This window comes from Scophthalmus maximus, chromosome 15 (assembly GCF_022379125.1).
Source record: "Scophthalmus maximus strain ysfricsl-2021 chromosome 15, ASM2237912v1, whole genome shotgun sequence".
Lineage (NCBI taxonomy): Eukaryota > Metazoa > Chordata > Actinopteri > Pleuronectiformes > Scophthalmidae > Scophthalmus > Scophthalmus maximus.
In genome coordinates, this window is record NC_061529.1 from 15597735 (window position 1) to 15722500 (window position 124766).

The following is a 124766-nucleotide window of genomic DNA, read 5'->3' on the forward strand; positions in this document are numbered from 1 at the left end:
CAAACTCCAGACAGAAAAGGCCCTGGTTGAACCGGCTAACCACTGCATGAAAAGGCCCTGGTTGAACGGGCGGGAGTGCTAACCACTTCACCACCATGCAGCACATTACTTGTTTCCTCTTTTTAAACTTCCATTTTTGCCCAAACTTGGAGTAAATGTTTCATCGGTGTACGTTTGTGTATTGTCATGTGAGGCGGTCGAGGCTTCGTTTTCCCGACACTCAAACCACAATCAGCATTGTGCTAGTGGTGTAGTCCTTTTTTTTAATTTGTCATCACTGCTGCCCTCGCCACACAACTGCGGATAAGCGGTTGAAGATGATGATGATGACCATTCAACATGATCAAATATCCAACAGATCACACGGTTAATTAACATAGTTGTTGAGATCTTTTGACCGAATGCTGACAGCATATATCCCACCAAAACATCAAAATTTGAGTTTTGAAAAAGGAATAATTAATGATTAATGATTATAAAGTTATAAACCAAGTCAAACCAAATCTGGCAAAACAGTGAAATGTGTGACGTCACACACACCCACCCACACACGAAAGAATAAAAGTGAATTTGCTGTTTATTGACATCAGTCCTGACAGTCCTCGTGATCCTCTTCATTCAACTCTCTCCTTCACTTCGACAGGTTCATGATCTTCATCTGTGGCTGGATCACTGCTCCATCGGGCAGGTTGGTCACGTGGAGCGGGGGGAGTCTGTCTGCACAGTCAAACCTCTGTCCGACTCTCCTCCGAGCCCGTTTCTCAGCAACCAGGCAAATCCGGTTGATTCATTCTATTGAACTGATCAGTTCGGTGAAAAGCGGAATGCGCGTTTTAAATACATTTTTTAAAATGTAAACGTTTGGCGCGTTTCGTCGGCACGTGGCCTGGCGCTAGAACATCCTCACACCTTGCGTCAGCTCGACCGGAATAAAAAGGTCAAGTTTTCATAAGCGTGACTGGTTTCCGGTTGTGTATACCAAAATAAAAGCCGCACTGGATGGTAAGTTTAAAGTCCACTGTATGGGAAAGAACAATATCAAAACACTAAGGACGAATCAATCAATCGACAAATCAATCAATCAAATTTAGTTTGTATAGCCCATATTCCCCCCCAAAAGACTTTTAAAAACAGGACTAGTACAATATATGTCATCAACAAAATAACAATATTTGAAAACTTGAGAAAAGACAGTGTCTGGAGAGATATAACAATGTTTAAAGCATTTCTACAAAAATAAAATGTCAGACAGAGATGGAGGGAGGGGGAGAGAGAGAGATGGGGGGGGTCTCGAAAGGCAGAGACGTGTTGAAAACTGTGTTATAGAGATATGGTCAGTATAGTAATAGTAGTATATGGAGGTAGGCACATTGTACCTCTTGACATTTTAGTTGTAATCATAAACCACCTTCAGGTGCCACCACGATCCGCAACGTGGCCGCGGCCATGATCCGGGACCTGCAACAAAGAAGCACAGGGACTCTGTGGAAAGATCGAGTCCCCGACATGTATTGATGGGACGTTGATGTGATGAAGAGGGGGGAGAAAGAAAAAAAGAAGCTCTTTGAATGATGACAATCCGAGCCTATACAGCAGCATAACTGCGAGCGGGTCCTATTGGCAGACCCGAGCTACGCAGCCCTGACCAAAAGTGTGCTCAAAGAGAAACGTTTAAAGCCTCTTGAATGAGGAGAGCGTGTCTTGCCTCTATAGGACTGAAGGGATTCCACAGGAGAGGAGCTCGATGACCGAAGGCTCCGGCTCCAGCTCTACTTCTGGAGACTCGGGGGGCCATGAGTAACTCGTGGGATGACATGGTGCCGTGACCTCTTGAAGGTAGGATGGTGCCACACCGTCAAGAGCTTTGCAGTGTAGTGTTGTATTTATGTTAGTTGTTGGCATGTTATTATTATTATTTTTTTTTTACATCTTGTATTATTTTGGTTAATTGGATGGCGGTCATCAGATGCACGGTCCTGATCGGTGTGTCTACGTCAGTAGGTTTTATTTTGAAAGGTCGGAAGTGACCGCCCAATTTACTCACATGGACTGGCAGCGTCATTATTCAAGTGTCCTGCTCTACTGCAGTTCAGCGATGACTGCGGTGTGGAAGGATCTCGCCGCGCGGCTCTTATTCGGATGTGAGTATTAAATTTATGTCTCATTTAAAAATGTTGTTGTTGTTGTTGTTGTTGTCGTCAAAGCTTGCAACCGTTGTAGCGACGAAAGGATAATCAAATGTTAAAAGTTTGCCCCGTTCAGTGAGGACCGGGTGTTCGACGGACTATTAAATATGTCATTTTGTTTGCTGTATTTTCTTAGCGACGACTGACACACAAACTTAGTCGTGAGATGTTGGTGTTTTGAATTGTCGTTTGTTCGTGTTGTGCACACACATTCACACACATACACTTGCACACACATACACACATACACATACACACACATACACATACACACATACACATACATACACATACACTTACACACACATACATACATACACATACACACACATACACACATACACATACACATACACATACACACATACACATACATACACATACACTTACACACACATACACTTACACACACATACATACATACACATACACACACATACACACATACACATACACATACACATACACATACACACACATACACATTCACACACATACACTTACACACACATACATACATACACATACATACACACATACACATACACATACACACACATACACACATACACATACACACACATACACATTCACACACATACACTTACACACACATACACACATACACATACACACACATACACATACATACACTTACACACACATACACATACACACACATACACTTACACACACATACACACATACACATACACACACATACACATACATACACTTACACACACTTACACACACATACACGTACACTTACACACACACTCACGCACGCAGGCGCGCGCGCGCACACACATACACACACACACACACACACACACACACACACGTGTGAGCTGACCGCCTGCCGGTCGCGCAACTCTACACACAAACAGACGCCGACACTTCCGGGGTCCCAAAAGTTTCTGAAAAACAGCCACGACGCTGCGCGTGAACATGGCACATGGAGTGTTTTTATTATCTGGTCTCTTATTGACCGCCCACAGCGCTTTACGGGACAAGTTACATCCTGATTCATTCAGCTTCTTTTTTTAACCCAGATTTTTCTCAGATCATCTCAGGTCATACACATGTTCATACACTAGGGGGAGCTGGGGTCGACGCCTCCGGAATATATATATATATATATATATATTTTTTTTTTCAGATATGTCTGCGCCGTGTAGAACTGGAGTTTGACTGGTCCGAAGGCCGTTTACAAACTGGAGAGCCTTCAGCGTTGATTTAACTGAAGAGTATAGCAGCAGAGCTTCACTTCTCTGAAGGCTTGTTCGCATGCAGCCTGTTCAGTTTCGACTCTGGGGACAGAAAGCAGACGACCTGACGGGTCTGGGTGGTCCGTTATTATGGAGCAGCAGGTCAGAAAGAAATGTAGTTCAGCCCTGAACCGTTCAGTGCTTTATAAACCAACAGCAGTATTCTGAAGTCTATTGACAGGAAGTCGGAGCGAACAAGTCCGCGAACCGGACTGATATGATCGTCTTTGTTTATCTGCCTTCGTGAGGCCTCGCAGCTTTCTGAATCAGAGAACACACCATTACAGTATTCAATTTGTGTGAAGATAAACACGTGGGCCGCTAAGACACAAGTCATTTAATCCCTGGCATGTTCTGAAGGTGGCGTTGCCAAATTAACAGTTCCTTGCTGGCACGGCCTTTGACATTAGGCCAACTGTATATATTGGGTCTATCCAGCGCAGACCTTAGGGCATGTGATCGCTGACGCCTCCGTCTTTTCGTCTCTGCGCAGGTTGTTTTCTAGAGCTTTGTGTGGCGCCGAACGTCAAGTGCACTGTGACCCGGGGCGCCGACCAGACCACCTACAGTGTCCCAGACAGCGATGCGCCCGATTGCGAGTTCTCCTGGGCCAACGTGAGTGACACACACATAAGTTCAATTCACCTGAGAAGCTTAGCTCAGTGTTCGCTCTCTTTTCTGACATGATGTAGTTCTAATCACAGCAAAAAAAACGACAACAACAAAAAAGTGTAATGGCAACAGCATTATTACAATATTGTTGTTATTATAACAAATGTTATATTAGGTCAATGTGCCAGGGAGTGCCGCCGTTATTGATGTTATATATTTAGTTAGCAGTGAAAGGGCAGATTAGCTGGAGAAACGTTGTTTGTATGTACAGCAGTATTATAATTTGCAGTATGATTTGGCGAGCATGAATGTTTTTTTTTTCTTGTATGGCTTGTGTCATGGACTCTTTCTTTTCCCTTGTGTACGTTGACTTTAGCATAACGTGCTCGGAAATCACGAGCAAAAAGATGCACGGGTGAACATCAGCACCTTTACCTCCTCGGAATGCTTTCCCTGGATCAACTACAGTCGTAGCTGCATCTTAGAGCATTTCGAGTACACAGCTTCTTGTACCAGTGAGTGTCCTTTCACTTTAACATAAATATTCGCAGTTGATTCCATTGTCATTGTCGACATTTTGTTCAATCACCTATCATTGATTGTAACCCCCCCCCCCCTCATGTATTTTAAAGTGAAATGTTTATTTCCATTTTTCCCATGTTCTGATGTATGAATGTTCTCTTTTTACAGCCAACTGCAGTGGAATTGTTCCGTCTCCGAAAGACAAAGGTAATAATTTACTTTGAATTCCAGATCTTTGTATCAGAGTCTCTCCCTCTCGTTGTGTTGGGTCAGTGTAAAGTTGATATGTTGAGGGGGGTTTTCCGCCTCAAACATTTTTTTGTAGCTTTTGATGATTCATTTTTTGTTGGGTGTTGGTAGATTAATTCTCAAAATACTGTTTTCTAGCTACAGAGGGTTCCCTCTCCTGGATTGCCGGCGTTATTATTCCTGTACCGCTCCTGCTGATCTGTTACCTGGGCTACAAATACAGATGTGAAATTCTCAAATGGTTACAAAAAACCTACACTCCTGTAATGAAGGTTGACCTGGAAGCAGCTGAGGAGGCAGATAATTCCATCAGCTTGTAACAAGGGACATCACTTTTTTTCTTCATCTTTCCGTACTATCTCTCGATAGTCGACTGCCAGCTCAAATAGTTTCTCAGCAAATATACTGTAACAACCTTACATCTACTTCTGCTGCTGAGAACTACATTTATGCTTCTGATCCTTTTTCTACAATCTTTTAGCACAATGTACTTTTATTATTGTATTAACTTTTGCACCAGTATTTTCGCATTTGGCGAAAATCAGCGTGAAGTGCCTTTTTCTGTAGGAGACCCATCCAAACGATACAGATGATTCCATCTCACATCCCTCTGATCTTATGCAATCATGGCAATTTATCAACTACCATATCTGCAGGAAAATGCTTTCACATATTCCTCGCACTGTCAATGAATGTAAATCAGTCCAGGTTCTTTCGTTAGATTTGGAAATGTATCAGTATCGCGCAAAGACTTTGTACCTCGGAACACTTCACATCCACCACTGTCGTCTGCAGACATGTGCGTGACTGGACATGGCAGACTCTAACACAACAGCATTGTCCTTCACCAGTTTTAACCACATATGGCCTTGTGTTTGGAAAAGAGAGTTTTTAAATGGGCCCATTTCTCAGATTTAAAATGATGTTTGACAAGGCAGCATCTCGGCTCAGTAGCAGGGTTTGTATCTTAATAGTCCCGACATTAATGCGTTTTGCACAGCCGGTAGTTGGCTATGAAGTATTGGTGCACAGGTGAAAAGTTCTTGAGGCTGTGGAAGCTGATGGACTCTTTGCTGCATCAGAGAATGCACTTTGAGGACCAGAGCCCCGTAGCAAAGCAGTATCTTCCCCAGGACCCCGTAGTGTATGTTAACATGAAACGAAAGCTGCGGAAGCATGGAGAGTCGTAGCGTCGTGGGAGTGGAGGTCCCTTACACATTCCTGTAGCATTATTATAACAGTGAGACATACAGATGGCTTTATATTTATATATATGATATAATATTCCAAGAGTGGATAACAATATGATTCTATTTTCAGTAATATATTTATCGTCCTACTGTTGGACAATACCCTATATGTATTTATGAAATATCAAATGATACCCAGTATGTTTATGCAGATAGACATATTGTTATTAATTATAAATATTGTATTATAATATTTTATTTATATACCTTAATATTTAATAGGTCTTTATAGGTTTGGATGCAATAATGTAGGATTCTAGCCAGTGCATTTTTTTTTTTTAAATAGGCCACAGTGAAGTGGTACTGTTTTACTTATGTTGTGAAGTTGTCATGTCCAGTCATTGTATGTGTTAAATGATACGGGTCCTTTCTGTCCACTGCCTTATGGAATCTGTGTCTTGTATCTTTTGGAATCATGTTAAACTTTCTAGCTTTCCTTGCCAAAAAAAATTATTAAAAATCAAAGTCGAAAACGAGAGTTGGCTTTTGTTTTTATTGTTGTCAAATGTAACCAAGTGTTTTATAGTAACGGGTGTGATGCAATATCTGGTGACTTGTCTCCAGCCAATGGAGCTGGGTAAGGTGGAGCTAGCTCCTGTCGTGTGAGACAACTTGTAACAGGAAAGGAAGTTTTAATGATACTGTACAGAGAGAGAGAGAGAGGATGAGTCAGTGTAAAAAAATGTATTCCAAATGTGATGTCAACTGTGTGAGTAGAGAACACAGCACAAAGGTAGGGAGTTACATACCATAACTTGAATGTTCACATGGAGTTATTTATAAGTACATTTGATGAAAAGGTCATTTATGAAACACTACCTAACTTCTGATTCACTGGGGTCATGGACTTAGGTTAATTAGGTGATGTCATCGTGTGAGAGCCTTGTTGTACAGTTATCATGAGGTGTATGTGTGTGGACGTGTGCAGCCAAAAGTGAAAGAACAGACAAAACAATAACTACCGATAAAATCTGTGACAACGTGATCCGAGTTGGTGACGCAACGTACACTCGCACCACATGAACACAACAGCACTGTCAGGATTTCAAACAGCAGCTGGAGGCGACTGCCCCTTTTGTATAGATGAGGATTAGGTTTTGAAAAGGTCTTCACACCTGCGTTGACCGCGTGGCACTGATTTCAAACAACTGATTAACCATTGATTTGAATCATCGACTCAGCACAGCAGTGTTTTGAGTTTTTTTCCCCCTCAAATGAATGTAAACTTTTTTTTTGGGGGGGGGGGTAAGGTCTGTTCCAAATGTAATTACAATCCTTCAAATAATTGTTGGGATGCTTCACTTAGAACTACGAATGGGACCCTCGTGGTGGTGCGAGAGAAAAGAGTCCTTATTCTCTGGGGGCCATGGACGCCTGTACAAAATTTGCCATGGCAATCTGTTTGTTAGATGTTAAGGTGGAAAGTGGTTGACAACCGACGCTGTCATGCTGTTTGTGCAGCGCAAACAATTAACAAAACTCAGCATGGTGAAACTGTTATCATGTACACGCTGATGATTACGTACTCCATCACTCTCGCCACCGTGACCTATTTCATTTCTTGGTACGTATACCAACTTGAATCAATCTTGAATCATTATGCCACACTTTCATCAGAGTATATTGTATCATATTCAAGTGGAAAATCATTATTTTCGGTGTAAGACAAACCTGTGGAGGAAGCTTTGGAATGCTGATAGTCTTGTTTGTGAGTGTGTTTAAATTGAAGCCAAGGGGGAACTCCCACTGACAGGATCAAACCGGTCCGCGATGGCAATATCTGCCAGCTTCCGGCCCTTGGCTTCTGCAGGAAGCACGCCGCCGGACCTGTGTGACCATACATGGAAGGCATTTCCGGGTAAAAAAAAATCGGAGGCAAACATGGGGCAATCCAAATCAACTGAACATGCCGAGGCAAGTTCTGAGAGATTAGTGGGTGATGGTCTGTGATACTTTGTTGGGGTGAGAGGAAAACGACCCCGCTGCAGCCTCATGTCCCGCATCTGTCAATGTCTTGTGCAGCAGTTGACAAGTTAAACGTGTTCAGACTTCTGCTTGTTGGGGGACTCTTACTCACAGGAAATGCTTGTGCAAATGTGAAGGTTTACCCACGAGAAGTGAACCAGGGCAAGAAAGTGCAAGGATGAAGCTCAGTCTGAAACCAAAGTCCCGCACTCTCACTGTATCTCATACGACCAAAGATACCACCAAATGAACTCTGTGGCTTTAAAATTAGAAGGTTTCAGTTCAATATTTACAATTTGTAATGCCGTTGTGCTGCTCTATCACAGCCAGTCAGGTTCCGTTGTGGGGTTACTCTAGGTCATGAGTCAGACTTTGAGGTTGTGCAGATTACTCAACCTGTAACAGCACAGAAGAATAACTTTTATGTTATGTGAATGACGCTCCTCTCAATGTTTCCCATGATGTGGCGAAGAAATATGTCGCAGGTGGTTTGGGAGCATTATGTCTCTTCGACCCTCTAACACGGCATGTGCTGAAACAAGCCAACGATGGGAGTGAATTTAACAAACTCTGACAGTAGAGCAAAGATTAGTTTTGTATTTTTGGAAATGAATCTGTGCAAGAGAACTACAAGCTGGACCTTTGGAAAGGTCGTAAAAGCTGCAGGTTTAACATTCTAGGTTGAGAGCAGAAGCTCACATGAAAGGTTTGGTTTAATGTTTGAATTGCCTAATGGCCAGTCCCTTCATAAGTTGCACGGGTGGAGGAAGTAGTTGCAGAGACAACACTCATCTGCTGGATCATTGACAAAACAGTTTTGGCCAGAACTCACCAAGACATATGAAGTGCCGTTTTCCTATTCAAAGATAGCCAGTCAGAGAATGTGTTATTTAGGAGGTTAGATACATTAAGTATACAATAAGATAATTAAAAATCCCCAGATTTTCTAAGTTCTTATAAGTTCAAGAAGGTGAACCAACCAGTTTGTCTGGAAATGTGTGTGTGTGTGTGTGTGTGTGTGTGTGTGTGTACGTGACTGATCAGCTCCGTTATGTTTAACAGAGCTGAAGCTGGATATGAGTAAACACATATGAGTTAACTCATCGGGTGAATTGAATATAGTCCTACTTGAGTATTTGAGTAGTGTTACCCTCAGTTTATACGCTCATTGACTGACGATATCCGATATTACACGCATGCCTCTGTGCCTCTTTTGGCAAACGTATGGATTCCGACCGGGTGACTTCAAAGTGACTAAATGTAAGAATGCCAAATGTGTTGTGAGTGACAAAAAAAGTGAACGTTGTGTGTGGAGCACTGCTATACAACAGATGCCAGCTGACCAATAAAGCCACCAGCTGAAACATGCTTATTTTATATTACTCATTCATGTTTCATATGTGTAAGTTGCATTTTGTACAAAATAAAATAAATGAAAAATGCTTCACTGTGGCCCCTGTCCTGAAGTCAAGTTTATTCTATTTGCTCAGTGAAAAAGGAATCTGAAGCTGAAGGTAATTGGCCGACGCGGGTTTCCTTCTCCTCTGCTGTGTTGGGGCAGAAGTCTCGGCCGCAGATTCCTCAAGACCTCGGCAATAGAAAGCTCAGCATGTGTGTGTATCACTGTGGTGATATCCAATTAGGTGGGGCAAATGTTCCTTCATGATTTGTGTGAACTGATGCCAATAAAGAGCTGAGTATTTAACTGTGTTGCCATGTGTGACGCTGCACTGCCACCTGCTGGCAGTAGACGTGAAGTTGCATTCACGTTTTCACTTCCATGTAATTCACAAGACAAGCTTTCTTTTTCTGTTTTTTAACAAATAGAAATGTCATGCCTGTAGTTTGTAAGCTACATCGACATACTATTCACAGGCTGTGACTACATTTCTTCTTGTCGTGTTAACAGATCAACACACAAGAAAACAATGTCGCATGATTCAGACTGGTCTTCTGGCCACACGTGATCATCCTGGAATACACTGAGACAGGTTTGGAATGTTTTTTAATTTTAATTTTAATTTTTTAAAAACTTAATTTGAATGAACATATTACAAACACAAGTTCAAAGACAAGGTCCACATGTTGCAATTCACATTTTGTTATGTAATAAGAGGTCATGTACCGCCTACAAAAATATGTATATGTTAATATGAACATTTTTAACTTTTGATATATAATATATGATATAATATAACATAGACAGTAAATGAAATGAATGAAAAATGAAAAACAGAAAATTATAAAATATGACACAAGGGGCTAAAATAAGTCAGACATGTTAAATGGATTTTTTTAGCAAAGGAATTTCATTTTAAAGTACAGTCCATAATGAGGCCGTTTTTGCATATCGCTATTTGCGTATATAATATTTGGTAATGATGATGATGTTATTGATTTTTAAAAAATCCTGTTTTTTGTTTTTCTACAATTATACCTAAATGAGTATTTTTGAAAGAAAACCTCGCAACCGTCCGCATGTTGAAGAGGAGGCTGGACGAGGCGGGAATGGGGCGTACAACCGAACGTTCCCGATCCCGACAGACGTCCGAACTTGAACGCGCCCCCCTGCGCCCCACGCAGACCGCCGCCTCGCACCGCGCGCTGCCGCGCACCTGTGCGCGCGGCCGACACAGCGAGCGGCGGGTTCGGCGCGTCTTCGCTCTGCACATCTTCCCACAGCGGGTGAGTTTGCATTGAGCGCCGGTTGTTCTTGCAGACTTTTCAGAGGCTTGGCGCAAAAAAAACAAAAAACGGTCGGCCGACACGAAGTGTGTGCGCCGCGCGCAGGCGCACTGGCGACTTTTTTTGGGGGGTAAAATAACCGGTAAACGTTGGAGGGAGCTAGCCAAGCTAACGCTAGCCGACGTCTGACCCACATTTTCAACGTTCACCGAAAGTTGTGTTCGCTGAGAGTCGGAGCACTTCGCTGTGGTTCGACGACAGGTAACGTAAAGATACTGAATATTATGTCTATTACCAACTTCTCTCTCTCCCGCCAACGTCTGAGGCTTTTTGCCAAATGAATTGAATGGACGCGAACCATAGCTTCAACATCTCTGACAGATGAGTGGAGTTAAAACTTCTCGCTTGAAGAAAATGAACGAGATGAAGTCCCCGTGACGCTTGAATCCACCTCGTGTGTGGTACTGTGACCTATGTCACTGGTAGTAGTGTAGTGTACGTGTGTCATTCAACCGTGCTATTGTGTTCACTTTTTGGTCCGATTGACCCGCGACATTCTCTGGGTTTTAACAGAAACAAATCAAATGCAGAAAAAAAAATCTTTAACGTCAATTGTATTTACCTCAATGCCCGACAATACAGATATCATACGTGAGTAATGATCTCTGCTAGATCACATTGAACAATGTAAGTGTCATTTTGGGATGAAGTTAGACTTGGGTGGAACGAATCAGTCTCATCTAGGGATGAGTTGAAATGAAACAGTTTAGTTTATAATTTAAACTGACATTGTGGGTTCATTTTCACCTTCATCTTATATCTGATAAGATAAAGTCGTAAAGCAAGCACAGGTGATGAACAATTCACTTTGAGATTGTTTTTAGCAATGAAAAGGGCTCTATAAATGAAATTTATTATTATTATAATATATAATTTCAGAAGCACAAGAACCAAACTTAGCTTGTTTTAGTGACTGGCTATGATTTATCTATATATAGATGCTATATCTATCTATCTATCTTCTACCTATCTATATATACCATATATATATATATATATATATATAGAGAGAGAGAGAGAGAGAGAACGATATCAACGATGTTTCACTTTTGAGCTCTGTGCCTTTTAGTTGCCACATCGGGAAACGTGTTTATTTAATTTAAACTTTCTTTCCCTCCTTTTCTTTGAATTTGATATGAATCCCTGTCGGTTTGAGCTGAGCTTGGCCACAAAGTAGGGCTGGGCGAGATAAGTGTTTCATATCGGTCGATATCAATAATTATTGATCATTTTTATGACCTAAGAAACACAAACACGAGCCAACGAGATGGCGCAACCAAACGTGATACTGTTACGTGATTGGCTATTAGGCGTGTCACTCCATACGTTGCTAGGTACCAGAGGACGAGGGCCGGCGTAGCTAGACTCTTTGCTCCGCTTTCTTCCAACGAGGAAAAAAAATGATCGAAACGTTCTATCGAACGCATTTTCTATTGATATTGATTACGTGTCTATCGCGATACATATCGTTATCGTTTTATCGCCCAGCCCTACCACACAGTATGAGTTAGTGAGGATGAAGCCGCATGTATTAGTAAGTTTGTGTTTGGTCACATCTGACTTACCCGTTGGTTAGGTTTAGTTTAAGTTATGTAACTAGAACATTTTCACAAAACTGATACTGATTAATTTCCCCCTCATCAGCGCTTTTGAGGAAGCACTAATGACCAATGGTCACACCAGTGGCTGCCCACTTCTCTAACAGCTCCGGTTCCGGAAGGGAATTTCCCATTCATTTTTTTTCCATTGACATTTCATAAAATCCTTATATAAAGAGTTTTAATCCTGAAACCAAGCCAACAAGCTACGAAATGAATCGTTACCATAAAACATTTCATTCTAGGCAAGAAAATAATTGGAAAACAGAAGAAAAGGTAAAGGTACAAGACTGTTTACATAATTATTTGAAGAGCGAAGGACCTACCCGTCCATTAAGCCATTGCGATTGCATTTCCAACGACAGTTTAGCTTCTTCTTGAATTTAACCTTAATCATCATCACTTCAGTGTTTATATTGTCTCGTCTTGTATTGCAGCTTGTGTTTTGTGAGCGTATAAAGTGTATAATGACCGTAGAGTTCAGTGGTAGCAGCAGGTACCAGTAACTCGGAGCTCGGAACTCCGAAGTCGGGGTTGGTGGGGTTCCTCCGACCATCTGGGTCGCAATTCTGACTCGAGAAGGCGTTCGAGTAACGACCTCCGACCGACTCGCAGGTCTGTAATTTAGAGTTCCGAGGTGTAATGGAGCGAAAACCCCGACCCCGAGTTCCGAATACAATGGAACGCAGCATCACTAGCCGCCATGAAGTTTGCGCGTGCAGTAAGCGTTTGCGTGGTAACAGTGAGCTCCACCAATCAGAGACGCCGATGTTACACTTTAGGATTGTGGGCAGTGTAGTATTTCTCAATCACATTGTGAGTAAATCATGTTTTTCTTGAAACAAGGTTGATATCGTACCGACTCATGGCTTCTACAGGTTCATATTCCATCGTTTCGCAACCTCATAGCTTGTGGTGAGTCAACCTTGGATAGTTACGACATTATGGCTAATAATCAAAATGTCAATGGAGAATATGAATGGGATTTTCACTTCCAGAACCTCACTGTTGCGCTCTATTTTCCTTTGTAAAAAAAGCTTGTTTGTTTTTGACTCTGACAGGACTGAAGAGGCGGTGCGACGACCCAAACCTACTGAAGTGACCAAGAGCCTTTAAAAAAAAAATCCTGTGTAGGATCTAATGATGATTTTTGCTTTTCTTTAAATACTTGATTATCTGCCACTGTTAAAAGTGTTCATACATTGATTCAGCTCTTATCAGTGTGTTTATAATTTTCCCTAATGGAGATCTTGACGTGTGTGTGTGTGTGTGTGTGTGTGTGTGTGTGTGTGTGTGTGTGTGTGTGTGTGTGTGTGTGTGTGTGTGTGTGTGTGTGTGTGTGTGTGTGTGTGTGTGTGTGTGTGTGTGTGTGTGTGTGTGTGTGTGTGTGTGTGTGTGTTTCCAACAGACATTGATGGACAAAAAAGGACACTCCGAGTGCACAGTTGTTTTCAGTAGGCTTAATCCAGCCATGTCCGGGCCTTTCACGGACTACTGCAGCCCCCATTACAAGACTGGGCTCAGTGTCCCCTTGCACCCTGAGCATGTGGGTTGTGGGTCCCCGTCAGTGCAGGAAGGTAACGTGGGGACCATTCTCCACATTACTAAATGTGAGGGGGTGATTTTAGATCAGGCACCTGCTTTTGACTGCGATGTTGACGACATCTTGTGCCTCACTCCGGATGACGCTGAGGGATTCTCTGAAAATGGAGAGAGCTGCAAAAGGTGCGACACCTTTCAAAATATGCCGATCCCAAGTTCCACGTGGACAAGAACGCCGGAAAGGGGCAAAGGTCAACAAGTGGTAGAAGGACGAGAGGGGAAACAAGTGGAGGAAGGACGAGAGGGGCTGAAGAAAGAAATGCATCTGAACGTAACAGAGGAAGAAGAAGATGAGGGTTATTTCTCGATGTTCTCTATAAAGGACCACAAAGAAGCAAATAACTCCCCTCCATCAGGATACATTCAGCGTTCTGCAGCTTCGTATAACCCCTTGCACCGGATAGGTGAGGTCAAAGGTGCCCAGGATGGGTTGCATCCTGAAATATCGTCTGAACAAGCTGCAGTGTCAGGACAGCATGTGTCCTTCGCAGTTAATGATTTGTGTCCTGCTGTTAGTGGTCCACCACTGGAGTCTGTGGAGTCAGATCCTTTAGATGGTGATGTTGAGGAGACGTGGAATATCGGTCCCCCAATGTTTGAGTCATCGATGTGCCACAGTCTCAAAGCGAAGTTCGACACCGGCCGCGAGAGGCCAAAGGTGACAGAGGATGTGCAGCGAGGCGTGGTGGATTTTATTGACCTTACTCATGACACACTTGATGGTGACGAAGTGACTTTAGACACCAGCTATGACTCCACCTTACCTCTGCAAGTACAGGTAAGTTGCCTAAGCTGTAAGAAGAAGCCGTAAAGAAGTGTAAAAACTTTGATGATGTTTTACCGCCCTTTCAGGTTGCGCCTGAAAGCTTTCTACTTACGAAACACAAAGAACTCAATATCACTCATGAATTTATGTCCTCTGTGGCAGCAGAGGCCTTCAGCCTCCCAATAACCCATAATGCAACACTTTGTAAAATTGCACTGGTGCTTGCTCCAGAGTTACACAATTACATTTTGGGCTTCATGCAAGAACATTTTCATATTCATATCCTTCATATGAACGTGCCACGTTGGATTCAGCAAACGCTTCAAACTTCAGCAAAGTTTTCTGTTCATTTAGTTTAAGTTGCTGCATCCAAGTCTTATGATGGACGGGAAACCCTGTAGTTTTCTGAATTCATTTCTGTACAGTAGTGCTCAAACCCACAAACTCTGATTTTTCAAGGTGAAATCGGTTGTGGTGGTTCCCAGCCAGCACACCACCACCAGCACCAGCAGCAGCAGCAGCACCACCAGTAGCAGTAAAACAGCAGAACCTCCTGTGCCAAAGGCTTCCCACAGTGACAACTATGTCTGCAGTGGCAAAAGAAAAAGGTACTATAATATCTTCACATCTAGGGGGAGCTGTATGACCATGTTAAACAGTTTTTATTCTGTGGTTTAGTGGTTGTGAGGGACTGTGTCTATCCACCATGATGGTCTCATATTGTTGCCTGTTTCATCAGTAGTTAAGGTAATTCAGCATGGTTTTGCTTTCACTGTACTCATAAACTGCTGTCTGAAGCACGAGATGTCTCGTATGGTTGACTGCAGTTCAGAAGGCTCATGTAAATATATTATTTTTCAGGCTGGAGAATTTTCACAGGGATGTGGACTGGGAGTGTAAAAAACAGTGTTATGTGAGCTCCGTCTCCCGACACATAAACGAGCATCCAGGAGCAGATCAAGGTAGGAACCTGAGTTGTAACAGGAATCTTACAGAATCACATCTTAAAAAATATATATATATTTTGTTGTGTCACGTTCTTGTAAGTTTTTCAAGGCACCCCCCCCCCCGAATCAGTCAAACATCGATAAATATAAATATTAATTTCTTGAAATCTATTTTAAATCTCTTTCTCAAGATGTCATGACTGAGCTCCTCAACCTCATGAATCATGTCGCGGAAGAGACACCAGGCACAAGTGAGTGGCAGCATCCCTCCGACCTCACACGCAGGTACTGTACATTATTAAATTAGACAGATTCCGATACCTAGACTATGGATATTGGCCGATACTCAGTACCGATCCGATACCAGTGCGATTAAAAAAAGCTTCAACAACAACTTAAAAACTAAATACTTCTAGAAGTAAAATAAAATACCTTCAGCCTGTATTTTTCATGCTGTCGACAATATTAAACATCACAGTTTTACTGGTGGGACCTTCCAGCGTGAAATATTACCAAATTGATGACATTGTCGTTAGCTGTGGCTAACGCTACACTAACAGAAATCCCTTCCGCTTTGTTGCTTTATAAACAGTAAAGTGCAACTGACGCGAAGCAGTGATTTCTGGGGAAAGAAAATTGCAGTTTTCTGGGTGACTATACTTTAAAGATGTGGTATCTGATTGGTACATAGATTTGCATACCAGCTGATTCCCGCTCCAGCATTTTTTTCAGTATTGGAGGCATTTCTGAAACTGGTATTGTTATCAGAACATCTCACCTGTTTCAAGCGATGTGAAACTCAGAATCTGTTCTTAATTTCAGGAACTACCAAAGACGCTTCAGAAATATGACGTCAACAATGACACTTCAGGAATGGCAGGAAAAAAACAATAAAACACATAAGCGCTTTGCCTATGTCCCCAAAACATTTCAGAGAAGTCCTTTACCCTGAGGACTCGTGGGACAGATCACTTATCAAACTCAACTGTTTTTACTCAGTTGGACGCTGCAATACCAGGCAGACAAAGGGCCTCATATCAACGTTTGCACTTTTTTTTCTTCTGTAGTTTAATATGTGGTGAGTATTTAAGTTTGGCAGTTAAAGTGTGTTAAAGTTTTGTTTTTGTTGTCTTTCAAATTTGCATGTACCTTTTTATATAACAATCTATGCATGTTTTAATGGATTTTGACGTTATGATACAGAACAAGCACTTTAGATTTGAAAAGATGCCTGTTTTAAAGTGTATTTCGGAATGTTTGTACTTGTGCCATTTAAAATTTTGTAATATTTGTTTTGTCGAGTTCAAAAGTATTCACCATTAATGTTCATTAACGGAAGAAGTGTAAATGTTCTTCTTGCCCCTTTGTTTCTGTGTGTTATGTGTTAAAGAATTAAATATCAGAAACTTGAAAAAACTATCAAATGTTCCTGTTACATTGTCCCTTTACTTCAAACTTACAGTCGACATTGGAAGGTAAGTTGTTGATTTCAGGTATAGTACAGGAAAAAGTATGGTAATTAATAATGCAAATGTAAATCCAGCCTTGAATACAAGTCATTCAATTCTCAGACACCATCATCTCAGCGTCATGTCTTCTCCATATCCCTGGGGCAGTTAGCGCTTTTCTAAAGCAATGCATGTTCTGTAAAAAAAATTAGCTAATATTTCCTCACCGTCCGTTAACTGTCGCTTTTGTGTGTGCACCAAAACATTTATTTTCCAAGAGACTTAGCAGCCCTGGCTCCTATGTCTCTGTGTTTGCTTCAGTGTGTGTTTTCGGCCGTCAGACACTGCCTGTTTATTTCTGTGCATCGCTCACGAGCTGGAGCCACCGTTCTGCCTAAACCGCTTTTGAACACACCAGGAGAGAGGATCATCTCTGAGCTGTGTGCGTGAAACATACATGCACACATTTCAACCCTGTGCAGTTATTGATTTCTGTAGATTCTTCCCCTTTGCAAAAACAAAACACGCCAACAAATTAGGCCTCGGCGATGTAGAGTGCATGACTTCAGTGCTGTGCAATGATTTTATTTATCTTAAACATATCTCTCCCGGCCCACTCACCACCGGACCAGAAGCTCAGACTCTTTCTGCGGCTCCACGCTCCGTGTCGGAGTATAGTGGCAGCCTACATGAGAGATAAGTGTAAATGAGCGGAAGAATAGTTGGAGCAGGGCTTCAGCCAAAAGCACATCGATTTACCACCCCTCACTATATTCTCCCTGCGTGTGACAAATGCCTCGCCTCATTCTGGTTTACAGTACAGTTGTGCTGAGAGCATGCAAGGCGAGGCCAACAGAGGTACGTCAATACCCCCCCATTATTCCCGAGTTGTGGCCAGTGGGGCCAGCTTCAGGAGCATTGTTGTGAAATTTCTTTCACGCTTTGTCAGTCCATTGATTTTTATTGGTTTTGACAAAATCAGTCAAGATATTGTCAAAAGGCCAAGTCCCCTCGGGAATAGACCATGAAGCGCTGTAGTGTCGATACAGCGTGATTGACAGCTGGTCCGTCCAATTGGTGCATGGATGCAAGTGTAAGTGGATGCGCAGTGGACGCAATCTCAGTCAAACCAACCCCCCAATAAAGCCAAACATGGAGCTGATGAAAATGTGAAACTTTAGGCTTCAAACAAACCAACCTGGCAAAATAATAAGATCTGGAGATGTTAGAAAACCACCAGTGATGGATGAACCACAGTTTAATTTAATGTGTGTGTGTCTGTGTACGCCCCACTAATCCAAAGAGATGGCGGTCACCATATATTCTTTGTCAGGGATCCTGTAGAATGATGGCCTTGGTTTTTCGGTGTTCTGATTGGTTAAAGTCGTTGGACTGTTATCTGGCTTTGATCTCTCGACGGAGCAGGTTACCATGGTGATTTTCCCCGGTGAGAAGAGAACCATCTTCGTGGGACGGAAAACCCCCAGAGTTAAACCCGAAGTTGCCTCGATAACCGAAAAACCGCAAATCCAGCTCCGTTTACAGGCTCCAGGTCCATAAAGGGGAAAGGTCTCTCAGCATTGTAAGTAAAGTTTGTTTCCTTGTTTTTTTTTGTTATTCAGAATAGCAAATGAAAATCAAACCATTAAAAAAAAAATTCGCTCATCGCTGCTTGAACATGAAAAAGAAAAACGCCTTGTATATCAATTTCCATATTTTAAAAACGAAAATCAAATAACCGCTTGATTTTTAATAACCATCTTTGAAAAGATAATCCTATGACCAGAACATCCTCGGACCCTAGATTTGTCAAATCTCGACTGGATTGTCCCAGAGAGGCCAAAGACTCTTTAAAAACATAGTTTCAGATTTGTGAAACGTTTATTATATTTATGAAAGTTGATTTCATTGTTATTTTTCACCTCTAGACCACATTGACCAGGTCCAGATAGAAGATAGGTGCAATGGAGTTTATGAACTACAGTCAGGAGGACTCACTTGGTGAAGAGGAAGTAACCGCCTTACCTCAAGTACAGGTAAGGTGCCTCAGCTGCACTGCCTCATCAGCTATCTGATGATGTGGTTATGTTTGTTCAGGGTTAGCCCAAAGGGCTGAGGTAATGTGAAGGCTTTGAGGGGGAGTGTTTGGGAGTTGTGTATTGTGACAATATGTATTTTGTCACCATATTGGACCATTATAGTGCAATGTCATATCATTCGGGTTACGTCTGAAAGGTTTCTACGTACAAAAGCCTTCAGAAACTACAGCAGGCCATGTTGGGCTAATGAAACACTGAAAAACACCCACTATCCAATAACCCACATTGTAACACTTTGTTAAAAGAATAATTGCACCGGTGCTTGCTCCATTAAAAAAATAAATAATAATTTTTTGAAATGAATAAACATGTAATGTCCAGTCGCGATATATATAAGACAACCCCCACTTTTTAAACCTGAGTTACACAATACACATACTGGGCCTCACGCAAGAACATTTCCATATTCTTATCCTTTGTACGAACGTGCCACGTCGGATTCAGCGAACGCTTCTAACTTCAGAAAAAGGTTTTTTGTTCATTTGGTTTGGTGCACCAATGTGTTATTATTGTAGCCTGTTTTTTACTGATGTCATTCTGTACAGTGTGTAGTGTTCAAACACACGACCTCTGCTTTTTCAAGATGCAATCAGTTGTGGTGGTTCCTAGCCAGCACAGCACCACCAGCACCAGCACCAGTACCAGCACCAGCACCAGCACCAGTACCAGCACCAGCACCAGTAGCAGTAAAACAGCAGTACCTCCTGCGCCAGAGCTGAAAGGTTCCCACAGTGACAAATATGTCCACAGTGACGAAAGAAAAAGGTACTATAATATCTTCACCTCTAGGGGGAGCTGTATGACCATGTTAAACACAAAGTTTTAGTGGTTGTCATAAAAGTCCCATCAGTGTTTCCCATACATTGACTAGACTGTGGTGGCCCGCCATTATCTAATTTGTAGCACCACAGACTTATTGTTTTTTTTTATGCATTTTTAAAAGAAGCTACTTTCTCCTTTTTTGTAAAAGTGTGTGGGGATGTCACCCCCCCTCAAAATGTTATGGGAAACAAGGAGGCTCATACTGTTGCCTGTGTCATTCATTAAGAATGTTTTTCCTTTCACTGTACTCATGCACTGCTGTCTGAAGCATGAGATCTCTTGTATTGTTTCTACTGCTCACATAGAGATTATGATCCTTTTTCAGGCTGGCGATATTTGACAGCGACTGGGAGTTTAGGAAACAGCGTTATGTGCTCTTCACCACCAGAGAAATGAACAGGCACCACGGAGCAGAACAGGGTATGAACCTGAGCTGTAACAGGACTCAGAATCACGCTTCTTTACACTGTCATATAGCACTTTGATGCTCCAATAATGCATGATCATGAATGGCATTTCATTTTGTCGTGTCACGTTCTTGTAAGTTTTTCAGGGCATCCCACTTTTCCCCTCCACTCACTTGTAGAACTGTAAATCACTGTAAATACAAATGTTCATTTCTTCAATCTGTTTTTTAAATCTCCTCCTCCTGCGACCTCATGAACCTCGTCGCGGAAGAGAGACGTGACCATCGTAAGTGGCAGCAGCCCTCCAACCTCAGACGCAGGTACTGTACTTTATTCTCACTGGGGTTGTTTATTGATGTAAAGACGAGTGGTTGTCAAACTAGAGAGGTTCCAAGAAGATTTTTCTCTCCCCAATACCGATTCCGATACTCAGTACTGATCAGATACCAGTGCATTAAAATTTTTTTAAATAGCTAATTATATAACATATTTAAACCCGTTGCAAAAACAGATATATACAGAGAATGAATCTAGTTTGACAGTCATTACTGAAATACAAACAAATCAATCTAGGAATAAACAATAATTACCTCCTTTAAATAGATGTTAATGTGCAGCCTCACCTTATAAAAAGACCTTTTAAACAATACAGTAATAAAATAAAACATTGCAACAACTTCAACACTAAATACGTCTAGAAATAGAAAAACATTATAACAATTCCTTTTTGTAAATCGTTAATGTGCAGCCAAAGTTTAGAAAAATAAAATACCTTCAGCCTGTATTTTTCACGCGGTCAACAGTATTAAACATCACCGTTTTACTGGTGGGACTTTCCAGCGTGAAATATTGCCAAATTGATGACATCGTCATTAGCTCTGGCTAACGCTACACTAACAGAAATCCCTTTTTCGTTGATGCTCTGTAAACAGTAAAGCGCAACTGACGTTTTGGAGCGGCGAAGCAGTGATTTCTGGGAAAAGAAAATTGACGTTTTCTGGGTGAAACTACTTTAAATATGTGGTAGTGAACGGTACATAGATTTGCGTACTGGCCGATTCCCGCTCCAGCATTTTTTGCAGTATTGGAGGCATTTCTGAAACTGGTATTGTTATCAGAACATCTCTATTTCTCACGGTCTGAAGAAAGACGTGTTTAAAGCGATGTTAAACTCAGGATTCTGTTTTACTTACAGGACCTACCAAAGACACTCGATAAATCTGACGCCAAGAATGTCCCTCGATGAATGGCAGGAAAGAAACGGTAAAACGTACGAGCGCTTCGCCAATGTCCCCAAAATCTTCGAGAGGAGTCCATTACCTTGAGGACTTGTGGGGCATATTTCACTTAACCTGGAAACTCAACTGTTTGACTCATTTGGACAAATCTATGCATGTTTTAATGGATTTTGACGTTATGGAAGTTATGATACACAACAAGCTCTTTTTTATTCGATTTTAAACAATTCCTGTATGTCCAGTATGTCAAGTATTTCATCATTAGCGTTCGTTCTGGATATGATTTACAGAAGAAGTGTATCTGTTCTTCTTGGATCGTGAAGACGCACATTTGTTTAAATGTTAAAATGAATTAAATATCAGAAAATAAAAAAAAACCTGTCAAGTGTTCTTGTTACGTCGTCCTTCCTTTTACTTCAAACAGTCTATACATTGGAAGGTAAGTTGTTGATTTCAGGTATAGTACAGGATAAAGTTTGGTCATTTATTATGTAAATGTAAATCCAGCCCTGAACACAAGTCACTTGAGATTTACAGGAACAGTCTCTGCACATTTGAACTCGGATGACCTCTTTTTTATGACTTGGCGATGAATACAACTTTGAATTTATAATGCGATGTTCAAGTTATTCAGTTGTGTCACATATGTTGACGAGGTGTATGCTGGTACTGATTGATTATGAAGGTCAGATCACCCAGTGATGTGTAATGGGTGAATGTGTTATCAATAAGGTACTGTATAATCTGGATTACACATATAACTAGTTTGCATCTCAGTTTTATTAAACCTTTAGAATAAAATGGTTCTCAGTGACCTGTTCAACAATGGTTGTGGGAGAGTTTCTAAGAAGTAATGTTGTGAGCACCACAAACAGAATGCCTTTGTGCTTGTTTCCTTTTTTGAGGGTGTCAGGAGAAATATTTATGGTGGATCATATTATTTCAGATCATTGTCAATATCTTAAACTCTACCAACTCGGGGGTTAAATGGCAGAATGTAGATCGACTTGTTTGTCCCCGCACAGGGAAAATGGTTTGCAGCAACAATCGCGGGGCACTTTCCACACACCAACATGACTAAAACCTCAGAGTCCGAGCGGGGCTGTGTTTGTGTGGCAGCAGCACAGAGCTGCCGATGCAGAACTCCATGAAGCCACAACACAGCAGTTGTCATCCTTTGTTAATAATGCTCCGTCGTCTTTACTCAACTACGCAGCATCACAGCGGTGCGTCCAGGTACAGGCTGACAGAAAAGACACCCAGGAGGTAAAAAGAAATCCTTTGAATTATGCAGGTTGTCTTAAGTAACCCTGTCTCTACAGATAGGGGGGGCGGCCTGTCCCCTGACCAGCCACCCAGGAAGCACAGGTGCATGGGTGTCAGTGAAGGCCTCGTGGCACATGCAGGGGCCGGCTGCGAGGCACGTGTGCAGCCACGGCGCACCACTCCAGCAACGCTTGGCCCCATTAGATTCGTGACTGTCAATCTAACGTGCCTCACGCGCGTGTGGGGCTCTTTTAAAAACAGTGCCCAACCAAAAATAAAAGTCTGTGAGACATGGAAGTCATCTGTCAGCTACAAAATCCCAGAGCCTCACAGTCAACACGATTGCTCTTGTATTGATGCATAGACTAACATAATGGCCCTCGAGTAAGATCCAAGTGATTAGTTGCGCTTTGCTATTTAAGTCTCATTGAATTTCTAAGACATTAAAAGTCCAGTCGCGTTTCCTCACTAGACTTGCTGACTCAACAGTAAATGCATTTGCCTGAAACTATGTTGTTTGGTGAATGTCTTTCTCTGTCTGAAAAAGAAAATACCCTGGCTTTTTTTTGGGGGGGGGGCAGAAAAGGTTCAAACAATCCCGTAATTCGTTTTTGCCATCCCCCTTAATGTTATTGTTCCCAATTGAGATAAAACACAGAACTTTGTTTGAAAATATTACACATTTTTATTGAAGCATACACAAGTAAGCATACACCGTATTCTTCATAATAGAAGTTGTGACCTTGTGCATAATAGTTAAATCATGCTAGCCCTCATCAAGCAATGACTGCTGTGCACGTACAATGAATAGAAACATGATAGCACTAATAAAGCAGTTCATTTTTTCTAAACCATGCTTCTCTGTGGATCTCATTCCTAATGTTCAGTTACCCCTCTTGACAAAATTGTCCAAACTTCCAGGCGTGTGTCTAGTCTCAAGCAAAATACACACTGTGCAATTTGTTTTTTTGAAAAATCCCGTCTCTGTCACCGCCTACCTCGTCGCAGAATGGTCCATCATAGCTACTGTACCGAGCATGTTTCCCAGGCATTGTATGGCACATATAGTAGCTTGAGAAAAAAATCGCCTTGGGCCTTTGACACTGAAAGAAAAGTCCTCAGTGTGTTGTTGTGGCCTGACACGAGTGGAATGTCGAGTTCTTACAGTCGTCACCATATGTCGAGTGTGGTTAAAAAAGAAAACAAGATTTTTGTCATCTGCAGTTGAGGGATGGTGAATATTTATATGAGGCATCAATAATCCTCCCACCAATACACAACTTTACCTCAAACCATCTTGTGTGAGCGAACTGCCGCCAGGTGCTTGTGAAATGTGCGGCGACCGCCCCGCACCGATCCACCCGACGTGTGACACCTCCGTGAGTAAGTGTGTCATGGTCCAACCCACTTCTATGGCAAATCAAATGCTGCTCCATCAAACTGAAGCGCACAACACATAGATTATATATGCAGATACTGCAACCCTTAACAGAGTCGCTCAACATTTTGGGGAATGTGCTGAATCAGGTTTCTTGTCTTGTCGCGAGTTGAGATGAGAGCGTCATTATGAGTCATACGAGCGACGTGGCCCCAGACAGCAGCTGCTTAGCATAGCTTAGCACAAAAATGTGTTTGTTCTAGTCTTCATGCCAAACCTACGATAGCTAGCTTCTGGTCGTACAGTCGCTTCATATTCATACCAGTGGTATCGATCTTCTGAACTTTCTCTGCAGAAATATTATCGTATTTCCCAAAATGCCAATTAGTCCAAAGTTGGACACCAACCTGCCGCACGAGTGAATGTTCACAATGGCCCCACGTTCAAATCAGGAATACGTTATTTACAGTGGCAGCATAGGAGTGTACCACCACCTGCAGATGATCATCGTCATCGTCATACAGTACGTTTCTGTGGGGATGGATGCCTGTTGATTGGAGAGGCCCCGGTACCTGGGCGTGTTCCTGGGGGGCAAATGGATTCCGTCTCCAGCCGCGGAAGTTTTTGGGGGGAAGTGATGATCACTCTGGTGTGATGCCGCAGATCGCTGCTTCGAGTTTGTCCTGGGGGACCCCTCTCATCCCCCCCCCCCCTTTTTTTCTCCACTCTTTACGCTAAAAATACAAATGACACGAATCAGGCGCTCTTCGGAGGAGCACAATCTTGAGCTTCTCCTCTCTTATTAGGAGTGGAAGAGGAGGGGGGGGGGGGGGGGGTGGGGGTGGGGGGGGGGGGGGGGGGGGGGGGTGAAGGAAGGAAGGGAGTGATAAAAGCCTTCCACTGCATTAGTTATTCTACCACTATACCCGACCATAACCTTCAACGCTCTCTTAACTGCCTTTGTGGCGTTCCTCTCTCCACTACACTTTGGGTTCAGTTGTGATCTGTTGCGTTTGTGAACACACGTATTAGGATTATGATTAATGACTCGTGCGTTTGTCCCAAAATTAACGAGAGGGTCTATCATCTGGCCCGTCAGTAAAATAGAAAAGGTCCAGCGGCTGAGTGGCTTTTAACTGCTTTGTTTGAATGATTATTTAAAACACTTTAAATCACTCTTCCTGTTGCACAATGCAGCACAATGACCGAATGTAAGAGAAACCACAGATCAGTAGAAGGGTGCCATGAAAGAGCGTGTTAATAACAGGACATTTATAGCTGTGTGCAACATAAAAAAAAAAATCACCTACATTTTCACCAGTGGCAGTGCCCTCTCACATTTCAAGGCTATACATCTTCCACAGGAGTTCTTTCATATTTGATAAAAGGCTCTCACAAGTGACGCCACGCGACAAGAATGAAATATAAAAGGTATGTACACATCAAATGACGCTCCTTTCCGTTTTCAGACTTATCTCGGCTCGGTCCAAGTGTCCTCAATGTTTCCTTTGACTTTGCACACACTTAAAAAATATTACGTAAAAGGTAAAGCACACAAAACGCGAGATATGAGACCTTCCATCTTATTAGTTAAATCATGAGATAAGATTGTTTTTAAGGCAGTACTACTGAGTTAAATCAGCCCGCAAATACACTGTCCTAACAGCTTCCCTCACCGATCACAGTACCGAATGGCCACAGTTGATCCCTTATCCCTTCAACATGGAGTTCAACACAAATACTGACTTTGAATTGAGAAAAACAAGTCTCGATCGAAGCCTTTCTGTCTTGGTGTCATCTGTCCAGGATGTCACGACGCAGTCTTAGGATTTGGGCCTGTATAAAAGGTTTTTTTTCTTCTTTTTTCTTCATGCTTGCCATCACAAACCAAAGTTTTTACAACAGCGCTGTGAGACTTTTCTTTGAAAGTTCAGAGGAGGGATCATCTGCAACCAGACTCGGGATTCGTTCCCTCGTATTCTACGCTCAGTTTCTTCTTCTGAACAGGAACAGTGCATGCTGGGAGGTCAAGTTTTGGAGGGAGGGGGACCGAAGAGTCCTGGCTCCTGCACTCGGCTGAGGGCTGTTATTGCTGACACAAGGGATCTCTTCAGTCCTCTGTAGACATCCGTTGAGTCCAGCCCCCTTTTCAAGTTCCTTAATTAGATGAATGCACTCCGTTATGGCAGCTCCTTTTCCTCCCCCACCCAGTAATGCTTTGAAATCCATCACCCCACAAAGAGGAAGACACGAGGAAATACTCAAGGGCTCATCCCGGACGTGGAATGTCACATGTCAGAAGTGTATAATCAAAGCAAGAACGACGTGAGATAATGACAAAGAGCAAGTGCGACCAAAAAAATGTAATGGACTCCACTGTCCACACGTGTTCAGATCGGAGATGCCTTTCAATACCGGCTAATGAGATTTATCTCGTCCGACAGAATTGGGAGACTCGGCTCTGGTGGTGAGCCGGGTGATCCCTCCACAGCTAATCTAAGAAATGGTTCTAAATTGGCCAGGTGGAGTCTGGATTCCCTGAGGTGGGAAAACGAGCTCGCCAGAATGAAAACATTTCCCGTAGGACGGTAAAGACTTTCTGCCCACGGCAAAAGGGAGGGAGGGGGGGGGGGAGGGGCTGTTCTACAATAAGTACAAAAAGAAAAGTTACCAGAACAACCGGAGTGCTCTGGCGGCACCTTGTTGAAAATCAAAGACGTAGAGCTACAGTGACACAGTCGAACCATCTACAGTATTTTCCTATACGATTAAGAAGTAGGAATAGAAAAAAACGGATGAAGATGAAGACAATTAGGTGGAGATGAAGAGATGAAGGTACAGGGGACGGCTTCAATAAAGTGGATTCATCTCAGTGCCGCCCAGAGACGGGGAAGGTCCGGGTTAATGGCTGCTGATAACGCACTGAAAGACAGCGAGAGGAGACCGAGGGGGAGAGAAAGAAAGCAAGGGTCTCCGTTTATCAGCGTTGGTCCCTGTGGTTGGTTTATCTGCAGTTGCTCCGCCACCGGAGCCATTTGGCCCTAATCTCTGCTGCCCCACGGCACAGTAGTCATTGAGCGCAGTGCAGCCATTCGGCTCTCGCCACAGTCTCTCCACTGGCGACTCTGCTCTCAGAGTAGCACTGGCCAGGTTCGTATCTGACACCCCCCCCCCCCCCAAAAAGGACAGTAGGCGCCGCAGAGGGGGCCTCAGACTCCCAGCCTTAACCTGACAAGCAAATGGGCTTAAATGGGGGCCCCTTCTTGTTTGTGAGCACGCAAAGTCTTTTCGGACAAAGAGAAGACGTTCCTGGCAGTCACACTTCGATGATGTTCACAGATGGCATCTTGTTGTTGTTGTTGTTGTTCCTGGGGAACTGTGGGAGGAAAGAGGGAGACGACAGGTAAGAGAAGCGCTGGAGGACTCGCAGGGATCACGCAATAAACTCTCTTCATTAAGCATGAGGATGGCCTCCGTGCTGGGAATGCGTTACTGATGTTGGACTCTAGTTCCCTGCTCTGGTTTGAACACGGTGGATGAGCATGGTATGGGGCTCTGGTCACTGATCAAGGAGAGCCAATCAGGAGCAATGGGAGTGAGTGTGTTCGCTGCTGAATGCTGCATAGTCATGACATCGCCACGTTGAAAAAGCAGTGCGGTGTTCAGATGACACTATGGATGCGCGTGAAGCGTCAGCGGGAAAAACGTCTAGAAGTGGCCGGGGACCATTCACCTGCCCGGCGCTGCTGAGGGGGAGGCGCCCGGGGAGAAGAGGAGGAGGAGGAGGAGGAGGAGGGGGGTGGGTTATACCTTACTGCGCAACAGGCCCCCCGTTGGGTGTTCAGGAGTGCTGCACTCCGAGGAGTTTTTGGCTTTGTCCTTGTTGTTGTTGGGCTCGTTGTCTTTGATGATGTCGTACTGGCGACAGAAGAGAGCGATCACGCCTGAGGGGGGAGAGACACAGAAGCGGTCACTCACGGTCAGCCGGCTCCGAAACGCAAGCGAGTCCGGCTGCCTCTGGCAGGCCGCAGCGAGCCACAGGGCCCGCGACGCGGTCTGATCCGGGCTCCTCACCTGCCCACATGATGAGCACCACCACGATGATGATGAGCTCCCCTGCCCTCAGCTGGGTGCTCTGGCCCACTTCCTCCATCGTCACTTCGTCTGAGGGAGTCAAGAAGCAACATGTTCATCAATCTGTCACGGGAAATGGAATTAGGATTGACCGGAAGAAAGAATTTAAACATTATTCAACATTTATCTTGACACTTCCTTAACCGTAAAGCTTTCTTTTCATCAGAGAATAAAATTCACCTCATCTCTTGATGATGCAAATATGACATCACTGTCCGCCAGATCAGACCTGAAGTTTACACCGTTTCTCTTTTTGTTTTTGCATCGCTGCAGCCCCCTACACTCTGCCATCGAGGCGGTGCGGTGTTTCCCGTTGCCTTGAGGCAAGTCGCTGCTTGGAAGACGAAGGAGCTAACTCCGAACACTGACCTCGGAGGCAAACACAGTCAGCATCGGTGCGTTGATGCAGCACAGGTCTCTTGTAATAAGAATTGTCTGGTTGCCTTATCACAAAATGAGCACACCAAGCCAAGTGTATGATATCACAACGTTGCACTGACCATTTCCTCAGAGAGAATGAACTGGGAGGATGTTTGTAGTTAAAATAAAAAATTTAATTAAAATTAAAGGACTGTTGTTGTAGCAATTCTCCACTATATTTTGACATATTGGGGTCAAAGGGAGGGTCCAAAGAAAATGCTTATTACATTAGGAAGGGGCTATCATTTAAAAAAAAGTCACATGAAATCCATTCCCTCCCCAGTTAAATCTGTAAAGTCCCCAAAGGAGTCTCAAAAGCAAAGCTGTGTGCACTTTATTGTCTCGGCAAACTTTCCTAATACTCTTTTAACTGCTGTTCACGGTTTTACCTTCAAGCCAATAAACCAATTCATGGTCGTTTTTAATTAGATCCTCAAATCTTTTTGTCACTGCACCTGCTACTCATATTTCCCATGACCACGCGGCCACAAGGTCCGTCTTTATGCCCTTCGCCCTGGCTTCCTGCCACCAGCACACTTGTCATTCAATATTTGCAAACCTCGCTTGGTTTTCTTTGTCACACAGTCGGGCCCATTTTCTGTTGTCAGACAGTTGATGTTGTATCCGTCTGAGGATTTCTTAAAAAAAAGAGAATTCCAGCTTTTTAAGGGCTGTTTTTCTGCTGCACCAGTATTTGTAGGTTTGTAGAGGGCAGACTGGAGAACTCTCACGGATGGGGCTCACCACATAAACATTTATTTTATATATATATATATATATATATATATATATTAGTGATACTGGCACTCAGTTGGTCTTCTCCTGGCGCCATAACGCCGTCAATGACAGGCGCTGCACAGAAATGTCAGGGAGCGTTGGCGCCGGTTTTGTAAAAAGGACCTCGGCCGGAGCAGGTGGTTAAGAGAAGAGCGGACCATTTAAAAAAAGATTGACTTCATACATCCAAATGCATACGAAGAGAATAATCAAGGCTTCGTGCCAATGGGGATCCCTAGGATCAGCTAGGATCAATTCACAGCGACCTTAGTAAAACTCCATCATTATGTTTGGAGTCCAGTGACCATCGGTAGAGGTATCAAAGGGACCAGTGTGTGTGGTTTTCTTGTTTGCTCATTGCCTGCGAGTTACTATCAAAAAACAAAAGCAACCGCACATGAGTGAGTTTTTTCTCGCGCTGCTGAGTGCTGCGGAAGTCGGAGGCTTGGTCGAACGTTCGCCGCAGTGGAGAGAACACTCCTTTGCTTTTGATTAGGGGCAGCGGGTGACATTTGGCTCGCCCAGCGTGGCGGCAGCCCCCGCACTCCAGCAGCTTTCAGCGACGAGCAATGCTGCAGATCGATCGGCCTCTGTTGCCCGGTGTTAACTGATCAAAGCGAAGGCGGCCCAAGGCCTCACCGGGTCTGAGCCGGTCGGCCGCAACACTGATGCTCACTGACCGTGCTCTTGGCTTTTTTGAAATCACAAAATATGAGTGGAAAAAAAAAACTTGGAGCACAGAGGTTGGAGCTTGACCCACTCTGGGGACTACAAGTTATCATATTTCAGCCTCTGACCTTTTGTATATTAATCCGTCTCTAATGAGGTCTTTAAATGAAGTGCCACTTTCACCTGTACCCAAACGGAACTTTACGCACAACAATAGGATGTTTCTGTTGTGCCGTAACTGACCACATCTGGCAACCCGTGAGATTGCTGCAGTCAAACAAACAGGCTGACAGGACTGGATTTTTAAAAATATATATATATTGAGGTACTAAACCCAAGAAGTTTCAGATGTTCTTATATATTTTTGGTTTTTCTAATATGAGTAGAAATATTGATATCTGTCATTTAGCTTTAAATTACAAAATATTTCATGTCCCTATATATTCCCAGACAAAAAGAATGAGGACATACAGTAGCCTAATCTCTTGTTTTTACAGTACAATCCAGCATTCATACTCATCCTTTGCTCTGAGTCCAACGTGATACGGCAGAACAGAAAGGACGAGCAGATGAGCGGAGATGCTCGAAAACCTCCCTTTTTCTTCTCGGGACCTCCACCTGTCATATCGAGACAAAGGAATAACTGCTGTACTGAGAGACTCTCTCTCCCACACGCTGTGCAAACCCGTGTGCAGTATGAGACAAAGTGTTTTTCTCTTATTTGCTCATTTTGTCCATCGGTCTTCTAACCATACATTTACCGTTCCCGGCAATAATACAATTTAAAGTTAACCCTAAAAATATGAACACTTCAGTTTACAGTATTTATGTTTATCTCAGCTATGTTTTCATAGCAACATATTAGATGAGCTAACCTTTGCCTACACTGCCACTTTTCCTCAATGTGACTTAATTTACTCTGCGATGAGTGAATTTCATCATTCAATACAAAAAGTTTTAGTGTTGAAACCAATGTTGGATAATGCAGCGCTAAATAAAACCAAATACATCCATTATATCCTCTAGCACTTCTTAGCTAGACGCTTGACTGACTCCTTTCTGTGATATTCTCAAGGTGATAAAACTATTCATTCAAGTCCGTCTAACATTTGTCCGTCGAGCCTTCAAGGCTCTTGAACGCACCGGGAGAGAGGATCATATCTGAGACGTGTGCGTGAAACGTACTTGCACACAGTTTTCCATCTAAAGCCTGTGCAGTTATTGATTTCTGTAGATTCTTCCCCTTTGCAAAAACAACACGCTTCTTGTGCTAATTAGGCCTCGGCGGTACAGAGTGCATGACTTCAGTGCTGTGCAATGATTTTATTTATCTTCAACATATCTCTCCCGGCCCACTCACCACCGGACCAGAAGCTCAGACTCTTTCTGCGGCTCCACGCTCCGTGTCGGAGTATAGTGGCAGCCTACATGAGAGATAAGTGTAAATGAGCGGAAGAATAGTTGGAGCAGGGCTTCAGCCAAAAGCACATTGATTTACCACCCCTCACTATATTCTCCCTGCGTGTGACAAATGCCTCGCCTCATTCTGGTTTGCAGTACAGTTGTGCTGAGTTCAGGCGAGGTGAGGCCCACAGAGGTACGTCAATACACAGTGAAGTATACCCCCCACCCCCGCCCCCCCAGCCGTTATTATTCCCGAGTTGTGGTCAGTGGGGCCGGCTTCAGGAGCACTCTGTTGTGAAATTTCATTTCATGCTTTGTCTGTCCATTGATTTTTATTGGCTTAGATAAAATCAAGTCCCCTCTGCACTCAGTGTCTTGAAAAGGCATTTTATGTTGGAAGACGGAGCAAGCGTTCATATTCGTGTACTTCTGTCTTTGTGCTACTCTACCTTTACTCTTAGAGGCCTGAGTCTCGGCCTCCTTCGGCGTTCGGAAGCGCAGCGGCTCGCTCAGCGGACTCGTCCCAGACATGCCGATGGACTGGACATGCACAATGTAGTCCGTCTCTTCCTCCAAGTCCCATAGTGCACAGGAGCGCGTGGTGGTGTTGACTTCCTGGATGAATCGCAGCATGCGCACGTCTTTCTTCTGTTGGAGCGCGACATGAGAGAGAATGGAGAGCAGCGGGAAGACATCTTTATCTTTAGTCATGTGTTCTCGGACAGTGGTGTACACTGACGGTCTAAGTGGGAAGGGGTGAAAACAATTAAGGGGCACCACAAGACTGACTATTGAGCAAACTGGATGGGCACTTGGGCTGCTCAGGAGGCCAACAGGAAACCCTAATGTCAGGTTTACTGATATTTGAAAGTTTCCATTTAGGAAACAAAGAAAACCTGGTCGAAGAAGTTTCACGCAAGAGTGATTCCTACACTAAGAGCAAGGCCACTGTAAAAATCGGACTCATACATGAACACATCACCAAAGCACTTGTTCAGTACTTAAGAAAATATCCCTGTTTGCCAACTTGCCAACAGCTTAATGAGAAGAGTTATATGACTCTCATGTCTGTAAAACTAAATGTGAAGCTGGAGCCAGCAGTCTCAGCATGTGTTGCGTGTTTGAGGAGCTTTTACTGGCATAAGCAAGTGAATCCACCCAGTTGGTATTTACATATATGTATATATCTGGCGTGTGTGTGTGTGTGTTGTGTCTGTCTACATTATACAGTGTGCGTTGCTCACCTGCTGTGTGATGGCAAAGCCAATGACGGAGTCTCCCTCGGGGATGTCCCATGTCACCACAGCGGAGTTTGCTTTCAGCGCTTTGATGGTCACATTGACAGGAGGTGACAAGCTATCTGCAAACACACACACACACACACACACACACACAGAGAAAGAGAGAAACTAATGCTTGTTCCATCCCTCCCAGTATGAAGCAAATGAGGAGTTCAGTTCCATTTTATTTCCACCAGTCACAGAAACGGCCACCGACGTGACACGACACCAGTGGTGTGTGTAAATGGTTCCGTAGAATCCATTATGTAGGGCGGAGGCGGAATCGATGAAAAAGTACAGAAACAAAACCCCTCAGGGTGTTGCAGCCAACATTTCGGCACACGGTACAGTCAGATGTAAGATAAAGGAGGATCAATGAAGGCTGTGAGACAAAATTAATCGCAGCACTCGTGACTGAAAGTTTTAAGTCTGAACTCTGGTTTGAACTGTTAATAATTGTATGTGAGCATAAAATGTTCATATTTACATCCCTGCCTGCAGCGTGGCTCTGTGGATGGAAATATTGGTTGATTGGTCAATCAATTGACTACAATAGCTCTACAGCAATTGTGTTTGTGTGTGTGTGTCGTGCAGACTGGGGCAGCAGTAATTACAGTGATTAAAGAGTCTAGCCGAGCGGCTCAGCATAGTATAGCGGTGGACACGGACACACACATTCTCACACTTGATCATATAATGACACCGAATAATTATTCTTTAAACGTGTAGCCTGTGACCGTAATTAAACTGGAGGTGTTTGGAAAATGAAGCATGACACTTGGCCACACACACACACACGCGCACGCATGCACGCAGACACACACACACACACACACACCTCTACATCAGTTTTATATATTTATATATTGAGACAAAAAGATGCAGACATTGATCATAATCTCATGTACATCTACACAGTCGTGGCTCAAAAGTCTGCCCCTTGTTTTCATTTCGTCACGCTTTATGCCTGATGGGCTAAATTAACTGTCAGACATCTGAACTGGAAATATTCTGAGAAAAAAGAAGCCAGGAAATATCAATCAATAAAAGTCTGTTGTTTTGAATATAGCCTGCTATATTTAAACTAAGGTATTTGAAGCATTTGCTTTTTTTTCTTGATGTCTAATTCAGGACCCCCCCCCCATTTTCATTTAATCATATTTATATAATTATTTCATGCATTTTGTATATTTTTGCGTATGAATATTTTTAAACATAATACTCGGTGCCTATCAAAACAAACTCTGGTCTACTTAGTTACAAAAGATGCTGGTGGTTACAATTTTTTTAAATGCTGCCACTCATTTCCCGCCAGTGTTTTTTTTCTTCCTTCCATCTTGCTACTGTCGCAGTTTGCTTTCACTCAATAACAAACATTGTATGTGTGTTGAACCACAGAGCCTGTGTCCTGTAACATGCTGAACAATCAGAAGACTGTATTGTATCACAACAGATGGCAGTTGTCATGAATCACTGTGGCCTTCTGGGATTGACGGATGATTGTAATGTGAAGCTCGGCACAGAGCGAGAGAGAGAGAGAGAGAGAGAGAGAGAGGGAGAGAGAGAGAGAGAGAGAGAGAGGGAGAGAGAGAGAGAGGGAGAGAGAGAGAGAGGGAGAGAGAGAGAGAGGGAGAGAGAGAGAGAGAGAAGGGGAGACGAACAGGAACGAGAAGTGGTCACTCTCAGTGATGCCTATCAGTCGACTTTAATGGGATGAAAATCCAATCCGGCCGACCGACTGCAGTCAGTGAGTTACTATAAGGTTAGGTCTCTCTCGTGCTGTGACGGGGGGACAAATCACTCGGCTGGTAATCACAGGGTGATGGGCGGCTGTAAAGTGCTGAATCAATGGACAGTAGGTGAAACTGTTGTGAGCCAGAGGAGCCAGTCGCGTTGCCACAGCTCAAAGAAAGGGTAAGACTGAAGGATGGAGACCCGGTGCTCCTCTTGATCAGGGTCGGGCTCCTGATGTTTGAGGGGGCTTTGCCTTCGTCCGCCGCCGGTTTGCCCGAAGGGTAAGGCCGTCGACGGGACCGAGGAAGTGTCAAATGAAACTCCTCATCCTCCTCTCACCCTTTTCCCTTCTCTTAATGTTTCGGCTCTCGAAACAAAGACAGCGTCAGCGAACGTTTAGCTCCCGAAGCCCCTCCGGGAACACATTCGTTTTCTGTGACTCCGACACGAACCACTGCTTTGTTTGTACGCTTGATGAAAAAGTTCTTCGGAATTGAAAATGTCCACAAAGTCTCGCCCCGAGAAGGGCATTTAGGAGCCCCGGTGATTTACTTTCTATGATTTACTGCTGCACTCCTGGACGGTTTTGAGAGACAGATTTTTTAGCATTTGGTCCCATAGATCATCACGCTGACCTTTTTACAAACAAGCCAGGGGATATAAACATGAAGCCCTCATTCACGGTAGTTTAGCTTTGAATTCATAACTTTAATAAGCGACGTCTGTCATCATAAAGATCCTGCGGTGGCTCTGTTTGCGACCGATCTAGTGGTAAAGGCGGCACGAGTTTGATTGAAAGCTTTCACACCTTGAGTTGAGCTCGTACAAGATACTGCACTGCCCATAATTCATATCCCCCCCCCCCCTCTCCAAAACATGGAGAGGAAAAGTGTTTTCATAGGCTGAATAATACTCAATGGACAAAACCCAATAATCATCCGTAAAATCTGCCTGTTTAAAGTGAAAAAAATAGACGAAAGAAGAAAAAAGATTCAAAGGACTGAACAATTCTGACGTTTGACATGATAGAAAATGTAATCTTCCAGAAGTGACAATGGAATCACTCCGGTGTCACTCCACCCGTCTTTCTTCTCAATAATTGCCTGACACTAATAAAACTAAGAATAAGGAAAGGAATGAGAATAAGAAATTTCATTTATAGAGCACTTTTCAAAGTGCTGATCTTGTGGCTTCTCAATTTCCTCAATTTGATGCCAGAGCTGGTTGGCCGCTGGCTTTCTGATCTCCGTGAGACGCCTTTCTCTGTACTCTGAAAAAAAGTGGAGCAGCCAGCTGCACGCACGCTTTGAAATGAGAAAAATTCCTTTCCTGCTGGGCGATCTTAAAATAATGACATTGCCATTCATGTCTGTAACTAATTTGCCGAGTGTGTAGGGATTCTTTTGGGGTTTATTCTCTCTCCCTTTCACTGTATGACGGTGCTGACAGGCAGTTGGATTGCATGAGCGCATTATTGTGTTTCAAAGTCTCTCTTTATCTCTTTGAATCTCCAAGATTAAATGAAATTAAAAAAAAGTATTAAATACAGATTGCAGGATAATGCAGCATAGTGGAGAGAAGAGTTTTGAAAAGGAAAAAGAAAAGCCATTGTTATTTCTCCTTAGCTTTCTGAAAAACAAAAGTTAAATCATCTCTCTCTGCGTGTCCTCACATCTCACAGCTGCCAGTCCCCTTTTGTCTGTCATCGTCCGACTCCTTCTCATAGTTCAAGTGCGTTTTCGCAGGGGGCGCAGCGGGAGCCCGCGTGGGCCGCGGCGACCGCGGGCCTTAAATATCCACATGACACGAGAGTCAGCTCTGATGAAACACCACTCGGACGTCTTCATAAACTCTCTTTCATTGCCCTGACACCCAGTCTGCCTCACCCTGGGAGTTGGGGGTGACTTTGAGTCATGATGGATGTCACTCTGGTGTGTGTGAGTGTGTGTGTGTGTGTGTGTGTGTGTGTGCTTGTGCGTGTCTGTTAGTCCAGTGATGATCAGAGTGACAGCTAGGTGTCTATATCATACTGTGTAGTCTGAATGGTGACAGCTCCTTAATATCCCCATTCATTAGAGAACACACTGGGAGTGTGAGGGTGTGTGTGTGTGTGTGTGTGTGTGTGTGTGTGTGTGTGTGTGTGTGTGTGTGTGTGTAGTCAAGGAGTGGGAGCTAAGTTAGAGTTGTGAATAAGCCTATCATTATTTAATGAATCTTCTCCTCCTCTCTCTCTTGACCTAAGAAAGACGGGGTGACTCCCCCCCCCCCCCCCCCCCCATACCCCCCACCCCCCCGGATCTGTGTCCCAACAGCTCACTGCTTTTAAGCCAGTACATTTCTGTGGGGATTCATAGAGGGACAAAATGTTGTTGCAGGTAACATACATGGAACACATGATGTGCCATAAAGATCACATTGTTTTGCTTTCATTTGACCACATGAGTAACTCTCACCAACAACGCCGATGCTGTGTTTTCCTCAGTCAGTCTCAACGCTTGTTTTTTTTTTTTTGCCGACAATTGTGAATCTCATTTACACCAGGTATTAATGTGAAATCTCTGCAATATGTGGACAGTATGTGTAAATACATGCATTACTCTTTTTGCAGTACGCAGATTGTGCTACATGTAGAAAAATTGGAAACGTCATAAAACTATAAGGCTGAATTATATTTGGCTGCTTCAGCTCACCGGGACACCGGAGACGTTGTAAACGTTATGACTACAGCCCCTCTGGTTTTTTTCGGATACAAGAAGTGAAATAAAAGGCTTGTATTGAAAAAAAAAAGCTCTCTAGGTAGTGTCATAGCCCGACGACGGCCCCCGCTGTGGATATACGGTAAGTACATTTCTGAGCAAGCGGTGTTCGAGTGTAATCTTTTCTGCACCACACCCCGGTGACCCGGGTCGGCCAAAACGGTGCGCAGGCGGCGGGGCGAGAAATCATGAAAGCTAACGGGGTGGTGTTCTGGTTTCCCTCCGCCTGCGCGGGGGAAGATGTAACCGATTCGAGCCTCCTCATTAATGCTTAGAAATGCATCGCTCGGAGTCAGGCCCTGCTTCCCGGGATGCTGATGAGACATCGTGTTCCACTGCTATCTGGCGTTTTAGAGGCAAGCGCAGGCCTCGGGTGTTTGTTACTTCCTGTTCTTTTCTTTGAATCCCTTTTTTCTCCGCAGCTATTCCCACCTTAAACTAGTTTAGCTCATTTCACTGCTAATAGTTAGTAAAAAACTCACTTTGTATGGAGGGTTTTAACAACCAGCAGGTGGGAGACAATATCAAAGCCAGGGTGCATTGAGGAAGGGAAACTGTGGAGGGGAGGGGGAAATAATAAAACTTGTCTTATTCCGTAATGTCGAAGAAAAGCCTGAGCCCACGGGGGAATTAGCGGCTATAAATCGGGGAATTACAATTGCTTGTTGCTCGTTCCTCCCGGTAACACGTTATTGAGTCTCAGAGCCGCGTGAGTCGCACTGTGCTCTCCGGGGGTCTGCATGGCTGTCAGAGACCCCGGCCTCCCGTCAGCCGTCGTTAATGTGCCACGATGGAATCCATCAGGATTTTGTGCTGATTTGGAGTTTGCATGTGTCAGAGGAAACCATGGCACGTGGTCCTGTCCTTGTGGGGACACACACAAACAAACACACACACACACACACGCACGCGCAAACACGCACACGCACGCGCACAAAGGCTGGAAGGATCACAGTGTGACACGGGCGAACGCGAGGCGTTAATGTGTTTCATTTAGAAGCTGAAGCATCTGGTGAATAATTTAGAAGTTCAATCTAACGCGTGTGTGCACTCATCTGACTCGCACCGTAACGCCGTGTCATGATTTATAATTGATTGCCACATCATGCTTTTTTCATTAGAGCCTGCCTACTGTTTCACAGCTGTGCCGCCACTCTTTAACATGCGGCGGCTTGAGGTGTTTACGTAAACCCGCAAAAGCGAGAATCCTCTTCTCTCGTTCGCCCTTGTTCCGCCATTTGTCTTGTGCAACTGCCAGACCTTCCTGATCTGGATCCAACGCATCCTCGGCACAGCAAATTCGCTTAAAACAGTACATTTCCTGTATTTCTTCCTCTATTTACTGTACTGGACACTGCAAAACTTCCCCCTGACACACACGCACGCACGCACACACACGCACACACACACACACACACACACACACACACACACACACACACACACACACTGCCTATCTGTTTTTGTCTGTCTTTTCATCTCCGTCTGTCTCTCCGAGGCCCCACGCCGTATTTCTGCACAGATGCTGCACAGGGGTTTTTTTTGGCAGCTCCTCCATAGCTCGGTGTGTAAAGCGCCCTGTACTTGTAACTGACACTTCAATGGCAATTCTGGGTGCAGTGAGGAGATGGTGGGTGAATTTGGGAGACGCAGACACTGGCTCATGATCAGCTGGTTTAGAGTGTGGGCAGAAGTGCCGCGAACGAAAGAAGAGTTGAGAAGGGCCGGAATGTTGTCCGCATGTAGTAGTGTAGTGTATTTTTGAAATTCATATGACATGGGTCGCGTTTCCAGCCACAGAGCCACCGTCTGTGTCTGTGTAGGAAACAGTTGACGTGTGCGTTTTCTGCATATGTTCGAAAAGAGGCCGTCTGTGGTCCGTTCTGCCTCTGTGTGATCCCGGCGCCATCAAATAATCAAATAATCCCCCCCCCCCCGCTTTGTGGAGAAATGATTTATTTACTCATAAGAAAGATGAATTTTTCAACACCGACAGCCATGGAAACGCTGAAGCGGAGAGCGAGGCTTTGCAAAACAGCATCTTTTCTCTTTCTCTCTTTCGTTCAGTTAGATGGACCCACGCACACACACTCACACGCACACACACACACACGCACACACACACACGCACACGCACACACACGCACACACACACGCACACACACACACACACACACACTTCTCTAATGAAATGACAAAAGGCAGAGTATGAAAATCAATGCAGCATTGTGTGCGGAGAGAACACAAAGCCAGCTAATGCAGAAAGGCGAAGGAGTGCCGCGAGGCTGATTATTTGACGAGTCCGATGCTAATGAAATCTACTCTCCAGGCAGGACTGACCCAGCCAGGCCCCGGGTTGCAGGAGACAGCCGTGATTAGGCGGGACTGGGGGCGATAACACTACAGGAGCTCACAGCTTGATATGAGGTTATGCATTTGTAATAGTGCTTTATTATACACGCTCCTATTCCCTCTGTCTTTCATTTCTCCATGCCCCAGCTCTACTCTCTCCGTGTGTCCAGAAGCTGCCGGGGAGGACTCGGTGTCACGGGCAGGTGGAGGAGGAGAACGTGAGCGATGCTCTCCCTCTCTGATCCCGCCATGTTTCACTCCCTTCTTTTGCCACTAGCTCTCTCTCTCTCTCTCTCTCTCTCTCTCTCTCTCTCTCTCTCTCTCTCTCTCTCCCCTCATCTCGGCCTCTCTGTCCCTCTGTGGGATTGTCTTTCTGTCTTGGGGCTCTAGCGCCATGCGCTCTTTCCCTCTTTGAATATATTACTTTACTTTCTTTTTACTCACCACTGCCTTCATCTCCGTGTCCCTATTATTATTCTCTAGTATTCCCCTAATAGTCACACATGCTGTGTCGCTGTCTAGTGGGTCCCGACTGAGGGCCGCCATCCTCTGCCGAAACCAGACTTTGCGTCTTCAAGCGCTCACTAGTTATCAACCACAAGGCCGACACTGTGTTGACGTGAGTCTCACACAGCCATTAGCCAGCTCTTAAAACAGGAACTCAAAGGAGGCCTTTTTGAAATGAAGAAGAGGGCGACAACGGGCCAGAGGAAAGAGCAGCAGCGTTGGCATTTTGATACGAACGCTCGACAGTGCAGGCGCTGCAGGAAGACTTTGAAATGACATTGTGAAAAACGGATTCTCATCTCGGGGGCTTTAATTCAGCTCGTAAGGCGACGGTTAAAAAGTGACAGGTGACGTTGTGAAGGCCCGAGGAAGACGGCGTGGGCAGGAACACTGACACACAGGTCACCATACACACCAGCAAATACACATGTGTATGCATCTGCGGAAAAAAAGTCTATGAGAGCGCCGATTTACTGTACATATGACAAAGCTTTTATTCGAGTTTGAAGGGGGAAAAAGAACATATATTAGAATGTAAATAAGGTTCTGAACGTTGCATCTCATCAGGAAGCTGAGATCTTTAGTTGCTCAGCTGAGAATGTAGAAGGAAAACAGAGAAAAATAAGTGTGACTGTTTCATTTTGATGCGAAAGAGAGAGAGAGAGAGAGAGGGCTTCTAAAATAGGTTACATCTCAAAATGATATTGTTACGTAGATATTAGTTGTTACTAAATATTTTCAACCAGTAAATGCCAGATGTAACTGTTGCCCTGCAAACGAACCACCCGACAAACTTCACAGAGCAGGCAATAACATTGGACTAAATTATTAAACAATCTCTGTTAGCTTACAGTAACAGGTTATTTTCCCCTCATTCCAAACTGTATGAATAACCACTAACTCTGAAATACAGTTCTTTGTATTTACATGAGTAAATAAATAAACTAATACCAACATTGGCAAAGACTGTTCTGTTGCAGCTTGCAATGCCACAGTGACCTCCTGTTCTCATAGTTAATTGCTCTTGTGTGACAGTTGACTTCGTGACAGATTTAAACATCACTGAAGTCTTCACCAACTAAGGCACATCCTGAATGTTATTGTTGCAACCCAAGCCAGCAAGTTACCCAAGGACGGAGAACGAAGAATAGTTGGTGCGACCCGAGTGTGGAGGGTGCGTCTTCGCGTGACACAATAATAACAGCAAAATGTATTCATTCATTGTACAAAAAAAGGTCAGACGTTACTTTACTAATTAATAAAGTCTGAAATCTTTGATCAAATAATAAACAGAGCTGTAAGATAAACAAAGGTGTCAGTGAAAGTCATAAAAACATACTGTAGCATTGTTACTGCAACACAACAACCTGTCATATCCCCCCGATCTGATGCAGGTCAACGCAGTGACTACTGTATGTGGTATAGCTACTGTAGTGAGCTCATGAGGAAAGTGCAGCGCTTTAAAAGAAACAAAACAGACTACAGACTACAAACAACTAATAATGACAATCAGATAATTGCGCCCACACAATGCACCAGAGGGACACTAATCAACACACACACGCACGCACGCACGCACGCACGCACGCACGCACGCACGCACGCACGCACACACACACACACACACACACACACACACACACACACACACACACACACACACACACACACACACACACACACACACACACACACACATGCACGCACGCACACACACACACACACACACACACACACACACACACACACACACACACCACAGAGAGAGAGTCATGCCTCCAAGACTTCAGAGAACATTGACTCGAAGCCATTGACTTACAGTCATTTCCTGCTGACGCACCCTAATCCAAACCTTGAACTACTCAACCCTCACCGTGACCTAAACCTAGTAACCTTAAAGCACGTCTGCACCTGAAATTAGAATGATTGAGGCTCGCTCTTTGTCCCCAAGAGGAAGACAAATCCCCACAATGCGATTGTGTAAACAGGTTTAGGTCCCCACATCATTCGAAATAACTAGACCACACGCACGCACGCACGCACGCACACACGCACACACGCACACACACACACACACACACACACACATCCTTTCCATCCCCTGTTAAAGACCTTATTCAGAGGGAACAGTGGTGATTCAGCCCTCCAATCAGGAGGCTGCGCCAGATACCCAGCATTTTGGAAAAACATAAGCTCAGCAGCATTTTAGAAGAGTGAAAACACAGTAACACACACACACACACACACACACACACACACACACACACACACACACACACACACACACACACACACACACACACACACACACACACACACACCATCAGTAAAGCTTGTGACGGTCTTGTTGCGGCGTATACGACCGTGACCATGAGCCCGCCACACACTCTGCTTATCCTCAGACACCGATGACTGTAACAAATTCACAATTCTTATGAAACCATGTATTTCATTTAGTTCATTTTTTTTCCACAGCATTTCTGATTGGATATCCACTCTTCACAGTGTAAGTCTGTTTCTTGCTTGATGATAATTTGTTGTACAAGACACAGAGGATATAGCTTTTACAAACTTTGTCTTCCACGGCTGGGCCCCATAACTCCTCTCTACTGTATATGGATGCTAAATGGCTTAACACTTGACACCTGACATACTCCACTCACAAAGAATTTATCGCCTGACCGTGAGCTGCCAAAACGCTCCTCGATTTTTGTGGTTCACAGCATTAAAAATCACCAGTATTATTATAGAGTATTTCCATCGCATGCGTCACTCTCTCGATTTTTGATTGATTCACTGATTTCTTCTTTTCTTTTTTTTGCAAACTCAGAACTATTACGGACTGAGGAAAATTGCCTGCGGAGGATTTATGGCCTCATTTAGGCGAATGTGAGAGAGAGTGGATTTACATTTTAAATGGAAACATTACCTTTCCTTTCCCCCGATCAACCAACTGTTTATGAGTCACTATAAACACAGACACAGTAAAGGCGTCACCGTAGTATAAATTTTATGCTGCCTTGTTGCGCGCCCACTCACTGCTCGGGCATTGATTTGGCCCGGTTTTCCGAGTGCAGGTTGTCTGACTTAAGACTTAAAATAAACTGTCAGACCAGAAGTTAAATCGACTCGAGTCGTGACATGTGAAAGTGATGCAGTTACACTTCAGTCTTCAAGTGCTTGCATATTCTAAACATTTGTAATAACTTATGTGTCCCTATCCTTGACAAACAGCTGCGGTCGAGGAGACGAGCTCACATCGAGGTCCAATAGGTGTTCTGGAGCTTCTGATCGTTTCGCATAATCTTCATTTGCAGATGAAGTGTGATCAGTTGTCTTAGATATAACCGTGAGGTAAATGAGGTAAAGATCTGTTTCCCAACAGAGTCCTGAGTAGAGACAAAAAAAAATCATAACCAGATACAGCTTGACCTAGATCACTTAATTAATATAATACGAGATTCAGTTTTAAAATCCTCTGAACCTCAGTTCATTTGCATACTGGTCCAAATTCATGGACAAGGTTTTTCTCAAATGTATTTTTTAAGTGAGGGGTTACTAACAGTCTTGAGACCAGCTCTGCGTGACAAGTGGTTTTGAATTAGAGAAGACTGAGACAATAACTGAGCCCTTTTTGAGCACATTTAAAAAAAAATGAATGATCCATATTCTTCTCAAGTGTTCATGTAAAACATATACAGTAGTGGAGCTCATGCAGTCTAAATATAGCAATGAAAGTGCTCTTGTGCATTATAGACAAGCCACTGCTCAGTGGAAATGTCATGTGACTCAGGCACCTCAACACCACTTTGTAATGTAGCCCACTTTTTTACAGCATTACACTGTTTACAAAAGCACACAGAACGGATAGTGTGCTTTTAAATTGTGAGACTAAGTAAACTGTATAACAGTGTGTGTGTGTGTGTGTGTGTGTGTGTGGGTGTGTGTGAGTGAGCGAGCGAGGAGAGCAACACGGTGATTTATCGTCAGTGAAAAGGTTGAGAAGCGGCAGGATGCCGAGTGGACCAGAGGTGCATTTTGATGGCAGGAGTGTGTCAGGAGTGTGGCACTCCAATGCAGTAAGCAGTCAAAGTGTGTCTGTGTGTGTGTGTGTGTGTTGTCTCTAGAAGGCATAATTTATAGATGCAGACATATACCGCACTGTTGGACACCAGCACTCACAAAGGCACAGCAGCAGCATGCATCACTGGTATTCCCATGGCTCTGCTGTATGTGAGGGGACCAGTCTGTCGCCCCTCGGCATTCCAGTCGTGTGTTTTGTTCTGTTGGCCACTGGCAGTTCATCACAGTGCCATTTTTGGAATCTTGTGGATGAGTGTCTACTCTAACGATCAGCATTCAACAAATGTTCATGCAATACTCTCTAATTCTCACAGTGACGTGAATACGCAGCTCAGTTTAACGCTGGGCTGGGGAATGTGTGTGTGTGTGTGTGTGTGTGTGTGTCTTTGTGCAGCAGGTTTACAGTGTCTGCTTGAAAATGAGATTCAAAAGGTCAGCTTGGCTGGCATCAGACACACACGCACACGCACAGGCGCACACACACACACACACACACACAGACACACACACACACACACGGAGTTCTTATTGGCCAATTTAGCTCCACTAATCTCAATCAATCCACATGATTCCCAGATGTGAAATTGTTCCAAACCAGGAATCGTAACCCCTTCGTGTTCGCATCACCATGATGACAACACGGAAATGCCTCTGGTCACACAACAGATTACGCAGCGTTTCGCAGCAACAACGCCGAGCGGCAGAAAGGTAAAACCTCCACAACAACAACAACAACAACAACGACAACAACAACAACAACAGCGGTGTGTGTTTTGGCCCAACGTGCCACCACCGCAGCAGCCCCCCGGTGCTTTGTTCAATTAGGGCAGTAAAAAAAACCCCCAAAAAACAGCAGTCACTCCGCCGGGGACGCAGAGACGATTTGGCCGCGATCGCTCCGACTGCACGTATGGAACATTAAAACTTACCCGCTGCGACTCGAGAGGCGCCGAGGCAGCCGAGGGCGAGCAGGAAAAACCTCTCCATCTTTCTAACGCTCGGCGGACGTGCGCTCCCATCGACTCCGGCCGGCGGTGCCGTGCGCCGCGCTGCTCCGCATCCACGTCAGTGCGTGCGCGTCGTCTCGACCGGGATAAAAACAGGGGAGCCCAGCGGGTGGAGGGTGGTGGGGAGGGGAGAGGGGAGGGAAGGGGAGGGGAGGGGGGTCGCTTCAGCACCTCGGACAGCGCTCCTCGGCGACACGATCCGCGAGCGGCCGGCAGGGCATCGGAGGAAGCGCCGCCGCCGCTGACTGCTCCTCCCGAGCCCGGCGCCGTCGGCGCGCGTCGTCGGTTCCTCCGGCTACGCCCTCCCCGATCCGCTGCTGCTGGAGGTGGAGGTGGAGGTGGAGGTGGTCGCTGCAGACACAGAGAAACGTGCTGGCTTGGTACACGAGCGCCTTCTGTACGCCCCCGCCAGCCAAACTGCCTCCCGAATGAGGCTTTTCCACTACAATAGTGCCACGGCAGCCTGGCTAAACGATTAGTAATATATGGCTTAGTCTACATGCCTTTTACTGTGACCTATAGTTCAATAGTTGCGAGCTACTTATTAAACACGTCATAGCCAATCGCAGCCTTCTCCGATAAGTTTTCCTCCTCCAGCCTCTTCACCACACACACACACACACATGGCCCAAAGCGAAAACGCACGGGTCACGCCACCGATAACCGACACCGACCGACTGTCATCCTTCCAGATTTCTCTCCAGATGCAAAAAACAAAGCAAAAAACAGCCAAGCAACTGATCAGAATGCACACTTGTCACCAACCCCCCCCCCCCCCACTCGTGCTCCCGCTTCACCAGCCCACACTTGGTGAGCCAGTACACTGAATGATTGGTGCTGCCCACTCGTCGATTTAATATGCGCACACTGGCCCACGCAAACAGTCGCATGTGCAAAGACAACGCACCTTTTTTTTTTTTACACGCCCCCCCCCACTCCATAAAGAAACACGTGCCTCTTGACTTCTACACCACCGAGTTGACCTTCCTGCTCACACGTTTTTTCCAAGAAGCACCGAGGACGCACGATGGAACAGGTGGATACAGTCTGCAATATACAGTACCTGATGGTTTCCCTGTAGCGCGCTGTGGACGTGGACCTTTCCGGCATGAGTGTGTGTGTGTGTGTGTGTGTGTGTGTCAGTCCCAAGTCAGGAGCCCGGCACTGTCCCCTAGCTGTGTCCCCAAGAAATGTTTTCCTCACCCCGCCGTGCACCTCGAGTCACAGCCTGCTGCCTCCGTGACGCGCACCGGCAGAACACTGTTGGTAGTGGTGGTGATGAGGGATTATTGTGCTGCTTATTTGCATACTTCCCTCTCATGTAGGATACTGCTCTCTCCCTCCGTCGCCCCGTGTGAGAGAGAGAGGGACACAAAGAGGCAAACACCAAACACCTCTTTCACCACCATAACGTGTGTCCTCGAGGAGTTGCACCCTTCACCTGGGGAAAAGTGACCCCATCCCAAAATTAAAAAATCCTGAATTGATTAAATGTTGCTCAGCCTAAGTGAAAATATCAGCAGTTTTATTAGCAAGATGTGAATCCAAATGAGTCAGGAAAGTGGTGTCTTACTGTTCATTAATATCTAATTAGCATTTTATCACTGGAACAGGACAAAGTCTTATTACAAACATTTCATATACTCGTGTCCATTGATCCGCAGCACCTTTTAATCACACACGTGTATGTATTGTGTGAAGTAAAAAAGTGCATCTTCGGAATAAAGACTGTTCAGGTAAAATGCACCGAGAGCAGTTTTATTGGTATTCATATTTTTGTGTTAGCTGGTGTAGAAAAAAAAATGCCCACTGAAGGCTTGCAGTGCTATAGCCAGAGTGAAATATTATTGCAGGGAGTTTGAGAATCAAATCTATACTTGCCTAATATATTGTTCACAGAGCACTTTCTCTTAATCCCCTTTGACATGTCCTTCTCTGTGGTTCCTCTTAGTTGCGGTGTTCCCCAAGGCTCCATCCTTGGCCCTCACTTGTTCTCTGTATACATGCTGCCACAGGGGCGTATTATACATAGACAGAATATCTATATCATTATATTAAAACCCATAGATAATGGCAGCTTCAATCAATCGTGTCTGTCAGAAATAAAGTACTGGATGTCCCACAACCTTTTCCATTAATTGAAAACAAAAAAAGTTTATCCCAATTTCACATTTTTGCTTTGTCACAAAAGTTTAAATGTCCTTGTTGGGCATCTGCTGAAGCAATTTCTTAGTGGACAGGTCCATTTTGAAAAATCATCATCACCAATACTGTCTTGTATAGCAAAATGTTTGCAACATAACAATAAAGAAAAACGTTCTATGCCACTGGCAGGTTCACAATGACAACTATTTGAATTTGTTGTCCTAACCTATCCAGACTTTGCACCTGAAACACAATGGAAAACCTATAGTGTTGTGTTGAGTACAGTTTGGTTGGGATAGGAAAATGCTGAAGTGAAAAACAAGATTGGATGTGGAACCTGGTCCCTGATTTCCACATGTTTTGTATGCAAATCCACACTTTGCCACTTAAGTCGAGGAATTAGGGAAAAATCGAAGCGTGGAAGGATCCCTCGGTGTGTTGTTGTTTTCTTGAGGTTGAATGTTTGAAAAAAAAGGGAGTGTAAAAGCAAGAGGAGAAATGGCAATGGCGTCATTCTGTACAGAAGAGGTGATACAGTAACTATCTAATCATAATAAGTAGAATTATATATTGTATGCTGCATTGTCTCCATCCCGTCACAACCGCCACCAGTGTCTAGACCCTGGGGTATTTCCTATACACACACATCCGCACCCCCTTTTCAATCACGATGACATCACGAGGGATCCAATACTTATGTATATCACATCACTCACCTAGTTGCTCTCAGCAATAACATTTTGCTCATTTGTCAATTAAAGTTTTCACAACTGTTGGCAAAGTTATAAATACACTGTATATAACGCAGATCTCAATGTATTGATACATTTGTCACTCAATTTCTTACTTTACATATTTAAACGTATTTCTTCCTCCATCTCCACCCTCTGTAAACTCACTGTTGTAAACGTTCTTGGAGGGAGAGAGCAGCTATGTTTTATTTCTGATCGTTGTTGTAGTGTGTACGTACTCTGTCCAGGCCTGTCCTCCGTTGTCCATCTGTACTAATTCCATTGCAACAATATACAACAGGTTAATATGATCCTGTTAAGACATAATGTGGATGTGGATAAACATTCACAATCTTCCAACATAAAGTTTGCTGGCTGACTATTCATACACAGATGTTTTCAAATTCGGGAAAGAATATGAAGCACAGCGCTGTGATTTGCTGACTGATTATAACAGAAAATGTGCTGTAGAACAGAGGAGCGCATACAGGTATGAGGCAAGTTGACTCTATCCACATAAAGCCCCGGCAGCACAAAGACGGCGTGTGAACTGTCAACAGTTTCCACACCGCGGAGAGCTCTCAAAGTCCTGGGCCAACACAATGTTAATGGTCTTTAAATCCAGCACTCAGCAAACACATAAAGGACTCGGCCCAGGCGAGTAATTTGCTCCTGGAAATTGGACTCACTGCTACCTCACAGTCTTCTACATTAAACACAGATCAAGCAGAAAATCTGCAATAAATCTTACATCTTTATAGATATTCGAGTTCATCTAAGCCCCCCGTGGGACAGTGGGAGACGCTTATCTCAGTGCGTTTGTGTTTGGTTATAGGGTAAAAGATTTGTGTGGTGCCTGTAATCATTTTTCAATAAGGGGGAGCACTCTGTCCCTTCTGCCAACACACTGACTTCAGGAGGTGACTCGGACTCACTGCTGCCTCCCTGCTGATATAATGACAGCGAGGCCCGGGTCACACCTGACAGGTGATTGATGCCCTGAAAGCAAGAGCAAAAGGTGAGAACTCATTCAGTGACGCACCCATGGTAACTGGACGTTTCCACCCAGCGGCGGCGCACAAAAGATCTCACCCGTCGCTGAATATGTCAGTGCCCGTGCCAGTTTCGCCTCTCTGTACTGTTAGCATTGTTGCACAAAAGTGGTTCGAACTAAGGCTTTTATAATTATAGGCCTGGGTGATTTAAAAGAAAACATACTTATGCATACATGGAGAAATATGTGTGTTTGTGTGTGAACAGTCTTCATGCAGTCTAAAATAAGTGAGGAATGTCAGATTAGAAGGTTCTTCATCTCTGACATACAGTATTCATCAGACTAACAGAAATCAAATTTCTCACAAAGTCTCTGGTTTGGTAGGAATGGAATACGTGACCTATAGAGATCCAGCATGTACAATTTCTTGCTCAATCTCACACATTTCGAGGGAAAAACACAGAGGGTGTAACCTCAGGGTCCTCAGTCCCACAGAGCTGAACAGATGAAAACAAAAGCAACAATGTGAAATTTCCAAACCGCATGAGCCTAAAATTGAAAGAACAGACGTCAAGAGCTGTTTTGGTTGACACCTGAGAAATGCAGAGCAGGATGTGGTATGCGGATCTAAAATGGTGCATTGTCCCCATCCAGCATGGGCAGGTTATCAGGACGCCCCAAGAAGAGCTGCTGCAGGACATGGCAAAACAGACGTGTTGGCCATCTTGCTCTGTCAGCTGTCGCCACGACTAAAGGGCTTGGCTGTTGTTCAAAGGTCGCAAATAACCTCAAACCAGAACCTCTGTTATGGTCCGAATATTCATTCTTGGTTGATATAAAATATAAAATCCTACCTACATTGCAGTCCCGCGGGGCAGCATGAGTCGATTCAGACATTTTGTTATTCATTCAAATTTCGAAACTGCTGACACATGAGGCATGAGTCATTATCACTTCCTGTCACAAAGGGAGAATTCCATCTGACCAAGCGCCACGGCCACAGAGGATTATAAAAAGCAAGCTCCAAAAACATTTCCTCAAGTCCACAACCTGATTGAACCCCCCCCCCACCCCCATAAACACGGAATGAAACAGCAGCCCGGCCGACCCGGCATGAATATTTTACACGCACCAATATTTCCCGATGCAAAATTGGAGCTTACTGGGACTTTTCTGCCTCTCAAAATGAGTTTGGATTATGAGCTCTGGCAGGTTGCTCAGAGGTGAGGACCAGTCCAAAGAGGGTTTTTTTTGGGGGGGGGGATAAATGGTGTGGGGTGGAAGCAGGGATCGAGGGAGTAGGAAGCGAGGGATGGAGGGTCTTTGTCCCTGTTTCAGCCTGATAGGATTGGGACTCTGGCCCAGCGAGAGGAGGCAGGGAGCATAACTCTCACAATTGTACTTTCCCTCTAGTTAGTCAGTTTGAAAATTTGGATTGACAATCGCTGGTGACACGTCTGGGATGTGCTGGTTCTGCTCGCACGTGGAGCAACTCAAGCTCTCGGCTGATTGAATTCCCGCTCATAATCCCATCACAGCGCGGCGGATCCAGAGTTCGTTTGTAGCTTTGTGTCGAGACATGCTCCTGTCAGAAAGTTGGGAATCTGAACTGGCAGCAGCTCAACTGACTCAAAGCTCCTTATGGGAGGAAACGGAAGATGAAGCCGTTAAAGGGGACTGAACATTAAACTAATGAATATCAACGGCAGTGGGAGTCACATCCTCCTCTGACGGGCAAGAAGATCAATCCTTTCTACATCAATATTCTTTCTCCTGAAGCAAATTACACTTGTTTGTTGGTTTAGTCTTTATGAAAATTTGATGAAGGGCAATTTTACAAGTGTCAACTTGTTCTGTTCAGACGTGAGAAAACGCATCTGTTGGTTTATCCCGAATCAGCAGCGGCAGTGTTAGTTCACAGTGCAGTTCAGAAGCTTCTCATGATTTCTGTTTTGATGGAGAGTTATGTGGTTGCCAAGTCCAACCATAGCTTTGGCAAGTACTCAGGCATAGCAGGCCTGTCAATCTTTGGTTTTCTCCACATAAATCAACTGAGTTTGGAGACTATCTTTTAAAGAGAATATCTTTTTTTTTCAGCTTTTGAAAACCCCCAAAAAACTAAAATGTAAGGATTGTATTAACCACCGTATATCACCTCTAATGGTGGTGTACAACATTTGCAAGCAACATGTGGGGCTCTAGGTCGGGTGAGAAAACCCCTGTTCAGAGCCAACTTTTAACTCTCAAAATAGATCATAATAACAAATTCGAAATGATCTAACCATTCAAGCAGGTTACATTAGAGTTCCAGATAACATTTGAGTCGCATCTTCATTTGCACTTATGGTTGCATGAGAGCTGACAGGCTGTCATGAGATGCAATGGTCCATGGTTTTTGTTTTACCCTGAGAACCATGATCCCTTAAGAAACAGCCACATTTAAAAGCAGGAGCTGAAGATGGAGTTAATAAGCTGCATAATAGTGTTGATGGAATTAGACAGAACTGGAGGTAGACTGTATATAAAAATGGGCGTATTCACAGAGTCATTTTGTAAATCATGGTCCCATTTAGGGTCAAATAGATGATAAATAACCAGATGCTTTTGGACGTGGATACTGTGTGATCGACAGCTTGTACCGTCCAATGGGTCACAGGTGAAGGTGAAGGTGGACGTGCAGTGGACAAGCTCTCAGTCAGGCCCATCCCCGCTCCTTCAAATAAGGTCCGCAAGTGACCGAATGCAGGATGCATAGCTGACTCCACCTCTCGGCCGCAGGCCATATCCAGCTCTTGCGCAGGTTGGCCCGAGCTGAGTGATTTGACTCGGTGGAACCCCTACGGTGGACTGGGAGCATTTCTTCCCCTTTGTGGAGGAGACAGTTTAATTGGCCACGTTTTGCATCACTGAGCACCGTTGCATAGAATTACGTTTTCCGACTCTCGCAGCACCTATACATCGAGTCTGTAATATTTACTTTAATGAGGATGAGTTAATGTTTACTTTGCGAGGTGAAGGAGCAGACCTGGCTGTTGGAGGAGAAAGATATTAAACCAGTCCTCTTTATGTGTTCTCTGTGGAATAAGTCCATGTGCTCTGAACTTTTCATTGATTTTTCAGATGAGTGAAAGTGCCGCCTTCACGCGGAGAGATGGGTTCCTCCACCTTTAATCTTTAAATCCCCTTCTCCCCCAGCTTTTAGGAGTGTTCTCAATTAACGGTGATAGAATTTACCTCGAGGAGCAGAGAAAATGGAGCATAGCTCAGGTAATTCTCTGTGGGATTGTGAGGGCTGAACTCTCTGATTCATAGCCCACTAAAAAAGTCAGACCTCTCCATTGCAGCGCTACTCAGTTGGCCGAATGATCACTGCTGTGATCTCTGCTCACGCCCAGCGCCGCTGATGATCTTACATCCAAACAGGGACTGGCGGCTGCAAATTTTTCCCAAGTGTTCATCAAAGCCGCGTCGAGATCCGCCAGAGCTCAGAGTGTGCACACAGATCGGTCTGGGATGAAACAGCAGAGATTGACTGAGAAATCCCCTAAGCTGCTCCCGCATCTGATTTGTGCTTCTCCGACTCTTGATCTACAATGTCATTGAAGTTCCAGGGCTCCAAGAAAGCACTCAGGAAAACGACTTGCAGAGGCTTAAAAAAAAAGAAAAAGGGAAAGAGGCTGACATCATCGGCTGCTGTTTGATGAATATTCATAAAGTAGGACGAGCGGTGACGGTGGTGTTGGAGGACTGCATTGATGTGGATGGTGTGGAGAATTGAGGCTGTCTTGTGTCATTCAACTTTACTATATAGGTTTATGTGTGTGTGTGTGTGTGTGTGTGTGTGTCAGTCTTGTCAGTACCGAGGAGGATACGTTGACCTCCCTCCTGTCACAAACCACTGACACGCTTGTCAAGTGTGCACTTTCATTATCTCTTAACAATATTTGTCTACACACACCTACACATGCACACGCAAGCACGCAAACACAAACACACACACACACACACACACACACACACACACACCCCCGCCCACCCACCCAGGAGCAGGACAACCAACTGTTTCCAGTTGCACACACCGGCGTATCCCCGTGTTTGTCCGCCTCTCGGTGTGTAGTAGAGCGAGAGAAGCCTTTGGGTGGTTCAAGGAAGCCGGCCCACTGGGGAGGGAGCGTCGGCGGGCAGAGCACCGATGCTCACTTCAAAACGGTGGTTGAACACCTGGCCTCTAATCGAAAAAGGCTCTCTCCCTCCAGACGCCTCCTCGATCCAGCCTCGGATGTAACAGGGTCACTTTCACACACCCACACTCTTTAACACCCTGCTGTTCTGCCCTCAGCCAACTGGAGTTGGTCACAATTGCGCTGCATAGTACGGGTAGTCGTAGTCTGAGACATTGACACAGAAGTGTCGGACTTTGGGGGGAGGGGCATTTAAAACAAAATCTATGGAACATAGAATAGATTTAAGTTTTTGTACATACAAATTGCACGGAAAGACAATTCATTGAATCCTTCTGGGACAAGTTTGTTTGTGTATTCAAAACCTGATATATCTTGAGCTGCTTTCAGACATACACTGTGCTACTGACATTTTCCTGGACTTTTCTAGAGGGGCCTTTCTGTCAACTCCGACCAGTCTTGCCATTCTCCGCTGATCACTCTCAACAAGGTGTTTCAGGTGTTGTTGTTATTTTCACATCCTTCCGACGTAAAAACCCTGGAGACTAGTTCTCAGGAGACTTTCACAAATACACCGCACACAGCTCATCTGACATTCACAATCATGGTCAAAGTCACTGAAGCTGTTTTCAGACACAGAACCCGAGTTTGCCGCTCCCGTATGACGAACGCAGCGGGAGATTGTCCGAGTCAGGCGTGTTCACACCAAGGAGGATAATCTCTGTAACAATCTGCGGAGGACGCAGGACGCAGGACATGACGTTAGTTCCTCCGTGGAAGGCAGTGGTTCCATCAACCCGCTCTCTGTGGACATCGGACAACGTCCGAAACCACATTTTGCGGACAATTGCATCCTCACATACAGACGCGCTGATATATTCCAGCAAAATGTTTGAAAGCAGCTTCACATTTTCCCTCCATTCACACACGTTGGATGTGAACATTAGCTGAAGCTCCTGGTCTGTATGACTTTTGTGAATTGCCGCAACCTTGATTTCCCACTTTACAATGCGCACTGGGAAGTGGTATGATCACCGTGACAGCATCAGTAATCTGATGATGATGCACTTCCAAAAAAAAGAAAAAAAGAAGACGTGAACTCAAGCGAGGATGCTTGTGTAAAATAATCTGATATATTGCAGACTGCGAAAGAGAACGAAAATGATCTCACCATAATTTCTGTCACAAACCTCTCTGGTCCGTAGAAAAGATTGCCATTTGCCATCCGTCACGATGACCAAAGTGGTTGTGAATTTAAGTCCCACTTGTAATGTTAATTAACAGGAAACTCCTGCAGGGCCAATCACTCAAATGCAATTGAAGAACATCTTCCAACCTCGCATATTAGACTACTTTCATTCGACGATAAATGCTCAATTTTATGTATATAAAAATGGAAATTATGTTGCTATGTCGTTCACCGTGAGGCCAAACACTTTCTCCTGCTTCACTGTGAAGCCAAATCCTCCTCTCTTTGTATTTCTACCTCCCTCTGTCCGTCTCGCTCTCTCCCTCATTGTCTTTGTGTCTCCCACGTTGTTCCAAATAGACGTTATTCGGCGTAGTGACGACAGAGAACCAGCCTGCTGCAAGCTGATACAGCCACCGTGCCCTGCTCCACACACACACACACACACACACACACACACACACACACACACACACACACACACACACACACACACACACACACACACACACACACACACACACACACACAATGCATGCTCTTTGTGTTTAGACGACTGTGATGTGAGCGCAGGATGAATTGATGCATTAGCAACAGTTAGTAGTGACAGTTTCATTGCACAATGGGAAAAAAACCCCACCGGTTTTAAATTTGTGAAAAGGGCAATACAAGTGCATTCAGAGGCGGAGGATAGGGAATTTTTTCTTGAGGTGACACATACTGATGACGGCGGGAGAAGAGCGAGGGACGGACAAGAAGAAGGGATAGAGAGGGATGTGAGTTTCACGCTGTGCAGCCGTGCCGTGTGTGTGTGTTTGTGAGACACACTCACAACCTGTGAGTGATCGGCTTTACCAGCCCTGAAGGAGACTGACATAGAACCATGAATTGATTTTTTTCTCTCCAGTCGGATCAATTTACTCAGGAAGGCGCGAGAAGAGATGCAGCTCTTTTCATATCAGAATGTAAATCTCATGCACACCCATGTGCACTTTGATTCGTCTTCGTTTTGGGCTGTGAAACCACATCTCGAAATAAACGTGTCCCGCTGAACCTGCTCATTGGCCTGCATCGACTTGTCTTTCTGCGAACCTCCTGGAACCTGACAATTCTAACATTGCAGATCAAGGATTGAGGGCCACGGACGCAGACATAGACAAAGGCAGGAAGCAATGACCATATACAGTGATAGTAGACAGTAATAAGCAAACAGGCACTGAATGCGAAAACCACATGGAAAAACTCAGGACGCACACCGACAAAAGGCACAGAGTGAACAGATATCAGGTGCAAGTGAAACTAATCTGGGGAAACAAACAAAGACAGGAAGTAAAATTACAAGAAATGCACAAGATTAGTAAGAGGCAGCTCTGTCGGTGTACTCTGGGAAAGTTCACAGATTTAGTTTTCTCCTATGTTCATTTTTTGTCATTGGTCTTCTTTATTTATATGTGAACATCAAATTCTGTGTTTTGGAGTTCTACTCCATGCGTGAAAAACCTTTCAGGACTCAAATCTATCAAAAGTCAACTCAAATGACTTAAGAAAAGGAAATCTGAAGAAGACTACCACCTCCTGAGGAGAGGGGGGGGGGGGGGGGGGTCACGGGTTATCTGCAAGCATTTAAATATAACTTCATACAGTGCGATGGAATGCGCCGCAAAATAGGTGTGTTTTCCTGCTCGGCAGTGGGTCTTTAAACTAAATACCTGGAGGAATAATGGTGGGTCGTCGTCGCCTCCACAAATAGGCGAATAATACGAGAAATGCTGAAGCAATTAAGAAAAGTGAAGTATCTCCGTTTGGTCAGGGCGATCACAGTGAAGATGAAGTGCCTCTAATTTAATGGTGTCCACGCTCGACAAAGTAGTCATTAGCAGGTGATGAATAACAAGCGGCGGTCTTAACCATCAGAGGTACATCTCCATCTTATATGAGTCATGAACTACGCACCGTTGCGGATATGACGTCCGACGGGCGGGGGGGGGGGCGATCAATCGCTCGTTCATTTCAACCCGCTCGGGAGGACCAAGAGGCGCGTTGCTGAAACAGTGTGCCAGGCCTGTCAACCTGTCAACGTCACCGGTAGAATATACCGCGGTGCACTCTGGCTGCTGTGTGAATGATGCGGGACACTATTGCAAAGTGGAACTTGGCACCGGAGCGGGGTTAGCCCGGCGCGACCTCCTGCTGCCGGCCGTGTAGCTGAAAGCGCGCGGCCGCTGTAAAATGAGCCCCGAGCGGAGGGCGGCCCACGAGAAGAGTCGCGTTGGTCGGAGACAGAAGAGCGACGCGCGGAGCAGGTCAGATTGTTGTCCTGCCCGCTCCGACGCACTGGGCCGTCTTTTTTCTTTGTTGCCTTTGAAGCACGCGGGGGGGGGGGGGGGGGGGGCGCCAGAAAAAGGCAAATTGCGACAGGACCGCGGAGTGAATCACTGAGTTTAATGAGGGGGTCTGTCAAAACAAGGGGGCTTTTCTTTTGATGATCTTACAGCCACATCAAAGCTGTATTATTTTCTAGTGACCCGAGGCTCGATCTCGAGTGACTCATCCTCGCCTTAGATCCGATCCGACGGGGCAATTTCAAAAAAATGAAAAGTTCAGCCGTGTCTGGATTTTTGTGAGAGACGAAATCTTGATTGAGGAAAGATGACTAAACATCTTTCCTTTTAAATCTGCTCTGCTCGTGACTGGTCACCCCCGAAATCCCACCGACCTGCTTTTTCTCATATAGCTTGGCCACTCCGCCATCTGCCGCGCTGGGCCCCGATGAAGCCCATCCCCTCTCCGAGGGTCCTCGGACACGCTGCCTGCACACCGGCCCGACCAGCCGCAGAGCGCTCCAGCCACTCCGGCAGCATCCGTTGCGGGGCCCTGGCCAGGTCTCAGCCCAGATTGGTCATTTTACCAACACCAGGCACCTAATGAACTGGAGGACGGGGTTCAGTGACAGGAGGGGCAGGAGGGGAATAAGGCGAAACCACCATCACGGGCCCTTTGTACTAACAACGAGACTCTTTGCCGAATGGTGGTGTCTCTTTTGTTCCACATTGGGCAAACTCAGAGGACGGGCGACTCAGCGGTCAGGGCGATGTGACCACTTTAACATTCAGCTCTGTGATAAACGGTCAAGCGATGTATTATTTCCTCCTTTTTTGGAAGGTCTTTTCTCATGTGCCAGCACCGTATTAAGCTCTCATTTTAACTGATCGGTTCCTTTGTGCTCCGCGGTCGCGGCACTGCACTTGCAATCTCTCATTCGGCAAACGCTAAATGTACATTTCTCTGCGGAGGCAGCTCTTTCGCTGCCCCGCCTGCTGGGAAAGTCACATTCATTCGACATCGGAACAGACGGTGAGCTCCCGCATCGCAGGCGAGTTGTGTACGTGCAGTTTGGTGAATGGACTTTACTCCACAGGAACAATAGTTTAGTACTTTTCAATTGCAAATAAGCATCGGTCCATACTGAAGCCACTTTTATAAAAACTCTTCAGACAGTCTGCATCACCAACATCTGGTCCAAACAATTGATCTCACCTCCCAATCTCACTCGAATCACCACGACACTTGGTACGTGTCTCAGAAGAAGCTCGTCCGACCAGAACACCGGCAACTTTTGTCTTTGAAGTTTAAATGATTTCTCAGATAAATTAGTGTTAGATCATAGATGGAGAAAAACACATTCTACTTTATTGACAGTTCTAACGTTTATGAAAGAAGAATGAGTCAGAATCAGAAACGAAATGAATCCTAAAATTCCAGGGCTGCAATAATGACAACAACAACAACGACTACAACATGTATAGTATAGTCACTCATACTGTACAGTACTGTGACGGTTCTGGTTCTCCATCTGCCTCATTTCGAGGCAGATGGCCGCCAACAAGTGAGTCAGGTTGTGCTAGGGAGTAAAAGGGAGTTTTGGAGATTGAAGTTTTGGACTTGAGATGATTTGTTTGGCCCAGATGCGCGTTGGCATCGGTATGGACCGATGCTTGTTAGCAATTGAAAAAAATTTACCCCCATTTCCACCACTCACCCTGCCCCACCTCATGCCAGATTGTGGCTCTAAATACAGTCCCTCCTGTTCTTCATCTCTCCTTTACACACAACAAATACTGTACACCACACACACACACACACACACACACACACACACACACACACACACACACACACACACACACACACACACACACACGTAGCCATGTGTTGTCTCTCTGATTGAGCTCCCAATGGAAAATTCACTTTTGTGTGGACAGATGCCAGAGGGAAGCCAGTCAGGTTAGAGTAGGGAAACTACCTGCCTCCTTGCCTCTGTGTGTGTGTGTGTGTGTGTGTGTGTGTGTGTGTGTGTGTGTGTGTGTGTGTGTGTGTGTGTGTGTGTGTGTGTGTGTGTGCGTGTGTTTCTTATACTGATCCACTGAAGGCCGCAGAACTCTGTGCCAGGTTATGACGCTCATTTTTTTTCTTTTCTTTTTTGAACAAACTTGATTTATATGGTTATTCTCTTAAAGTAAGCCCCAGCGACGACGGTGGTGCATTTCCATTTAGAGGAGTTTTATTGAGGCTGGAGAAATGATAAAGCCAATGATTTATGAGCAGCAGCAACATGCCGGGCTAAATCTAATCCGGCGGCGGGAGGGGAGAGCCCATGCGATTCTATTTTAAAGGAGGTAAGAGGGCAGTTTAGCAAATTGCAGATAGTGCGTGAGTGCTGAGAGTGATGTAAAGAGATTAAAGCTTTTGTGCGCTGAATATTAACACGTTTGCACGGCGGCGTGATCCATCACGGACAATCGATATTTTGTTTTGCAGAAGAATAGCTGATCCTTCTACCAGATTTTACAGGTGCGGCAAAACCTTCAATTCCAGCACGCCAGGCGAATCGGGTCCCTTTTGAAACCGGCGCAACAGTGTTGTGTGGCCAAAGCGAGGCAGCCTCACATAAAGTGTGTCCCACAGGGAGGCTTTCTCAGAAGTGCGCCGTCACTGTAGCATCTGCCAGTGTCTTCTGGCTACTCTGCACTCATCAGCAGGCAGACCGGCACAGGACTTTCTCCATCTGGTAGCCTCAAGCAGCACAAACTGTAGCGCACTGTCGCACAACACGGAGCCCATACTAAACACCACGGTGCAGAACGAGCAGCCTGACACAGACACAGTGTAGTGCATAGAGTATGTAGGCCGACGGAGAGTGTTGTTATACTCCCCATCGGCCTAATCACTGTTGTTATGTCTGGGATCCATACGTACGTCCGATCCAGAACATCTGAGAAGCTGCACGTTGACACTGTCGTTGTCAGAACATCCGCGCAAATGCAAAGCGAGCGGCGTCTGTTTTTTCTGTGTCTGCCTTTTTTTTCGGAACCGCGAGAGCAGTGATTGTCACGTGGCTCACAGTGTGCGGCCGCACAAAAGCGTGTGCTTTTTTTAAAAAACTGCGATCTCTCCAATTAGGGAGGTGAGCCCCTGACCTGGTACGGAACCATTTACCGTACAGGAAACTTGAACTCATTCGTCGAAGTTTTTTCACATGCAAATGAGGTGGGGGTTTTTTTTTAAGCTTGGGAAATACAATGTACCGGAGGCAGGCATGTTGCACAGAATGAGGCTCAGCCCAAATTAATCCTAGCAAAACTCAACTCAAACAAATCATCGGTGGCTGTCCGTCACTCCTGTCCTTCTCCCGCCAAACGTGCATCGGGTGTATCCTTTCAGTGTGTACAGAGACTTTGGATAGATTTGAGCATATGACACATCTGTAAACTGTTTTATTTCCGCGAGGACTCACTGACGCATGCAGCCGTATTCTTTGCATCAAACGCAACATTCAGCAGAATTCATCTAATCGCCTAATGTGACTGACAAAGGAGGACTCGGAGGACGTTGATCAGCTCAATTTCCCTTGAAGCTACAAACTGTGCACGGCTTTAAGCTTTTAGCGCAAATAAATTCATAGACGCGACACGTTTTTCGCCCCCGAGAGCAACAGCGAGGCGGAGAAAGCACAGGGCACAAACACGTGATGGCGTGGATTATTGCCCGTGCGATTCACGAGGTGCGGTATAGCAGGATTAGCACTTTTTCCATTCACTGGAGGGATTATGCAGAGGGGGCGGCACAGAGTTATATCTGTCCGTGGTGCCAATGAGACTTTCTCACGCACAAAAAAATGATTTATGGGACGGGAAAAAAGTGCAGGAATTACAGCGAGAGCTGGAGAGAAGCGTCAGCGGAGCAGAAGGCTTGAGCGCCAGTTTCCTGGGAACGAGAGGAAAGTTGGAAATGAGGTTGGTGTGAGTGACAGGCGAGTGAAAAGTCTGTGGGGAGAGGATAAGGTCCATGAACTACAATATGAGATGTGTGCGGTTCGGCTGTGGCCGCAAAGTGAAGAGTCGGCTGCTTTGTCAAGTATCAAAACTTGGGAAGAGATTTCGTGATCATGTCTCCCTCTTGTTTCATGTGTTTGGCCAGTTGTTTCATTAGCATTTTTTTTTTTTTTTTTAGAAGTTCTGTTTGGTTTGACCTCTTTTAATCGGCACAGTTTTTACTTAATTACATTATGATTAGATTAGATTATCATATATTCAAGTATTTCCATTCCTCTGTATTATTGGCATGTTTTAGGTGAAATAAAACCCGTAGTCCTGTGCTCGTGTCCTTTGAGTGCCTGGTCCCTGACAAGGGTTTTCATTCTTCCACATTGTTTTCTCTTTAACATATGAAGACAAGTAGGAGGGAGAAGGTGCAAACTTTGGCTCATGTTGATGTGCAAGGCTGTGGCTGTGTCATAAAAACTGTATGTACAGTGCCAGTCAAAGACTGTATATAAAAATGGACCTTGTCACCGGGTCTGCAAAGTGAAGCCAATGCGGAAGTGCCCGAAACCTGTATTCTCTTAAATGGGCAGCAGAGGGCGACTCCACTGGTTGCAAAAAGAAGTCAATAGGAGTTAATGAGAAAAAGAATGATTTATAACGTTCATTTTGTAAATTATGGTCCCATTTAAAGTAAAATAGATGACAAAGCACAGTATGCATTGGGGCATGGACACCATGTGATTGACAGAGATAAAACCTCAGCATCGTAAAGGATTCACACAGAATTTCAGTCTGGGAGCTCCTGGAGGAAGCAGTCTCTCTGGGGTAGTAGTTATTTTCCTTTTCCTTCTTACATTAAGACACTCAAGGTTGTCGGTAAGCGACAAAATACAAAAAAGAATCAAAAGTGACCATGCTATGAATCACAATACATAACTTGGATGTGAATTCATTATATTCCTCTATTCTTGAGTGTTTTGCTTCAGAAAATGCCACCACGCCGGTCCACCTGCTTCCCCAGCTGAGGACTGTCAGGTGTCAGGGGCGGCGGTTGTCACTGATGGACGAGCCTCCTCCTCACCGCATCTGGGCCAGATGGAGAGCTGATGGGTGGTTCTTTATCGACGCGGGCTCCACACAGCATGTGAAATAGGTCGATGGAGAGGAAAAATGTCTTCTCCCGCGAGTTCGGAGCGGCTTTGGTTAAAAGTCAAATGGCACGCAGTGGGCGGGCTGCTATGTGCGTCACCGGAGTAAACATCAGCTGCCGCGGGCGAGTGACTTGAGGGACGCGCAAATTGTGACTTTGCACCTTCCACAGACCTGCACCTGACCCGCTCACACTATCCCAGCTGCGATGCCCGCAGCGTTTTCGCTGGCAGAGCCAAATGACATATGAGCAATTAGAGAAGAGCACGTTTAATGATTTCATCGGGCCTGCGGCTCTGCCCAGATTTATCCGATTGCAGTCCAAGGGAAGGCTGTGGTGTGTTGACACAATGCCAATAGGCCGCTGCTTGAAGGAAAGTGCTGCTGGTGATTGGAGTCACACACAGCGGCACTGGCATGTTTCAGAGGAAATTCCGCTGCATTTGTTGACAGTAACAATCAATTGAATAAAAAAAAAAAGTGGCGGTACTTTATAAAGCGGATTATCCTGAATACAAATGTGATTTATGCCTCAAAATACTGGGTTGTGATGATGTACCACATTGGATTTTTGAAAGAAAAGCATAGATGTGAAATTGCCTTTGTTTGGGTTGAGTGATGGGACTGTAATAAACTTCTGATAGGAGTTATTGCAGTTATTTTTTTACCCCAAGCACGAGATATATCGATCAGCTTTGCAGCAGTCGCTTTGGCTGCAAAGTAAAGCAGGCTTTTGTATACACAATTTGCTATCATAGTTCTTCTGTGTAGCTTCAAAGACTAGATCAACATTTTGTGAAATGAAATCATTCACTTTCTTGCCAACGGTAAGATACAAAGATCAACCACTCTAATATCTGCTCAGTCAATGAGAAGCCACAGTCAGCAAAAGTTCGCTGAGAGGAGCATGAAGACTGGAATCAGGAGGATACAGGAGTCCCGGTTCTGTCCGATGGTAAAGTCCATCAAGGAACACCTCTAAAGCACAATAATTCACAGAGTTTGTGAGAGAACAACTGGTCTGTTGTTGTTTTTTGCCCCAAAAAATGCCATGGCACTTTAACATTTCAGCAAATATGATATATGACTTTTAAAAATGTTTTTTAACAGAGCCAGGGTGGCTGTTTCTCCCTTGTTCCAGTCTTTATGCTAAGCTATGCTAATTTTCTCCTGAGTTCAGCTTCATATTTAGGGTACACACACGAGTATGGTACAATCCTATTATTCCTTAAACATGTGTAGACAGTGCATGATCGCTGCTCATCAGACGATTGACAAAATATGCTTTTTTATCCTCTCAAGCAACACATCACCGCTGTCAACTGGACAACATGATTTCACTGTGCCTACCAACCAGATTACCACCCATGACTGTAACGCTCTGGATAAGTGTTTGTTAGGTTGAGGCTTGAAAATGACCTGATTTGGGTTGAGACCATGGCTGAGGTGAAGATCAGTACTTTGCTGAGGTGAAAGCTGATGTTTCATCATGGTTACATTAAATAAATGGAAGGGGTTTTGGTCACATGGACAATGTTGACTGACAGTATGAAATGGGGAAACAATCAGCTGTCTCCCATGTTAAAGACTCTATTTTTAATTTACCCGTCCATCCACCTCAACCTCCTCACTTCATGGACTTTGTTGTTCGATAACACGGTCACCCTACCTTTTTAATTCTCCTTTGCTCGTGCTAGAATAACCACTAAAGAGCTTTGTCATTTGACCCTAAACTGTTGTTTTGGGGAACCTTGCTGTAATGACTGAAGTCTGAATTAAACAGCGGTTTCTATTATTGGATTGATCCGTTTGATACACGTGTGACCAAAACAAGATTTTTCTGGGAAGTTATTTGCTGACGGACGAGCAGATACTGAAAACCAGGAAGAGAACCAGTCCTTGAATGACATCTTGATGTGTCCCGTTTGTTCCAGAGCGCTGTAACATGAACCAAAAACATCTGCAATCTCATTATACAATAACAGCATTAAAAGATGAGGTTTTGATATGCTTCAGATGATCTTGTTAGGCGTTAAGCTGCTCTGCATGCTTGTCATCACATGGGAGTTTTAACCTGATTCAAACCGTGTTAGCTCTGATCATTGGCGCAATTTTTACGAAACCAGTGAACCAGCGGAAAAAATCATATAAAACACACCACGCTTCTTGTTGATAAATAATGTGTGTGTGTGTGTGTGTGTGTGTGTAATCTTGTGTTACAGCCCATGTTATTTGGGATGTTAAAATCTACATGTGCCTGCATCTTTATGCACATGGACTTTTATATATATTTTTAAGGTATGGAGGGAGCGTACTCATTATACTGCAGAAGGCACTTATAGGACACCGTTGCATTCATGCATCGTATTTATTTTTGTAACATCTTGTAGCTTGGTAGGATTTTACTGTGCTACAGTACTTATCGGTACATTATTTGTTATGAAGAACTGAGGTTGTGAATGTCTCTGGGTCATGCGGCGGCAGCAACACCAAGCGTATAACGCATAACAACTAAGCAACCCCAAGAAGTTTGTGAAAACAATCCCCATATATTTCAATCATTCATTTTGGTCATTTGATTATCGTTTCGGAAAAAAATAATTAGGGGGGCAGCAACAGCATGCGGTCATATAGCTATTACTAAGCATCAGCAGTGGAACAACTCCTGGTGCTGTGGGGGCTTTGCCATTTATACCCTCAGAGAAAAAAGAATAATCTGCATCAGTCCAGTCATATATTTAACACAGTCATTCGAAATAGCCACTACTAAATAGTCATAAATCAGCAGCATTACCACTGTGGCAATACTGCTGATTTAAAAAAAGAATAGTGACACCAAAGAAGAAGAGGACGTCTCTCCTCTTCTCACATAAGCTCAAAGGATGGATTTTCAGAATCATGTTTCAGCTGAATCGCTGCTTATCCGCACTGGGACTGAGGGTGGGGATTATTAGTGAGGCTCACAGATCTATGCTCAGGGAGAATTCACCGTAAAACCTTATTAAAAGACGGACGACATCAAAATCAAAGATCCGCCTCTGTTGCTGCGAATGCCTCTCTGTGGTGAGCAGTCCGAGGGTCAGGCAGGAATGAGAACAAAACATTAAAGTTCCAGGCTGTAAAATCAACACAATGAGCTGGCTGATGCTGCAGAATCTACGAGCACACAAACAGTAATTTGGTCAACTGTTGACATTAGGAATATTGATCATAGCGGCTTTAACATTTTGCTACACGCAGCCATAAGCAAAACAGGAGGAGGTCAGAGCAGACCCGTGGTCAGAGGCAGACAAGCGGCGTCGGCAAGAGCAGGAGGACAGCGCAAGAACACTTATAGGCTAAGAAGAAGAAGTTGTACACAGCTTAATCTATAATATAAAAAAAATTACATTTTCACATGTGTACGAGCACATGGAGTGGCCTTGGTCAGAATTGTCCAGTACTGACACAGTTCGTGGCATGAAGCGGCAAAGGCGCGAGACGAAGTCTTCTCCGAACCCTATCGTGACTCTAAAACCTTGAAAACGTCCACATGTTCGCCCAAAACAGCCCAGCGTTGGTAGAAATGAGCTGATCAAATTGGCCTCCGTCCCAGACCTTCGGTCAGCCAATGTTGTCGCTCCTTCCATCATTGGCTGTGTAAGTAGGCGCCCATTACCTCCCGACGCCACCCCTCTACACCCCCCCCCCCCCCCCCACCAGCCCACCATCTCACCCCCACCTCCAATCACTGCCAACATCGGCACAGGAATGCTAATGGTGCCATGTGACAGCCAGGAGCGCTGCAAGCGGCTTGCTCCCCCCAAAATAATAACCAAGTCCCACGTTCTCTGGGAGCAACAGCAGAGGACTGCCACCGGCGTTATTCTCAATATACACTTATAACACTGGCAGTCATGAAGGTGCTTCTGGCTGGAATATTGTGGCAGCAAGGGAGGGGGCTCACCGTATGTGTTGATAGTGAGCTCTAGAGTAGTAGCGGTAGAGCATATATGGATCAGTGTGTTTTCTTTGTGGCCATTTATCCAAAGGAGTACGACTGTATTCCGGCGTTCCTGCACCCAAAGGTGGGAGTGTTAGTGCTGCAGCCCCAGACAAAGATGCCTCGTTGCTGGAATTGAAAGTCATCGATCTGGGCGAAGGGACTGCAAGCAAAATCGGACAAAGAAAAAAATGAGTAAAACACAAAAAGAAAAAATATATTTTCTTCCCACTGGCACATTATTGATCTGGATCGTTTGGGGGGGGGGGGTTCTTTTAAAGAGGAAGTGAGTAACTGAGTTACAAACAGACACCAGCGTGAAAGAGTGTGAATAAGATTCACAACAGGAATTGGAATGAGAAAATTAATCCTCTCTGTGTTTCACTTAATATCTCCCTCTTGCCAGAGTTATTAATGTCTGAGCCTTAATTACTTTGTGGACCGTGGCGAGGCGATGCTTTTATCCTGAGAAGGACACAATTTTTTTTAGCCCAACAGGGAGAAGCTCTTCACACACGCTCATTTGTTGAGAGCATCTCCGGAGCATATTTAGTGGGAGGGGGAAAAAAACATGAATAGCAATGCGGGAAAATATGTCATTTTTTTGATACCCCCTCCATTTTCCTCCTTTCCACATCTTTCTTTAGGGACTACTTTGCATTGTTTTGCAGTTGAGGTAATTCATTTAATGGAAGGCTGTGTGAAAAAATAAAAAATAATAATGGGTGTGTTTAATCATGAAGTTTAGGTGCTCTGAATTATCGTTCATCTTCAAATAACTCAGTGGTTCTACTGACCCTGATGATATATTGCCAGAGGCAAGACAGCCCCGCCCCCACTGTGGACGCTCAGATATGGCCTGATTAAAAACACACACCACTGCCCTTAGCCTGCAGTAAATTTCCCCCATTGCCTATTATCGCATAACCCCACAGGCGGCGGACAACTTTTTGGATTGGCTTTTTGGATGCAAGAAGCAATGTCAGCACTCGCTGGGGGGAGAGTACATCCTCTTGTCAAGCTCATTTTCTCTGAGGTTTTGTGTGTGTGCGCGCGGGCGTGTGCATTCATCTTTATTCACGTATGCCAGAGACACGTTAGATAAATTCGTAGCCATTTGAAAGGAATGAATGGTCGTCATTAAAGAGGCAGGGTCTGAATCATTCGGCCTGAGGACAGTGCAGGCTGTGGACGGCTTCGCCCATTGCGGTATCACACAGCGGGCGAACACCGCAATCACCGCAATTCTTCAATCGATGAGGCGTCAATTGGCGCTTCAATTTACAAATCGACTTGACCTCCAGCTCACCCGTTCCTCTCTCTCTCTCTCTCTCTCTACCCGTCAGTGGCTCCAGATGACAGCAAGGAAAGACTCGGCAGCCCTTTTGTGCCACATTATGTGTAAGCTGCCCCATTTCCATAGCTTCGAGGGTGTCCAGCCTCCGGATGGAAAATAGCCCAGAACTGTTCAACCTATAAGCATTGAGAACGTGGCGGTTGGCTGCCCTCGGCGCGCGTCAAGCACGATAATTCCATCCAAGTGTTCAGCTCTGCATCAGCACAGGGGGACCACATTTGCGTCCTCAGCGTTGGTTTGTTTCTAGTCATCGTGCCTCCCTCCGAGAAGACACTCATTTCTGCCTGTGTAAACATGCAGGGCCGCGGTCCCATGAAAGCGGAGCTGACGCAGTTCATATTTAAGGAGATGCATCACTGGTTCCCCTTCATCAGTTCAGTGGAAAGCTGCTGGCGTAAGTGCTCGTGTAATGCAGTTAAATGACATTTTTCTCCTTTTGCCACAATCTAATTCTATTATATACTAATTTAATGAAAAAATTATATTCCGTTTCAGTCATTTATAGCCTCACTTGATGCCTAATTGAATAATCTAGACGGTCTGTCCTCCACATGGACTCAATGACCCACAGTACATGCTCATCAGACCCTGAAGGTTTGCTCACGCTGCTATGATTGACCAGGAACAACTCAGAGGCCCCTCAGGTGGATTGAGAACCAATTGTCTGTCCACACTTGTCTACACGGTCAGTTCAGTGCCCCAGAGGGTGATTATTAGGACCTTAATGGGGGAATGATCCTTCGGCTGTGAGTTGTAACCTTGCCTCACTAAAGCTGATGGATGTACTGTCTGCAGCCCTGTATAAGAGCGTGGAAAGGACAGATAAAGTCGTTTGTGTCCATCACTTGGTTTTTTACAAGATGAACTGTACAGTTTCCACCGCGTTCAGAGAAATTGGTGCATTATACTTATCATTGCCTAATGATGACAGGGGGTCACACACAGTCACAATTAGTTGCTTAAAACTTACGTCACGTGAAACCTTCAACAACACTATAGTCCTGCGCTCTGATTAGCTGAAGGTGTCGCTGATTTGTCTATTTAGAAATAAGAGAAGGCAACATGCCGACGAGCCTCTTGAATTGCACCTTTGAGGAGTTCACACATAGGCCTCAATTGGCATCTGCCAATCGAAAAACAGATTTGACCCCAACCTGGGCCATCAACAAATGGAAAATGGGGCATACAGTAGTGTTGTGTGAAGGAGGCATTACATTTGGGCTATTGTAACTACTCAATAAGTGGCACCAAACACAAATTAGTTAGCTTCTAGTCTGAGCTAACGCTGTCCTTCGGTTGCTCCAATATTGCTTCCAAATGACATGGCTGATTTTTTGGAACAAACAATACCATCCTCACCACGCGTTTACTGTGACAGTGAAAATAAATGTCATCATCCATTTTTTTTTGTTTTTCCATTAATTTATAGAGACAAAATGAGTCAAAAAAAGAAAACAAAACATACTATTATTTGCGGTATATTGATACACGGTAATTGTTTCAAACAAATGGTTGGGGGATGGAAGAGATGTGGGGCTTAAATGAAGAGGAGGATTGAATTGGACAGACTAAAAACCCAAGATATGTGTTCAAGAGATAAATTTGGATGCATGGATTCACGCCCCCAAATGACAAAGAATGTTTCTCCAAGAGTTTCGTTCAGAATTCACATAACACTAAAGCTCCTCTTGTTGGTTTTCGGTACGTCATAGCTCCAATATTAAAGACAATGTTAAAGCAAATAATAACAGTACGATTCACTGAATGGCGGAAAAACATTGATTCATGTTGTTCTGCCTAAAGTGTTGGCCCTGAATAATGCACTTGACCATGTAGTAACTCAAGAACTGAATACATCTGTTGGTGTGTAGGTGTCATCGTGTGCCTGGTTGCGAAAAAGTGCAGCAGGTCACAGTGGCCTCCAACATGGCTGCCGCTACAGATGGCTCATTAGACTAGTGTTTGATACAACCCCCCCTCCCTGCTCCCAACTCTCCTCCATCTCCCACCTCCCATCCCGGTGCCGTTCCTCTTTTATCAGTGTAACACTCTACCAGCTGCTCACGTCTAACACTATAAGAGTTCACACAAACCAAACAGGAAGAGAGATATTTTCAACATATTGCACTATGAAAACTGCTGATAAACAGTTTATTTCATGCCTTTCTTGTAATATGCCCAGTTGAGAATAGCCACGTACAATATTTTTGGGGATGCGGAGCCGGTTCCACAAGCTTTTCAATTCAAATTTCAAAATTAGCCTTTTGAAATGTAAATGGAGATTGTATGAATCACTAAATTAAAAATGGATCGCACCACTCAAACTTTGACATTAAGAGATTAGTAGTGACTGATAAAAACTATTCTCAGTAACTGCCAGTTTTGTCACTCACAAAACTAAAGACAGTGTTAGCTCTGCTTTTGGTCTCCACCAGCTCCTGTCTCTTCAGTCACCAAATGCTCCACTATGTTCACCAGCTACAGTCACTACCTGTCTGGTGCAACAACAGTTTATAAGATGAAATATGAAATTTGCCATTAAGCTCTATAAAGCCGAGGGTAGATTCAGATTTGGCTGTTAATTCTCTGAGTGACCTCTTTTTGTCACATTGTGATTTGACAAAGTTTTTCGATTTAAAATATTTTAATAAGTCTGACATCTCACTTGGAACCAGTTATCTTTGGAAGTTTCTGCTAGTTACGCTACAGTGACTTCTTTTTTTTTTTACATAGTTGACTACTATTGATGGACTATAAATATTCACACAGTGTATTCACTGAATAAGAAATGGTTTAAGTTTTGACAGTGCAACCTGATTAATTCATTACAAGGTTGAGGCAGTCTATTATTCTGTGCATTGGAGGGAGTATATTCACAAATTTATGATACATTGGTGTACACTCACCAACGAGCACTTTACCAAACCAACAGATTGTAGGATCTTTAAAAACAGCCTGAGAGGTTGCCAAAATGTTAAAAAGATTCTCCTCCATATTTACGCCATTGCGTCACAGAATCTCTGCAGATTTGTCAGTTGAACATTCACGCTGCCAACATACTGTTCTACCACATCCCAAGGAGTTCACATTTTCTACTGAGGCTCCTGCTCGGGATCTGCATATTGTTTTGCATTGCACTGCTGCAACATGATTGACTGTTTGGATAATGTGCATGGATGATAAAGATTTACAGATGCTCCTAATGAAGTACTCTAAAGTGAGTGTGTGTGTGCAGCAGTTAAACGATTTACTAACTGCTAGTATATAGTGTCCACATCTCCCCTTTTATGTTTTTTCAAGCACTTAATTAAATGGATATTCATGTGTGTGCGCGTGCATGCATGCACAGGGGTGACCTACAGTGTTGCATATTCCACAACATAAAACACCCTTTATTAAACAAACATGGCACACAGCCGCGGCAGCTACACACACAGCAAAGATTTATGTCATTATTGCTAAATGCATTGCCTCACACTTCATCAAACGGCAGCCACGCGTTGTTCTTCATTGTGGCAATTAAAAGGGTGTGTTTTATGACACTTTCATTATCACAGTGTGTATCTCTGAGGTTTTAATAGACACTGTTTATAGCTCTGGAAGAAGCGACTGCATTCTCGGTGTTCATGTGAGTTATTGATGTGTGCGGAGCATCTGTGTGCGAGTGTGTGTGTGTAACAGTGCCGTCTCCACATTCAGTCCATATCGTGAGGCGCTGTGCTGCCAGACGGATTCCTTGCTTGTGACCTAGAAATAGCGAGCAGGGACATTCTGCCTTGTTTCTGTGTAACGGCCGTCTCGTCACGCACACGCTCACAGTGCATCAGCCGAACACAGGCCTGTACTTGGACGGCAGTACAGTACACATGGAGACGTGCAAACTGTAACCACAATCTACAGACGTGTTTACTTTTCACGCAAGGGTTCAGTTCAGAGAACTGAGAAAAAGATCACAGTTTATGAACCAGGAATATTGCAGGAGATTACCATCAATATTTAAAGATGGCATATTGGCTGCGTGGCGGAGCAAGGGGAGGGAGAGAGACTGGTAAAGAGATTCTCTAAATGTGGTTTCAACCTTTTGATAATTCACTGAATATTTAATATATAGATGCAGCAGTAAAACAGCTACGATTTCTCCCCTCTCTGAAGCACATGGTCATTGTCATTTCTCTTCCAGGGAACACCAAAGAGGCACGCAGGATACTTAGAGATGAGCTGTTCTCCCCACTTCTTAAAAGAGTGTTACCACACACTTCATTCACCTTGAACTTCCGCTGCACTTCCGAATAACAGGCACGGGGACTGGGACTTTACTCAGGTGACTTCAAGCTCGCGACTGTCGAGACAAAATAGCATTCAAATTTCATTCATGGAGTGATGTGCACAGATGGACAGGGAGGGACCGGTGGCCCGACAGAGGGTGACCTCTCTCAGCTCAATTTCTCCAACTATCAATCCTGCATGCAAAGCCCTACAGAGAACATTAGCCACATTTGATTTCCAGACAGTGAAGCTTGCTTTGTATGTTAGCACCTCTCTTGTTCTCCGATTGATCGTATCCCCAAGGCGCCTCTTTTTCCCTATCAATCAATAATCATGAGCTACATATCTAGTTAGGTTTCATGTCTATCATCAGCTTCTCCTCCTCACTATCCTCTACATTTGTGCTACATTAAAGTGGAAGGTCATTAAAAGCCTCGATCAAAGCAGAAAACCGGTGAGCAGCTACGAAAAAGCTTTAACAGTGTCTCCCTCTTGCCACCAGTCCAGGAGATTGACTTGAGGTTCAGTGTGTGAAAGTACAGAGGTGGCTGCAAGAGAACAACACAGTGATTCCATTTCACAGGCCCTGGTGTTTTGGTGTGAGGGATGTGTCCGGGAGCAGGGAGAAGAACTCTGGCTGACAACCACTCGGTAACGTTGTGTAATGAAAGCTTCATTTTCCCTTTGCTTTAGGATCAGGTTCACCTCTTTCATCTCCAGGAGCCAATCAGAGAGAGAGAGAGAGAGAGAGAGACAGAGGGAAAAAAGTGTGCAGCCTCTGGGATTCCGTCCATCCCCATCTCTGAAAATGAGAAAACTAATAATAGACCTCGTCCGGGCATTATCCCAGAGAGCAACACAAGAGTTCACGGCTTTTCGAGAGTCCAAAGAAGGACAAAAAATTGCTGTGAATCTGATTCTCTCCTGTTGTGGTAAGACACTGTGTGTTTCTGAGATGAGATGTGGCTTAATGAGGTGGGTCAAAGGTCGGGACGCAAACATTACTCTGTAACTACTGCCATGAAACATTCCTGCTAAATTGTAGGTTCTTTTTCCATTATTTCTACTAAGATATTTCTGTGTATTTATGGACATTTTTGAGACATTTGCATTCCAATGGTTGTGTTTGTGTAAGTGATAACTACATGTTATCATGAATGGCTGCTTGGTGGATTCCGGTCCGCCCGTGTGTCCAATAAGTGGCAGCGTTTACAGAGAGAGAGAGAGAGAGAGAGAGAGAGAGAGAGACTGCGAGGCATGGAAGAAGAATCTACAGATCCTTGGGGGAATATGGCGGTGGCTCTGCTGCTTCATTAATGAACCCTGACTTAGCTGACCTCACCGGGCTCCTGAGACGCATGCACCGCCGCCAATTAGACCCGACCCAGAACCGAGACACAGAAGATTACAAGGGGGGCAGTGACAGAGACACCGATGAGTGTGTGTGCTATTCAGGGGGATGATTTTGTTATGAGTTGGAGGCCAGATACAGTATATTGTGGAGGTGTAAATGAAAGTGAGCCAATACATTTAAAGCTGCACTATCCAATGTTGTTATATTACCATAGGATCAAATGACTTTTTGCAATGTGATAGTGATTCCTTGTTGTGGTGACAAATCCATTGATTAATCTGACCAAACTTTGCAGTACTTTGCAGATAATTGTTTCAGAGTTGTGGCAAACGAGTTCTCCGTGTTGGATCAGCCTCACCAAAGAGTTCAGATCAGCAGGTACTTTAGCTTTCAGCAGAGAATTGTTCATGGTAAACCCACAGTGCATCAGCTGCCTAGCCCCAAATGGAAGACAAACAGAGTCAGTGGCTTGCTGGTGAACATAGAAAGAACATAAAGCAACTAAAAAGGCAAGGAAGGGAAACATTTTCCTCAGGAGTGGGTGGAGACCAAACCAGGGGCTATAAGCACAGTTAACTTACATCCATCCGGTGCCCAGAAACATTGATGCTGATGTAACGCCACGTCTGCTAGATGTGTAGATACAGTGTGTAATAAGGTTAGACATATTCATTTTAGAAAAATGTGACAATATGTCAGTGCTGTTTTTACAGTCAGTTCCGCCAGGTGGCCAAAAATTGAGCATAGAATAGATGTGCTCTCCCTTCCTCAGGCGTTTCCACGTGTGCATGTGGAAGGGCAGGAACAGAGCTATACCGCCAAAATTACTCTGATTGTTGAATGCAATTGGTTTTGACTATAGGGGTCTTGAGTGACATAAATAATATTAAAAATATATAACGCCGCAATAGTATTGAACCCTAAGGCAATGTTGCTGGAGAAATACAAACAGACAAACAAACGAGCCTCAGGGCAACAATGAATGTTTCCACCTTACTTCCTCACATCTGTAACAATCAGGTTGATGCACAGTGGTTTTGGTATATTTTCCAGTGTGCAATGAATTCCAAAGCATTAAGTCATTTAACATTGATATTAAGCATATTAAATTAGGAATGGACTGATCCTGCATGCATTTTCCCATTTCTTCTCCGTTTTTTTTTGAATCTCTCTCTCTCTCTCTCTTGCAGTGGAGACATTAAGCTCTCCTTTACCTCCTCCACATCACTCCCTGGGGATCCCATCATGCCCACGTCTCCCATGGATACCTCAACTCTCCCTCTCATCACCGTGGAGACCCAGCAAACACTGGCTCCCAGCAGGCAACGATCGATAGCTCGAATCCACCAATAATCCACCTGCACTAATAGTGTAATTGAGCTAGTTCACATTCCCTTGAAGATCCTTTAAGTCCCTGCACTGACATATGAGTTGAATGACTCCCATGCTTAGATACATTTGGTGTGGGAAAAAAAGGAACCTATTAGATACATGATCAGTGATTTATCCAGGTTTTGTACCTTCTCCTGTTTGAAATCTCTTCACGATATCTGGTAACTTGTAAGAGTGAAGTTGAAGCTTGTTTTTATTTCATAATTGCATCTCATCTGTTTTAACTGAAAGAATAAAGAAATACAAATAAAAGGGACTATATCCCCCTATGAGGCTCGGCTGGGATTTGTTCTTTTGCAGAAGCAGAACTTCCAGATGTCTTTGTTATCCTAGCCGCCAGTAAACTTGATTTATTAAATCAACCCAGTCTCTTGCGTGATATTCTGTTGTTTATCTGTGTGTGATCACCTCTTCCCACTGTAACTTGAAACATTTGCCAACACTAATACAATTGTGACTCTTTAATTCAACAGTAATATGTGTAATGTTTATTAAAGAGGTGATTTTCTTTCTTTGTGACAAAAACACCTTGAAGCAATTTTGGACTCCAATGTGAACCAACTAGCTAACTGCCTGGAAGGAAGGACTTTTCCAAGACTCCACAAGATCCCTTATATAAGAACATATTCTGTTGAATCTGCAAAAAAACAACAACAACTTCAGCAACAGTTACTCCAGAGGCAACAGACCAGAGGTCAGTGTTGTGCAGCAAACCCGAGTATTTTTTTTGGCGATCCACAGTAATCGTTGAAACGCAGATTGGGGGGGGGGGAATCAGTTCATTCTGATGTAATTCGTATGAGCGGGGAGGTGAAATCAATCCTCTACACGCAAATTTTAATTGACCAATAGAGGGCCATCTTGACAGTGCTGACCTTTGAGAGGAAAGAGCACTGGGGAGTTTGAAACAGAGGAAGCCATTGCAGGTTATCAGCTGCGTTGCACTTCATCCACTATGATTTATTTATATTTTTACTCCTACTCCTAGACGGTACTTCACAGTGGTAATACAGATCAAAGTTGGCTGAGACGTTTGCTAATTGACTTCAAGAGTTGTTGTGACTGAGCCGACCAGCTAGAGCTATGCTCTGTTATCATAATTACATTTAAATATAGTTTACATATCATTATTAGTGCTGAAACCATTTAAGTGTAATTGATAAGCCTATGATAGAAATTTGGTCAGAAAATATTTTGATAATCAATTCACTCAGGGTTGTTTATGACTGTGTGTTGAACAAAAAACTATGAAGACAACACCATGGGTAAATGTATATTTTCACTAATGTCTGTATCAATGGTCATTAACCTCTTTAAAACTTTTACATTTTTTTCTAAATTCCCAATGCAATTCACATGTTATTGTTTCCTTTATCAATCTTAATCTGGTGTGTATTTTTTATTTTACTATGTAAATGCAGGGTTAGGGTTATTTGTTCTATCTATTTATATTTCTATACATTTTCTTTAGGTGCATAATTACCATAATATTTACTTTGTAGAAAAGAACCAGTCCAAATCACAAACACACTTACTCTGAATACATGTGCTAACACCAGCCTGAAAAAAAGAAGCTCTAAAGACATAGTAGACATGACATGTGAAATGTCCTGAAACTGGCATGCTATTCATATGCAATCCCATGATATCACGATACCCACTTCACGCATGGAGGAATCCCTGCAGAACACAGAGCCACATATTCTCTTGATAAAACCCACTGAGCCTCTGCTTCCCGGAGGAATCACCGTCATCCATATACGGAATGTGTCTGTTAGATCTGGTCCCCGTCGAGGCTCTGCATCGAGACTCTGTTTCATATGCACTCTGACACGGTTATCCATAACATAACACGTTTGGATCATACATGGCAGTATGCACCCCGGGGCCCTGCTGTAGCTATGATATGAGCCGTAGCAGAATTTGAGACAAAGGCTGAGGTTCAGTCACTGGTGTCTGGAACTACTCACAGCACGTCAGATGTACATGAACAATGTTCTTCTGGGATGTGCTATAAGGCAGCTTATTCTGCCATTACACTGTTGAAACGTCCATGATCTACAGTTAACGGTTTCGACCGTCCCGTGGAGCATGGCAGAGACTGGCCTGCAACCAACAGAAAATGAAAACAGAACAGAATGTTTCTTTTTGTGCTTGGGTGACGCAAGGCCACTGAGAGATGCATATGATCCGGCCCCACTCTTTTCTCCGGTGGAACTACAAACCCCTCTCGACTTCCTCAGCGCCTCCACCCCGCTACCTTCACGGTGAAATGATCGATAGTCCTGTGAACTTGTGAATCAACCCCCCCCCCACCAAAAAAAAAAAGACATGTGGTCTCAGTTGTCTTTCGCTGATTGTGTACGGCTGGCTCACTGGAGGAGAGTAAAAGCCCTCCGCTTAACAGGCTCGTAAAAATAGATGCTACAGTGAACCGGGCTCTTTACGGTGCAGCGAGCGCGAGGGGGATATTTTTTTACGAGAGACGTGCGGCCCGGTGCAAGCAGGGACACGTACGTGACAGCGGCAAGAGCCAAGAGGCATGGCAGGCACTTAGAGAACATACCTCACACCAGGGGGGCCGAATCCCTTTTCATCCTTAGAGACATTTTGTTAAGGACTTCAGGCCCTTAGGAACTACAGGAAGCCAATAAAGCTCAATTTAGTCTTAACTAAAAGCTATGCAGATAGTCATAGTCAAATCACCTGTCTAAAACTAAAGCCGTCAAATACAACAGCTGTGGAATATACGTTCAAGATTATGGGCTGCTTTTCATATGGGATCTGTTTTATAAAGGTTTTGATTGAAACTAAAGAAACTTATATTCACATTTCTTGCCAGGTCTTCTAAATATGGAGCTACTGTCGGCAGTGGTTAGCTTTGTTACAGCATATGGACTGTAATCGCAGGAGGGAGAGCTAGCGTAGTCCAACAGATAGTACACCCCTAAAACTCTGAAATTTATGATATTTTTCTTTGTTGTATACACAAATCTTTCAGAAGTTAAGGCCGATACACTGTTAAGTTGGCAACAACAGTCCATATCACATAAGCACGCATTAATAGAAATAAGAAAAAGTATTAAAAAAACAACAATATTTTTTCATCCCAAGGAGAAATGTAATTTGTCCTTTTAGATTTAGTTTCTTTAGCTTTCGGTAAAATGGGTAGATTCTGATCATCACTTCAGAATATTTTCTCATCCTTAAGATAATATTTAATCTAAAAGATATCCTCTAAGTAAGATATAATGTGAAGAAATCTGTGGTAGCCCAACATAATGCCTTCACTATGTTCACTACATTACTTGTGGAACCACCTTGATAGCCACAGTTCTGTAGATTATGTATAGAATGGATCAATGAATTGATTGGAGTCAAGACAAATTCCCTCTTCCATCAAATAAATGCAAAACAGACAAAATACGTCCCTCCATCCGATAACACAAAGATTTCTTTTAAGGTACAAGCATTTATTCAAGATTGGAGAGCTGTGCAGAGTGAAATTGTGCTGATAAATCAGTTTCCAGTACCAGAGGCATCGTTATGTTGTTAGTAACAACAGATACAGTTAGTCAGCTTTTTGTTTGGCATATTTTGAACTTGGCTTGCTGTTTTCCACTGCTTTCAGTCTTCATGCTAATTTCCTACTGACTCCAGCTTTGTACTTGATATGAAAACAAGAAAATCATACTCTTGGAATGAAAGCAAATTAGCTTAAATGAAAAAAACTAAAAAGCAAAAACAAAGCCAGATCTGCTTGTGATGCGTGAAGGACCAGGTCCACCAGAGCCAAAGAAAAATGGGTGAGTAAATCGCAGCGTCGTATGAATGTAGGTGTGAATGTGTGTGTGAATGTGTGTGTGTGTGAATGGGTGAATGTCACTCATGCTGCAAAATTGCTTTGAGTGGTGATAAGACTAGAAAAAGCATGAAAAAAATACAGACCATATTTTACAATTTTAGACGCTCAAAGGTGTCGAAGATATAATCCACAAAACCGAAAACTAAAATATTGAGGAACGCCTGATAGCATTAAAAATAATTTTGTGTAGCGTTTATGATTTTTTTCCTTTTTTGTACTCTGTTAAAGCCCCAGTGTGTAATTTTCTGGCGGCATCTGCCGCAAACGACAGGGACACTTTATGGTGGCGCACCGCTGATTCCATTTCCAGTTTTCGGCAGCGCTGAAAATTCAAAGCGAATGCGACGTATTCTGGACCGTTTTTGTGCAACAACCGCATTCAACACGACGTAGGAAACATGGCGACTCACAGGGAGGTCGGGTCCACCTCATGTAACTATATGTAACTCATTCAAAGTTGACAAAAAAAACATGGGTTCTTCGTTGCAGCTGATTGTACATATATGAACATATGGACAATATATTCAATTCATGTGAATACGTTCTCCTAAATATTACACACTGTAGCTTTAATTAGACCCTGACAGACTCTACTACTGCGGCGCTCCTGCACCTCTGGATGCTTTTGGACAATTTAAACCCCCACAGACAGACGCTTGATATCAACATCTCTCCCTCCGTCTCTCTCTCCACCAATCAACACAATGAGCAATTACAATGAAGTAAGCTGCAAAAAGAAATGTGCATGTACCAAAAACACGTTTACAGTGCACCGCGAAAGGACGTCGCACAGCACGTCACATGGTCGACGCTGATTTTCTGCGACCCTGCGTGTGAGAACACGTCAGGTCTGCTCACTGCACCTGCACATGCTGCTGCTCACATGGTAAGAGTCGGGCTCCAGAGGAGGTCCACAGCTCCCCCTGTCAGTGGCCGCTGACGGTACATGTCAAAACAGCTTCAGCTTCTGGTGTGTGTTCTTTGAATGCACCCAAGTAGCGTCAATGACTGTACGTGTACATAACATAATGCAATTTCTCCCGAGAGGTCCAATAAACTCCCTGGAGCACTAAACCTCCCCTCCCTCCCTCCCTCCCTCCCTGTCCTCTGAGGTCACTGGAACGTAATGCGTGGTGTTTGTTCGCCGTAAACGCACCGTTGAAAAAATAGATGCTGCTGAAGCGCGTAAAGGTTCTGCAAAGTCACAGTGACATTGCCGGGAGTGCTGATGGAGGCACAAGATTGTACACAGATGACTATTCCACCGTTGAGAAATATCATTAATCAAAAGCGTCGGGGCCGTGGTTAGGCCACCCGAGACGCGAAGGTCATGGTGTGATGACTGATACTACAGGTGGAAAAAAGTCTCTGTTTCACTTCTTTGTCCTTGTGCTCTTCTCTCTTTTTTTCTGGGTATTTTATGTTATATATGCCGGTTACATTTGTAAAACTGGAGGTTTAGCTGTGTGTTTGTGAACACTTTAATGCTTTTCAAGGGGCTTGTGGGATTTGGGATGATTCACATTTGGATTATTCGCCGCTCCCATGAGTTAGAATGGTACGAGGGCTTTGTACGTTTCACAACGCCCATGGCCGTGATCAGTACATCCGCGTTAGCTCCAAGATTGTCATTTCGCGTGAAAAGGCAGTAAAAAAGAAGGACAAAGTTAACACCGCCGTGAGCCTCTCAAGCTCTTTTCCTCTCCTCCTCCTCATCTCTTTTATTCACTGGATAAACAGGCAGCGGACTTAAATCACTTCTCGGAGAGCGAGGCGAGGTGGAGGAGGGGAGGAGAGAAAGAGACTAGACTCTGCTCCAGGGTATCACCGCTGTCTCTCCTTTCCCCCCAAGTTGATGAGCTTTAGGTGGTAGATTTGGAGAGAAATGGGAGGCGATGATATGACAATTTATCTGCCTAATATGAGTGGGAATCTATAATCCGCTTCAGCTCTCTCCATGAAGAAAAGGACGATTTTTCTAGGGAGCGTGCTATTTGGTAATCGTATTAGCTGGGCCGGGGTTTTTTTTTTTTTGTGTCAAATGGTATTTCAGTGGAAAGATAATCACAGCTAAGCGAATGACCTTTGTGTCCCTTCTGAAATCAAGGTCTGATGTTTTTGTAAGTGTCCTGCATGAATAAAAATGCCCGGTTGTTCGCAATAACATCTCGTTCACACAGTAATGAGGGTCAAATAACCCAGAAGGAAGTCAGGTTGTTTACCGCACGTGCTCTCTGATCAGAAGTACGAGAGCTTAGCACCCGAAACCCCTGCTGCGGGCCCGTTGGTGGCCAAACAGGAGAGGCAGTCCTTCCCCCGGTTTATCGGCAATTCTCTAACATATGCATGAAGAAGGCAGCGAGGTCCGCTGCCATTCCCTGCTGGCGGCGGGCTTTGTGGTGCTCGCTGATTTGTAATTTCCTCGTGCCCGCAGGTCTCCCGGGGGATCGGGTTGCTGCCGCTTGCCCTCGCTCTCTGCATTAACTCTCATAAATAATTGAGGAGGCACGTGTCGGCCCCTGGCCTGGGCCACTTCTCGAAACACACCGAAGCTATTAAATATATTTAAAAAAAAACACGTACATGTACTGCGAGTGGGAAACATATAGATGATGATGTAAATCTCAAATTCTCACGAGGAGACAGTCAGACCACCATCCAGGAAATGTGAAAAGGCAGAGCTCTGTCTCAACCCATTTAACAATATGAAACCCTCTGGGATCATTTAGCCTCTGAGTGATATTTAAATTGCTCTTTTCTGTCACCATTGCCTCAATCCATCTTCAGGGGCCCAGCCAGTGTGCTCAGTAGAATCCCAGCGTCAGGTGGAGGTGCAGCAGGGCGCTCCCTTCAGAGGCAGGCTCATCAGACACCCTCAGCCACGGCACACTCTTATGCAACTGTGCGCCTGCCTCTCGACTTGACAACCAAATGTGCCTCATCAGCAGCCGCCAGTGCATTATTCAGGGGAAGAGTGGAAATGACTGACTCGAATACACTCCATCTATCTTACATGAGCCTCTTGGCTTTTGGCAGAGTGCACGGAGAGCAGACAGACGTCTGAGCGGAGAGCTGTGCTGGCTGTGTGTGTGTGTGTGTGTGTGTGTGTGTGTGTGTGTGTGTGTGTGTGTGTGTGTGTGCGTTAAGGCAGGAAATCGAAAAACACATACATTTTAGTGCAGGAAATGATAAAATTGAGTCACAGAAGTCGAAATGATTGTGTATTATCATGCCTTGGATAATATCATGAATATGATCCAGTGGGTGAAATAAATAGAGAGAAAGATGAATCATATTTTTTACTTTACTTGTTCCTCCCTTAATGGTGAATTTGGTTTTGGGGTTACATTGGAGTTAGATTAACGAGGGCCTTGGGACGTCCTGAACTGTGTCTCTGTCTGTGGCAAATGGTGACTTGTTTGAGTACAACCACTAGAAGGCGCTTTAATTCCTAAAAACTAAAAAATCCTTTGCAGTTATTAAGAGTCCTGATGAATGTCATGCCTCAAACAGGTGCAAAAACATATAATATAAAATGTGTTTTGTAATCCAAAAATTTGAATCTAATTTATTTAAATCTTTAGTTTTAAATATTTGGACAAATTCATTAAAATAAAAATGTTCTGATGTGAAATAATTTGATTTATCTCAATATCCTTAGAGCAATGACTAAATCCATAAAGTTCCTCCAAACTTTTTCTGTGGAAAAGGTTTAAGCATTCACTCTTCATGGTATTCAGGGTATGACAGCTTATTTATCAAACGTTTCTGCATGTTTCGGGTTCCAAACTCTCAAACTTTTAATGTTCGATTTAATTTCTTTGTGTTTTTAGCTATGCATCGGATCATTTAGCTTGTTTCAAAAAGCATATTTGAGTATCTAAAAAAGCCTTCTCAAAATGTAAAAGCTAAATCAATTATTAACTTTAACTATATCATTTTATCCCTAAGGAGATTTGGTTTGCAGACAGGCACACAGGTCACAGGAGCAAACTGGTGACACTGAGCTGCAGATAAGGGCATAACAGCAATAAAAAAAAGATAAAGTCCAAAAACGTGAGCCACACGATGAAGTTGTAAGTAAAATGAAGTGCAGGTGATCAGTTTCTGGGCTTAACCTGTGTTTTCTTTTCCCAGAAGGACTTAGCTGCTGAGATACAAGGTGAACCAGGGTTATTTTACCAACTGTAACACCTGCGTCTAACACAAGTGGGTGGTTATGTTGTCTGCTGCCACATTACAGACAAGACAAGATAAGATAAGAGAAGATAGAACTTTGTTCATCCGACGCCGAGGAATTTTACTTGTTGCAGCAGCAGAGTATGACAAAAAATATCAAAAATATTCAATTTAAAATACAGGAAAATAATAAATATTTTAAAAAAGCTATAAAGATTTATAGAGAGTGCAAAGTATTGCCATGTAAAAGAAGGCTCAAATGAGCAGTGGATTGAAGTAAAAAGAAAAATAAGTAGTACATAAATATGCATATATATGTATGTAGCCTATTGCACGGGATAAAAAAAAGAATTGCATAGCTGTGGTGGATGTAGATTGGTATATAAAGTATAGGATTGTCCATCAAATCATTTTATACTATAACATTATTGCCCCATTGTCTTTTACAATGTGTGAACTTTGTGATATTACAGTGGTGCCAACATAATCATGGGCTGCGTGAAAACATATGAGAATGTTCATGTATCATGTAACCAACGTCTGAGAGTGATCCGGTGTGTCTGTTTGTTTTCATCTCACCCCTTTAGCCCCCCCTCATGCTCCCTGTATGTGACCTTTCCCCCAGCCCCACCCAAAGCCACGTACATTTTCTTTGGGGACAAAGGCATGTCCCCAGATCCCACTGACTCTGTAACAGTGGTCCGGTCCCGGGGCTGCGCCACACTGAGCCCCCCGCCCATGGGGGCCCATGTCCTCGAGGCTGCATGCATCAAAGAGATCCCGGGTCAGGGGGCCGAGTAGAACCTGGTTTAACCCTCCCGTGGCCTTTGCATCACAATGTCTGAGTACGTTCCCACTCTTTAACCATCACTTTCCTCGTGATATGCGTATATCAATGATGCCCCCCCCCCTTCTCTCTCTCTCTCTCTCTCTCTCTCTCTCTCTCTCTCTCTCTCTCTCTCTCTCTCTCTCTCTCGCCAACAACCTCATGTTTCCCTCCCACTGCTGCCTGACACGCAGATCGCAATCTAGTTCATTTGAGACACGATATCTGACTTTGATTAAAGCAAACTGTTCAAAGCCAGGAAACTAACTGCAACAACACGTTGGTTGTAGACCAAACATTGAATCTGAACTTGCTACTATTACTGTCTTTAGGATATCAAAGCACTTTGTCTGGATAACCCACTTTGCTGCCAGTGAGCGCACAGCAACATAATCCGTCCCTAATCTTCCTGCAGCTACCAACCAATTTGAACGTCATCTCTCATTGTTATTCAGAAAACCAGAGGTTTCCCACAAACTGTAATTTGAGGTAAATAAGTAAGCAAATCCTTCATTTTTCTGACTTCTGATCAGTGCACATAAAAGACCTACTTTGTCTCAACATTAAACAAACTGCACAATGCAGATCCATTCAGTAAAATTAATTTACAACCCATAATGAAGTCATTTGGGCAAGCGTCACTCACACCGGATAATATTGTAGATCGGCAAAAGTAGACGGCAAAAACTTTCCCTGGGAGCTTATGATCCCATCGACCATATTACTCAATCCATAAAGATGTCAGGGCATCACGAATCCCTTCATCTCACCGCCATTTCCACTGCGATGGCGATTATCCATGCCGCGTCGAGACACATTATGCAACAGAGTAATAGACTTGCTATTCAACGTTAATGGGGTTATATTTCAGTCTGTGCTGCTCTGACATGTCCATAAGCAGGTTTTTTGCTGACAGAAAAACTTTTTTTGTTTGTCTGCAATCTAGATTTTGCACAACACAATGGCCGTACATTCAGGAAGTGCAATCAACCCATTTAGACGTATTTTCAACCTCTCACTCCCCCAATGGTTATTCAAAATGGTTTAGGGGAAGACAAAAAAAAGGGGGCATGTGACCTGCACCATAAATAAACAAAAACACAATAGTTTTCCCACTCACAACTGTTGCACACACTCAAAGCCGAAAAGTGAAATGACACCGGAGGCATCCCCTCAGGCCAGTTTAACATAACAACATTCATTGTGTTATCATGAGTTTACTTTTCAGGGGGGCTGAGCAGAAGGCGATTGTTTCGGAGGGACTTGGTTAACTCGAATGGGAGGAGGAGAAGCGGAGGGCATAGGGCACAATCTTACATGAGTTTCCTCTTTCTCTGATGCCCAATAAAATTGTGAAAGGGCTGAAAGTGAATGGCAGGGAGAGGGTCACTGAGAGACACAATGGTCTCCGAGGGGAGAGGAAATCTAATCAGCTTGGAGATGCTAATTTTATGGAGCACCAATTAAGGAGAGTTTTTTTATGACACTTTTTGGAGAAAACAAAACAGCAGAGCTGTCCCTTCTCAGTTGGGGGCCCCTTGGTCAAGGGGCCCCTCTGCACCATGTGCCCCCCCCCCCCCTCTCTCACTCTCTACACCTCAGCCTCAGCAGCATTGGGCCCAGGCTCTAATGGGATGGCACCTCCTTTAGGCCTGCCCTCGCCCACATTGGGAAAATGAGGCAGTGTCTGTTTGTTGTTCTGGAAGGTTGTGTGTCCCGTTTATCACTGTCACACCACAGAGCAACACAAAAAGACAAGGCCGGGGGGGATTCCGCTGTCCAATCTGTCCCGCTTTAGGCTTTACGACAACGGGCCCCACGTGGCGAGTACCCCACCCTGGACCCATACATCTCCATCCCAGCCTTTCGGGCACCGACAGCCTTTGTGCCGGCTCACTCCGGCTGCCAAGATATGTGTCTGTGCCGCTAACGGGGGCCCGGGTAGAGATCCTAACTAGACAATGATGGGAGATCCAAGACGGCCAATGTTTAACCAGCGAGTGGCCCACTCACGTCCTGGCCCGGCCCCATAGCCCCCTGTGCCTTTGTGGGCCCAGGGTTAATCTTTTAAAGGCCGGAGCAGGGACGCAACCCCCTCCTGCCCACTGTCCCACAAATATACTGCCACACAGTCACTAGAGCTGTACTTTTATGGGACCTTTTGTCTACGTGCTGCATTTGCCGTCTTTAACACCACAGTGCTTCATTACTCCCTGATCTTTAAATCTTTGGAAATAACACATCATGAATAATAGATTACTTGGAAAATGAAGCAGAGTGAAAACTCAAATGGATGCTTCGCCCCCGGTAAGATAAACATAAATAAAATCATTAATTAATGCTTGCTGGAAATTAAAGATGTTCTGCGTAATAGATTATGACGTTTAACAAGATTTAGGTTGTAAAAAGACAGTTGCACAGCCAACCACAGCTGCCACAGGTGGACAGTTGTCTGATGCCCTGCGGGGCTCTTTTCATATTCCTTTTCATTCATGTCTCTTTTCTATTTCATCTCCTCCTCCTGCCCCACTTTCCATCTTCTCTTGGTTTCTCTCTTTTCCTCTGCATCAAGCATTTACAGGCCCCCGTAAACTTGTATTGATATTTAATGCGGCACTCAGCAGGACAGTGTCTGTTGGGACAAACTTAGAGGCCTGTGCCTCTCCGAGACAGGAAAAGTGAGACAAAGAATGATATCAATAACAAAGGTCGCTATAAACCTACACTCGGCCCTCATACCACCGAGAGGCCACACTTCCATATGACAGCGGCCTGGTGTGGCAGCTGAAAAACAGGATTCCTGTTCTTCTGTGAAGGGGAAGAAATCTCAGAGTGAACTTTCCCTTTCACAGACACATGGAGTCAAAGAAGAAACGGCAGCATCTATGTACCGTGCTGATGAGGAGCGCAGATCGATGCTGGGGGGTTGAGTTTCAGTGTATTCGTGTAGTGGAGGCCATCGGGATGCCGACTCACCCAGATGTCGTGTCATTGCATCTGAGGGTCTGAGTGCAGCATTTGATACTGTGAATCATGCAATACTTCTGGATAGACGAACCGGGCTCTCAGGAACGGTCCTCAGGTAGTTGCCCCCCCTGAAATGTCAAATTAATTTAAATTATTATTATTATTTTTTGTATTTTACATACAATGCCAATCAGAAGTCATTTACGGTCACTTTCCTTAGACACCTTATTGCTCAATACTGTATAAAAGATTGTGGAAGAAACTTAACATGATTTGTGAAACCTAAACCTAACCCTTACGAGCCCTAACCCTAGCACCCCCCCAACCAGTAAACCTAGGGGAAGCACTGCTCTGTCTATTACTATATTTTTACATTATATTATATATTTATTAAAGTGGTTTTACGGGTTGATGAAGGGAAATGACGGCAATCATATAATTAAGCTGCTTAAATGTATAGTCCTGAAATGAGTCACAAGGTGCTTTTAAGACCATCAGCAAACAAACAAACCACAAAAATAGCCTCCAACCAACAATGTATTTACAATGTGTGCAGTAACAAATAAACGAAGTTAGCACAACGAACAGCAATACAAAACTCCGGAATAATAAAGGATATTACGTGGAGGTGAAAAAACAATCATATAGACCAAAAGTGTATTTAAATGTACATTCTGGTTTTGTAAAGAAGAAATTTACCATTTTTAAAAAAATCTGTCTTAAATGACTGACTACATCTGTACACTCAGAAACTTATTGGTTGCTGTAAATGTTCCTCCTTGTCCATGACAAGCCATGATTATCATGATATGGCGAACAGAATATTAACTCCGTGGCACAATATTTTCAATTGAATATCTACACTCCGAATTATTTAAATAATAAAACATTTAAAAAACAGTTTTCCCTTATGTTACGTAAGGCTTTCTATCTGTTCATGACTTGAATGACAGCCTTGGACCAGAGACGAAATTCTAAGAACGAGAAAACTGGTAAATGTACAACTCCAGAAAGTCTTTCATACGACTGATTCTTGCCCATTGTCCTTTTTATGCAACACTTTGTTTTTCTTTGACGAAACCTGTTGCCTGCATTACCCACAAGGCCACGCAACGGCCAACAGCTCAGTCAGAGTTTTTGGTGATTTATGCTGAGCCTCTACCTTCAATAGCAGATGAGGAGTGGGCTTCAAAAAGGCTGCCACGTCTCAGGTCTTAATAGTCACATGATTTCACACAAGAGGACGATAACTGAAGCTGAATATAAAAACATATCAAATCAACGACGTTGTGCGACACAGGTCTCCTATGATGGCGACGGGTCAAGAAACGCCAGCCCCCCCTCCTCTAGTTAAACAACAGGAGGCCCATAAACCACAGGGTCATGGCCTGTTTTTTGTCAGCGAAGCAGAGAAGAACAGCACGACCACTCTGACTTTGTCCCCTCGTATCTGAGATTCATTGTGCGTGTTTTTTCCTTCATCAGTCTCTCTTGAGGGACACGGCCACAGATCAGCTGCGGGGACGGTCCGTGTTTCAGCCACGTTGGACGCAGGGTGATAATGTGCCACAGGAGAGGATCTCCTCATCAGTATTCACATCCAGCCATATGTGAATTAAGGTTTAATGTGCGTCAGTAATCGCCCACCTGAGCCCCTGAGTGGAGTCAAATGTCCAACAAAAAAAAGAGAAAGGGGTAGGGGATACATTTGATGAAATAGATTAATATGAAAATGACAGACTGAGGGGATATGATAGAATATTAAATATTGTAACAGAATATTACAACAATAGATTTTCATACAACTTCATTGTTTTTTTTTGTTTTTAAATAACTAGACTAGGCTTGTGCCCATTGCGATAAATGTACGCTTCTCTATTTAGATAAATCAAGCTAGAAGCCAAAGAAGCCAATTTAGTGCCACAAACCCGTCTAGTCCTTGAAAAGACCAATACTCACAAAACAGACACACTTGATTCAGAGGGTCTGAAGCGGCCATATAGAATCCGAGCACATGTGGGCGCAAACACACATCATTGATCAGATCGTCAATCACAAGCCAATGAGGATCGCCGGTGGCCACCAACACTCAGGTTATTGTATTCATTGACCCTGAGGTCAGCGGTAAGTGGCTAAGGACTGAGCCCCTCACAAAAGGACAGCATCATGTACTTTCCACATACAGTGGCGTTGCCGCCGGCACCCTTATGAATAGGCACATGGCAGGCCTATCCACAGATGGGACGGGGACAGGGGAAGGAAGGGGGGGGGGGTGTTGCCGTGGTGAAGGAGCACAAGCGGAGGTAACAGACTGAAACAATGGTGCTGATGAAAGGCAGGAGTCGTGCCTGTGCTTCAGGGAGGGAAATTATTGGGCGAGAGGGTCCCCCGGTTTATCAGACTGGATAACAGGGAGACGGGGGGGAAGGAGGAGACAGAAGGGGGGCACAGAGCGGCAGAAGTCTGCAGACCGCCGACACAAAGCCACCCCCACGCACCAGTGAATGGCCAACTGTTCAAAAGTGTGGCCAGCACAATGGGGAACAGATATACTTTGTCTTTGTGTTGTGTGTAAGTGTGTGCATCATTGCAGGCTTGTGGGCATGTGTGTATGATTTGATTTGAATGACTAGGATTATGCCGGGATTAAGTTTTTCTTTTAAAACTGATCTACAGTCTCCGTATCTCCCTTGTGCTCATACATCCTGAGATATATTTACATTTAATATACTGCTAAAATGAAAGAAAAATACACATTTACCTCTTAGTGTCATCTAATACTTTTGGTAATGTGATGATATTCAAAGTTTTTAGTTTCAGTCTCCACCCCAATGTAATGGAGATAAATAATGTTGTATTTGTGATACTTGAAGCATAAATGTTTGATTTATCAAGGGGTTCAACAGTAAACAATATCTCCATATTTCACAGACCTATCCTTAACATGTTTCCATTGTTAATATCTTGCAATACAATAGCCCCTTTAAAAAAAGTGGACAGTGTGTTATGTGGATTTCTAGAAAAAGATGTTTAATTATTCACCATTGTGATTTGTGAAACACATTAAAATTCCGTTCATTGCTATTGTATTACGGTGGAGGCCAAAAGCTAAGTCTGGAAGCCTGGACAAATAAAACCAAAACTATCTGTATGATGTTTTGACAGAATGTTTCGTGAAGTGACTCTCTGAAGCTTCAAGTTCTTGAATACTGAATGTAGCAAAATTTTCAAATCATCAGTCTTTAAAAAAAACTAAAAACTCTTTGTATTCTTCTACCTTTGCTTACTCCAGAGCTTTCCTCAAAGTCACATAGTCTCGCTTTAAGAGGCGAATCCTTCTCCTTTGGTGGTGACAGGTTTCAGGAGACTGCTATCATTTGGGTCCTGGCGACCTGAAGGCCGACATCTGGACCGGGTCCATGCACCTCCTGATGACGGTCTGCTCGGCAACCAGTTCTGCTCTTTCCCCTTTCACTCTCTCCCCCTCTGGCCAGTCCACCCCTGGTGTCCCCCCGGGGTAATTGTGGGGTAATTTATGAAGTTCTAGCAGCATGGAGTAGGCCGGTGTATGGGACAGCCTGCTGACCGAGCCCCATTCAGCTCCAGAGGAGTGGGCTCTCACTCCTTTTATCCTCCCCATAATCAACATCTCTCCCTGGGCCTGGATCCCCCTCCTGACTCCCCTCGCCCTGCAGCCCTCCTCAGCATGCAATCCTCCGTGGATGCTTAAAGATGAAGGGGAAAGTTATTGGACTCTTTAGTGACTCATAAACATCAGAGGGGATTTTCATAGCACCTTTGTGTCTTTTTGTTGTGGCCGAGATAATGCAATTGTTTCAGGCAGAGTGAATGAATAAATCACCGAGCAGTTTGTCCCAGTGGTGTGCGTTAACAAAGGGCAGCACTCCCAGCACTCTCAGAAACACTTGTCGGCCCGTTCAGGCACTTTGCGGAACAATTTTATATCTCTCTCCCCAGACATTGGTTCTCAGAAGGAAGCGTTTAGATCTGTAGATGAAGCGTACCCAACCAGTCCCACATATCAGCGCCGGCTGGTCACTTCTGATGCTATGATCTTGATCTCAGAGCCTTGATATCCAAGCGACATTGAGAAAATGATGGTGAACAAAGGCTGCCGATCGTCCTCTGTGGGCTCTGCTCTCGACCACATGCCCAGATTAAAGCTCAGTGTGAGTGTGTGTGTGTGTGTACTGAAGATCTGGCCACTGATCCTGTTAAACAATGACCTGCAGAGAGTGAAGGGAGCCTTACGGTACACAGCGCAGGTTTGCTCTTCAGCTTAGCGCTTTATTGAGCCATGATAAGGCCTAATCTTGCCTGATCCTCTGTCGCTACAAGCATATGCCTGTGATAATGCCCTCATTTTCTGGTCACCTGAGCACTTTCACTGGAGTGCACCCCGCGAGGCAGCAGAAAGGGGGTCCCCAAAGCCTAAAACAAGTCTGTCACAGAGCTCTTGGATTGGATGAAGGGTCCTGAAAGGTGCCGTCCAGAGAAGAAAGTCAAACACTCACTGGCGCAGGGTTAAAAACGGAAGGATTATGTGGCAACATGGAGGGTGGTTACGCTTTCATTTGCAAAATGCAAAGCTCAGAGACCCTTGTGTCTCCCTGTGTGGCCCGTTGCCTCTGTAAACACATGAATAAGAATAAGAATGAGCAGGAGAATGGGATTTATCTGGCTCACGCATATAATAATGGAGTAAGAGAAGGTCTGATTACGCTAGAGCCCCTTGCAATGATCCATATATGTGTTCAGAGTGTTTATACTAACACACAACTTCTCTTAGCTGTTTCTTCTCACTGCTACTCTGTGTCTCCATTCATTTTCATGAGTGGCAATCCTACTTATCAAGCTTCATGTTCAGTAAGCGAGAAGCATTTGCACATTTTTCTAAATGTATACATTATTTATTAAGAGCATTAAAGAAACATTATCGATTGTTTTCTTGTCTCTGGTCTGTATGTAAAACAGAATGAAATATGTGGCACAGAACCAGCCGTTGAAGGGTCTGAAAGCCTGGAAAAGGATGAAATCTGGACCATTGTGTCCAACACAGTTAATTAGGACCTGACCCAATTAACAGAGAAGAGTCCAGCAGCCATGTTGGCTTTGAGCCTAACGATGGGAAAATCCATATGCTCCAAATAAATGGCCCATGTTGGCTCTCAAGTTTTCCCAATTATAATATCACTGAATGTTGGCTAAGCCAAAGCACCCTGCGGGGCCCCCTGATGGCACTGTGTTGGGGGGTCCTGAGGTACCCTCTTGATTCCCACTCCTAACTTATCGTGGGTCCGTGTGTGTCGGCCCCTATACTTAGAGAATGCACACGACGAGTTGCAGAGCTGCAATGCAAGTCCATCAAAATTTAAAAGCACAACACTTGGAACCGAGTTTAAGCCCAAATCAAAACAAATTGGATGAGCCATCCACATTCAGGTAACAATACAAATCAGACGAGTGACTTCATGCAACACAAAGGGCGTCATTAATTTATGCACCTGTCCATGTGGAAAATGAAGGTGTAATTAAAGTGAGAGAACTCCAGCAAAGAAAAATAAAAGTAATTTGTATAACACGATTAAATGAAAGGCTTAAATTGTGATTCAGTTGACGCACATTTTATGTAAATTAATCATTCAGTGTTTTCTTCGGAAATATATGACACTTGAGAGAGTATATTTGTCATTACTCATTTGTAGAAATTACTCCTCATGTGGGAGACACTCATGGTTCAAATGACACTTGAACATGGGACTATAATTTATCAGGGATTCTGATAATGTTGTTAGCACATGAGGGTATCAGTCAAAAATATTTGATGAATAAGGCATGATGTACTGGGGGGGAGCAGTGTGAATATGTCAAACCAACAATAACCAAACAAGTACACATTTCAAGTCAGTGGTCACTCCAAATTTACTGTGACCACTATTTGTGCAACAATCCTAAAGTTGCACAAAGAGGCCCACGGCTTGAGGAGAATGTCTAGCAGTGTTGGGTAAATATAAACCAGGGTGTCCTGCTGTGCACCGAGATGAGAAAAGCAAACAGTTTCTCAGCAGAGCTGAGAAAGTGTTGAAACACAAAACCTTCCAGCTATGACGTGTCTTAAAATGTTTTTTCCATTCGAACTGGATAAAAATGTGTATGTGGAATGTATTGTGCTCCAGGCAAGAATCAATGCTGCATCCAAGGTTAACAAAATCAGATGTTTTTGCAAATCTCTTTTGCAGCCCATGATGGTGTAACACATGAGCAAGATGTTGTTATATTTTCAAACTAGTGGCCCTCGAGCAGTGCCTCACTGGAGGCTTTTCTTGGCCCGAGAAGAGGCAGGAAATTCCTGAGCTGAGTGGAGAAATCCAGCCTCGACCACAGAAAGAGATGCTGAGCCTGATCCAGCCACAAGATCGGCTCAGCAGATACATGCAGTACATGGAAACATTACTATAAGAGTTCAGTATGCAGTTTCTTTGAACCGAAAGAAAAGCTGAGAAAGTGCTAGTAGCTTTACGGTTGAATTAAGGGAAGACAATGCTGTGCCCACTCTTTAGTATCTTTTTAACTACCTCCTCCCCAACTGAGGGACCCCCTTCCAGTGATAGTGATGTGATTTCGCAGAGTGTTGGGGGAGCCAAGTCAAATTTATCTGACCCCTTTTGTCTTGAGCTCCTGGTTGAATTGTACCTAGTCTGCCATTAACGCTGCTCTTAACATGTTTGAGAACCTCATATGGTGCTTCATACCTTTCTCCAAAGTGTCTCATGGATACCATATGTAAATAAGCCCCTGAAGGCATCATATATCTGGCGTTATGGAGCAGGGCAGTAAAAACGGCAGTCTGCCTCACCCTTTGGCAGATCTGGGGGTCACACTTATTCAGTTCTCACTTTTTCTTCACTCTGCATACCCTTGTTTCTTTTAATCCATTTTTTACCATCACACATTTTCCTTTTGTAGCATGCAGTCATTAAAGAAAGTTTTAACACAGTCTTTTCTTAACTCCTGGGTGCGTAGCTTAAACACCCCCTTGTTTTGGTTAATGTGTAGGGGTTTCATCAGGGTTAGGGGAATTAAATGTGGGTGTGGGAAGGTGAAGTGGGGGCTGCAGGAAGGAGGTGAAAGACGGGGGTGAAAGTGTGTCCCTTCTGCAATTGGCTGTGGCTCTAAGTGTCTCATTATGCGACTTATTGTTCCTTTGTTGTGCCAGCGGTATAAATACACCCCAGTGGGCCCAGAGGGTGACAGTTTAGACAGACTCACTCCCGTGGACAGACTAATCAAACGACCGAACAGCACAAACTCTGAGAGAAGCAAGACTGTGGCAACACAGGGAATTGGGAAACCCTAAAAACTAAGAACTAGTAAACGTCTGTAGAATTTAAGTCCTCCACTTAAGCTGCCAGTGTTTAGAGTTGTATTTTTGGACCATTTTTCAATTTCGCCTAATTCAGCCAAGATGGATTCCGACGCTGGCTCCACCTGCAGCCGCTCTTCATCCCCAGACCTGGTGGTGGATGACTCGGCTGGGAGCTTCTTCTCCAACAAGATGTTCCAGACATACGGCCAGGACAACAGAGCAGACAGCGAGGCCAGCCAGGGAAGGTTGGAGCGCTGCAGTGTGGGGGGTAAGATCAAGACCCGGTCCGATCCCAACAAGGAAGAGGGCCAGGACCTGAGGCTGAAAGTCAACAGTCGGGAGAGGAAAAGGATGCACGATCTCAACCAGGCGATGGACGGCCTGAGAGAGGTCATGCCCTACGCTCATGGCCCCTCAGTTCGCAAGCTGTCAAAAATCTCCACCCTGATGTTGGCCCGCAACTACATCCTCATGCTGTCCAGCTCTCTGGAGGAGATGAAGAAGCTGGTGGGTGATGTTTACGGTGCAAGCGCTGCCATCCAGAGCCGCGCCATCACCCACACAGCCCCCACAGCCCACCTCCCTCTCCATCCTCTGGCCCAGTCCCTGCACTCCCTGGTGGGCAGCACGCCTTCCACTCTCCAGCATCATCACACGTCGTCTCCGTCTTCAGCCCCAGCCCCACACTCCCCTCCTACCGCCAGCTACCTGGGTTTTCATGCTCCAGTCCCGGGCCTTCTGAAGGACCCGATGCACCTCACCAGCTCCTACAGGCACTTCCCTGGCATGCCCTGCCCCTGCTCACTCTGCCAGCCTCTGCCTACAACTACCTCCACACTGCACAGCCTGTCTATGAACAAGTGAGGGGGACTCAGAACTGACTCAGCTGTTGGGGTCAAGGCAGAGAACCAAGCTCACAGAACATTGTTAAACTGCGAAAACAATGTCTGGTGCCACAATGTGTACATATTGTATATAGTTTCTGCCATGCAAACTGCTGCTATTTCTTCATCATTTGTCTCTTTGGTCTTTCGACATTGTTTATACAGAGATATTCAAAATGCACAAAGGGATTTTATCAGAAGAGCAAAAGACTGTCATTTATCTGATATCATGCTGAAAATGTCAGAGAAGTGAAGTGAACTGGTTTGCAGGATTTTATATTTTCCTAAATTAAATTTTTTTATGATAATAACTCTTGTTTGCCTTCTTCTTTTCTTGAATGTGATCCTGACATTGTAGATACGATGGGCTGATTTTCTGTGAGTGGCGATCTGAACAAAAAGTCACATTTCTTTGGATAATTTTCTGTAAGGCATTATGGCTTTTTACAAGGCAGCCATTATTTTTTTAAGAGTGTAGTAGAGCAACATCCTCTTAACTAGACAGAAGGCTCTTTATTGGCGCTGGAAAAGACAAGGGAGCGGTTTAAAAAAATGGATGATTAGGAAAGGGAGTCATTGGTTGCTAACCAGCCTTGGACAGACCGACCTACAGAGATAAAAGGGGACAGAAGGGCGAGACAATACGCCAGCACAGAGGCTGAATGTGGTGCTCTGGAGCCAGGGGACCATCCATCTTCACCTCAACAGGGTGTAGGAGATGAAAGGACGACACAGGCGCCAGGAAGGCCCGTCACTTTTGTCTGACGCAGACATAGCCATGTTCTTAGCTCTATGCCAGAGATTTGTCACTGTCTCATAGAACATGGACAGAGGCGCACAAAAGGCTAAGTTTAAAGCAGAGTCAGTGTGCGGTCAGTCTCACAAAAGTTCCTAGAAAACCAAAGGATTCCCCTTTTCTTGTTAATGATTTTTTTTCTATGATATTTATGGGCAACTCAAATTTTAAGTCACATTTGGTTGCATTAGTTAAAAAAAAAATCTAGTTCTAGCCGGCTGATAACAATGGTTACTCAACTAAACCACAAACATAACTATTATACACACTGATTGCCATGAACATGATTTAGTCAAACAACCCAACAATGGCCGGCCTTCACTTAGCAACAAATCAAGCGTGTAAAATACATGCTTATCCTCCCACGGCTGACAGATGAGTTGGAGATCAGGGGAGAAATGAAGAGATGTAACACTCATTCTCACCCTCCTCCCTCCGACCGCCCTCCTCCTCTTTTGCCTGAGAGCCCTGAATGGGTCCGGACAATAGCCATGCGTGGGACACAAAGGCCGGGGGAGTCCAAGCTCTCGTGCCTGGGACACAGACCCCCTCTATTCAATCTACATTTCATCATGGTAACAAGCGCTGTCGGGCCAAAAGGCCTGACACCCTCGTTCACCACAAAGGCGGTTAGCTCTAATATATGAGGCTATTGACACTGTAAAGAGCCCCTGTCAGTACTGGGGGATTGTCAGCTGTGGGATGTCTCAGTGGGGGGAGGCAGCTGCCAGCCAAACCAAGCGGTGGAGCTTCTGTCGTGGGGACTGGCGTTGCAGCGTCACCTGGTCCCTGGTCCCTTGACACAGAGACCACCGGGTCCTCCCACAAGGCCCCCTCCTTTACTTGGGCACAGGTGGGAATGGGAAGCAGAACACATTGTGGAGATTAGTGGGGATCGGCCTCCCTTTGGTCTAGGTAGATAATTAGAGACACTGACTTGTGCAAAGCTGGTGTTTCCTGATCGGCACCAGATGGTGTTAACCCACGGTATGGCATCGGCAGTCTGGAGTGTGTGTGTGTGTGTGTGTGTGTGTGTGTGTGTGGGAGTGATGAGAGTGGTGTGTAATGGATATGCTTCTTAAATCATACAATATGGGCAGGTCCTCTGTGTGCCATTATGGTCAGCCGCTGCTGTCATCGCGGTGCTCTTTAGCATACGCTAACCAGCAGTGGCAGCCCTGGTTTTAGTCACAATGTTGCGCACAATTAACTCTGAAGATTAAACACAGTGATACAGAGAAGGGTCATTTCAGCGGGGGTGAAGGAAGTATTCAGATACCGAATAAATGTTCAAATGCCGTATTACAAGTCCAAGTCCTGCATTCAAAGTCTTAAAAGCTCTTTCAGCTCGTGTACTTGTTTAGCAAAATGGCAGTGTCAGATATTCATCACAGGATTATTAATATTATTGTGCAACTATATCATATTAGTTAACTGGTCTGGGTGTAAGATTTGAGCAATGTGGTTGGGCAGTGTAATAAACAAAACTACAATGTTACATTTCTTTTGATAATTGAGTTCTTAAAACCTTATTTTATTGTGCATTACAAATATTTCACCCCATTTAAGAAAACTAGGCTCTAAACTAAAACTACTATTTCTAAGTACTGCTATTGAAACTAGAAATAGCGAGGCACTAAGCTGATTGCAAAAGAGATTCAATCAGGCTCAAATGTCCCAACACTGGACGAGACCCTCGACAACACAAAGGATGCAGTGATGATAACACACACATTCCCCCCTTTGTGAATCAAACGTCATGCACACAACTATCACACCGAGCCCATGCTGACAGATGGATAAGTTAACTGCTTCAGATACACATCAATAGAGGAGTACTTGTCCCAACTTGGCTCAGTGCAACCTGCATTGACAGAGATAATTAGGGGACTGAAAGAGCCAATTAAGAGGATTGGGAGGCTGGACAGGGGAGACATATTGCAGGACGTACGCACACATTGTGCAGCGTCTGGATAAAGGGGGGAACTTCAATTAAGAGTGAACACACTTCCAGAGGCTTGTTGCCTGTTCTTTTTTTCATTTTGTGCTCGGTAAAGCCCACAGCCCCCTTGTCACCCAGAATACTGATGAGGGGAAAGCACAGCTGCTGGTGCTCGACCCGCATATGCAATATGCACGTCCACAGATGTACAGAGAGAGGAGGAGATTGATGTGGGGGATTCAGTTTGGAATCACTAAGCACTGATTAGGCGGCACAACAGCTCAAGAGGGAGACATTTGGGCCGGATACATTTGTTTGGTTTCATGTAGATCTTATTGGTTAAATGGGTTTTAATGCAAAGAAAACAACTTCAGCATTATATTTTAGTTTTTCCCTTTTTTTGTCTTGATGCACTTTTGCCAACTTGCGTCCTGAAACTGCAGTGATGGCAAATGCATTTACTTAACATCTGCTGATTTCTGGCTCTCTTTCCACAACGCTCTTTACTTTTCACACCACATACATGTAGAAAAGACGGTTTTCTACGGTTGAAGCACAATTAACACAATCGCAGGCCTTGAGTGCGGATATCATGTGACTCATCTGTTTTAAAAATGTTTTGTCTTGTTCCCAGAGAAATCTCGCTCTGTCCCGTCTGCTTCACTAAATGTGTAAATCTGAAAATACGTACAAATGATGTCTGACATCATAAAGGCTATGACGTTGTACATAAGTCATATTAGTTCACCAATTGTGTGTCAAATCTGCAAACTCAAATCTCGTGCCCTGGTGTCACAGATGCGGCCTGCAGTGACACCACTGCATCACTGCCAAGAGGGATTTGTGAAGCTCAAAGCATTTGTAGTGCTTTGAGCATTTGTAGTTTTATCGTTTTTTGACGAGAGAGTATTTGCAGTAAACATGGTATGACCTAATATTGACGAACAACAAGATTACAGAGTAGTAAACAGATTGCCTAAAATATTTTGTTATAGTAACTTTCCTAATCTTGTTGTAGGAAGAATTATACAATGACAATTGTAAAGGCTTTCTATTTCTAATGAAAGCAGTTGGAATTTAACTAAGGACATTTACTCAAGCACTGTACTTAAATACTAATTTGAGTTACTTGTACTTTACTTGGTTCTTATCAGTTCAACCAGCGTTGTACTCCCCTACATTTAAGAGGGACATATAAGTGTTTTTTGATCATTATATTTATTTAATTACCCATTATGTAGCTATAGTAACTGCAAACAATTTTGTAAACAAAACATGCGAGAGCTTTTAAGTACTGCTTTGTTATATAGACTAAACTGCCCATCAGTGTAGCACAGCAGAAACAATCAGTTGATACATTGATTAGTTGACTGATTGAATTGTTTAAATCGTTTTCCATGGAACATTCAATTTTTTCCAGCTTTGATTTTTTTCATGATGTACATTTGTCGCTTTTTTTTCTCCAAATTTTTACAGCCCGGACAGCCAATCGATACTATCGAATCGAAACTATAATCAACTGATGAATCTATAATGAAAATTATCATTAGTTGTAGTCCAACACAAAATTAGCCAAACCAACTACAACCGTAAAGTGCTGTTTCCACCCTAAGACATGGGCAATTATTATCATATCATATAATAAAGTATATTTAATATTGTATTTATATATTTCAACGCATTAGGGACTTTTGATTATGATACATGAAGTATATTCTTCTAAATATTATGCGTTCAGACTTGTATTTAAGTAACATTTCCAGTACACTGACCTTTAGCACTCGGTCTTTAGCGTTGCCGTCCTTTATGGTCTTCTACAGCCACCGTAGATTCTCAAAGCCTGCAGAGAACGCTTTCTGGTTTAAAAACCTAAAAGACAGTAGTTTTATTTCATTTTAACTGCACATCCCTCCGCGTATACGTCTGTGATTACCTGCACACCAGAGAAGGGAAGTCAAATCACATCACGTGTGTGTGTGGTCGCCCCCCCCCTCCCGAAACCATGCAATAGGGTCAGAGTTCAGTACATACTGATGATGTCATCGTCTGAAGATGGCTGAAGGGTGAGCGTGAACTCGCAGAAGTACTTTTTAGTTTTACGAGATAATGTCGCCCAGAGCGCGGACACCTCGCACACGTCCCGTCCCTTCTCGTGTCGCACATCTCACCGTGAGCGGCGTAGTCGTTGAGTTCAGACGCGGAAGTCCACGGGCTTTCGGAATCAGTTCAGGAAGTGCGTTTGTTTACCAAAACATAGCCTGGCTAGCGTTAGCATAGCCCGTGCATCTATGCCGCGGAGCGGCGGAAATCGCGCCGCGACGGCCGGCGGGCTGCATGTGTGGTTTATGTTGACAGTGAGCGTACACGTGTAGCCGCGGCGACTACCCGAGCGGCTTGCTCGGTTCAATGAGCTCGTTTAGCGGTGATGGCTAACGCTCGCTAGCTCGTCTAGCTTGCTCGTCCCTGTGAGTGTGTGTAAGTTAGCTAAGGATACCTCGAGAACGTCAACAGCTGACAGTCGACGATGAGTGATTAGAAAGTCATTTAATCGGTGCCGTGGCGTTGTTGTGTCTGTGTTTTCCTCTGTCCCTTTGTTTCCTCTGGTGTTTTCGCTGTGTAAAGGAGCCAATGTCTAACTGTGTGTGTGTGTGTGTGTGTGTGTGTGTGTGTGTGTGCTCACAGAGAAGGCTGGTGGGGAGGCTGGCTGCAGCAGAGCTTCCAGGCCGTCAAAGAGAAGGTAATCCACGTATGCATCGTGGGAATGGCTGTTCCTCATTCTATCTGCAGCAGCCACTGAAGCATGGGTGAACAACCAGTACAGACTAAAGAGGCAAACAAAGAAAGCCCAACATCATCGCAAAGAGCAGCATCTATCCCAAAAGTCCTCCTTTGTAGGGTTCAGTGTTTCCCATTAGGATTTTGAGAAAGTATGAAGGACATTTTGGACATTTCAAGGTTAAATCCATCGATCTGGTGAACTTTGCTAGCGATTTAGTAGGCGAGATCTGTACGAACGCTATGCCCTTGTAAGCGATTGTGTGCTGTAGTAAAGAATTTAATCGTAACCACAAAGGATATGAATGATGATCACCACCATTCATATCCTTACAACCTATGTGTTGTATGACACTGAACTCCAACCTCTATACATTACAAAAAAGGGGGGAAAGTAGTTTCTGTTGAAAATATCATTCTTTGCATAAAAACCAATAACAGCAAAGGACAATCAACTGTACAATGAACATAAATAGTGAATTTGATACCTGCAGGAAAAGTGGCAATTTGTATTAGATTATGAAGAGATTATTTCCAGAGGATATTTCAATGTATCAGATGAGTTTTCCTCATATGTTTAAGACCATAATGCTTCTGTAGTATGATTTTCATTTAATTTATACAATCATACGTATGTTTTGTTTTCTGCAAAGAAATTAAGTTAGTTTCCAGACATTTATATATTTGATATAAAAGGGCAGCAGAAAGTCTATTGTCCACATCTTCTTGCTAATCTTGTTGGTTTCTTAATAGGCCAAGAAATCCGTCAGTCAGTCATATCTCGAGAACCGTTCGTCTTATCAGCCTTACACTTGGCATGTGTTGTTTAGGGCCCAGGAAATTGCAGTGTTGCTGTTGGACATGTGTTACGTTCAGTATTGATACATTTTGAATAAACAGTTGACCAGCCCCTCAGCTGGGATTCGTCACCGCAAGAGATGTTGAAAATACAACAGCTGCACGTTCACGACGACGGCGACAACAACTGATTCTCCAGTTCAGGGTTCCGTGTACTGAGTAGAGCTACACGAAACAGGTTTTTTTTTACTTACAATGTGAGGGAGCAGTGCAGGGCTGAGTGAAAGACTGAGAGCTGCTCTGCTGAAGTAACGGGGCGAAACGCACACATTAGAGTGATGTAAAAAGAAAATATCTGAAGACGAGAAAAAACGGCAGCACCAGTTGGTTTGCCACTGCTGCGCTAAAGCATTCAAACTATTTTCAATTGATGTTTGTCACAGGATTGTTCAGTCATTCCAACAGCTACCCTACTTTTTCAAAATGTGCTGACAACATACTGCTGTGGTCCACAAAAATGTCAGTAAGACTCTCGCAGCATTGCAGTTAGAATAAGTTGAGGTTGCTGTGCCCGCTGAAATCCTTATCTTTTTATATTGATGCTATTTTTTTGAAGTATCAAAGGAAGTGAGGAAGTATTTCTTGTTTTATTTCTGTGTAATATTTCTTATCTACGTACATGTCTAATGACTCAAGAATTTCCCAGTGGAGATGATGAAGTCAAATCTAGATTTTGATCTTGATCACTCGACTCTCTTCTTCACAGTCGACTGAGGCCTTAGAATTCATAAAGCGAGACCTGACGGAGTTCTCCACCGTGGTGCAGCATGACACAGCCTGCTCCATCGTGGCCACCGCCACTGCTGTCAAAAACAAACTTGCAGTAAGTCGCAGCCTTGAGCCGGGTCACTGTTATTTCCTGACAGTGTTACTGTGAAACGCGCTTTAGGTTCATGAAAAGCTTTTAAAAAATTAAATATATTATTATTATTAACCTGTATATCGTGTCGCCTCCCAGGTGGAAGGCTCCTCAGAGACCACAGAAAAGGTGAAGAAGAGCCTCTCTAGTTTCTTGGGGGTCATATCGGACACACTCGCCCCACCCCCCGATAAAACCATCGACTGCGATGTCATCACTCTGGTGGCAACACCAGCGGGAACCACAGAGATTTACGACAGTTCCAAGGTAACATGGACGTCAGAGTAACCGGTGTCTGTGACCATGGACGGGACCACTGAATGATCAGACAACCGGAGTTTACTGACCTTGTGCTCTTAAAGGGGCTGTAAGCGATTTTGTAGAAAGCTTGTCTCTCTCTTTGTTGTTGTTCATGATTTTACTGTACTGGTCAGGTATGGGGGACCGACACTCCAAAACCCCTGAGTCTTGCCGTTTGTCGTTAGCTCGTCTCTGATGTTTACAAACCGCACACACAGTGTTTGGTCCGCACCATTTTTTTTTTGCTTTCAATTTACAGAGCCAGGTCTGAGCCGAAAAAACTGAAAAAACTCTTCTTTTACGGCGAACACAGTGTTCCATGAGTAAATATTTGCAGATTTTTACAAAGAGTGTATTGGATTAAAAACGCTTACTGCCCCTTTAACTTTGTGTGATTAACAAGTGGATTGAGAAACCTAATGGGTTTATTCCCTTAAAAAATTGTCAACAATGTGTGCTTTTGTTGTAAGAGGCTGCAAGACTAAGAAAGTTGGCCCATGATGAACTTCAAAAAAAAAAAAATACGACAACCTCAGCTAAACATCTGTTTTCCCCTCAGGCACGTCTCTACAGTTTGCAGGCCGACCCTGCTACATACTGCAATGAGCCCGATGGTAAGACAGCACTTAGTTAAGTGCTTGGCAGATGCAGACACTGTTTAGTATTCTTAGCTTTTTATGTTGTCACTTAATTATCTATCTTTTTCTTGCTCTATTTTCTTGTTTCTTGTTTCTGCTGCAGTGACACGTGGATCTCATCTGAAATTAAAAGTTTAAAATCAGGATTAAACAGGCTTTTAATGTTACTAAGCAATTTGCTTATTAGCCAGAACACAAGATTTCTGTCATATCTCACTATTTAACTCAGCAAAATAAAGGCCATTCAGTTGTGTGATACGTGGTAATCGTGAGATGGGTGTGCGCTTAACCGTTGACTCATTTCTGTGCTGTTATTTTTGTCCAGGGCCACCGGAGCAGTTTGACAACTGGCAGTTCAGATTCAGTTTGGAAGACAAGAAGGGAGAAATCTCAGAGCTTCTGGTCAACAGCCCCTCCATACGAGCCCTTTACACCAAAATGGTATCTGTTGTTGCCCTTTGTCAACACTTTATGTGACCCTGCTTAGCCTCTTGTATCATTTTAAATTGATCAACCAGATAAGGACAGTTTTTGGTTTTGTTTTTCCTTTTCTTTATCCTCAGGTGCCAGCAGCTGTACCCCATTCTGAATTTTGGCAGAGGTATTTCTACAAAGTCTTCCAGTTGGACCAGGTAATCTGTGCTTTATAATCGCTGACTAATCCCCCTTATGCCAAGCATCCTTTCACCCTAGGCTTAGTTGTAGTCTCTGGTGCCACCTGCTGACCGGTTCTAGAGCTACTTTGTATTATTTATTTTCAGGGCATGGTCATGATGCAGGATTGTTCCTGCCTTAAAATAAGGACACGATGTTGGCTTCATTTGTAACCTGTTGATCTGTTTTAAGCAGGAAAAAAAATATCCACTGATGCCAGTCTGTCTGCTGTGCATTTACAAACCATTGGTTTTAAGATTATATGATAAAATGACGCTTCAATTGAAAAAAAAAAAAATGGCAAAGTTTAAAAGTGTTAACAAGGTTCTAGGCAACAAGATATACAACATTTTACAGACCTTTTTTGTGTTAAACCCGAGCATATATTGATCTTTCAATCCTGAATGCATCATATTATGGATTTTCACCCAGTGTGAGTGAGATGAAGATTTCATTTGGAGGCTGAAGTCTGTGGTGGTGTCGTTTCATTGCATTAATACGATTGAATTTCTAACATACAGTTTCTGTGCAGAAGTGTTAGACGCTGTTAGTAAAGTCCAAATAGTTTGTCAATCAATTCATTTCTTACAGGCAGTCAAACGGAAAACCTATCATTTGTGCTCTTCACAGTAGGTCTATATTTGCTGTGAACAGCACCAGTTTTCCAAGGTGCACTCGTGCCGCAGTTTTTTTTCGTCTTTTTTTTCTGTCTTGTGATCCCACACTGACTCCATGATGTTGAGATCAGGGCCATGTGGGGGGCCACGCCATCTGTAGCAGGACTCGTGGCTCTTCTTGTCCCCGAAGATAGTTCTGCATGACTCTGGCTGTATGTGTTTTTGCTTGTTGTTTGATCTCTTGAATCTGAAGTGCGTAAAGCTTTGAATTTAACATTTGTTTTAACAAGGAAAGCAAATGAAACAAATTTGTTGCATTACAAAGTTAACCCCCAAAAATGGGCGATGCACAAATAAAAGTTCTTGCATTATTGCAGATGTTAAAACTTCACTCTTGATTGTTTCTTCTAGGAGGAGACAAGGAGAGTGGCACTGAAGCAGAGAGCAGAACAGGCCACGCACACAGAGACCCTGGGCTGGGAGGAGGAAGAGGAGGGTATGTTATGTCTCAGTTAATTCATTAACAATAAACTGATAGATCAACGGCAAATCATTCACTCATGCTTGCCTGTCTGATATTCTTGCTTTTCCTGTCAGATGACTTCCTTGGCGCATCACCATCATCATCGTCTCAACTCAACTTCACGCCTCCCCTGGACGACACCTCGGCCCGGCTGGCCACGACCCCGACAGCCCCCGCAGGAGCGACTCTGCTGAGTCCCATCTCGACTCCAAGCGAAGAGCGCAACACCACACTCTCAGTCAGCAGCGACAGCGTGAGCCTGCCGACGCAGGTGGAAGTGCGGCCAGGGCCCACTTCCCCGGAGCTGGCCAAATCACCGACCGGGGCTGTTTCGGAAGATGTCACAGACAAGACGCAAGGAAAGCGGAAGCCTGGAAAGAGTGACTTGCCTCCCGAGGCTCGAGTGGGGGCTGCGACCCAGCCAGAGGTCGCCGTCGGTGAGGCGTCGGCGAGGACCCCTGCTTCCAAACCTGAGCCGGCGAAGGAGGAGGTGCCACAGGACCTGAGAGTGTTTGAGCTGAACTCTGACAGCGGGAAGTCTACGCCATCTAACAATGGCAAGAAAGGTACAATAACCTGACGGCCCTTTTTCTGTCCGCAGTGAGATTCTTCCCGTTCTGCTTTGGGGTACAGGATTAAGCTCAGTGATATGATTATGAAATAATAGGCTTAGAAGAAGCAGGAGTGTGAATGTCAACGGCACGTGTCTTTCCTCCCTCCAGGGTCCAGCACCGATGTGAGCGAGGACTGGGAGAAAGACTTTGACCTGGACATGACCGAGGAAGAAGTCCAACTGGCACTCTCTAAAATAGAAGGCTCCGGAGAGGTTAGTGGAAAACTGTTACTTCAAACATTAAGTTAATATGTAAAAAATGTTAACAAACCCCCCCTTCCCTTGCCAGCAGCTGGATGAAGACTGGGAGAACTGGGAGTAAGAGCCCCCTCAACTGGAATTCTGTTCCGCCATCAAAGCTTGTTCCCGGCAGACGAACCATGCTTAACGTGTTTTAACTCTTTGTCCACACTGTCACCATGTCATGATTGTCAGTAGGGGATTTTTTTCCCGGCGGGTATGGACCATATTGGTAAACCTGTTGAAAAGAGCAGCGGGGGGAGACCAAGGCAATAAGAATTAGACGGCTCCGTTGGCTAGCGAGGGTAACGACTCGGGCCGTGGCCATTTCTCGGAGTTACTTCTGACTCAGAGCCTGCAACGAAATTGACAGAGGTCGTGATCATTCTGACCCTTAGAGCTTAAGGACTCGCGGGGATGAGTCAGAACGTGAGATGATCCACGGCAGCCGAGGAGGAGCTGTTTTTCCCTTTTTTTTTCTTTATGCCATTAAATACATCACATATGTTGCGAGTGCTTCTCGAGTTGGGTCATGACTTAACTGCAGGCTGCACAATAGCCATAAACTGTAATGCTGCTTCAAACTTTTCTAAGTGTTTTGTCGGAACGACGGTGACTCGATTCTACCAGTGCCCACTATTCTTTTCTCATTTTTCTTTCTTTCTCGTCTTTATTATACAAGTGAGACTTCAAAATGGGGGAGGGAAAGATATTTTGGCCTTCATTCACCGAACGCTTTTCATTTTGGATTCACTCCCAACTCTAGATATATGGCCTTGTAAAACACACAGTAGTGTGGTAATGGTATCCAAATGTTTTTTTTTTTTTAAATCAGTCATCTGAAACACAACCAGCTAATGTTTCAACATTAGTTCCCCCCCCCCCATGTCATACCGTGATTGATTTAAATATATGAGCTTGTTACTGTCACTTTTAAATGTCACATCTGTCTTATTCGGGGAGAGGGGAATTTATCACTTGTCAGGCACGAGGGGAGAAGGTGTATTTGACTTAATGGAAATAAAATTTTAAACTGGTCCTGGTGACATGACATGAACAGATAGTAGCGTCTACGTTATTATTTACACGGATAGGAGAAAATATGTCGCATTTTAAGTTTCTCTTGTCGACTCACGTTAGGAACAAAACAACTCAGCAGGCAGTGAGCCACGTAGAGGAGCGAGCCACGTGAGCGCACTCCATGCTTTTATGATTTCCTTTTCCATCATCTGCAATGTAGCTGAGAAAAAAAGCCTAGAGCTCTAGAGGTGTAATATTTATACTAAAATAAATGCTTGATTATTGTATTATGTGCATTGGATTGCATGTCTGTACAATAACATTATGCAAAACATTGTGCAGATAGTTGCTGTTAAGTTGTATGATTTTTTTGGTCAAGACTTTGGCTTTTCTGTTCTGACAATGTGTAGCATGTCTGTACTTCTCAGCTGTGTATTTTCCTTCAGATTCACACTATGGACTAATCAAATCTGTTCAGCACACATCTTGTTTTCAGAGCTGTGTTTTTTTTGTTCTTTTTTTAAGTCAAGTATTTCACTCTATTTTTCAAATGATCGTTGTCATTAAAGGATTCATGGCTAAAGAGGAAAAACCAGTCTGGTGCTTTTTCAAGCCGACTAGGCCACAGGAGACTTATAATTAAGTATCTTCAATTGCAGTGTGAGCAGTGCACAGGAAATCACCACTCATGCCAAAAGTGTTTGCCCATACCACCACCTAATGGGTGCTCGGCAACCGGGCTGTTTGTCTACCGTGTAGAAACAACACGACCACGGAAGAAAAAGAAAGAAAAAAAAAAAGTGGAATGTCACAATGAAAAACTTAAAAAGATTTTGTTTTTTCTAAACTGATTTGAGAACCATTAAAATAACGCGCAGTGAGGACGAAAGAGCTCTCTGAGGTTGGGGAGTTAACGGGAGTGCTACAAACAAAAGAGTCACATGTACAGTTGAGGATTCAATGTATACCCTTTGTTTTCAGTATTTAATATGAATTCATGATAGTGTATGAATCCACAGTTTGACTAACTCTATACTCCGTTGTAATGATGAAACATTTAAACCCTTAACATATTCTTTCCCCCCATAAGTATATTTGGTCAGAAAGACTGGAAAGAGCTCCCAGTTTCAAATAGTCTGATTGTAGTAAACATGCAATATTCTGTATCAACTTTTTCAGCTCACACCGAGTGAAGTATTAAAACCCCCCAAAACCGTTCCTTTTTCATTGCTAAACCATATCCTCACATGGAAATAGTTGAGTCCGACATTCCGCCAAAATGTTGGTCTCTTTGGAACCGTTGGGATGACCACCAGAGGCTGGTGAGGTTTGGAGAAAATTCTAATGCTTTATGTCCAAGATTCTTTTGGGAACATTTGTTTGCAAAAGTGCCTGCATCTGAAAATGTGTTAGGAAGACTGCGGTGCAAGGGACGGGCCACCTAGTGGCGCTGTTGCTCCATTGAGGCTGCTCCGGTCACAACCTGCCACTCCTTTTCTTTCAGCTGCAGCATCCATCTCGCAGACACTGGCCACACTGGTCTCCCTCACACACTATTGTTCATCTGGCAGCAGCATCGATGGCATTTTTCAGCAGTTTTCTCTCATTTATCCACACAGGGTCTCTCTTCATCTGCCTTGACGGGATGCCTCGGGTGAAGAAGTCACCGACATGTGGATGTGGTGGCATCAGCCGGGCTAGTGTGGGTCACAGTGTCGGGACACCTGCACAGCGTGCCGCCCGTACAGATGGCCACTGTGCCTACGCACACAGCCGCGATGGTGTATGGCGGGCGTGGTCATGGGCTGCACTGATGACAATACAGAAGGTGTAGTTATTGTGATGCATGGCCATCAGTCTGTTCCTCCCAATGTCAGGACCAGCACCGCAGCAGCAGCACAAAGGACAACTCATATTAGAGGCCAATCTCGTGATGTACTCTTAGAAATTTCATGAGACTGAAAAAAACTGAACCTTGAACTCCTACTAGTACTCCTGTTAGAGTATATTGGTGGATATAATCCAAACAAAAAAAACATTAACAGATATAATAAACACAATGGCAGATGTGTTTTGTGGCTTTGATTACAGTTTCCTCCCAAGGACAAAAATGATCTCAGGTACGACTTCGATTCACATTCAGCTGCTTATCCATTGAATAGAATTACCGCTCCTTTTATTCTGGAATCCGCGCCCTCTCACCCACATGCTAATGGCTTGCGCATATGCTGCCTCGAGCGGACCCCGAATAACAGACACCATATACATTACATTCATTCTTACTCTGTTCCCACTCGGAGGCCTTAGTCAGCAGAAGGGCTGTAAAGGAATTTCCTGTCGAAGCCCACCGCTCCCTGGGCCTGGTGCTCTGTGTGTTTGTGTGTGTGTGTGTGTGTGTGTGTGTACATTACCACCGGCTCTCACTCACCAATGTCATGTACAGATCATTTCACCTAAGACAGACAATGAGAGGGGGGGGGGACGCCAAATCAGACTGTGGGAGAGAGATTCGTCCCTCCTGAGTATCTCTCTGCAGCGTCTACCCCCACCACCCCTCCCCCTCCCCCTTCCCCTCGTAATCCATCCTTGACCAAACGCTTCCTCCTTCTCTTTTTCGCCTCGGAGACTTTCTCCCTCCAGTCCTGCTCCACACATGCGTATACTGTGATCGATGCAAAGGGAATCGCACACACATGCACCTCTGTATGTGTGTCTGAGAGACGCACAGGGAGTCAGGATGAGGTCATTGCATTGAGAACGAGTATTATCCTCGGCACCCTAAAGGGAGAAACCCTGTAACCCCTCTGCCTTTCAATAAGCACAAAAGACTCCCTTTGAGGGAGCAGGCAAACTCTTATGGAATGTGTTACCAGGGTTTTCTATAATGACTGGCCTCCGAATTCACACCCGCTTCTTGTGTGTGTGTGTCTGTGTGTGTGTGTGTGTGTCGGGGGGGGGGGGGTCTGGGGGGGCATGAGTTAAAGTCTGTGTATTTCGTTCGACGTCAGTACCACATTTTGTGACTAAAATGTTTTGAAATTGTACTTCAGTTGTGCTGACACTTAGTTATACTTCTTTGTCCGACAGGAACTGACATCTGCATGTCCAACATAGTTTCCATCCTGCCACGAAGAAAGACAAAATACAGCCAGCGGGCCTAAGGACTGATCCGTGTGGGGGGAAAGAGGGGAAGAAAAAAAGAAAAGAAAAAACACAAAAACCTCTAAAGGACTCTTGAGATGCCTCCGGATTTTTCCATGACAAGCCAATCGCCTTTCCCAATGTCGAGCGGTGGGAACTGGCCACTTTGTTTGTATGAAGCGGTGTCTGGGAGGAATGCAGGGTTTTCGTCGGGGAGGGGAATGGCAGGGGGGGAGAAAGCATGATAACTCCCACTCCATTCAGATTTACGGTCAAGACAGAGGGGCTCCTCTGGATGCATGTCAGGGGACTAGTAGAGCGCCGCCCCTCCACTCCAGGCCTGCCAAAGCAAATGTTTGGTCGAACAAGCTCTCGCATATTCTTTACATCCGTCTCTGTCTTTCTCCTCTGTGTGTTTCTCTCTCTCTCTCTCTCTCTGCCGTCGTATGGGAAAGTGAGCAGCAGTCGTCCCGTGAAGTTCTCGTACAGCACATTCGTGTCTATATTTCAATCTGCACTTTGTGTGAACAGGAGCTGCAACGGGAGATGGTTCCGAGTTCAGAACGTGATAAGAGTTGGCCGCGATGACCGAAGTCTGAGTCCGCACGCGAGATGTGGATTGGCCGAGCTCGGGGGTTGGAAGAGCCTTGCTTTTGTAAAAGAGCAACCGGCACAGTTTCCGCTCCCGTCAAAGCAACAGTTTGACATTCATGGAAGCCACTCTTGTGTCTGCGTTGTACAGCTATACAGCCATACAGCCAAAGGTCAGTCAGCTTAGCTGAGCATAAAGAGCGGACATAGGCCGAAAAGGCCAACCTGGCTCTGTCAGAAGCCTGTTTTATACGTCAGCGCAGGATCCCATGAGCAAATCAGCTTGTTTCCCCGTGGGACAGATTTGAAAAAAGAAGAAAAAAAGTTTTGTCACAATCGAAGCCTCCGAGGCCGAGGCACTTGAACTTGAAGCCTATTGTCCTTTCCTGCCGTTCAGATAGGATGTCTGAATCACGTAGGGCACAACAGATGCAACATTTGATTCCTTCTTGGTTTTGTTATCTGCGTGATAAGTTTAAACTCGTGTGTTTAATCCCAGTGTTTATGCATGTGCTGTTTCAATGTCTTTTAATCTCTTTCAAAACGTCTTCCTCCGGGATGGGCCCAGCGGACGCGGTCGCACACACAGAGCTCCGACTCAGCTGTGACCGTCTCGACGAATCTTCTAACAGCTGGACCCGCCGCTCTGAATGTCATGTTCCCCTCCGTCCCTTGATTCTCCCCTCCACCCCCCCCAACCCCCCTCTTTTCATTGGTGTCCCATTCATTCTCTCATTTCATTTATTCTCAGTCTTCTCTGCTGCTCCAGAATCAGGACACCGGCAGACCCATTCATCGGCCCATTCATCTCTCTGTGTCTCCGTCTTTCTCCCTCTCTCACGGGTCTAATCAGAGGACCACACACTCCCCCCTATCATCTGATGCCTGGTAATTCAAGGTGAGATGGCTTTAGCGTCGGAGCGGAGGCGAGGCTGAACCGAGTTTGACTGTTGTGCAGCCATGCAAATTAGCCTGTCAAAACGTCATGGTACAGTCTGCATTATTCTAGGAATAAAAGTCGACACCGGCGAGCCAGTTACATAAATCTGCCCTGTAAATTATAGCATCCGAAAGGGAAACTGCTGCAGAAGGCTCCCTTGGGAAGGTGCGATGGGTCCGCTGAGGACTTCTGAGGGACTAAGTTTATTGGTCTAAAATGGACCATACCTCTCATTCTGTTACTACAGATTTTTCGCCCCATTTTTCAAAAAAACCCAATGTGTTTTTGCTGTTCTCTGTCATTGGTTTCGGGGTGCGGTTGTCTTTCTACCGATTAGCCAAGGCTGTGGTTGTTGGGCTGATGTATGTCGGTTAGTCCGAGTCATATCTCAATTAATAATCCCACTGGACCATTTCTTTGTTGGGAGCAGTCATTTCCTAAATTCTCTCTCCTGGAACTGGGCAACTGGCAAGGGCGTTGCAACGGGGTAAACAGGGTAAGGGTCCCGCACTGAGCTGAGAAGGGGGGCAACCCGAGAGCGGCAGATAGCGTTAGTCCACAGCAACAACAATTTTGTGAGAGCCCCCTAAGATTCTATGATCGGTTATGTACAGGAGACTGCAATGACACAATGGCTGGAAAACGCCCAACGAGACCCCATGCCACAAGCTTCCTGCCAAAAGCGTCTTATTGCATGTGGATGATGTGCCTGGGATGTTGGTTGGGGTTTGCACTTAAAGGGATAGTTCAGTGATTTTGAAGTGGGGTTGCATGAGTTACTAGTTAATGTCCCCTTATGGAGATGGTGATCAGCAATGTCATTTTACAGAGTTTGGAGGAGAAGTGGAAGAAGCGAAAAGTCGGAGTCCCACTGTTGCAGAGGGGACCACCGAAAAACATCTTTTTCGCCACATTTGCTCACCAAAAAAAACCATCAGTTCAATGCAAATTGTGGTTTGATACCACGTGTTTTTTCTTGAAGGGGCAAAGTCGCTTGAGACATTCCTGACAACTGGTGCCGACCACCTGTGATGACGTCAGCCGGATGCAAGCAGTAGATTCAAATTTAGTGTACAGGCCTGAGTGATATCAATCCTCTCATCTAACTCTCGGCAAGAAAGAGAATGAGTGTGGGGGGTTTCTGTTGCAACTGCTGGATTGATTACAATTTAAACATGGTTCAGACACTCAGTTTCCCTCATCAGGAAGAATAATAAACACCTTGACTATTCCTTAACTTTTCATCTGGGGCCACCAATGGGTCAAAATTCCAATTTGTCCAATAAAGAATGCCTCACGAAATAATTAATGATTTGCAAATGTTAGAATGCCAACACGCTGAGCCACTGTACCCGCTAAACAACAGTGAGCGAATCACTTTTAACACAGGCGCCATCTGCAGGAGGCAGATCAGAAACTCCTTTCTCAGGACTCTAACTCTAACTGGCACAACATGATGGCAAGTGGCCACCAGGACTTCATTACATCTGCTGTCTGGAGTGGATAATGCATCTGTCCTCTGGCAAGCACGCCAAACAGCAGCAAATGTGTAGAAAAGAGAGGGAGAAAGAGAGAGAGAGAGAATCTACGAGGTGTGTGTGTGTGTGTGTGTGTGTGTGTGTGTGTGTGTGTGTGTGTGTGTTTGTGTGAGAAGAAAGCGGGCCAGAGGGTCCTGGGCTAATCCTAATCCCAGCCTGCAATTGAGTCCAATGTCAACCTATGTTGAAGGTCATTTCTAGGTCTGGGCTTAGCTTGGGGAAAGAAAAAAAAAAAAAGGTGAAGGGCCCTGTCTGTCTCCACGCTGCTGCTGCTGCTGCTGCTGCTGCCGCTGGTCAGACAAACCTGCTGATCCTGGCACGGCAGCCGGCGGCCCCTGGGGACCTCTCCTCCTCCACCGTCCCAATCCAGGGGATCCGATTGACAGTGTGAGAGTGCCATCTGCCCCGCGACAAGATTACACAGTGCACTGGGCCAAGAAATCCTGCGGCACAGCAGATTAAATATGAAATATAGGGCAGGAATAGTTGTGCTCCCGCATGTCTCCATTTAGTTGTGCCATGTCACCCCTCCACATTCACGCCACTGCAAGCTTTGATTGGGAATCTTCTATATTTGCAGTCGGTCAGCTTTTTATTTGACTGTGATTTTGTGTGAACTAAATGTGTGAATCCTGCAGACCAGTACAGCTCATCCTCCGCGCTTCACGAACTATCGAATGCCGCCAAATTCCCGCCTGTCCACTGTTTATTAACTCAACTCACGATTTGATATCCTCCAAGAGACGGGGGAAAAAATTGATCAGCTCAACAGAAAACTGACAGCGAGCAAAAGACAACCGCTTAGTCTGAAAATGGTTACTATGGAAACTGTTCCTTTCCTTCCTCTCCACTGGTCCATTTGGAGTCACACGTTTTTTGTGTGTAACAGTGGGTACAAGTTAGCACCACCCACTGCCCTGTATTCTTTCCTTCAGCCCTGGAGCGATCGCTCGCTCGCTCTATTGAAACAATTATTACTGAGAATCTGGAGAGGTTCTGTATAAGTTCAGTCAATGCGAGGACTCACTCTGCTCCCTCTGTCTCCTTTCATAAAAGAAAAGGAAGCCCCATCAGTCTTTGGATGCAACCTTAGAAATCGTTCGTGGGGCACCAATCGGGGCCAATTCAAAGCAGGCCAACGGTCATCAACAACGACGGTTTTTTGTGTGTTTCTGTTCCCGATTGTGTGAATGAGAGCGTTCGTCAGGCTCTGAATGTGCCCGGAGAGGAACCGTGGAAGGAGGGAGGTGTCACCTCTTGGCTGCCTTAGAAAGGACTTTCTTCACTTGGCTTGAAACAATCCAGATCCGCGCAACCGTAACCCTCGCAGACCGAGCTCGGCACATAGCTGCGGTTGGTGCAGTGTGTGCGTGGGTGTGTGCGTGGGTGTGTGGGTGTGTGGGTGTGTGTGTGTGTGTGTGTGTGTGTGCATGCTTTTCGTCAGCTAACGTCTCATACCTGATGAGTGAGCGAATCTCATCTGCTCACATTTTCATTCTGTGGTTTCTTTGACCACTTCGTGGTGCTGGTCCCTTGACCTGGTTCCTTCCACCGGCCACAATGATCTTTAATCATCCGTTTGTTTGTTTATTAATGTCTGTATTACATATTATTGTCTTCCCTTCCAGCTTTCTCTGCCTATTTTAGTCCTCGCTTTGAGCCCCTACTCCAAGAAAACAACCCGACCCCCCTCCTCCTCCCAGCCTGCTCCTCGCTACCTCTGGCTCATTATGGTTCTGGATGCCAAGATGTTTTCACTGAGTGTCCATTTGTGGATTACTCACCAAGAAATCATGTGGCACAATTGAATTACCAGCGGTTACAGAGGCTTCACTTGCTGCTCAGGCATTCGGAGAATGCTCTTTTTAACCAGCCAATCACAGCCAAAATGCCCATGACCCCGGCGCACAAAGAGACCCTTCTCCATTGCCCCTCGTTGCCCCCGAGGCACTGCTGCGAATGCCTGCGTTTTTTGTCAGCTCCTAGAGATGTCCTTCCTACACGACAGGAGAAGCTAACACATCCGAGAGAAAGTTATGCAGAGAGCCCAGACAATGTGATATGGCTCCCATTACTTTTTACGATACTACATTTTCAGTTTAGTACATTCAGTGATGAATCTCAGGTTGTTTTCTCAATCCCCCCCTTTTCTTTACAGTTACAGGATGCAGATGTTCAGTCTGATTTGACTTGCAGCTCTGCATATAAAAATGCACTGCACATATTCAGAGGGTACCAAATGATGTCCGCATTGAAGGAGTATTGCTCAAGGTACGTTTCACACCTTGTGTGTCCAGCTCGCTGTATAAAAAAGAAAGAAAGTGATTTGTTCTGTCTCGGCCCATGTCCCATCCTCATTTTTGTGGCAATCTGTTCAGTGGTTTATCAAAATCCTGTTGACAAACCAACCAACCAATGGACAGGGGTGAAAAACGTAAACGTAAGAGTGTATACCTCTACCAAGGCTAACACCCTATCTCACCTTGTTTAACCTAAAAAAAAAATCCTCTCCATTTATTTGGATCCACTCCTAAAATGTAATGGGTTCTTCCTTGGGTCATGCCCCACCGCCTCCACCCAATTTCACGAATATCAGTTCAGTGGTTTTTGCATAATCCTGCTATCTAACAAACAAACAGACAGACAGACAAACAACAATGAAAATCATTTACATTATCAGAACACATCCTTTTTTTCTCTTGCATTTCTACTCTAAGAACTACAATCATGTGTAGGATTGTTGTAGGACTGTTACAGAAAAACTAAACTGCATCTATGGTGTAGTGATCATTGTAGGTAAGGGGGAGAGAGAGAGAGAGAGAGAGAGAGAGAGAGAGAGACCGACCTTATCAGGGTCCTCAGACTTTTTATTACCTGGTCATTTCCCTTTTCAAAATGACAAATTTATATTCATGGTGCTGCTACTAAAATAAATACCCGGTCCTGTAAAGGTTAATGAAATAGCTCTGGCGCTCTCCCGCTACCATCAGCATCACCCGGCCCACCGGAGGCTGCCATGGCAACGAAACCCAGCATTGATTTATGCCGCGGATAATTAGGAGAAAATATGACAGAGCCCACAGGTGTGAACACAAACACGTACGCTCACTGGCTCATTCATACGTGCACTCGCGCACACTCCTTCGTACATATACTCACTACACGCACACACACACTGCTCCAAAAAGTCATTATCAAGTGGTTTTGCTTCCTAGATTTAATATCTCCCTCCCATTTGGCAAGTCCAATTACCATCCTACATCCTCATTCAGACTGGCAACTTGGCTGGCTCTCAGCCAAACATACAGACGCACACGCGCATGTGCGTCTGCCATTCGCCCAGTACGAAGTCCCGCCTCCATTAGTCTGCAGAAACAAGCAGCGACCCTTTGCTGGGGAGAAAGACTGTGGCTCCTCTTCCTCTTCATTACCCGGCTGTCTGTGGCCCACTGCGGCTAGCTAATCCTGAGCGGAGGCTTCCTTCCTTCACCTCAGGGTCCCATCGAGAGTGTGAAAGCAATCCAGCCAAATGGGTTTCACCAAGTGAAATGGAAAGGTAATGATACCTCTGGCACTTTGGGCCCCTAAATGTCTGCTTCTCTCTCTTTTCTCGTTTTTCCCTCTTCCTCCTGCCTTGCTCGGAGAGGATCCAGGGTCTTGCTGAACACAGGTGGGTTCTGTCTCTTTGACAGAGTGCTTTGTACCACAATATTCTCTCTTTTACTTTTACTTCAGTGTGTGCATGTGTGAGAGCGAGCGAGGACATACACACAAACGGGTCTGGGGCAAAGGAGAGCTGAGTAGCATCAACTTTCCACATGACAACCCGTATCCAGCCCCCTCACTTCCTTCGGGGCCCTACTGCGGGGTCACTTAACAGACTGAAATTCCAAGCACACACACACACACACACACACACACACACACACTTGCAGGTGACATCACCAGATGGATGATGGGGACCACTGCAAGGCCGAGGGGCTCCTCTTTCTTTCATCGGACCATTTTGTCTTAAAAGTGCCCACTCCCCCAGTGCAGGCCGGGACACGCACCCACTCTCCCCTGGCACCTCTCTCCCGCCCCGTTGCCACCCACTCTTCACTGTTAGAACGCGCAAAACATAAAGTCGGCAACTCCGACTGCAAAAATGATGGATGACGACATGAAATCCGACCTTTCTTTTTGCATTTCCCTGCCTCTCCCCCTCCTCCCCCGAGCAGCTCCACTTCAGGTCTGATTTGATTTCGCTCAGTGGAAATGTTCCGCCATCCTCTTTTGTGAGATGCACCCCTAGACCCAGTTGGATGAGCTCAATTACCCCTTGATACCGCCCATCATGACCCAGATCTTTTAGTTGGAATTCGAATTAACTGGAAATGACTTAATAATAATCTAATTAAACATATTATCTTTTTTTATTTTTACAACATTGTTGTAAAATACTTTCCATTCAGTCAGAAATTATGTTGGTTTTTTAAAGTTCCCATTTGTTCTACCACTTGGAGAAGTCCCAGCTGGTTATTTTCACTATTCATCCATAACTTAACTTTTGATACAGGAAATATTTACAACTATTTTTTTCATGATTTTTTGAAGGGCAACTTATTTAACCTATATGCTTGAATTAATTCAATATTTCTTTTTAATTCTTAGCTCTGTCTGTTATTAGTTTAGCTACTGATTCCAACTGTTCATCTGCTACTCTCGGCAAACTATTTCAATTTCCGTTTTTGCACAGTTCAGTCGTTATTGCTGACTCAACAGGTTTACTGTATAAATACATATTTTTTATATACTCCTTTGCATGTTGCTCCTGGCAACTGCAGAATCTGCCCCTGCGTCAAAGTAGCCTGTGTGTGGTTGTGAAATGCTGCTTTCAGCAGTGTGTGTGTGTGTGTGTGTGTGTGTGTGTGTGTGTGTGTGTGTGTGTGTGTGTGCCTGTGCCTGTGTGCCTGTATATGTCTGTTGTGTTCTTGCAATGTCAGTCTGTTCAGCGACCCCGCAGTAATGCCAGGATAATTCACTCAGACCCATTATCCTGCCTCCTGGTCACTCACACACAAACACAGGTTCACACACATTAACACAAACCAACCCACCAATCATTCCCCATAATAGAATGTTTGGGCTTTCGGAACTTTTCTGCCTCTTAAGTGTGCTCTCGTTCAGCCTGCCTGGTGATTCACGAGCCCTCCATTGACCCGTCTGATAAATGATAAACAAGTGGAGTGTAATCACATTCACACCAATCAAACACAAGGCTCAGCACTGAAGCCAGTTGAGAAGTGCTTTAAAGGGCAGATCCTCTAAGGATTGCTGAGTCAAATGAATGAATAGAAATAACCACATCATTGTCAAATTCCTCACAGTCTATGTTGAAATGCAAAATGATTCAAATATGGGTTTTTTCCAATAAAAAGATGAAGAGCCTTATGGCAGATTTGTTTAGGGATCTGTTCGCTTGATTGATGGGTGTCTGATCTAATCGCCTCAGAGACTCTCAGACCAACACTCACACAAACGACTCTCCCTCTTTTCTTCTGGTCCTATAACCCACATGTATGAAACATGTTTTCACCACTGTGTGGTAAGTCAGGGGTGAAGGAAGCCTCTATGACTTACAGGGCCAATTGCTTCATAGTGTATATATTAATGATGATCTGTCAGATTTTTCTAGCGTTACTGGGCCCAAGTCATTGACCTGTCATTCAAAGTCACCGCCTCCACTTGCAAGTTCTCTAATGAACAGCCTTCACCGGATCAAACCGCAGCCCACAGCTCCATGTCCACTCCACTGTCCCCATCCACACGGACTACATGTGCAACACAAAACATCAAAGCGCCTCCGCCCACCATCACGTCACACCCCCGAGTTTTAACCCTCCAAACAAAACCCTCTCAGCCTAAAAAGAAACCAAAGTATTCCTGAGTAAAGCCCTCGGTCTTGTAGCCTTTGAACCACCGGGGCCTCACCTCCCTGACCACTCCACACTCCAGAGCAAAGAGAGAGTGCTGTTGCTCCAAAGCAGAATATCACCATAAACTTCCCCACCCCGATTTCTGGTCCCCTGCCAGGCCTCAGATATTTCACTTTTGTCGACAAGACACTTTTCATTCCAACAGCCCCCCCCCCCCACCCCCCTTTTTGTGGACCCCTCTCTTTCTCGATCTCCTCACTTACAAACCATCCGTCCCCATGTGCACAGTACTGCATGCATAATAAAGACTTGGATTATGAATCATCACAGATGTTTTGTTGGACGCTCACGCTTGAGAGAATTGTGGTTGCTTATGAGGTCCGCACCTTAACGTGCTTTACACACATATGGAAGTGTTTACATCGAGAGAGAGAGAGAGAGAGAGAGAGAAAGACTGAAAAAAAAGAAGCTTTTGGGATCTGAGCCACTTGAGGATCGAATGTGGGATGGTTGCAAAGCTGCATTTTTTCGTGCTCAAGCCCCAAAAAATGATGGAACGATGTCCTCGTAAAGTTCCCCTCTGACCGTGACCTTTGTCCTGCATGTGTTTTGCATTACAACGCCCCTGTAATTTCTGTCTCCCCCTGTTTTCACTTGCGCTGCTCGCCACCTGGTATGTGCTCACCATGACCATTGTGATGACAGACCTGAGAAATGTGGCTCCCCCCACCATTCACCCCTCGCACTGTCCAGAAGAAATGGATGATGGGAGGAGGACGCTTATCTACAGCTCTGCTCCCTGAACGAAAAGAGCTGTCTTCGTTGAGTTTTGTGTGATGTGGGGAGAGACCCTGGGCTTATCTCTGCTCTCTGGAATCCCCCCCAACAGGAAAGCTGCGTGAGTCCGGACCTCCAGTCACACCAGCCACAGTTGCATTGGCCAGCTGTCCACACATTTCGTGTTGAATCTGTGTTTCTTCCCATTCAGCCCGAACATGGCATTCTTCACAGGGAATCTCCATGATCTCATTACCGAACTGAGGTGGCTCGAATGGGGAAACTGATTAGCTCCGATGACCTCTGGTTTGTTTTCCAGTGCTGGAGAGAGTGTGTGTGTGTGTCATGTCCTCCGTTCATATTCGAGGCTCTGGAGCACCCTGGGTGGACTTCTCTTCACAAGCCAGTGTGACCCTGCATGTCCACCAACATCACACACACTAAGTTTGTTTGACTTGGTTTGACTCTTGGCTGTTTTAATGGAACAAAAAGAGCAATAATGTGTCCGGGAGTCTCGAGCCAAACTGTCTCACGCCGTTAGTGTTGCAGTACTCTCAAAAGGCCCACCACACCCTGCTCGTATCTTGGATTATGGACAGATGCGCGCGGCGGAGGGGAGTGGGAGGGACGGTCCATTGAGAGTGCAGGAGGTGACTTGGATGGCTTCATCGACTGTGAGTAATGGGTCCTCTCTGGGGTGCGCAGGACGACTCCCTCACAGCCGATCAACCCCACCTTCAATTCCTCTATCCTTCTATACAACTCCCCCAGTCCCTGATCTCAAAACACTCGTCAACTGTTCCCCTATAGATGGGAAATCAGGGGCGAAGGGTACATGTGGCCCCATCTATCTATCTATCGATCGATCGATCGATCTATCTATCTATCTATCCTTATTCCCATTCGCAGCTGCCTTGGCCATAGCTCTCTTTGGGGAGTGGGGAAGTAATTACACAGTGGCAATGAAAAACCAATAACACTTGGTTACAGCCGTCCACTGGGTTGGATTACGCTGATTGGCCGGTGGGCGTGCTCCGGGGGGGCTTACTCTTTGAGAATTTGTTATTAACTTTCTGGCCCACTCTGTCTGCCAGTGGAGAAGAAATACTGTACCATCTGCACTTCCTGCAGAGCTCCCTCTGCGATCTGGCTCTGATGTGGGGCACAAGCTGCAAATCACTGTCTAAGTGGGGAAATAGATGGACTCATGTGAGCCATATTGTGTTTTTTAAAGCCCCAAACAGCTGCAAGGTAGGTGCTAAGTGCTGGCCTCTTTTTTTGAATTTTTTTACTGCATTCAGATTACAGCATCTGGTGATGTGTGGGCCCAATCATAAAACGTTGGTGTTCTTTGATGCAGGCATCTGTTTTACCATCTTAGAAATACTATGCTGAGAGGGCCTCCCTATAGTCCTCAGAAAGTAGTCGCATTGGATGATTTCACGAATGAGAATTCTCCTCCAATGCCAATGTGCAGTGCACACGAGGTAGTGCAGGTCTTTGCGTTGAGGCAGAAAGTAGGCGTGTGGAGGTCGAAGCGGTGAATGAGTGTGTAGCACGTCAGACTCTCTGACGTCATTGCCAGACAAGAATGTCGACGCTGGACAATTCTTCAATTTTTGAGGCATGTCAGATTCTGCTATGAATGGTTAATTGTCGCACAATTGCCGCTGCCTTCAGGGGTCTGAATCAGCAGTTGGTGGACGTGTCTCAAATTGCGTTCTGGGACCACGGTTTTGGAATGACGACCTCAAAATCTTAGCGTGAATGGGCTATTAATGCATTCGCCACCTGAAGTACCACGCCTTTACTTTTCACTTTGCGACTCACAAGGCACACTGCTTCCTGCCCCGGCACTGAATGTTGGCATTGTTAACATCTTTAACTATAGGTCAGTTGCCATAATCGCTATTTTTTTCCAACTTGCACCATAGTGGCAGATATTGTTGAAAGTAAAAATTAAATTTGTAGTCCTTCAGTATTGATGTTGTTTGACATGTTGTGTTTCACATTTAAATAGGCCGATACCAGACAGACAGGAGTCTGCTACGTCATCGCCATAGGTAAGTTATTATAATTTAACCTCCAAGGTCGTCAGTTGGAATGACTGTTGTGTCCAACTACACACTGTTTATTGGTTTTACCTGCTCGTTCCTTGTTCACCTTGTGTCCTGCCCGAGGACAAAGTTGTTCAGGTGGCCAACTGTAGTTGACATCCCCATTTGTTTTGCATATTTTAATGCACAGGGATAGATTCTACCAGCAACAACAAAACCCAGTTGATCGTCAATCAGTCTAACATGGCAAAAACTGTCAAAAAACTCATGTGTTATTGTACTTTAGACCAACCAGGAGCTGGGGGAAAGAAACCCCAAAATACGCTATTGCTGTATGTTCCTTTAGCACAGCTATATGCGTATTTAAACATGTTTACTGAGCCTAATCTCTCAAGATAATTTACTCAATTCCAACAAAAAAATATAATACATAACATAAGTGTGTGTGCATGTAGTGCAGAGACGGCTGTCTGTGTCTGGGAGACCATTTTTTTCCATTGGCTTTGGTGTGACACAGGCTGTGCGATTTAATCCTTAAGTGCGTAGAATTAATTTGGTGTTCCTTGACTCCCTGGCTCAGAGCGCAGGGCCATATGGCACGGCTGGCCACTGGAAGACACAGCGACGAGGCCAGAGGTGAAGCAGAGCGGGAGCAGGATGACTACTGTAACACTCCTGCAAAAAATCTGAATACACTTATAGCCCGAAAAAGCAGGAGTGACAGCTCACCTCCGAGGAATGTCCCGAGTCACGTCTCTTGCCGCGCTGCAACATCTTCGATTGACACTCATCAATGCCGCCACTTCCCTTGTCACACGTTCCTCATATAACAGAATCAGTGGAACATCCAGCAATTGTTTGTGTGGCTGCCTGAACGATGACAAGTCCTGCCTCTGTTTCACACACTGTGACTCGCACGTAGTGACATTTGACACCTGACCCCGGGTGCTGGAGGGAAATGGTGGTGACATGCTGGTGTCTCTGTTGCTCCACTCTCGGCATAACACTGGATGCCTTATCCTGGCACTGCAGAAAAACTTTCTACCAATACTTTTTCATCACTGTTGGGGTTTATTTAGCAGCAATGAGGTTTAAAACGTCTTATTTGGGGATTTTATCATCCCAATGTTTTTCACTATGCAGTAAGACTGACTGGTTGTTGATTTTATCACCACAACCTACTGAGGAGTCCCCCTACCGGAATGAGTATTATAAATATAGACACGTTTTTATCCTGGGGTAACGAGTCGATGGGCTACGGAGACGCATCAGAGCGTCACTACAGCACGACCCTCCCGCCGTCCTCCTGTGGTTGCTCCGGGCTACCGTATTTCATGAATGTCAGGAGAGTGAGAGATGGCGCCGGGTGTTTGACAATGATCGAGCGAACAGGCCGTACGCGCCGAGAAACAATGCAATTATCTCCGGCATCATCTCATCCGGCGAGGAGGCGCGAGGATAAGAGATGGAGTGTGCTCGCTGTAGCCTGTGTCATGCAAGGATCAGGTTGATAATGCAGGCCGTTTAAAGATGCTGTCGGGTTTGCCCATGAATAGAAAGTTGAGATATGATAAGTTGTGCCGTTGCATTTATCAATCTATACATATGTCACTCATGGGCCATTTAATACCATTGAATAATTTGATGCATCTTCCTCCGCTGCCTTCAGGACCAGCAAAGCCCCTTTTTGCTCTGATGTACAACATAAATTATCTCATTAACACATCTTTTGTTGCAAATGAGATTTCCTCCCTCCGCCTGAACCTCATTCAATCACTTTCCCTCTCTTTACCCCATTCTCCCGCGCAAGCAATCTAAAGCGCTCCTCCGGGACGCTGGCTCTGCTGTAATTCAGGAGTAGATTAGGAGCAGATATGGTATCTGAAGGCGGCAGGCCTGAGACAGACGGCACTTGAGAGACAATGGGGGGTATAGAGAATGAAAGAGAAAGGAAAGACAAAGACGGAAACAGAGAGGCAATGATTGGAAAGAGAACGAGAAAAAGACACAGACATGAGTATCGCCAGACAGACAGTCTTTGTTATTGGCCCACAGGGACAAAGTCACAGCAGAGCCACTCGGTTCATCTTAGTCCTAAAGACTCCCTGTTAATCAGACGGCGACATGCAGTTTTCTCCTGAAGGCGACTCCAGATGCTCAGCCCGGGGGCGCGCGCATCACAAGCTCCACATTGTCACAAGTGTTGGGATCATAAGAAGAGCCAAACATCATATGACAATAATGATATCACAGACAATCATCTACCGGCGGCTGTCTTCAACTTTCGTGGCCTGAAATGAACTGCTTTTCAGAAAACTCAGATGGCGATCGCATGGTCAGCATCAAGCCGTCATAGTGAAAGACAAGACGTGGAGCCGAAGGAGTTATGGACCCCTGGCCTCACCCTCCCCTTCCGAGCGTGGGCAGAGGATCTAGCGTGACTTCCAGGTGTCGTGGAAGCTCTAGTAACGTGACATTCTTTGTTTCAGGGAATAATTCCCCGATGAAAACATGACTATGAATATTGTATTCCATTTCTGCCAGAGGATCCTGGACCTTTGAGAAGCATTGCGGTGAGTTTCAAGAGACTCACTGCTACAGTAATAGCATTTGGTTTATTTACTGGGAACACCACACACACTTTGCGTGTGACACAAATATCACAATTTGCATAGATTCCAACTGCAGAACTATTTTGGGAGTTAAATGAAATTGCTTTCGTTCCACTCGATACCAGCACATCCTGTTTATGTTTTCTGCACGCTGAAAAGAGCCTCTAACTATTGAAAACCCAATAACCTCAAACGTTCAACACATTTGGAATTGTGGACCATAAAGTAACATAAAGTGTCCTGACTTTTTTTTTCAGCTAATCAAACGCTCAGTGACGACTGTTTTCTGAACAGAAACAACCGACCAATCTGAGCTTTGTAGGTGCAATGTAAGATCAAGTTGTACTTCTGTTATCTACCTGTCCATGAAGGACAGTGCATGCTGAACAACATGTTTGACCACAACAAGTAGGGATCACGGGTGGCCCTTAAAGAATGGCGATGCCTTCGTCCTTTTGCCCGAGGCCACGAAAAAACATATGACCACCACCGTCCCTCTCACTGTGTAGCACTGTGTGTGTCTCCGACAGCCGGGACACAGGAACAGTTGGAGAACCATTCTTCTGGCCACGTCCCATCGCACTGCAGCGCTGCTCGGCTCCAAGTCCGTCGTCAGTGGCGGGAACACCAGCGCCGTGTTTGCTGTGGTCATCAAACATTAAACACATGCGCAGGAACTCACTTATCTTTCC

At 44.6% G+C, this 124766-nt stretch overlaps 4 protein-coding genes across 16 annotated transcripts; 3 read left to right on the forward strand and 1 right to left on the reverse strand.

Annotated features, from left to right (window-relative positions):
* The first annotated feature begins 10584 nt into the window (after nucleotides 1–10584).
* On the forward strand, nucleotides 10585–17132 carry LOC118286663. Of its 8 annotated transcripts, none has more exons than XM_035611263.2 (8): nucleotides 10605–10740; nucleotides 13245–13313; nucleotides 13460–13528; nucleotides 13807–14778; nucleotides 15226–15374; nucleotides 15628–15728; nucleotides 15905–15998; nucleotides 16536–17132. In XM_035611263.2, exons 4-8 carry the CDS (start codon nucleotides 13813–13815, stop codon nucleotides 16663–16665), a joined length of 1440 nt encoding a protein of 479 aa, XP_035467156.2. In that variant the 5' UTR covers nucleotides 10605–10740; nucleotides 13245–13313; nucleotides 13460–13528; nucleotides 13807–13812; the 3' UTR covers nucleotides 16666–17132. The 8 variants fall into 8 exon arrangements, with proteins under 8 accessions (XP_047183290.1, XP_047183289.1, XP_035467159.2 ...); XM_035611265.2 differs by lacking the exon at nucleotides 10605–10740 and adding an exon at nucleotides 10835–11001 and having other exon boundaries at nucleotides 13460–13526; XM_035611266.2 differs by lacking the exon at nucleotides 13245–13313 and having other exon boundaries at nucleotides 10588–10740; nucleotides 13460–13526.
* A 6522-nt stretch (nucleotides 17133–23654) lies between these two features.
* fndc5a (fibronectin type III domain containing 5a) lies at nucleotides 23655–99561 on the reverse strand. Of its 5 annotated transcripts, XM_047337654.1 has the most exons (8): nucleotides 99337–99561; nucleotides 99176–99243; nucleotides 86404–86522; nucleotides 33020–33135; nucleotides 32225–32423; nucleotides 28446–28535; nucleotides 28182–28315; nucleotides 23655–27747 (listed from the first exon to the last, which is right to left on the reverse strand). In XM_047337654.1, exons 3-8 carry the CDS (start codon nucleotides 86417–86419, stop codon nucleotides 27688–27690), a joined length of 615 nt encoding a protein of 204 aa, XP_047193610.1. In that variant the 5' UTR covers nucleotides 86420–86522; nucleotides 99176–99243; nucleotides 99337–99561; the 3' UTR covers nucleotides 23655–27687. The 5 variants fall into 5 exon arrangements, 3 of the variants coding, with proteins under 3 accessions (XP_047193610.1, XP_047193611.1, XP_035466027.2); XR_007032189.1 differs by lacking the exons at nucleotides 86404–86522; nucleotides 99176–99243; nucleotides 99337–99561 and adding an exon at nucleotides 45417–46235 and having other exon boundaries at nucleotides 28105–28315; XM_047337655.1 differs by lacking the exons at nucleotides 86404–86522; nucleotides 99176–99243; nucleotides 99337–99561 and adding an exon at nucleotides 45417–46239 and having other exon boundaries at nucleotides 28187–28315.
* On the forward strand, nucleotides 93685–94887 carry olig4 (oligodendrocyte transcription factor 4). The gene has a single exon (XM_035610133.2). The coding sequence runs from the start codon at nucleotides 93881–93883 to the stop codon at nucleotides 94643–94645; it is 765 nt and encodes a 254-aa protein (XP_035466026.1). The 5' UTR covers nucleotides 93685–93880; the 3' UTR covers nucleotides 94646–94887.
* Nucleotides 99345–107092, forward strand: bsdc1 (BSD domain containing 1). Of its 2 annotated transcripts, none has more exons than XM_035610131.2 (11): nucleotides 99345–99466; nucleotides 100086–100140; nucleotides 101743–101859; nucleotides 101995–102162; nucleotides 102755–102809; nucleotides 103159–103274; nucleotides 103397–103465; nucleotides 104516–104600; nucleotides 104702–105193; nucleotides 105350–105453; nucleotides 105533–107092. In XM_035610131.2, the coding sequence occupies exons 1-11, from the start codon at nucleotides 99456–99458 to the stop codon at nucleotides 105560–105562; spliced, it is 1302 nt and encodes a 433-aa protein (XP_035466024.2). In that variant the 5' UTR covers nucleotides 99345–99455; the 3' UTR covers nucleotides 105563–107092. The 2 variants fall into 2 exon arrangements, with proteins under 2 accessions (XP_035466024.2, XP_035466023.2); XM_035610130.2 differs by having other exon boundaries at nucleotides 99348–99466; nucleotides 105530–107092.
* The last annotated feature ends 17674 nt before the right edge of the window (nucleotides 107093–124766 follow it).

Bases quoted from the DNA above. Each gene is read 5' to 3' on its own strand.
- fndc5a (XM_047337655.1), bottom strand. From the start codon at position 45,474: ATGGAGAGGTTTTTCCTGCTCGCCCTCGGCTGCCTCGGCGCCTCTCGA. The intron at 32,424-33,019 runs GTGAGCAACGCA...GCGCTCCAACAG, and splicing joins GCTTTGCCATCACACAGCAG to AAGAAAGACGTGCGCATGCT. The intron at 28,536-32,224 runs GTAGAGTAGCAC...TGACTCCCTCAG, and splicing joins TCAGGCCTCTAAGAGTAAAG to ACGAAGTGACGATGGAGGAA.
- LOC118286663 (XM_035611266.2), top strand. From the start codon at position 13,813: ATGGACAAAAAAGGACACTCCGAGTGCACAGTTGTTTTCAGTAGGCTT. The intron at 14,779-15,225 runs GTAAGTTGCCTA...TGATTTTTCAAG, and splicing joins CCTTACCTCTGCAAGTACAG to GTGAAATCGGTTGTGGTGGT. The intron at 15,999-16,535 runs GTACTGTACATT...TCTTAATTTCAG, and splicing joins CCCTCCGACCTCACACGCAG to GAACTACCAAAGACGCTTCA.
- olig4 (XM_035610133.2), top strand. From the start codon at position 93,881: ATGGATTCCGACGCTGGCTCCACCTGCAGCCGCTCTTCATCCCCAGAC.
- bsdc1 (XM_035610130.2), top strand. The intron at 103,466-104,515 runs GTAATCTGTGCT...TGTTTCTTCTAG, and splicing joins AAGTCTTCCAGTTGGACCAG to GAGGAGACAAGGAGAGTGGC. The intron at 105,454-105,529 runs GTTAGTGGAAAA...TTCCCTTGCCAG, and splicing joins AAATAGAAGGCTCCGGAGAG to CAGCTGGATGAAGACTGGGA.